The 144,179-nt window shown below is 42.0% G+C and overlaps 1 protein-coding gene and 1 pseudogene across 1 annotated transcript in view; both read left to right on the top strand.

Moving 5' to 3' along the window:
* Positions 1-62,170: 62,170 nt before the first annotated feature.
* Positions 62,171-79,853, top strand: LOC136467043 (importin beta-like SAD2; annotated as a pseudogene).
* Positions 79,854-131,647: 51,794 nt separating this feature from the next.
* The window catches only part of LOC136465591 (uncharacterized), a 12,652-nt gene continuing 120 nt past the window's right edge, over positions 131,648-144,179 (top strand). The window contains exons 1-3 of the mRNA XM_066464264.1: positions 131,648-131,936; positions 132,364-132,377; positions 144,039-144,179. The exon at positions 144,039-144,179 is cut by the window's right edge and continues 120 nt beyond it. Coding sequence (XP_066320361.1) covers positions 131,648-131,936; positions 132,364-132,377; positions 144,039-144,179 — 444 coding nt within the window. The remainder of the gene's footprint in view (positions 131,937-132,363; positions 132,378-144,038) is intronic.

A 144,179-nucleotide genomic window follows, 5' to 3' on the forward strand; every position in this document is an offset into this window, starting at 1 on the left:
TCTGGAGTGTCCTGACCATCGCCCTACTTCCTTTCTGCGAGGCAAGCCCCGGAGCATTATAAGTCTCCCAGTAATTTACAAATGTTTACTACGTATTTATGATTGATGCATTAGGTTATAAGAGTTGAATGAAACCACTTGATGCATGTACATTCCTTGTCCAGATATTACACCTTTAACCGGTATAGGTCCAGGATCGAATATATATGCTTAGCTATGCTTAGACCGGTAGAAGTCGGGTGATGTCCTGTCACCTGTGAGATATAGGTGGATACCGGAGCACGGTTGGCTATATCTGCTATCGTGGAACAGAACCATGGGGTAAAAGTAAATTGAGACCGGACGGAAAGTCGATAGAGAAGCAACAAGACATGGAGGTCTTGGGTGTGGACTTATCCCCGTCTGTGTCGATTAAGGACCGTACCATTGTTGGCGCTTCTGACAAGATTGAACGCATGCCTCTCACTTAGCTGGCCGGATAACTCGTTCCGACCACGAAGCCGAGTAATTCAACTCAGGCCAGGAACCGTTCTGTTGTGCGCTCCTTCCGAGGAACGATCAGACTGAGCCCAAGGACAGGCTTGGCCTGAGCATCCTGGCATCTGGTGTTCTAGATTGTGCGGCACGGTACGGACCCGCGAAATGTGTACCTGAGTTGTACCAAAGGTGACCTAAGACTATCGTGGCTGGTAGATCTGGGTTTGTGTTAGGAATAAATTCCCAGCTGGTTGAAATCGATTCGAATCGCCGTCTCTCCCGGATAGTGAGAAACTTGGCTAGTGCTAACATCATAGTAACTGTGTTATGAAACATGATGGTTCAGATAAAAAGGGAATTACAATACCTGCTATGGTTACTATTGTATGCTTCTAAATGATATACCACATGTTTGGCACAGGATAGTTGCTAACCTAGAAATGGATAGTCATAATTAACCTGGTAAAGAATTTGTAACTGTACCATGACTCAATTGCCTTTTACGCAAAATGTTGTCAAGTTACGTCCACTTATACAGCCTTGCATAATCCTTGGAGTCATTTTATTTCTAGTTCATGATGGGTAAGTCTAGCTGAGTACCTTCTCGTACTCAGGGTTTATTTTCCCATTGTTGCAGATGGCACTGTGTATCATGGTTATTGCAAGAGTTGCTTCTATCCCGCCGTGGATGAGGAGTAAGCCTTGGGCAGGCTTCTTTAGTAATTCCTATCTTTGCTTTTGTGGACCGTGATCTGGCTTGGCACTGTATCAAACTATGTTGGAAACTTTATCTTCAAACTTATTTGCTTCTGCTTTATTTATCAAACTTGGTTTGTAATAACCTTTATTCGTACTCTGATGATGAAAAGTATCTGTGAACTTTATGTAATATGTGGCATGTATGTTGAATCCTGTACGATCTTGGTTGTTGTAAATCGTTTATCGAGACCCGTCGCGGTACTCGACGGACTACCGGGTTTATATGGGTTCAAGTATGACAGTGCGACCGCTTGCGGATTGCCATTGTACTTGTATTCTTATAAATTGGTCGGTTCTGCGACAGCAATTTAGTTGACAAGCTCTTTAGTGTAACTAGTTGTGAGAGCTTGCTTGCTTGGTTGGTGTGGCTGAAAGGTCCTTGTTTGGTTTTGGTAATTGAGTGACAACTTAGGTGGACTAATTGTGTTTATGTGAGATACACAGGTGATTAGTCCACAGGTACATGTGTATGAGCAACATATGCTATGGAGGTGAAAATGGCTTGGAGATGTTGCAAAGCTCACACATGTGATGAAGGTGGAGAAGATCAAGACAAGACTTGGCTTGATGGACCGGTTATAAGCGTGAAGGGCAAGTCAAAGGCTTTGGAGTGATGGACCGCGTGGCGGTGAAGCTTGAGCAAGACTTGGCGCCGATGGACGATGGCAATGGTGAAGAGCAAGTGAAGTCAAGATCAATGAACCAATATGATCACGTGATGATATGAAGTGGATCATATTATTGTTGATCGTGTTGGTGCATGTGTTGCATCGACATTGAAGGAGATGGAATGGAATGCGCAAGGCAAAGGTATAACCTAGGGCATTTCATTTCACCGGTCATAGGTGTGTAGAGAAGTTTATGACTAGGTTTAGGATAGATGGCCGTACTATCAAGAGGGGCAAACTTGTTTGCATATCGGTCATCTAGTGCCACTCGAGTGATCTAACTTTGCATCGTCGCTAGGATCGAGTGGCGTGGCAAGTTGAGTGGCTAACATCCTTTGGGAAATGATTGTGAAAAGCTAACACACATACACATGGTGGTGTACACTTGGTGATGTTGGCACATTTACAAAGGAGGTGGTGTTTGCAGGGGTGAGATGGGTTTGGGTCCCTCTCTCAGGATTCGGCGCTTTCGGGAAAATGGAATGCCTATTTTCTATTGCGCCGGATGCAAATTCTTGTGGTTGGCACAATAGAGCAAGGGTGAAGAAGTTAGAAGTGAAAACGAGTTGATCGCGAAGATGCTGGCATCGGTCAACTGACCGGACGCTGGATCTGAAAGCACCGGACGCTGGCAGGGTGCGTCCGGTCAGGCTGACGTACAGTGACGTAGAACCTGGCGTGTGACCGAATGCTGTGCTGCGTCCGATCACGTGCGACCAGACGCGTCCAGTCGAAGAAATACGCCTCGGGTACCTTACTGGAAATGACCGGATGCTGGGGTCCAGCATCCGGTTAGTTGAAGCTACTGTGTCTGGTCAGGACAAGTGACTGTTGGAATCGGGACACGTGGCCGTCTGCGGGCAACCGGACGCTGAGGTCCAACGTCCGGTCAACACGACTGGAGCGTCCGGTCGGCCCAATTTTTGCCCAGTGAAGGGGTAACGGCTAGTTTAGCCCTTGGGGCTATAAATAGAAGTGGCCTTCGGCCATGGCTGGTGTGGAGCACCTTGGGGGACTTTGTGTCCATGCTTGAGAGTGCTTGGGAGCCCTCCATCTCACACATACTCGATAGTGATCATCCGATTGTGTGAGTAAGCGATTCTAGTGCGATTGCATCATGAGGTTGCATCGAGTGGCACTAGGTGATCGAGTTGCAAGCCGGTGGTGCTTGTTACTCTTGGAGGTTGCCACCTCCTAGATGGCTTGGTGGTGGTCTCCGTTGAAGCCCGCAAGAAGCTTGTGCGGCGCTCTGGAGAAGTGCTTGTGAGGGGCATTGTGCTCGTCCCACGGGAGCCGCGAAGAGAACCTCTAGTAAAGCATGTCATTGAGCTACCCTCACTTCTGGGGTAGGTTCTTGCGGCACCCGACGTGCAGGCTTAGCGGGTGATGCTAATTAGCCGCCGAACCTCCAAGTGAGCAGTCGACACAACAGGGACTAGCGTGTTGCAAACATGTGAACCTCGGGAGAAAAATCATCGTGTCAACCTTATTCTTCCCGTTGGTTTGCATCCCTGTTACACAAGCTTGCAATTACTTTTATACATATTAAGCTTGTGTAGTTGCTCTTGTAATTAGATAGCTTGTGTAGCTTGCTAATTACCTTCTTGCTTGTGTAGTATAGAAGTAGCTCCCTTGCATGGCTAATTTGGTTTTAGTAACCTTGTTAGTCACATTGCTTAGTTTGTGTAGCTAAGTTTTTGCGCTCTCTAATTAGGCATTGGTTGCCTTGTTATTGAGCATTGCTAGTGAGCTTAGTTAGCTTTGTGCTTTTGCTTACTAGCATGTGTAGGAGCTTCCTTGTTGCTTAAAGTACTAGTGGCATAGGTTTGTGTAACCTTGCTCCTAGAATTGGTTAGGTGAGCTCTAGCTAGCCCGGCACCTTTGTTGCTTGATTAGTATCTTTGGAAGGTGCTATAGAACATAGATAGAGGGGTGTAGTCTTGGCTAGACTGATAGTTATAATTCCGCACTTGTTTTGGTTAGCCTACGCGATTAATTTTAGAAAAGACTATTCACCCCCCCCTCCCCGCCTCTAGTCCGCCATCTCGACCTTTCAGTGGCTCTTTAGTTAGCCTTTGAGAGCACACTAACATAGGGTAGTGTCATACCTCTTGTGTGAATCGACACTATCTAAACTAGAATTGTGGTAGGTGGCTTGCATTTTGAGTAGGCTAGCGCAACACTTGCTTCGCCTCATAATTGTCTAACCTTTTGTTAAGTGTTGTTGTAGAAATTTTTATTAGGCTATTCACCCCCCCTCTAGCCATTAGGACCTTTCAAGTGGTATCGGAGCCGAGGTCACCATTATTTGAGGCTTAACAACCTTCGGTGTTAAAATGGCTCAAATCAACAACACCAAGAAGCCACCCCAATTTGATGGTTCAAATTATTCTTATTAGAAGTCAAAAATGACCACACATATCAAGTTAATCAATAGAAAGGTGTGGAAGGTGGTAGAAACCAAAATTGAGATTGGTGATCTGGAGAATCCCACCGCCGCCGAAGAAGTGCTTCTCCAAAACAATGACATTGATCTAAGTGCCATTCATGATGCAATTGATGTGAGAACATTTGAGCAAATCAAGAATATTGAGATGGCTCATGAAGCTTGGAAGAAATTGGAAGAATCTTTTGAGGGCACTCAAGCCATGAAGGGTGCAAAGGCATATATTCTCAAAGAGAAGTTTACAAGCTTCAAGATGAAGGAAGATGAGAGTGTGCTGGACATGTTCCATCGGATGGAAGTGATTGTCATTGATCTCAAGGCACTTGGTGAGAAGATAGAGGACAAGGACTTTTCTAATAAGTTCTTGAGATGTTTACCTGCAAGATTTGGCATGTTGGTCACCTTACTAGTGAGGAGCGGTTTGAACACAATGACACCAAACCAAATCTTGGGAGATATCATGACCGTTGATGCTTATAGAGATGACGATGAGAAGGAAAAAAGAGGGAGAAGAAAGATGACAAGAAGGATGAGAAGAAGAAGAGCGTGGCATTCAAAGCCACATCATCCAAGGGCAAAGCAAAGCAAGAAACATCAAGTGAAGAAGATGAATCATGGGATGATGATGATGATGAGAAGATGGCTCTATTTGTCAAGAGATTTGGCAAGTTCATGGTGAAGAAGGGCTACCGTGCTAGAAGAAAGAAGTCTTCATCCAAGAACAAAGAAGAGTCAAGAAGGTGCTTCAAATGTGGAAGCAAAGATCATCTTGTTGCTCAATGCCCATACAATAGTGACAATGATGATGACAACAAGAACAAGAAGAAGGACAAGAAGGAAAAGAAAGAGAAGAAGGACAAGATGGCCTTCAAGAAGAAGAAGGGTGGTTCATATGTAGTCACTTGGGATAGTGATGCTTCTTCAAGTGATGATGATGATGATAGTGATGATCACAAGACCACCAAGAAGAAGGTTCTTGCAAGTATTGCCATCAATGAGAAGCCTTCTCTCTTCGAATCTTCATCATGCTTCATGGCTAAGGCCACTAAGGTACAATCTTGTGATGATGAAAGTGTAGAAGAACATGTTGATGATAATGAACATGAAAATGAAAATGATAGTGATAGTGATGATGATGAACCTACTAAGGACGAATTATTTGACATGCTAGAAGATGCTAAAGAACACTTTGACATTAAGAGAAGGGAATGCAAGAGCTTGAATAAGGAGGTAAAAGCCCTTAAGCAAGCCCTTGATGAGCTCAAAGCAACTCATGAGAAGCTAGAGGAAGCCCATGAGAAGCTTGGCAAGGCTCACAAAAAGCTTGAAAAAGTTTATTCCACTTTGCTTGATGAGCAAAATAAAAGGAAGCATGTTGAAACTTGCAATGTAGGTTTAACTTGTGATATAATTGATGAATCACTATCTATGCCTATCATTGTTGCTTCTACTAACCCTTCTTGTAGCACTTCCACTTCTACCTCATCTAGTAGTGATGGTCTCACTTGTGACACCTCACTAGCGGTTGAGAATGAGAACCTCAAGAAGGAGGTCACTAAGCTCACTCACACCTTAGCTAAGGCTTATGGTGGTGAGGACCGCTTGCTTATGTGCTTGGGTAGCCAAAGAGCTTCTCTCTACAAAGAGGGATTGAGCTATACCCCCAAGAAAGGCAAAGCGGCCTTTGCTCCTCACAAGACTAGTTTTGTGAAGAACAATGGTCGGTTTTGCACTAGTTGCAAGCAAGTGGGTCACAAAGAGCAAGAATGCAAAAATAAGAGCAAAAATGCTAATGTATCCTCCATTAAGCTTGATTCATGCTATATGCTTACTAAGGGCACAAATGGTGTAAAGGCTAAGTTCATTGGTAAACCATGGATGGGCTCAAAGAAGAAAGCCATTTGGGTACCAAAGAGCCTAGTGACTAACCTTCAAGGACCCAAGCAAGTTTGGGTACCTAAAAAGAATTGATCTTCTTTTGTAGGTCAATTACAAAGCCGGAGGAAGGCATTGGGTTCTTGATAGTGGGTGCACTTAACACATGACCGGTGATGCAAGAATGTTCAACTCAATCAACACCAATGGCAATGATGACTATGATAGTATCACATTTGGTGACAATGGCAAAGGCAAGGTCAAAGGGCTTGGTAAGATTGCAATATCCAATTATTTGAGCATATCCAATGTGTTGCTAGTAGAGAGCTTCAACTTTAATTTGCTATCCGTGGCTCAATTGTGTGATCTTGGATTCAAATGCATATTTGGAGTAGATGATGTAGAAATCATAAGTGTAGATGGCTCTAATTTGATCTTCAAAGGCTTTAGATATGAGAATCTATACTTGGTTGATTTTAATGCTAGTGAAGCTAGATTGTCCACATGCTTGTTCACTAAGTCTAGCATGGGTTGGTTATGGCATAGAAGGCTTGGTCATGTTGGAATGAAACAATTGAATAGATTGATTAAGCATGACTTAGTTAAAGGCTTGAAAGATGTTGTGTTTGAAAAGGATAAGCTTTGTAGCTCTTGTCAAGCCGGCAAACAAGTTGGAAACACCCACCCTAAGAAAAGCATGATGAGCACTAGCAAAGCATTTGAGTTATTGCACATGGATTTGTTTGGGCCAACACAATATACTAATATTGGTGGAAACAAATATGGATTTGTAATAGTGGATGACTACACTAGATACACATAGGTATTCTTTCTAGTGGACAAAAGTGATGTATTTGCAACATTCAAATCATTTGTCAAAGGCATTCACAATGAGTTTGAAACAACCATCAAGAGAGTTAGAAGTGACAATGGTAGTGAGTTCAAGAACACTAGAATTGATGAATTGTGTGATGAATTTGGAATTATACATCAATTCTCGGTCAAGTACACACCACAATCAAATGGCCTTATTGAGAGAAAGAATAGAACACTCATTGATATGGCAAGGTCTATGCTTAGTGAGTACAATGTGAGTCAATCCTTTTGGGCCGAAGCTATCAACATGGCTTGCTATTGTAGCAACCGCCTCTATTGTCACCGATTGAAAGAGAAGACACCATATGAGCTCTTGAATGGTAGAAAGCCCCACATTGCATATTTTCGGGTCTTTGGTTGCAAATGCTATATCTTGAAGAAAGGCACTAGATTGGGCAAGTTTGACAAGAAATGTGATGAAGGATTCCTACTTGGTTACTCCACTATAAGCAAAGCATATAGAGTTTGGAATTTGGGTAGTGGTACTCTTGAGGAAGTTTATGATGTTGAATTTGATGAAACCAAGGGTTCACAAGAAGAGAATGAGAACTTGGAAGATGTTAGAGGCATTCAACTTTCAAATGCCATGAAGAACATGGATATTGGTGAATTGAGGCCTAGGCAAGTGAATGATGATGAAGATGATCAAGTGCAAGTGCTCTCCAACTCAAATGTGCAAGATGATACAAATCAAGCTAGTGTAAGTGACTCTCATGATATTGATCAAGATCAAGTGGCTAGTACATCATCTCAACCCAATGATCAAGCAAGTGCAAGCAATCAAGTTCCGTTGCTCCAACCAATAAGTATTGCAAGAGATCATCCTTTGGATACAATCATTGGTGATATTTCAAGAGGTGTGCAAACAAGATCAAGATTGGCATCATTTTGTGAACACTTCTCATTTGTGTCATCCATTGAACCAAAGAAGATAGATGAAGCTTTGATGGATGTTGATTGGGTAAATACAATGCATGAAGAATTAAATAACTTCACAAGAAATCAAGTATGGGAATTAGTAGAAAGACCAAAGGGACACAATGTGATTAGAACCAAATGGGTCTTTAGAAACAAGCAAAATCAAGATGGGATAGTAGTAAGGAACAAAGCAAGATTGGTAGCACAAGGCTATACACAAGTTGAAGGTCTTGACTTTGGAGAAACATATGCTCCGATTGCTAGATTGGAAGCAATTAGAATCTTGCTAGCCTATGCTTGTGCCCACAACATCAAGCTCTATCAAATGGATGTTAAGAGTGCATTTCTCAATGGTTATATCAATGAAGAAGTATATGTTGAGCAACCTCCCAGTTTTTGAAGATGATAAGAAGCCCAACCATGTATACAAGTTGAAGAAGGCATTGTATAGATTGAAGCAAGCACCTAGAGCATCGTATGAGAGATTGAGGGATTTCCTACTCTCTAAAGGGTTCACAATGGACAAGGTGGACACCACTCTTTTCATCAAGAAGATTGGAAAAGATCTATTTGTATTGCAAATCTATGTAGATGACATCATATTTGGATCAACAAATCAAGATTTTTGTGATGAGTTTGGAAAGATGATGGCTAATGAGTTTGAGATGTACATGATTGGAGAGTTGAGTTACTTCCATGGTCTTCAAATCAAGCAATTGAAGAATGGTACTTTTGTGAGTCAAGGCAAGTACATCAAGGACATGATCAAGAAGTTTGGCATGATTGATAGCAAAGTCATTAGCACACCAATGGGAACCAATGGCAACTTGGATAGTGATGCAAGTGGAAACATGGTGGATCAAAAGTTGTATCAGTCTATGATTGGAAGCCTACTCTATGTGACTGCATCAAGGCTGGATGTCATGTTTAGTGTATGTATGTGTGCAAGATTTCAAGCCTCACCAAGAGAAAGTCATTTGAAGGCTATAAAGAGGATATTGAGGTACTTGAAGCATACACCAAATGTTGGTTTGTGGTATCCCAAAGGAGCAAAGTTTGAGCTAGTTGGTTACTCCGACTCAGATTATGTGGGATGCAAGGTTGAAAGGAAGAGCACCTCGGGCACATGTCAATTGTTGGGAAGATCACTTGTTTCATGGTCATCAAAGAAGCAAAATAGTGTTGCATTATCAACCGCTGAAGCCGAATACATATCCGTCGGTAGTTGTTGTGCACAAGTACTTTGGATGAAGGCCACTTGGAGTGACTTTGGAATCAAGTTCAAGAAAGCGCCATTGCTATGTGACAATGAGAGTGCAATCAAGCTAACCAACAATCCGGTTCAACATGCAAGAACAAAGCACATTGATGTCCGCCACCATTTCATAAGAGATCATCAATAAAAAGGGGACATTTGCATTGAGAGTCTAGGCACCGAAGATCAACTTGCCGATATATTCACCAAGCCATTGGATGAGAAAAGGTTTTGCAAGCTAAGGAATGAGTTGAACATATTGGATTTCTCAAATATGTGTTGATGCACCCCTCATTACATGACATGCCTCTCCTTCGAACAATCCAAGGTAAAAGGTGTTTGGCATGGCATACATCCTTGCTAAGGACATGTTTAGTGCATCTAGTCATATTTTCAATCTTATTAGGACCTTTCAAGTGGTTCTATTTTATTAGGCTCATTCATGAAAATCAAATGATTTTGATGTTTATATGATATCACTATTGCTTCTATGCTTGATTTGATCTAGTGATAGCATATGACTTGTTTATGGGCTTGTAAACCTAGTGTTTAATCTAGAAAATGAGCTATAAGTGTTTAACTCAACATGGTACAAGATAACCCTTATTTGGAGGTGTGAAGAAGCTTGTCCTTGGATCAAACCGAGTTAAATATCTTTAGTAAATGATCTAGACTAGACTAAATTTGGGAAAATGATCCTCACCCCATTGATTGACATTGATAATCTCGACCCTACAAGTAATACTATCTATATTTAGAACCTTTGTGGCCATTGATGACAAAGGGGGAGAAAAACAAAGATAAGGGGGAGAGAAACAAAGAGGAGAGAAACAAAGAGATATGAAAAAGGAAGGGGGAGAGAAACAAAGAGGAGAGAAACAAAGAGATATGAAAAAGGAAAGGGATCAACTAAAATTTTGAGCACACAAGTAGGGGGAGCAAGCTCATGAACTTGTATGGTGCATTTGTATGTGCATTTCATATGTTTGCTTGCATGGCACAAGTATTAAAGTTAAACATCCATGCTTGTGTGATGAATGTTTAGTTGTAAGATTGAATGATAAAATGAAATCACTAGATAACTTTCATTTCCAAGTAAGTCTTTACAAGTGGTATCCTTCTAAAAGTATGTTTCCAAGTGGTATTGAGCTAACCATGGTGCTAAGGATGACATAATAATGCACTCCGATTGGTATCACGCTTCAAAGGTCCATCTCTTATACCTTAGCATCATGTGGTAGACATTGACTCCTATATTTCCTATCTAAGCATATGTGTAAGCTTCAATCCAAACTATTAGCACATATGTAGGGGGAGCAATTGCTACCATTTGGGGTTCATGAAACTTGTCCATATTCTTTTACACATGGCAAATATGCTTGGGCAAGCAACATGGATTCAATTGAATTTCAATTCATATCTTTGTATAAGGGTTGTCATCAATTACCAAATAGGGGGAGATTGAAAGCTCTAGTTTGGTTTTGGTAAATTGATGAAACCCTAAGTGCTAACCTAGTTTATCAAGTGATCATGAGATAGGTAGCACACTTCAAGTGGAGAAGCTAATGAAGATCATAGCATGACTATGGTGATGGCATGGTGATAATCAAGGGCTTAAACTTGAAAAGAAGAAAGAGAAAAACAAAAAGCTCAAGGCAAAGGTATAACTTGTAGGAGCTATTTTGTTTTGGTGATCAAGACACTTAGAGAGTGTGATCACATTTAGGTTTGATAGCCATACTATTAAGAGGGGTGAAACTCGTATTGGAATACGGTTATCAAAGTGCCACTAGATGCTCTAACTCATTGCATATGCATTTAGGTTCTAGTGGAGTGCTAACACCCTTGAAAATGTTTGTGAAAATATGCTAACACATGTGCACAAGGTGATACACTTGGTGGTTGGCACATTAGAGCAAGGGTGAAGAAGTTAGAAGTGAAAACGAGTTGGTCATGAAGACGCTGGCGTCGGTCAACTGACCGGACGCTGGGTCAGAAAGCACCAGACGCTGGCAGCTTGCGTCCGGTCAAACTGGTCGGTCGGCACAGTACCTAGGGTATTGCACCGGATGCTGGTCTATGTCTGGTCAAGGTGGACCGGACATGTCCGGTCGAAGAAATATGCCTCAGGGAGCTTACTGGAAACGACCGGACGCTGTGGCTCTAGCGTCCGGTCCATTTTGCCAGAGCGTCCAGTCAGCTTCGTAGCCATTGAAATCTGACGAACAGCATTTGAAGCTAGTGACGCGTGGCATCCATCGGGCGACCGGACGCTAAGGGCTGGCGTCTGGTCAGTTGAACCAAAGCATCCGGTCAGAGCGCAGTGTGCCCAGTGAAGGGGTACAACAGCTCTATTTCGTGGGGGCTTCTATTTAAGCCCCATGGCCGGCTATGGCTCATATCTTTGGCCATTTTCATTGACATAGCAACCTTGTGAGCCTAGCCAAAGTCCTCCCACTCATCTCCATCATTGATTCATCATCATAGTGAGATTGGGAGTGAATCCAAGTGCATTGCTTGAGTGATTGCATCTAGAGGCACTTGGTGTTTGTGTTTCGCTGCGGATTTCGCTTGTTACTCTTGGTGGTTGCCGCCACCTAGACGGCTAGGAGCAGCGAGGATCGTTGAGCGGAGGGTGTGATTGTCTCCGGCACCGATCGTGGTGATTGTGAGGGGTTCTTGACCTTTCCCCGGCGAAGCGTCAAAAGGTACTCTAGTGAATTGCTCGTGGCTTGTGTGATCCTCAGCTTGTGTTGGTTGTGCGGCACCCTATTGAGGGTTTGGCGTGTGAAGCCAATTAGCGCGTGAACCTCCAAGTAAGTGAATCGCCACAACGAGGAGTAGCTTGCCGGCAAGCAAGTGAACCTCGCTAAAAATCATTGTGTTCATCATTTGATTCCGAGGTGATTGGTCTTCATTGGTATTCATCCTTGTGATTATTGGTTCACTCTTCTATATGGAGGTATAACTATCTTGATCACTCTCTTTACATTATCGCAAACTAGTTGACAAGCTCTTTAGTGTAACTAGTTGTGAGAGCTTGCTTGCTTGGTTGGTGTGGCTCTTTAGTTAGCCTTTGAGAGCACACTAACATAGGGTAGTGTCATACCTCTTGTGTGAATCAACACTATCTAAACTAGAATTGTGGTAGGTGGCTTGCATTTTGAGTAGGCTAGCGCAACACTTGCTTTGCCTCATAATTGTCTAACCTTTTGTTAAGTGTTGTTGTAGAAATTTTTATTAGGCTATTCACCCCCCTCTAGCCATTAGGACCTTTCACCTGTGTCACATGCAAGCCTGGGAATAATTTTGAGACCAATACAACACTAGAATGTATATTTCTAGTTGCCCAACAAATGTTACACGAATTACATGCATGACGATAATTAAACACACAAGCCATAAAAAATTAAAATTAGAACCCAATTAAACTATGACCTTGCAAACCTAGCTAAATAAATATTAATTAATATTGAAATCACTACCAGGATCGATCGGGCCATGCACACTAACATGCCTATGTAGCCATATATGGTAATTGATGTCACGGATTATGTATCCGCTTATATCAATGAAGGTCAATGCCCATATGAGCGCACTCTCTCGTGCCTCACAATACCAAAAGAATGGTCGACCATAGATGTAACCTACTGAACGACTACTGCCCCTATTAGTAATCCTTATGTAGTACTAGCATCCTTCTATAGTGAGCTGGCCAAGGTTTTCATTGCAGAAGTCTCAATCGTACCCGAGTTGCTCCATAGCTTGGTCTAGAATGGCCCACAAGCCACATGCAGCATAGGTAGGGTCCTAGAGCGCAATATGCATGCAGAGAAAAAGAAAAAAATAGAGAATATTATTACAATAATAAACAACAAATAACCATGACTCAGGTATAACTGACCATTTTACCATACCCGCACGGTTGTAGCTCACTAACCATTCGCTTGCTTGTAGGACGGGGATATCACAGCATTCAAAGCAAGTGACTTAAAGTGCGACAAATTAGGCACATCATAGCAAACACGTTGAAGTGCCTCTAAACAGAAGCGCACGACACTGAATTGGGCGCTTATCACATCCGGGCTCTGTCTTCCCATCTCGTTGATATGGTTTCGATGAATTACACCCCTCAAAGGGATGGAAAAACTAAGTTCACACGTCCATAGCCGACTACTTGCATTAGATGTCGTGTTCTCGACAATGTCCGAGATAAAGAACCAACTAAGTACCATTGACAGCCAATCTATTGGGGATATAGTCTGCGACATATATGTATGCAACAATGATATTAAACTAATTACACTTATTTGTTAGCATAAAAAAATAAAAGATGTTGGAAAATATTTCATACAATAGCTAGAACAGGGAATCGTGGAATGGCCACATTAGGAGCGAATGGCTCATCGCCGGGATGGAAACCTGGTTCTTGTGGTGGGGGAGGTCCATTGTTCAAACCACCTTATCGATAAAATACAAAAAATATGAACATAAAATATATGCACAAAAAATTCTTCTAAGTAAAATGTGGCAACATAATTAAATATAGATCGAATGCAAGAAATAAGAATATATATAAATGTAGAATGCAAAGAAACATGAATATAAATATAGATCAAATGAATATAGATAGAATATTGGAGAAGATAACATATCAATACCATTAAAAAATGCAGGAGACATGACCAAATCACGTAGAGAGAGAGAGTGAATTTCTTGAGAAGTGAGAGTGAAACGTGAGAAATAAAACTGTAAGAGTTTGTGGGTGGGGTGGGATCAATGTATGTGGCCGATGGTTTATTTTATATAGGGGGGCATGGACATCACTGTCGGTTTTTAAATAGAACCGACAGTGAAAGTGAATATCACTATTGGTTTGTAAATAGAACCAACAGTGAAGGTGCATATATGTAAAGGATATATTTATTTAGATAGTACAGTGGGAAAGTTTTAACAACAATGATATATTTATTTAGATAGTAATGAAATACATCAAAAAATAACAAAAATATTAGAAATAAATTACATATACGATAACAAAGACCTTACACTAAAATTCCATATACGATAACAAAGACCAATTTACGTACAGGTCAATGTTACAATTAATGTGTATCAACACATTACAATTTAACCACCTCAATAGCATTCTTCTAGCACCAACTAGGGTCAAACAGCAGCACCGAGGTGATCTACGAGCTATACCGGTTGGAGATGACAAGGTGGCATCGATGAATCCATGCCTCTGTTGTACATGGCATTTTTCTTGGTGTAGTCCAGATGCGCACCGCAACGGATGGCTCTGTGAACCTCGTGGCATCTCCAATCTTTGGCATTGCTCTATCTTCAGTAGCATTCTTCTAGTACCTCTTGTTTGCACCATTTTGGTGGACTACGACGCATAACAATATCTATGGTTTGTTGTGAGAGGAAAATACTGTAACATGGCTGATAAGCCCTAGCTGAAACTAATATGCATGGAGAGGCTCCCTAGCAGGGCGCCATTTTATAGGCTAGCTATCGCGGTAGGTGGGAGCAGTGCTCCTGCTGTGGTGATTAGCAGGAGCACTACTGGCCCATGAGGGAATATTCATATCACTATCAATTTTGATAAAAAAAAACCGGCAGTGATAGGGGTCATTAGTGCCAGTTTTTAGAACCGACAGTCATTCCATGTATCACTGTCGATTTTTAAGAAAAAACTGATAGTGATAGGCCTGACAAACCGACAACTTTTATTTTTTTAAATCAGAGCCACTGTCGAGGGCTCTAGATAAAGAAAATAAAAAAATTCTATCGGTTTTGATAAAAAACTGGCAGTGATGATAGGGGTCATTAGTGCCGATTTTTAGAACCGGCAGTGATTCCATGTATCACTGTCGGTTTTTAAGAAAAAACCAACAGTGATAGGCCTGACAAACCGATAGCTTTTATTTTTTTGAAATCAGAGCCACTGTCGTGGGCTTTGGATGAAAAAAAATTGTCTCGCCTGGGTTTCGAACCGAGGGAGCGAGAAAGAGGGATTAGTGGTTTAACCGCTGTGTAAAAGGAGGATTTACGTTAGGAAATATTTTGTTATCATTTTTATAGTTTAAGTTGAAGTTCATTTAATTTTGTAAAAATATAAAAAAAGTTTGCCGCACCTTGAATTCGAACCAAAGGTTTGGGCTTCACAGTAGCTGGCTTTTACCGCTGTGCTATGATAGGGAGTACGTCAATGTATGTTTTCTTTTTTGTTTTATCCTCTAAATGGGAGTTAATTAATTCAAGGTCCAGATTATAGGGCCTTAACCGCTGAGCTAGCATTAATGATTACTTTAGTTTAGGTTATGTTTTTTCTTTTATCCGTTTAGTGCATGTAAATACATATAATTTATTGTAAAATAATACACATATTTGTGTCTCGATTATTTAATTCCATGATAATTAATTAATGGTCTATAATTTATCAAATAATAGTGTTTCTGAACATCATCTCAATATTTGATTACATAGTTAATTATTTAATTTTAGAGAAGCGCACAAAATACAAATTAGATTACATAGTTGGTGAACAACGTCCGAATAATGATTACATAGTTAACAATAATCTAACTATCTTTAGGTGCATCAACAATGAGGGCCTCATTGTGATCAAACCGTACGTAAGCAGGTTCGTCACCCTCTCAAAGGATAGGTAGGGGTACGTTCGCTCCGAATGGAGGCATTTCCTGATAGCCCCTGTAGTCTTCTTCGTCCGTCACTCCATCGACACTGACAATCTTCCTTTTCCCTTCTAGGACTATTTTTAGCCTTCCTTTTGTCTTGTTGTCCCTTGCATAGAAGACTTGTATAACATCTCTTGCAAGGACAAAGGGGTCGCCTCTATATGCGGTCTTAGTGAGATCAATGATAGTGAACCCTTCCTGTCAGTGTTGATTTCCTCGAGCCAGACCCACTGGCAGCGAAAAAGAGTTGTCTTCAACGGACTATAGGCTAGCTCCCATATCTTCTCTATGAAACCATAATATGTCACCTGCATGTTGCCGTTTTCGTCATGAGCATCAAAACAAACACCACAATTTTGGTATGTGCTCTTTCCATCTTGCTTTATTGTGTAAAATATGAATCCATTGATCTCATACCCTTGGTACTTAAGATATGTACTCAAAGGTCCCTTGGCTAAGGCATCCAGTTGATTACCCAACTTTATTCCAAGCAAACGGTGTCGCAACCAGTTGACAAATTCCTCCTTATGTTTTTTATCCAGCCAAGCCTGTGACCTGCTCAGATACAGAGTTTGCAGCGATTGCCTGTGCTCATCAATGTATGGCATCACACCTTTGGCTTGCTAGAGAACAGCAAACTATGCCTGTCTGAAAGAAATAGGGTCATCTACTGTAACAGATTTCTCTCGGATCGTTCCTTTGCCACGTAGTCTTCCCTCGTGATGAGATTTTGGAACTCTAACCCTTTTGATGTCCAGATAATATGTGCAGAACTCAATGGCCTCCTCCGTTGACCAACTTTCAACCATGCCCCCTTCTAGCCAGAATTTGTTCCTAACATACCTCCTAAAAACTTTCATCAATCTTTTGAAAGGGAACATCTGATGCAGGTACATTAGGCCAAGGGCTCTAATTTGGTCAGCAAGGTGAATGAGCAGATGCAATGAGATATCAAAGTAAGTCGGCGAGAAATGCATCTCAAGCCTAATGAGAGTTTCGGCTATGTCCCGCTGCAGCTGCTCTAGCGTGGACACATCAATGACCTTTTTGAGATCGCGTTGAAGAATGAGCAAAGCTTTATGATTGGGGCGCGGACCTTTGGGGAGAGGATACTACGTAGGGCAATAGGGAGCAGCTAAGTCATAATGACATGACATACATGGGCCTTCATAGGACCATAGTTGAACTTGAGTTCTCTCATATTCACTAGCCTCTTTGGGTTCGCACAGTAGCCTGTCGAGACTTTTAGTTCATTGAAGAAAGAAATAAGCGCACGCTTTTCTTCCTTGTTCAATGTCCATGACGCAACCGAAAGTTCAAACTGGCCATTCTCTAGCTCCATAGGATGTAGCTCCTTCCTGATTCCCAAGTGTTGCATGTCCAGGCGTGTGGCTAGTGAATCCTTCGATGTCCCCCTGATGTCCATCAAGGTGTTAAGAGTGTTAGCGCACATGTTTTTAGTGATGTGCATGGGATCAATACAGTGGTGTACACTCTGTTGATGCAAAAGTGGATCTGCAAACACAAAGGGCTAATACCCGAATCGATATCCAAGGCGTGTCAGTCGATTTGACCTGTTAATCGACAAGGATGAAGATACGAGCACTTTGGTCTTGACAACAGCGATACGCCCGGAAGTCACGGCCAAGAGGTACTCACGCGGAACTCGAGGATCGCCGAAGGTCGCACTGAAGCGATGCAGCTCGCCGAATTAATGAGAACTCGTAAAAAGGAAAATAATGCAAATTGATGAAGTCGCCGAAAAGTAAGTAGATGCAAATAGGAGTAAAAATTGGTTTTGATATTGATTGATATATCTTTTTTACATTGCCCCTTACTCCATATTTATACCCTGATCTAAAGAGACACAACCAAACACAACTAGGACACCAATCCCATATCTAAGGAAACACGTGACTCTTACATGAATCATACTCTAACAAATATAGAAAAGGAAATCAACTCCTATCTATTTCCCTGTCCGCCTCAATTACGATAGAAATCTCACCGTCCTCCTTCCCATCGGCATACTCCCTGTTTCATCGATAGTAATCTTCAAGTCTTCCTTCATCGGCATACTCCCTGTTTCATCGGCAGTAGTCTTCAATCCTCCCTTCATCGGTATCGACAATAACACCCCCAACCTCATCGGCAATGCCTGAGTCCAAATCAACCTTTCCATCGACCATCACCAGCTATCGGCAACCACCTTTACAAGCTAGCTTTCATCGGCTATCAAAGTATTCAGTAACTTTCCCCTTGCCGATTAGTCCACTCCGATTATTTTGACACGTGCAAAAAACGGTGTCAACACGGATTGATTTGTCCCACTGGACGTGCAAAAAAACGGTGTCAACACATGCCCCCCAATTTCGGAGTATAAAACCATTAATGCTCCGAAATTTACTCCAGATAACGCTTGCCTTCGCCCGATTACCGTAACTCATTTTCCAAGCCAAAACTTGATCTGTTATCAAATCCAATCAAATCTAATCCTGACTCACGCACTTCAGTAAATATCGCACAATCGCCAACCACTCTTGCCTTGATTATGGTTAAGATACTGAAACAATAACCCATCGGCAAGATCTTAACATGATAATGCTGTCATTTTTAGAATTAAAATATCCTGTACCGATATCTCTTCCAAGTCATGATTACTTGCCATCAACCCATCTGTACAATCCCCTGATTATCGTGTGAATAGTTACTATATCCACCTGAATCACTTCGACCTACATACGCACGGTATATAGATAAGTCCAAAATACCCCTACTCCAAGCGACTTATAAATATATTCCTCCGGAACCCTCGCCTTCTACCCTCAGACTCCAATCTTTGACATTTCCTTTTTCCGGCGGCGACTCCGATGAACAACTGCGCGACCTCAACCAACAAGAACTCTTCTCCAGCATTACCTCAAGTCTCCGGCTCGTGCCCCCATCTTCCTCAAGATAATGGCAATCAACTTCGACGTCCCCGCGGTTCGCTTCACTTCCATTACCTTTTATTTTGATTCCCCTAGTTTTTGCAAATCTATATAGTTGGTGATTTTTCCTTTCTTTTGTTCTCCGGATCCTTTAAACTTAGGAACTGCGCAACAAATTAGTTATTCCAACCGATCAGCCGCATGTCCAATGCCTAGGACCAATGGGCAACCCAGATCCAACCGATCTGATCAATGCAGAGGTTAACAGAATCCCCTTTAGAGCCCAAAATTTCTCTCTGAATTTATGGAAAGATACATTCCGATCTTGGCCCAAAACCACCAAAGGGTGGAAAGATTGGTACTTGAGGGTTAATAGATCGATGCAAGTATACTGGGCAGAATGGAAGTTGGACCAATGCATTAGGCTATCTATTGCCGATATGCAGAAGAATGAATCAATGATGATTGCAGCTGCTTACTTCTGGTCAGACACAACAAACACTTTTATGTTTGGACATGGCCCAGCTACTCCCACACTTGCCGATGTCCACATGCTCACTGGCTTGGATATTTCAACTGCCGATGAAGGCTCCATTTATGGTAGAAAATCTGAATATAGGGTGAATACCCGCAACATCGGCGGTTGGACGGGATATATTCAAGAATACCAGAAGACTGGGACACTTAACCAGAGGGAACATGCCACATTCTTGAATATGTGGTTAGAAAATTTTATCTTCTGTGGTCGATCAGTAGGACCAACCAACGCCTTCCTCCCCACAGCTGAACTTTTGGCTAATGGTGTAAGGTTTCCTCTTGGCCGATACCTTCTGAGCTCCACTTATCATCTTCTTTATCAAGTGTCTCAGAAACTTCTGCTTGGCGAACCCATCGGCAACCTAGGAGGCCCGTGGTGGTTTATCAACATGTGGCTGAATGCCCATATGCACAAACGTTTGCAATGGGACTTCTTTGCCCAACAATTCCCATGAGAAATTGCTGAAGACCATGTGCTTGGGGATGATGAATCGGCAACACGCTCACCCCTCAATTTTGGTGAAGCCATAATTGTCCTTCCTGGAACAGAGGCCAATGAAGACCAGATTGGCAGATTCTTCCAGAACTTCTACAATGGTCTTTCTCGTGACCATAGGGCCTAGGTACCTTATATTGACGAGGAAAACAGATTTCCCCTTCTTTTCAACTTTGCCGATGACACCCTGAATCAGGATAAGGAACTCATGATGGCCATCATTACTCCCAGGGCAATTCCAGTAAATACATTTGGTAGCGGGAAAAACACCAATATTTCGTATGAATTTTACAACCCATCGGCAGTATCCTGTCAATTGGCTTTTGGGCAACTGCCAATCAAACTTTGCTTTGCCGATGTGATCAAACAGAGGGAAACAATCACCTGTGGAATAGATTGGAACAAGGTAGTACAACTCTCCCCCGATGCTGATACCACAGATGTTGATATATCCACCTGGACGCCAGTATCCTTCATCACCGAGTCATACAAGCAATGGTGGCGAGAGTGGAAGGAACAGCTGTTTGCAACTTCTGCTCACACATATCGGCACATGATCGACCCTGAATATGCCATCCCTGACGACGCAATAAGCTTCTTTTAACTCCTTTTTGCTTTTCCCTACATATACCAGTAACTGACTCTCTTATGACAGGTTAACAACCCAGCACCATCGGTGAGCAAAAATGGGAAACCCTTCGATCTTCAGCCTGTTTCCCCGATATCACCGATCGGCTACAACGCCCCCACCTTAACTTCTTTGACCCACCAGAAGATCCGTACCAAGACCATCACCTCTAAGTCCAAATTGGCTATAGCTAGGGCCACTCCATCGGCTGCTGCTACAACCTTGGTCAAGGCATTCAAGGTAACAACCTTGTTTATTTCTACTTATACCGATTACAAACTATATTAACATTAATCATCAGGGGGTAAGAGCTGCTACCGGATCATCATCGGTAATTCCTCCGATATCAAGCACCACTTCTTTTGACAAACCTTCAGAGGTATCCTCTTGACTTCTCATTTTATCTGTTAAATAGCATACCTTACACTTGTTTTGCAACAACAATTGGGTATATCGGCAAGCGTACCAGACGTCCAAGCTTCACAACCAACAAGTGCCGATGCCCCCCAGCCAATCGTTGCCGATGCCCAAGCAAAGCGCAAAGCTTTAACAGATGCTGAGGCACAGCCAAAACGACAAAGGTCCATGCCGATCCCTACATCTGCCCCAATGCCATCGGTCATCATACCTCAAGAGCCAACCACTGATGAAGTCACAGAGGACATCCCATCGGCAAGCTCAACCGATCCCTCACACGGCACACTCCAGGTTGTTTCTTCCAGTCAAGCACAGGAAATTGCTTTGAAATAGGTAAACCGATTAACCTAGCTGATTTACAATATTCATACTTATCCTTAACCGACCTCCTTTTCTTTTCCTTAGGAACAAGACCCCCCAAACAGCCTATTCTCCTTTGCTATTGACGTCTCTGACGATGATGGAGAGGAAACAAGTTCTTCCCTAGCACTGGGAACAATATCGGCAGAAACTAAGTCCAAGTTGGAAACTCTCCTGACCTTGCTACAGCAGGATACCACCCAACTGGTGGATGACTCGGACCCCGCAAAGGCAATTTTCAAAACAATCCGTGGCCAGGTCCCTGCCGATGTTGAAGAAGTACTCTTCCCAGCAGCCCATTTAGAAAGCCGCCAACTACAATATCAACGGGCTGTTCAACGTATTGCCGATAGAGCAGCTCAGGCTCAACTCAAGGAAGAGATGCTACAACTGAAACAAATTGCCGATGAGAAGCACAAGGGCATCGGCAACTTGCAGACTTCGGGTGCTGAACTTAAGCAGAAAATCTTGGATTTATCGGCAAGGAAAACGGCTCTATTGGCTGAATTGAAAGAAGTTGATGCAGCCCTAACTCATGCTCAACAAGAAGAAAGCCAGCTACCCAATGCTATCAAAGCCCTTCAGCAAGAAAGAGATATCTAGGCTCGCAAAGCTTTGGCCATGAAGAAAAAACTCAAGCCTGTGGAGGGTGCTGCCGATGACGACATTAAAGAAATGGAGGAAGCCAACGAGATTCGCCTGCGTGCGATATTAGCTATCCAATCCTTGTTGAACTTGTAATCTTGTTTATTGTATCGGCACCTTATGAGACATTGACATCCTTGCATAATTCTAGCTGATAGGACTGTTATCGGCACTTATACTTTTATGCATCTATCCAGATACTAGGGTAATATTTCTTTAAATATTTTCCATTTAATGCTCTGGGAAACACAACCCCTTCGAGGGTTTCTAGAATATATGCGTTACCAGGAACAGACTGATTTATCCGATATGGACCTTCCCAATTAGGAGACCACTTTCCAAACTTTGAACTTTTAGTCCCAATCGGTAAAATCAATTTCCAGACCAGATCCCCATCGGCAAACTCCTTTACCTTCACCTTCTTGTCATACCATCTGGCTACTCTTTTCTTGTTTTCTTCGATGCTAACTAAAGCCCTTAACCGATGACCCGTCACATCTTCCAACTCATCCTTCATAAGAATATCATAATCATCGGCTGTCAGCTGATCTTGAGAACGTATTCACCTAGATCCAGTTTTAATTTCCCAAGGCAATACTGCGTCGTGTCCATATACTAACTGATAAGGCGTCACTTTGGTTGCACCATGATATGACATCCAAAATGACCACAAGGCCTCATTTAATACTGTATGCCACCTCTTAGGATTTTCTTCAATTTTGCGCTTAATGAGTTTGATAACCCCTTTGTTAGAAGCCTCAGCCTGACCATTAGCTTGAGCATAATATGGAGAAGAATTTAAAATTTTAATTCCCATTCCTACAGCAAACTCATCAAATTCTCCTGATGTAAACATAGTACCCTGATCGGTAGTTATAGTCTGAGGAATACCAAATCGGTAAACAATATGCTCTTTCACAAAATCAATCATATTAGCCAATGTCACCTTTTTTAAAGGAATTGCTTCAACCCATTTTGTGAAATAATCGGTAGCAACCAGAATAAATTTATGTCCTTTGCTCGATGGTGGATAAATCTGACCAATGAGATCGATAGCCCATCCTCGGAACGGCCAAGGTTTGATTATAGGGTTCATAGCCGATGCAGGCGCTCTTTGAATATTACCAAACTTTTGACACCCCTGACATGCTTTAAAATATTTAAAACAATCTTCAAGAATAGTCGGCCAATAGTATCCATTCCTTCTGATCATCCACTTCATCTTGAAAGCCGACTGATGCACCCCACACACTCCTTCATGAATTTCACCCATCAAGCTTTTCGATTCGTCACTGCTAACACATCTAAGTAAAACTCCATCTATAGTTCGATAATATAATTCATCATCGAGGAGCACATACTTGGTAGCTTGGAACCTTATACGTCTCTCAACTTTTCTATATGGATCCTTTAAATAATCGACAATCTCCTTCCTCCAGTCATCGGTATCAACTGCTGATGTTAGCACTTCCTGAATAGGCTGATACCCTGAAGCATGCTGAGCTAGTCGATTAGCTTCCTCATTATGCAATCGTGAGATATGTTCAAGACAAAAATCTCTAAATCCTTTCAACAATTGCAAACATCTTTCATAATGCGAAATCAAAGCTTCACTTCGGCATTCATAAATTCCAGCCAATTGATTTATAACTAGCATAGAATCGCCAAAGATTTCAACAGCATCGGCACGTATCTCCTTCAGTAATTCTAACCCTTTTATCAAGGCTTGGTATTCAGCCTGATTGTTCGTTGACGTAGCAACAATCGACAATGAAAACTCATACTTCCTTCCTTGAGGTGAAATTAACACAATGCCGATACCTGCTCCTTCACCACATGTGGACCCATCAAAGAAAAGTGTCCAGGGAGCAACCTCCAGAGAGTCCACTGTATTACAATGCTGAGTGACAAAATCAGCCATCACTTGCCCTTTAACTGCCTTAGTTGATTCGTAACGTAGTTCAAATTCTGATAATGCTAAAATCCACTTGCCGATTCTACCACTTAATATCGGCATCGACAGCATATACTTGACCACATCGTCTTTGCATATGACCGTACATTCGGCAGATAACAAGTAATGCCTTAATTTGACACAAGAAAAGTATAAACACAGACACAATTTTTCGATGGCCGAATACCTCGTCTCAGCATCCACTAATCTTCTGCTCAAATAATAAATAACACGTTCTTTCCCTTCAAATTCTTGAATAAGAGCTGAACCAATAACTGTATCATCAGTTGACAAATATAACCTGAAAGGCTTCCCGTGTTGAGGTGGAACTAGCACCGGAGGATTTGTTAAATATTTCTTAATTTCATCAAGGGCTAATTGCTGCTCAGCTCCCCATACAAATTCTTGATCGGCTTTCAATTTAAGTAATGGACTGAAAGCCTTGATCTTACCTGACAGATTAGATATGAATCTTCTAATGAAATTAATCTTACCGATCAAAGATTGCAATTCAGTCTTATTGACAGGAGCAACCACCTTGTTAATCGCATCAATAGACTTCCTACTGATTTCGATGCCCCGCTGATGTACCATAAAACCCAAGAATTGTCCTGCCGATACACCAAATGCACATTTATTAGGATTCATCTTCAGTCCATGCTTCCTTGTGCACTCCAGTATCTTTCGCAGATCGGCTAAATGTTTTGTGATATCTCCAGACTTAATCACTACATCATCAATGTAGATCTCCACTAATGTGCCGATGTATTCATGAAAAATAAAGTTCATAGCTCTTTGATAAGTAGCACTGGCATTTTTTAAACCAAACGTCATGACTATCCACTCAAACAACCCCACATGACCTGGGCATCTGAAAGCAGTTTTGGGAATATCTTCTTCAGCCATGAATATTTGATTGTATCCTGCATTACCATCCATGAAGCTGATAATTTGATGTCCGGCTGCAGCATCAATCAACAAATCAGCAATCGGCATTGGATAGCCATCCATTGGTGTGGCTTTGTTGAGATTCCTGAAATCAATACAGACACGAAGTTTTCCATTTTTCTTATAAACAGGAACCACATTAGAGATCCACTCTGCGTATCAACACTGCCGAATAAACTTTGCCTCAATTAATTTAGTTATTTCGGCCTTAATATCAGGAAGTATATTAGGGTTGCATCGGCGCGCTGGCTGCTGATGTGGCCGAAATCCAGTTTTGATAGGCAACCGATGTTCAACTACCGATCGGTCTAATCCAGGCATCTCAGTATAATCCCAAGCAAAACAATCTTTATACTCTTTTAACACATCAATTATTTGCTGCTTACACTTGGAATCTAACTTAGCACTAATAAAGGTAGGTCTTGGCCTATCGCCATTACCGACATCTACTTCTACTAAATCATCTGCCGATGTGAACCCTTGACCTAATTTTCCATCATCGGCAAACCTATCCATTAAAACTCTTCTTCAGAACCGACTGCTTGGATCGGTGGAATTTCATAATCAGCAACTCTAAGGAACTCTTTTTCCCAAACTTCTCCTGATATGCATTTAGTTCGCTCATAAGTATCTGATTCTGCCGATGCGATGATATAAGAAGAATCACCAGGGACAACCTCAATCTTATCCCCAATCCACTGTACGAGGCATTGATGCATTGTAGAAGGAACACAACAATTAGCATGAATCCAATCCCTCCCTAGAAGCAGATTATATGCACCCTTGCCGTTAATAACAAAGAACGTCGTCGGCAATGTTTTGCTGCCGATGGTCAATTCAACGCATACTGCCCCTTTAGCTGGTGACACACTGCCTTCAAAATCTTTCAGCATCATATCGGTTTTGGTCAAGTCTTGATCTCCCTTACCAAGTCTCCGATACATCACATAAGGCATAATATTAATCGCAGCCCCTCCATCAATAAGTACCTTAGACACAGGCTGCCCATCAACTCTGCCCTTCACAAACAAAGCCTTAAGATGCTGTCTCTCATCATCGGTAGGTTTCTCAAAAACAGCCATCATTGGATCTAGTGTCAACTGAGCTACTTGATCAGAGAGAACAACTTCTTCCTCGTTATCAAACAATGCCAAAAACTCCATCGGCAACATGAATACCATATTAACATCTGCCGATGGACCCTTATTTTTGTGTTTTACCTGCCACTGCTGATGACCGAACTTCTCATTGAAGGAATTTTCCTCTTGGTATAAATCCTCCTGACGCTCACGTTGCATCCTCCTTCTCTGTGTCTTTGTTAGACCCTCCGGGCACCATCGAGGAAACTTGGTTTTCCAAACCGGCTGATAACAGGTCCTAGTCGATTCTACACGGCGTATATTAGGGTCCCTGTAGAATATTTCCTCATCGGGAACTCTTGCATTTGCCATTTCCTCAAGCTCCTCTTGATTCCTTGGAAAATATCCAGCGCGTTTACCAAGCCTTTCATGTACACTAAGTCTGCCCCCCAGCCGATCATGCACTGATGCTCTGCCTTTGATCGGCTCATTGATAAATAAACCCTGGTTGCTAGGTTGAAACCTCCTTTCTGATCGATTGACCCCATAATAACCATTGCACTCAGGGCAATTTTCAACAGTTGGCAATTTAATACCTTCTTCCCAGCAATGGATAAAAAACGGGCACCTCCAATGATCTTTATGCCGATGCCATTCTTCCCGACGTCTTTCTTCTTGCTGTTGTCGATATCGACCATTACGCTGACGCCAACCCTCCTGCTGCCTTCGATGAGTAATCACAATGCCAGGTCGAGGAGGTTTTTTGGAACTACTGCTTTCTCCCAGCAAACCCTTACTTTTTGCATCATCGGTAGTTATCCGATGTTGGGGATCCACTGATGCATTTTTCTCAGCAGCCTCTGACGTCAATACCTTGGTCTTCCCTTTGGCCTCCAACGTATTTGCTGGAAAAGGGTGTTGATCAATTTTCATCGGCCTTTGGGCACTGGAAGTACCGAACTTAATTCTCCCAGATTCAATAGCCGATTGTAACTGTTGCCTGAACACCTTGCACTCATTTGTGCTGTGTGAAGTTGCATTGTGCCATTTGCAGTACAAGATCTTCTTCAACTCTTCTGCCGATGGGATCACATGATTAGGTGATAGCTTAATTTGACCCTCTTGAAGCAGAAGATCAAATATCTTGTCGGCCTTGGTAATATCAAAGGTAAACTTTTCTGGCTCTTTCTGACCAAAGGGACAAGATATCGGCCTTTTATTCTTAACCCACTCAGCTAAACCGATAACTGGTTCTTCATCAGAATCAGAATCTCCTACTTCTTCAACAAATGATACCTTTTTACTCCAATTCTTTTTAGGTTCAAAAACCCTAGTGTCTTGATCAGAAATCCTTTGCACAAGATGACTGAGACTTTCAAACTCCTGAGAAGCATATCTATCTTTAAGATGCGGCAGTAACCCTTGGAAAGCCAGATCGGCAAGCTGCCGATCATTCAGCACCAGACTGTAGCACTTATTCTTTACATCTCTTAGCCTTTGCACAAAGCTTTCTACCGATTCATCATTACGCTGTCTCAATTTTACTAAATCGGTAAGCTTCTTTTCATGGATTCCAGCAAAGAAATACTTATGAAATTGTTTTTCTAGATCAGCCTAAGTAATAATAGAATTTGGTGGTAATGAAATGAACCATGTAAATGCCGATCCAGACAAAGATGATGAAAATAATCGAACTCTTAATTCATCTCTGCTAGCTGCCTCTCCACATTGAATAATAAAGCGATTGACGTGCTCCATTGTTGATGTATCATCTTGCCCAGAGAATTTAGTGAAATCTGGTACCTTGTACCGATTTGGGAGAGGAATTAAATCATATGCAGGAGGATATGGAGTCCGATAAGAATAAGTATTGACCTTGGGCTTTATCCCAAACTGATCCTTCATAATTTCTGCTATCCTATCGGCCCAAAAAGCATCAGCCTCCTGCTGACGAACTGGCTGAATTTCTACAGGAGGTACCTGCTGATATCCTTCCACATATCTTTGTGGCCCACGATCTCCAGCAATCGGCATATTTGCCGTTACTTGTGGTCCATTAACCTGTTGGAAAGGATTCATCGGCTGAGCTGCCGATGCTTGATTCTGAAAACCAGCTTGCATATGACCTGGTTGAATCCCTACAACCTGCTGATTTTGCTGAACTGTATGCTGAACAGGTAACTGTCCTGACCAACCATTATTAGAACTCATCGGTACAAAACTTACCGATGGCTGGTAATTTGCTGACATTGTTGGATAATTATAACCAGCTTGAGGCATAAACTGAACCCCAGTTTGACTCATAACAGGGGCTTTCTGCTGCATCGGCAGTAAGCTTGCCGATGGATTTGAACTGGGCGTTTGAACCAAAGGCATCTGGAAACCCCCTAGAGCTGGTTGCATAGTAGTTGCTATGGCATATTGAGGCACTTGGGCCATCGGTGAAACAGCCGATGGTATAGGAGCTTTTCCTACTGCGTCATACACTTGAGGTAATCCAGGATTGAAAGCAGATGACTCCAGAGGCATACCATATCCCCACCAATTAGTAGGAATCTGACTATTCTGAGGCACAGGGCCTGACATAGCTGATGCCGATAGATCTGTACTAAGCTGAATTCGTCCTCCTGATCGTATCGGTGTAGATTGAATATTAGGTAAACCTACCGATACTGGAGAAGAAGTAACCTCTGTACCCACAACGGCCGAGGGAGCCGATGGAGTATTAACAGATGCCGGCTCTGGTTGGTGATAGGCAGGCCCAACGTAATGCGGTGACGCTTGTCCTTCTTTGAGAGTTCGAACCACAACATTATGAACAGTATTGGACAACACATTGGAATGATTAATCAAAGCATGATTTACTACAGAATTAACCATCTCTTGAAGTTTACCAGGATTGGAGTCAAAGGTAACCTGCCGAGGCAACGGCAAATCTTGCTTCTGGATGACTTGTCCACTCTTGTTTAGGCTAAACGATTTCAGATAAAGCTGCCTGTATTCTTCTACAGCCTTTTCCATAGCCTGCCTCTGCTCTTCCTTAAGATCTTCTTCTGATACCGTAATAATGTTCCCCGCATCAATCTCGGAATTGAACATATTGATCGGATTGATTTGTCCCACTGGGCGTGCCAAAAGATGTGTTGATGCAAAAGTGGATCTGCAAACACAAAGGGCTAATACCCGAATCGATATCCAAGGCGTGCCAGTCGATTTGACCTGTTAATCGACAAGGTGAAGATACGAGCACTTTGGTCCTAACAACAGCGATACGCCCGAAAGTCACGGCCAAGAGGTACTCACGCGGAACTCGAGGATCACCGAAGGTCGCACTGAAGCGATGCAGCTCGCCGAATTAATGAGAACTTGTAAAAAGGAAAATAATGCAAATTGACAAAGTCGCCGAAAAGTAAGTAGATGCAAATAGGAGTAAAAATTGGTTTTGATATTGATTGATATATCTTTTTTACATTGCCCCTTACTCCATATTTATACCCTAATCTAAAGAGACACAACCAAACACAACTAGGACACCAATCCCATATCTAAGGAAACACGTGACTCTTACATGAATCATACTCTAACAAATATAGAAAAGGAAATCAACTCCTATCTATTTCCCTGTCTGCCTCAATTACGATGGAAATCTCACCGTCCTCCTTCCCATCGGCATACTCCCTGTTTCATCGGCAGTAATCTTCAAGTCTTCCTTCATCGGCATACTCCCTGTTTCATCGGCAGTAGTCTTCAATCCTCCCTTCATCGGTATCGATAATAACACCCCCAACCTCATCGGCAACGCCTGAGTCCAAATCAACCTTTCCATCGACCATCACCAGCTACCGGCAACCACCTTTACAAGCTAGCTTTCATCGGCTATCAAAGTATTCAGTAACTTTCCCCTTGCCGATTAGTCCACTCCGATTATTTTGACACGTGCAAAAAATAGTGTCAACACGGATTGATTTGTCCCACTGGACGTGCAAAAAAACGGTGTCAACACACTCAAAAATGGCCAGTAAGGTACTTTCTAGAAAATCGATTTTTTATTCCAAACGCTCCCATCAGGCGCTTGAAAGGTCCTTGTGTGGTTTTGGTAATTGAGTGACAACCTAGGTGGACTAATTGTGTTTATATGAGATACATAGGTGATTAGTCTACAGGTGTGAGCAACATATGCCATGAAGGTGAAAATGGCTTAGAGATGTTGCAAAGCTCACACATGTGATGATGAAGGAGCTCATTGCAAATGAGACATGACATTGAGTCACGTGATCAAGGTAGAGAAGATCAAGACAAGACTTGGCTTGATGGACCGGTTGCAAGCGTGAAGGGCAAGTTGGAGGCTTTGGAGCGATGGACCGTGTGGCGATGAAGCTTAAGCAAGACTTAGCGCCAATGGACAAAGGCAAAGGTGAAAAGCAAGTGAAGTTAAGATCGATGAACCAATATGATCATGTGATGATATGAAGTGGATCATATCATTGTTGATTGTGTTGGTGCAAGTGTTGCATCGACATTAGAGGAGATGGAATGGAATGTGCAAGGCAAAGGTATAACCTAGGGCATTTCATTTCACCGGTCATAGGTGTGTAGAGAAGTTGATGACTGGGTTTAGGATAGATGGTCGTACTATCAAGAGGGGCAAACTTGTTTGCATATCAAGAGCGTGCAGGCATCGGTCTTCGACCGGACGTTGGCGCTAGAAGTGACCGGACGCTGGTAGGGTGTGTCTAGTCAGGTTAACGTACAGTGACGTAGGCGACATAGAAAAGTTGGAGAAGGACCGAACACTGATGCTGCGTCCGATTGTGATCGACTAGACGCATCTGGTCGCGACTAGTACCTTACTAGAAACGACCAGACACTATGGTTGCTGCGTCCGGTCATCACTTGACCATTGAGATCAAGTGACTGAGGTTGAATGGAGTCGACACATGGCGAGCATCCGTAGACCGAATGCTGAGGTCCTACGTCCGGTCAACACGATCGGAGCATCTGATCAACACGACCGGAGCGTCCGATCGTCCCGAGTTTTGCCCAGTGAAGGGGTAACGGCTAGTTTAGCCTGTAGGGCTATAAATAGAAGGTGGCCTCAGCCATGGCTCGTGCTGAGCACCTTGGGGGACTTTGTGTCCAAGCTTGTGAGAGCTTGGAAGCCCTCCATCTCACATATGCTTGATAGTGATCATTCAATTGTGTGAGAGAGCGATTCTAGTGCGATTGCATCGTGAGGTTGCATAGAGTAGCACTAGGTGATTGAGTTGCAAGCCGGTGGTGCTTGTTACTCTTGGAGGTTGCCACCTCCTAGATGGCTTGGTGGTGGTCTCCGTCGAAGCCCGCAAGAAGCTTGTGCGGTGCTCCAGAGAAGAGCTTTGTGAGGGGCATTGTGCTCGCTCCGCGGGAGCCGCGAAGAGCAACTCCAGTTGAGCGTGTCATTGAGCTACCCCCACTTTCAGGGTAGGTTCTTGTGGTGCCCGACGTGTGGGCTTGGTGGGTGATGCCAATTAGCCACCGAACCACCAAGTGAGCGGTCGACACAACGGGGACTAGCGTGTTGGCAAGCACGTGAACCTCAGGAGAAAAATCACCATGTCAATCTTGTTCTTCCCATTAGTTTGGAATCCCTTTACACAAGCTTGTGATTCATTTTATATACATTGTGCTTGTGTAGTTACTCTTGTAATTAGTTAGCTTGTGTAGCTTACTAGTTACCTTCTTGCTTGTGTGGCATAGAAGTAGCTCCCTTGCGTGGCTAATTTGGTTTGTGTAACCTTGTTAGTCATATTACTTAGTTTGTGTAGCTAAGTAATTGTACTCCCTAATTTGGCATTGGTTGCCTTGTTATTGAGCATTGCTAGTAATCTTAGATAGCTTTGTGCTTTGGCTTACTAGTTTGTATAGGAGCTCCCTTGTTGCTTAAAGTACTAGTGGCACAGGTTTGTGTGACCTTGCTTCTAGAATTGGTTAGGCGAGCTCTAGCTAGCCCGACACCTTTGTTGCATAATTAGTATCTTTGAAAGGTGCTAGAGAACATAAATAGAGGGGTGTAGTCTTAGCTAGACCGATAGTTATAATTCCGCACTTGTTTCAGTTAGCCGACGCAATTAATTTTAGAAAGGACTATTCACCCCCCCTCTAGTCCGCTATCTCGACCCTACAAGTGGTATTAGAGCTAGGTCTCTCATTTGTGGTATTCACCGACCCAAGAGGATGGTGTCTAGTGGGCTAGATGTTTGTGAGACACATTTTTGATGGCACAAACTTTGCACTTTAGAAAAAATCACATGCTTGATCATTTTCGTGCAAAGGGACCTAAGTTTTGGTGGATTGTCACTAGTGGTCTCACCCATGTCTTGGACCATAGAAATCTCACCAAAGATCAAAGAGTTCTTTATAAACTTGATGCACATGCTTGTTGTTATCTAACGGATGCTTTGAGCTTTGATTTAATGAAAAGGATAAACTATGTGGGAACCGCTCGTGAGATATGGGAGTCAATCAAGCACACCTACGGTGATTCCTCCACGTGGGATGATGGCAAATTCAAGAAGGAGGATGAACCTAAGAAGGAGGCACATGAGGATGTTGAGCATGACCACAACTCCGTGATTGTGGAAGATTGCTCCACCTCATGGTCAAGTGATGATGATGATCAATCCACTACAAGTTCATTTGGCAAGATTGATGATTCCACAAGTGTTGCAAATGATGATGCCACCACATGCACACTTGATGGTTATGATGATGGATCATGCCCGGATGACATTGCTACTACAAGCTCTCCTACTTCACCACATTGCTTCATGTCACAAGGTGACACCAAGGTACCAAATGATAATGTGGTTGATCATGTTGATTCATATGATGAGCTTGTTAGTAGACTTGCTAGCATGACCATGTCTTTAGAAAATGAGAAAGCTAAAACATTGAAATTGGAAAACGAAAACTCATTTCTAAAGAACTCTTGTGAAGAACATAAGAAATTACTTGATGCTTTCAAATCTTCACATGATGAGCTAAAATTGAATCATGAAACACTACTTGCATTTCATGATGAATTATTAGAACAACATGCTTCTCTCATTAAAGTGTTAACAAAGAAACTTAAAAATAGTGAGAGCTCATCACATGGATCAATTGATCAATCACAAATTGTTGCTAACCCTTGTGATGTAGGCAAGAAGCATGTATCCACCTCTTGTGATGATTTATTAGAAATGCCATGTTCTTTGCATATAGATGCTTGTTCTACTTCTATGTCTTGTGAGACTAACCTTTTGAAGGAGAACAATGAGCTCAATGAACAAGTGAAGAAATTGAGCAACAAGTTAGAGAGGTGCTACAACTCTCAAATCACCTTTGAGCATATATTGAAGACTCAAAGAAACTTTGGTGACAAGAGTGGAGTCGGCTTCAAGACTAGCAAAGTCAATCATCAAGAAAGCCAAAATGACATAAGTGGCATTGGCTTCAACAAGAGCAAGATCAAGGGCAAAAGATGGGGCAAGAGAAGATATGAAAGAGAGATGAAGAAGCAAGAACAAGAGAAACTCTCTCATTTCATGTGCTTCAAGTGCCATGAAGTGGGACATCTTGCAAATGGCTGCTCCAACGAAGAAAAGCTCAAGTTAAAGAAAGAAAAAGAGAGGCTAAGGCATGTTAAGTGCTTCAAGTGCCGTACATGGGGTTATCTTACCTCAATGTGCCCAACCAAGCAATTGGTGAAGCAACAAGTGAAGCCCCAAGCAAAGCCACAAGTTGAGCAAGAGAATACACCCCTAGAGCAAATCAAGATCAACCATGAAGATGGTGGTGATTTGATGATAAAGAAGAAGAAAACAAGAAGGGGTGGAAAGGCAAGGCATCCAATGCAAACTCAAGATGCCAAGATGATGAGCAAGAATGAAGATGAGAAGAAAGATTATGCTCACATCAAGTGTTTTAAGTGTGCAAGTATGGGACACTTTGCCTCTAAGTGTCCTACCAAGCTTGAGAAGAAGGCTCAAGCAATCCATGAGAGGCAAGGCAATGAGAAGCACCATATGAGCAAGGAAGAGAAGGCTCAATCAAAGAGAAAGTGTTACTTATGCCGGGAAAGGGGACACATGGTGATGAGGACATGACACCCATGCATATAACCATGTTTGGCACATGGTATGGAGGGGTAGGAGGCCAGCAAGGGTGTCCAAGTCAAGAAGGAGGTCCGAGGCTAATTCGGTTCGAGTCCCTGAGGTGGAGGCCCAAAGCAACTCAAGTTCGAGTCTGCCTTGGCCTCCAGGACCAGTCTGCCTTAAACTGGTCACCCAGGACGCATACGGACTCCTTTTTGACGATCCATATATGGTTGGAAAGCTAATTTGATAAGGAAGCCAATCCAAGTGGTTTCACGTCAAAAGACCTTCGGAATCAATGGGAATCGTCGAAACAAGTCAGCATCCAGAATCTACCAAGGTGCTACGACACCGTCTTTTGGTCCGTTGGACCGTGTATCGTGTTTGGGCCCATCAGGGGGCGCGTCTAGGGGGTGACGCCTAAGACTCTATAAATACCAACCGTCGCTCTCCTTAGGGTTTGGGTTTTGTTTAGTTCTTGATTTCCTCATAAAACAGACATCGTTTTGCTGCAACTGTCGCCGCCAAAGCCGCTTGCTGTGAACCAGGGCCCCAGTTCTTGATCTTGTTTGCTTGTGGCGATTAGTCCTTTCGAATAAAGACTTGAACTCTTTCTCATTATCATAAGACTCATATTTATTTGCAATTTCAGATTGCGTTTATCTCATTCTTGCTTGTGTTCTTGATTCGCTTGTAGGAAAGCCTTCTCGGCGAGGTCAATCGCGTTCGCGTGGTTGATAGCCAATGGAGCAGTGGTGTAATGGTTGCAGGGGTCCGAATCAGTCTTGGTTCAAAGCCTAGATCATGAACATTGAGTCTCCACCAATTGACGCTATCATACCTTTCGAAAGATCAGGCCTAGTCTACATCAAGTGGTATCAGAGACCTTGTTGCCCATTAGGTATAACTTTGTTTCCCCTTTAGATTGTTACTGTTTTTGCATTACCTATAGTCCACAAAAAGCCAAAAAAATATACATTGTCACATATTTCCTATCCTATAGCCTCATTGTGCCATGCAATTTCGTCTCTATTTCGCGTTGTTGAGTTTGTGCCCTAGGTCAAGTTCTTGTTGCTGGTTTTAGTACGTTTTTTAGTCCAGTTTGTGTTTTTCCCTCTGTTTTTCATCATAATCCATGAACATCTCTAAGTCTTGTTGAGTTTCTTTTATATTCATCAAACCCTAGTCCATGCCATCTTATTTGTTATACTTGTCTTCACTGTTTCTATCAAATCCTTGCTGTCGTGACCAATTTTGGGCACATTGTTCCTGTTTTGTCCTCTAATTCAGAGTCTGTTCTTAAAACTGGTCTAGTTTTCGCATACGAACTCGGATTTCAACATTCCATATATCAAAATCGATCGGAAAATTTTTTTGGATCCATCCATCCTTAGCTTTGCCAGGTCGAAGATTTTTATTTTGGTCAAAAAGTGGTCACAAGATCCTCTTTTTTGTGGTCACAAGGTTTTTGTCGATTTCGAGCACGTCTTCTAGAAATTCCACAGGCCACATCTTTCACTTGTTTAAGCTCATATTTTCTGTGGTTACTTCTTTTGTGCTCCTAAGTGAAGAAAAAATATAAAAGAAAATAAAAAGAAAAAGTCGAAATTTCTTAAAAAACAACGACAGCCCCAAAAATAGAAAAAAGAGAGGGGCAAAAGTGGAAAATATCTAGAGGAGCACATAGAGAGCGCCATTTGAGCTGTGTTTGTATGTGCTGATTTCTACCTTGTTCCTAATCATATTCTTGCTATTCACATTACTTGATACATCTGGTACTTGGAACGTGAGTAGGCCAGTAACTAAGACAAGTACTTGGGATACTTATTCAGCTTTGCCATTCAGTTGCGAATTTTGCTATTCCTTGCTACTATATTGTGCATGTCCAAGCTCCACTTTCTTCTAACTAAGTACAGGTTCGCCTTGCAACTGTTACACTCAAGCTACAATGGTATCACAGTCACCAACCGATTGCACCGTCTGTTGCTTTGGTAAGAACACTTGTAAGACCGTGGTAAGACGCTTGAGAGTTGAGTGCCTTGTTTTTCCTTGTCCACAACCTAAGTAGTTGGTAGGGATAATACTTTTGTGTTATCTTTTGCTATCTTCTAACAATGATAGGTTGTTCGTATCCACCGACTTATGATGGTATAGGTGCTAATGAGTACATGGAGTGGGAAATTGCCATCGATAACATTTTTGCTACTCGCTTTATGTGTCCAAGGAGGAAGGTAAAAAATGCAGCTAGTGTTTTATGATATTCTGCTTTATCTTGGTGGGAGTCTTTAGATCCTTCTGATAAACCTCAAACTTGGAATAATATAAACTTCTTATGCGAGAAACCTTTGTTAATCCACCTCCTATTTTGACTTCATATAATGAGGTGTACCATTTAGAGGAAGAGTCTATTGTTATTCCTCTTGCTATGACTAACCTTCTGTAGGATAATGTACATAAGCGAGAGGATGACATGGAAGAAAATGAGGAGCTCACAACCTCATATGCAAATTCAGAACCATCACTTCACAATGCACCTATTACTCCTGCTAAAAACATAGGTAATGTGAAAGGTCCTAATAGGCTAGAGGGGAGGTGAATAGCCTAATAAAATTTCTACAACAACACTTAACAAAATAGTTAGACAATTATGAGGCAAATCAAGTGTTGCGCTAGCCTACTCAAAATGCAAGCCACCTACCACAATTCTAGTTTAGATAGTGTCGATCCACACAAAAGCTATGACACTATCCTATGCTGGTGTGCTCTCAAAGGCTAACTAAAGAGCCACACCAACCAACCAACCAAGCTCTCACAACTAGCTACACTAAAGAGCTTGACAACTAGTTTGCGGTAATGTAAGGAGAGTGATCAAGATAGTTATACCGCCGTGTCAGTGGAGTGAACCAATCAATTACAAGAATCAATATCAATGAAGACCAATCACCTCGGAATCAAAGGATGAACACAATGATTTTTTACCGAGGTTCACTTGCTTGCCGGCAAGCTACTCCTCATTGTGGCGATTCACTCACTTGGAGGTTCACGCTGCTAATTGGCTTCACACTGCCAAACCCTCAATAGGGTGCCACACAACCAACACAAGATGAGGATCACATAATGCCACGAGCAATCCACTAGAGTACATTTTGGCTCTCCGTCGGGGAAAGGTCAAGAACCCCTCACAATCACCTCGATCGGAGCCAGAGACAATCACCACCCTTCGCTCAACTGATCCTCGCTACTCCAAGCCATCTAGGTGGCAGCAACCACCAAGAGTAATAAGCGAATCCCGCTAGCAAAACATGAACACTAAGTGCCTCTAGATGCAATCACTCAAGCAATGCACTTGGATTCACTCTCAATCTCACTATGATGATGAATCAATGATGAAGATGAGTGGGAGGGCTTTGGCTAAGCTCACAAGATTGCTATGTCAATGAAAATGGCCAAAGGTCATGAGCTACAGCCAGCCATGGGGCTTAAATAGAAGCCCCCACGAAATAGAGCCGTTATACCCCTTCACTGGGCATAATGCGGGGTGACCGGACGCTTCGGTCCAACTGACCGGACGCTGCTCCTCAGCGTCCGGTCGCCCGATGGCGGCCACGTGTCTTCTGCGTTCAACTGTGAACGTTTGATCTCAACGGTCAAAATGTTGACCGGATGTTCCGACAGAGCTGACCGGACGTTGGACCCTCAGCGTTCGGTCGTTTACAGTAAGGGTCCAAAACATGTTTTTAGCCGACCTGGACCCTTGCCATCGTCCGGTCACACTAGTGACTTCTTATTGTGCTGACCGACAACATGACCGGACGTAGCCCTTCAGCAGTCCGGTCAGCAGAGCGACCCAGTGTCCGGTCGTTTGACCGACGCTAGTGTCTTCGCTGCTACACCTAACCGGATGCGCCGGTCCAAGCGAGGCCAACTGTCTGATCACTTCCAGTGACCTCCATCTTTTCTGTCTAGGGCACCAGGTGGCACCGTCGGACTGTCCGCACCGCCGGTGGAGTTTCTTACCCTTGCTCCCCAACTTCACCACCCTTGATCAAATGTGCCAACCACCAAGTGTATCACCTTGTGCATATGTGTTAGCATATTTTCACAAACATTTTCAAGGGTGTTAGCACTCCACTAGATCCTAAATGCATATGCAATGAGTTAGAGCATCTAGTGGCACTTTGATAACCGCATTCCGATACGAGTTTCACCCCTCTTAATAGTACGGCTATCAAACCTAAATGTGATCACACTCTCTAAGTGTCTTGATCACCAAAAAAATAGCTCCTATGGTTTATACCTTTGCCTTGAGCTTTTTGTTTTTCTCTTTCTTCTTTCCAAGTCCAAGCACTTGATCATCACCATGGCATCATCTTCATCATGCTATGATCTTTGTTTGCTTTGCAACTTGGAGTGTGCTACCTATATCATGATCATTTGATAAACTAGGTTAGCACTTAGGGTTTCATCAATTCACCAAAACCAAACTAGAGCTTTCAATCTCCCCCTTTTTGGTAATTGATGACAACCCTTATACAAAGATATGAATTAAAATTCAATTGAATCTATGTTGCTTGTCCAAGCATATTTACCATGTGTAAAAGGATATGGACAAGTTTCATGAACCCCAAATGGTAGCAATTGCTCCCCCTACATATGTGCTAAGAGTTTAGATTGTAGCTTGCACATATGCTTAGATAGGAAACATAGGAGACAATGTCTACCACATGATGCTAAGGTATAAAAGATGGACCTTTGAAGCGTGATACCAATTGGAGTGCACCAATATACCATCCCTAGCACCATGGTTATCTCAATACCACTTGGAAAAGAAAGTTATCTAGTGATTTCATTTCATCATTCAATCTTACAACTAACATACATCACACAAGCATGGATGTTTAAATTTAATACTTGTGCCATGCAAGCAAACATATGAAATGCACATTCAAATGCACCATACAAGTTCATGAGCTTGCTCCCCCTACTTGTGTGCTCAAAATTTTAGTTGATCCCTTTCCTTTGTCACATCTCTCCCCCTATGTCATATATCAAGGTATCTGGTATCTTTATGTTTCTCTCCCTTTATGATATTTCCCTCCCTTTTTCACTATTTTTACTACTATCTTTGTTTCTCTCCCCCTTTGTCATCAATGACCACAAAGGTTCTAAATGTAGATAGTATTACTTGTAGGGTTGAGATTATCAATGTCAATCAATGGGGTGAGGATCATTTTCCCAAATTTGGTCTAGTCTAGATTATTTGCCAAAGATATTTAACTCAGTTTGATCCAAGGACAAGCTTCTTCACACCTCCAAATAAGGGTTATCTTGTACCATGTTGAGTTAAATACTTAGAGCTCATTTTCTAGATTAAACACTAGGTTTACAAGACCATAAACATGTCATATGCCATCACTAGATCAAGTCAATCATAGAAGCAATAGTGATACCATATAGACATCAAAATCATTTGATTTTCATGAATGAGCCTAATAAAATAGAACCACTTGAAAGGTCCTAATAAAATTGAAAATGTGACTAGATGCACTAATCATGTCCTTAGCAAAGATGTATGTCATGCCAATCAACTTTTACCTTGGATTGCTCGAAGGAAAGGCATGTCATATGAGTGGGGAGTGCATCAACACATATTTGAGAAATCCAATATGTTCAACTCATTCCTTAGCTTGCAAAACCTTTTCTCATCCAATGGCTTGGTGAATATATCAGCAAGTTGATCTTCGGTGCCTACACTCTCAATGCAAATGTCCCCTTTTTGTTGGTGATCTCTTATGAAATGGTGGCGGACATCAATGTGCTTTGTTCTTGCATGTTGAACCGGATTGTTGGTCAACTTGATTGCACTCTCATTGTCACATAGCAATGGCACTTTCTTGAACTTGATTCCAAAGTCACTCAAGGTGGCCTTCATCCAAAGTACTTGTGCACAACAACTACCGGCGGATATGTATTCGGCTTCGACGGTTAATAATGCAACACTATTTTGCTTCTTTGATGACCATGAAACAAGTGATCTTCCCAACAATTGACATGTGCCCAAGGTGCTCTTCCTTTCAACCTTGCATCCCGCATAATCCGAGTCGGAGTAACCAACTAGCTCAAACTTTGCTCCTTTGGGATACCACAAACCAACATTTGGTGTATGCTTCAAGTACCTCAATATCCTCTTTGTAGCCTTCAAATGACTTTCTCTTGGTGAGGCTTGAAATCTTGCACACATGCATACACTAAACATGACATCCGGCCTTGATGCGGTCACATAGAGTAGGCTTCTAATCATGGACCGATACAACTTTTGATCCACCATATTTCCACTTGCATCACTATCCAAGTTGCCATTGGTTCCCATTGGTGTGCTAATGACTTTGCTATCACTCATGCCAAACTTCTTGATCATGTCCTTGATATACTTGCCTTGACTTACAAATGTACCATTCTTTAATTGCTTGATTTGAAGACCAAGGAAGTAACTTAACTCTCCAATCATGGACATCTCAAACTCATTAGCCATCATCTTTCCAAACTCATCACAAAATTCTTGATTGGTTGATCCAAATATGATATCATCAACATAGATTTGCAATACAAATAGATCTTTTCCAATCTTCTTGATGAAAAGAGTGGTGTCAACCTTGCCCATTGTGAACCCTTTAGAGAGTAGGAAATCCCTCAATCTCTCATACCATGCTCTAGGTGCTTGCTTCAAGCCATACAATGCCTTCTTCAACTTGTACACATGGTTGGGCTTCTTGTCATCTTCAAAACCGGGAGGTTGCTCAACATATACTTCTTCATTGATGTAGCCATTGAGAAATGCACTCTTAACATCTATTTGATAGAGTTTGATGTTGTGGGCACAAGCATAGGCTAGCAAGATTCTTATTGCTTCCAATCTAGCAACCGGGGCATATGTTTCTCCAAAGTCAAGACCTTCAACTTGTGTATATCCTTGTGCTACTAATCTTGCTTTGTTCCTTACTACTATCCCATCTTGATCTTGCCTAAAGACCCACTTGGTTCCAATCACATTGTGTCCCTTTGGTCTCTCTACTAATTCCCATACTTGATTTCTTGTGAAGTTATTCAATTCTTCATGCATAGCATTTACCCAATCAACATCCTTCAAAGCTTCATCTATCTTCTTTGGTTCAATGGATGACACAAATGAGAAGTGTTCACAAAATGATGCCAATCTTGATCTTGTTTGTACACCTCTTGAAATATCTCCAATTATGGTGTCCAATGGATGATCTCTTACAACATTGGTTGGTTGGAGGATTGGAACTTGATTGCTTGCACTTGCTTGATCATTGGGTTGAGATGATGTACTAGCCACTTGATCTTGTTTATTGTCATGAGAGCCACTTGCACTAACTTGATTTGTATCATCTTGCACATTTGAGTTAGAGATCACTTGCACTTGATCATCTTCATCATCATTCACTTGCCTAGGCCTCAATTCACCAATATCCATGTTCTTCATGGTATTTGAAAGTTGAATGCCTCTAACATCTTCTAAGTTCTCATTCTCTACTTGTGAACCCTTGGTTTCATCAAATTCAACATCATGAACTTCCTCAAGAGTACCACTATCCAAATTCCAAACTCTATATGCTTTGCTTGTAGTGGAGTAACCAAGTAGGAATCCTTCATCACATTTCTTGTCAAACTTGCCCAATCTAATGCCTTTCTTCAAGATATAGCATTTGCAACCAAAGACCCAAAAATATGCAATGTTGGGCTTTCTACCATTCAAGAGCTCATATGGTGTCTTTTCTTTCAATCGGTGACAATAGAGGCGGTTGCTATAATAGCAAGCCGTGTTGATAGCTTCGGCCTAAAAAGATTGACTCACATTGTACTCACTAAGCATAGATCTTGCCATATCAATGAGTGTTCTATTCTTTCTCTCAACAAGGCCATTTGATTGAGGTGTGTACTTGGCCGAGAATTGATGTCTAATTCCAAATTCATCACACAACTCATCAATTCTAGTGTTCTTGAACTCACTACCATTGTCACTTCTAACTCTCTTGATGGTTGTTTCAAACTCATTGTGAATGCCCTTAACAAATGATTTGAATGTTGCAAACACATCACTTTTGTCCCTTAGAAAGAATACCCAAGTGTATCTAGTGTAATCATCCACTATCACAAAGCCATATTTATTACCACCGATGCTAGTGTATTGTGTTGGCCCAAACAAATCCATGTGCAATAACTCAAATGCTTTACTAGTGCTCATCATGCTTTTCTTAGGATGGGTGTTTCCAACTTGTTTGCCGGCTTGACAAGAGCTACAAAGCTTATCCTTTTCAAACACAACATCTTTCAAGCCTTTAACTAAGTCATGCTTAACCAATCTATTCAATTGTTTCATTCCAACATGACCAAGCCTTCTATGCCATAACCAACCCATGCTAGACTTAGTGAACAAGCATGTAGATAACTTAGCTTCACTAGCATTGAAATCAACCAAGTATAGATTCTCATATCTAAAGCCTTTGAAGATCAAGTTAGAGCCATCTACACTTATGATCTCTACATCATCTACCCCGAATATGCATTTGAATCCAAGATCACACAATTGTGCCACAGGATAGCAAATTGAAGTTCAAGCTCTCTACTAGCAACACATTGGATATGCTTATGTCATTGGATATTGCAATCTTACCAAGCCCTTTGACCTTGCCTTTGCCATTGTCACCAAATGTGATACTATCATAACCATCATTGCCATTGGTGTTGATTGAGTTGAACATTCTTGCATCACCGGTCATGTGTTGAGTGCACCCACTATCAAGAACCCAATGCCTTCCTCCGGCTTTATAATTGACCTACAAAAGAAGATCAATTCTTTTTAGGTACCCAAACTTGCTTGGGTCCTTGAAGGTTAGTCACTAGGCTCTTTGGTACCCAAATGGCTTTCTTCTTTGAGCCCATCTATGGTTTACTAATGAACTTAGCCTTTACACCATTTGTACCCTTAGTAAGCATATAGCATGAATCAAGCTTAATGGAGGATACATTAGCATTTTTGCTCTTATTTTTGCATTCTTGCTCTTTGTGACCCACTTGCTTGCAACTAGTGCAAAACCGACCATTGTTCTTCACAAAACTAGTCTTGTGAGGAGCAAATGCCGCTTTGCCTTTCTTGGGGGTATAGCCCAATCCCTCTTTGTAGAAAAAAGCTCTTTGGCTACCCAAGCACATAAGCAAGCGGTCCTCACCACCATAAGCCTTAGCTAAGGTGTGAGTGAGCTTAGTGACCTCCTTCTTGAGGTTTTCATTCTCAACCACTAGTGAGGTATCACAAGTGAGACCATCACTACTAGATGAGGTAGAAGTGGAAGTGCTATAAGAAGGGTTAGTAGGAGCAACAATGATAGGCTATGGATAGTGATTCATCAATTATATCACAAGTTAAACCTACATTGCAAGTTTCAACATGCTTCTTTTTATTTTGCTCATCAAGCAAAGAGGAATGAGCCTTTTCAAGCTTTTTGTGAGCTTTGCCAAGCTTCTCATTGGCTTCCTCTAGCCTCTCATGAGATGCATTAAGCTCATCAAAGGCTAGCTTAAGGGTTTTTAGTTCCTTACATAAGCTTTTGTATTCCCTTCTCTTGATGTCAAAGTGTTCTCTAGCATCTTCTAGCATATCAAATAATTCATCCTTAGTAGGTTCATCATTATCAGTATCACTATCATTTTCATTTTCATTGTCATCATCATGTTCTTCATCACTTTCATCATCACAAGTTTGTACCTTAGTGGCCTTAGCCATGAAGCATGATGAAGAGTCGAAGAGAGAAGGCTTTTCATTGATGGCAATGCTTGCTAGAACCTTCTTCTTGGTGGTCTTGTGATCATCACTATCATCATCATCATCACTTGAGGAAGCATCACTATCCCAAGTGATCACATATGAACCACCCTTCTTCTTCTTGAAGGCCATCTTGTCCTTCTTCTCTTTCTTTTCCTTCTTGTCCTTCTTCTTGTTCTTCTTGTTGTCATCATCATTGTCGCTATTGTATGGGCATTGAGCAACAAGATGATCTTTGCTTCCACACTTGAAGCACCTTCTTGACTCTTCTTTGTTCTTGGATGAAGACTTCTTTCTTCTAGCACTGGTAGCCCTTCTTCACCATGAACTTGCCAAATCTCTTGACAAATAGAGCCATCTTCTCATCATCATCATCATCATCCCATGATTCATCTTCTTCACTTGATGTTTCTTGCTTTGCTTTGCCCTTGGATGATGTGGCTTTGAATGCCACGCTCTTCTTCTTCTCATCCTTCTTCTCATCTTTCTTCTCCTTCTTTTCTCCTTCTCATCATCATCTTTATATGTATCATCGGTCATTATATCTCCCAACACTTGGTTTGGTGTCATGGTGTCCAAACCACTCCTCACTAGAATAGTGACCAATGTACCAAATCTTGAAGATAAGCATCTCAAGAACTTATGGGGGAAGTCCTTGTCCTTCACCTCTTCTCCAAGTGCTTTGAGATCATTGACAAGCACTTGAAGCCTATGAAACATCTCCGGCACACTCTCATCCTCCTTTATCTTGAAGCTTGCAAACTACTCCTTGAGAATGTAAGCCTTTGCACCCTTCACGGCTTGAGTGCCCTCAAATGATTCTTCCAACTTCTTCCAAGCCTCATGAGCCATCGCAATATTCTTGATTTGCTCAAATATTCTCTCATCAATTGCATCATGAATAGCACTTAGAGCAATGTCATTGTTTTGGAGAAGTACTTCTTTCAGCCGCGGTGGGATTCTCCGGATCACCAATCTCAATTTTGGTTTCTACCACCTTCCACACCTTTCTATTGATTGACTTGATGTGTGTGGTCATCTTTGACTTCCAATAAGGATAATTTGTGCCATCAAATTGGGGTGGCTTCTTGGATGTTGTTGATTTGAGCCATTTTTTACACCGAAGGTTGTTAAGCCTCAAATAACGGTGCCCTCGGCTCCGATACCACTTGAAAGGTCCTAATGGCTAGAGGAGGGTGAATAGCCTAATAAAATTTCTACAACACTTAACAAAATAGTTAGTCAATTATGAGGCGAAGCAAGTGTTGCATTAGCCTACTCAAAATGCAAGCCACCTACCACAATTCTAGTTTAGATAGTGTCGATCCACACAAAAGCTATGACACTATCCTATGTTAGTGTGCTCTCAAAGGCTAACTAAAGAGCCACACCAACCAAGCAAGCAAGCTCTCACAACTAGCTACACTAAAGATCTTGACAACTAGTTTGTGGTAATGTAAGGAGAGTGATCAAGATAGTTATACCGCCGTGTCGTGGAGTGAACCAATCAATCACAAGAATCAATATCAATGAATACCAATCACCTCGGAATCAAAGGATGAACACAATGATTTTTTACCGAGGTTCACTTGCTTGCCGGCAAGCTACTCCTTGTTGTGGCGATTCACTCACTTGGAGGTTCACATGCTAATTGGCTTCACACGCCAAACCCTCAATAGGGTGCCGCACAACCAACACAAGATAAGGATCACACAAGCCATGAGCAATCCACTAGAGTACCTTTTGGCTCTCCATCGGGGAAAGGTCAAGAACCCCTCACAATCACCTCAATCGGAGCCGGAGACAATCACCACCCTCCGCTCAACGATTCCTCACTACTCCAAGGCATCTAGGTGGCTGGCAACCACCAAGAGTAATAAGCGAATCCCACAGCTGAAACACGAACACCAAGTGCCTCTAGATGCAATGCACTCAAGCAATGCACTTGGATTCACTCCCAATCTCACTATGATGATGAATCAATGATGAAGATGAGTGGGAGGGCTTTGGCTAAGCTCACAAGGTTGCTATGTCAATGAAAAGGGCCAAAGGTCATAAGCTACAGCCGGCCATGGGGCTTAAATAGAAGCCCCCACAAAATAGAGCCGTTATACCCCTCCACTAGGCATAATGCGGGGTGACCGGACGCTCCGGTCCAACTGACCAGACGCTGCTCCTCAGCGTCTGGTCGCCCGATGGCGGCCACGTGTCTTCTGCGTTGAAGTGTGAACGTTTGATCTCAATGGTCGAAATGTTGACCGGACGCTCCGACAGAGCTGACCAGACGCTGGACCCTCAGCGTCCTGGTCAGTTTACAGTAAGGGTCCAAAACATGTTTTTGCCGACCTAAACACATCCGGTCATGCTTGATCGGACCCTGCCAGCGTCCGGTCACACTGTGACTTCTTACTGTGCTTGACCGACAACATGACCGGACGTAGCCCTTCAGCGTCTGGTCGTAGAGCGACCCAGCGTCTGGTCATTTGACCGACGCCAGCGTCTTCGCTGCTACACCTGACTGGATGCGCCGGTCCAACCAAGGCCAGCGTCCGGTCACTTCCAGTGACCTCTATCTTTTCTGTCTATGGTGCCGGTGGCACCGTCGGACTGTCCGCACTCTATGGGCAGATACTCCGTCGGTGGAGTTTCTTACCCTTGCTCCCCAACTTCACCACCCTTGATCAAATGTGCCAACCACCTAAGTGTATCACCTTATGCACATGTGTTAGCATATTTTCACAAACATTTTCAAGGGTGTTAGCACTCCACTAGATCCTAAATGCATATGCAATGAGTTAGAGCATCTAGTGGCACTTTGATAACCGCATTCCGATATGAGTTTCACCCCTCTTAATAGTACAACTATCAAACCTAAATGTGATCACACTCTCTAAGTGTCTTGATCACCAAAAAAATAGCTCCTATGGTTTATACCTTTGCCTTGAGCTTTTTGTTTTTATATTTCTTCTTTCCAAGTCCAAGCACTTGATCATCACCATGGCATCATCTTCATCATGCTATGATCTTTGTTTGCTTCGCAACTTGGAGTGTGCTACCTATATCATGATCACTTGATAAACTAGGTTAGCACTTAGGGTTTCATCAATTCACCAAAACCAAACTAGAGCTTTCATAATGCCCATGGTGCTACACTCACAGAAGGTGAGAATTGTTTTAATGTACTAAATTCTTCCACACACCATGCTATCATAGAGCAATTGTTAGTGGAACCCTCTCTTGATTTATCTTTGTCCCTATGATAATTTGCTTGATGTTCCTTGTGATAAAGATGAATTGGTTGATGATGCTTAGCTTTACATGTTTTGGAACCAACGACTTGCGCTGAAAATAAACATGTTATTCATATTGCTACTAAAACTGATGAGTTCAAACTGTTGTCTTCTTTACATACTTTGGGTTACATTGAATTTGATGTTTTGTGTAACCTAGATTGTTTGGAGGAGAGCCTATTTAAATATGTTGATTTGCCTTGATTTTCTAAACATACATATCATGTTATTGGTAAATATAACAACAAGGGACAATATATGATACATCGAGTATACATTCGCAGTAATATGAATTCTCCTTTTGTTGTACAAGATTATGATCAGTTTAGAGGTCAGCCATAATAATACAAACATTTTCTCATGTTCCTCAAACAAACAAGTTCACTTCCAAGAAGGGGAGCATTGTTGGTTGCTACCTATGTCTACTAGATCATCTATTCCTATATTGCCTTTGGTTAGTTCTAATCTTTTACAGGATAGTGTTGACATACATCGTGTGCGTTCGGATCATGGAGTCTACATGCTTGCTGAAACTTTTATGTGAGATGACATGCTACAAACTTGGAAACATGGTCACGTTCCTTCTCACAATTATTTCAGTTCCCTTTGTTTTTGCAACCCCATTCTCCTTTATGTTGTGCAGGATCAGTTTCAAGCACAATCGACGCCGAGGATGACTTTTCGTCAAGAAGGGGAGGATGATGAGGACATGACACCCATGCATATGACCATGTTTGGCACATGGTATGGAGGGGTAGGAGTCTAGTAAGGGTGTCCAAGTCAAGAAGGGGGTCCGAGGCTAATTTGGTTCGAGTCCCCGAGATGGAGGCCCAAAGCAACTCAAGTTTGAGTCTGCCTCAGGCCTTCAGGACTAGTCTGTCCTTCAACTGGTCACCTAGGACGCATCTAGACTCCATTTTCGATGATCCACATATGGTTGGAAAGCTAATTAGATAAGGAAAGCCAATCCAAGTGGTTTCACGTCAAAAGACCTTCGGAATCAACGAGAATTGTCGAACCAAGTCAGCGTCTAAAATCTGTCAGGGTGCTGCGACACCGTCTTTTGGTCCGTTGGACCGTGTATCGTGTTTGGGCCCATTAGGGGGCACGTCTAGGGGGGTGACGCCCAAGACTCTATAAATACCAATCATCGCTCTCCTTAGGGTTTGGGTTTTGTTTAGTTCTTGATTTCCTCGTGAAACAGACTGTTGTTTTGCTACAACTGTCGTCCGCCAAGGCCGCTTGCTGTGAACCTAGGGCCCTAGTTCTTGATCTTGTTCGCTTGTGGTGATTAGTCCATTCGAATAAAGACTTGAACTCTTTCTCATTATCATAAGCCTCATATTTATTTGCAATTTCAGATTGTGTTTATCTCGTTCTTGCTTGTGTTCTCGATTTGCTTGCTAGGAAAGCCTTCTCGGCGAGGTCAATCGCTGTTCAGCATGGTTGATAGCCAATAGAGCAGTGGTGTAACGGTTGCGGGGGTTCGAATTAGTCTTGGTTCGAAGCCTAGATCGTGAACATCGAGTCTCCACCAATCGATGCTATCATACCTTTCGGAAGATCGAGCGTAGTCTACATCACATGGCACATTCATGTCCCCTAGGTAAAACTTCTAAGCCTATTTCAATTGATGATGATTATATGCTTAGGAAGGATGGTAATGGTGCCTCTATGGTTGCTATTGCAAAACATCCCGCTATTCATACTAAGGCTATGCCTAAGTATGTTGCTCCTAACTTGAGAGGACATAAACTTGTTTGGGTACCATCAAAAAGTGGATGATTGTTTATAGGTACCATAGGCATTGAAGACTTGATTCAATTGATCTCACATTGTTCATCATATGTTGAATCAAGTTATGAAGCTTAGTGCACATCCAAACCCAATGCCAAGTGAAAATTGAGTGAAATCCAAGTGCTATCAACATACAAGTGTCATATTAAGTTGTTGGTGATTCATTGGATATATTTGATGACTTGCAAATAATTGGGTTGAAGCTTGCTAGTTGAATGATCATGAGCTAACCAAGGTATATATCTTGTTGATCATTTCATTTGGGTGCATATGAGTTGATTGAATTGGATAAATATGCAATGTTGCTTGTAATAAGTTGATTGAATGGATAATCAGCTTAGTAATCAAGTTTGGATTGATTTGTGTTGGATAAATTCATGAGATGACATTTAGTAAGTGGATTGAATAGATTTATGTCTTATGAAAGTATTCAAACAAGTTGGTTTCAAGTTTGATTCATATTTGATGGAGTATAGCTCAAGTGATTAAAATCTATCCTATATTGAAAATCTGTGTGAGCTATGATCTTAGCTATATTTGAGTAATCAAAACTTATTAGATTGACATAAAAATTGGTGTACATGCTCTATACTTCTGGTATAAGATGCTGTAAAATTTTTATGAGAATTCGATAAGAAATGCTTTAGTTTTGGAGTGGATCTTGTCAGCTATAGTGCAGCAGTTTTTCAGCATGTAGCAGTGGTGGAAGAATTGAAATCTGGTAGCAATCTAGAAGTCAAATGAAGCTCAAATTTTTATAGCTGCTAGATAACTTAGTAAAGCACATCTTCACCAAATTTTGTGATATTTGGATTTGTACTTTGGGAGATATGCTTATTTCTTTGAAGGGGGTACAGAATCTGCCTAGAAAAGTGAACAAATATTGGATTGATCTAGAGTCACTTTGATTGAAAGGTCCTCAAATTGGAAATATGTTTATAAGTAATTGAGGCATGTAAGTTTGGTTTTGAGAAGATTTAGAAGCATGACAAGCAAAGGTTACAAGGTCATTTGATTATGGAGTGTACTTTACACACTTTTGGTACTCAAGATGAAGATCAAGATCAAACTCAAGTTGAAGATGAAATTTAAGTTCTAGATATGATTGGAGATCATTTGGTAGAAAGAAAAGGACTTAAAGAAGGAATCAAGGTTACTCATCAAGTTAAGTCCATCACTTGGATCAATCAATCAAGTTATTTCAAGTGAGTGTCAAGGATGGTTTTTGGAGAGAGGTCACTTCTCCCTAGTGTAGGGGCTTGCTGCCTATGTGTAGCTAACCAAGTGTGGTACTTAGAAGGCTAACATGGAAGTGGCGATCCGAGGAACATTTGAGATGATTAGTTAAAGCAATCAAAAGGGTTGATCAAGAAAAGGAAGCAACATCCTAAAAGAGAGCTAGTCATAATATTTCAAGTGGTATTCTCACGTTGAAGCTCTCATGCAAGCATTGATCAAAAGATGAAGCAAGCCAACCACAACAAGAAAGTGCACTTGATCATAAGTGGTATTCATTTCATTTAGGTGAAGAATGGAATTCAACATGGTATCTATTGGTCTTCACCAAACTTATAATTGGACTTCACATTGCTATTGGAGTAATGAATTAGAATCTATGTGACTATCCTCTACTCCAACATAGCAAAGGTATCATTGTAATGTGCATGATCATTTCATCCCTTACTAGTATGCGGTTAGTGCATATAGTACATGCTTCATAGGATCATGCATAACAAATGAAATGTTTAAATTCATAACCTACCACTATTGCTTGAATTATTACTTGATCTAGTGGTTAGTATATGAATTTGTTCATGAGCTAGTGATCCCAAGTACTTGATCTAATTTGGATTGCTAACCAGTGACAAGTACAACATTGGTAAGATAACCCTTGCAAGAGGTGTCAAGAAGCTTGTCATTGGTTCAAACCGGACTTAAAAGCTTAGGCAAATCAATTTAGTTCAAGTTAACCATAGAAGCTCATGATAGTGATAAGAGTACAAGTACAAGACAACAATGCAAATGGATATCTAGTTCATTTGTTTCAAATGGTATCTAGACTCAAGCATTTCATCAAGAATCTACAAATGATGTCTAGATCAACTCACAAGTGATATCCTATAAGTGGTACTCATGAAGATAGCAAATGTTCAAGAAATGGTTTTTATTGATAAATCCAACAAGTGGTTCCATACTATAAAATTCTTTCAAGTGATATCATATCTACACATGGTATCAATCATGCAAGACGATGGTTCCACAAGTGATCCTCAACTTTAAGTGATCATCAAATGAAGAATGCATCCTTCACCTACAAGAGCTCAAGTGTATCAAATGGATGACCCATGCTATCACATAGGGGGAGGTGTCCCACAAATTGATCTCAAGATCAAGAATCTTATGTGTGGTATCTCAAGAAGCCCTACACAAGATACAAGTGGCACAAGTTGCAAGTGGTATTTACAAATGGTGTCATTCCAACAATCAAGTGATGTCCATCAAAAATGCAAGATTCAAGCCTCAACCATTTACCTCAAATGCATACCTTTACATCAATGAGAAGCACACCTTTTATGGAAATTGATGACAAAGGGGGAGAGATTGTACAAAGATATGAAAGCCTTGAGATTGAGATTGTACAAGGGGGAGAGATAAGATGTAAAAGCTCAAAGAAGTAGAGGTTGGACATGGACATGGACAAAGAGGGAGCAACATTGAATAAAAGAGATGGATCAAAATTCTTGGACAAGAGAAGCACACAAGTAGGGGGAGCAAGCTCATGAACTTTGATTGATTGCATTTGATATGTGCATATTCATGTGCTTGCTTGCATTGCATAAGCTTTCAAATTCAATATGCATGCTTGTGTGGTGTATGCTAGTTGTAGAACTTGAATGATGATTTGAAAACTAGCATGCATAGGATGATAGCTAGACACTTGGTATGCTTTTCAAGTAATGCTAGTACCTTGGTTTTAATGTTGATCTCACGAGGTATCTAGTGATTTTATTTCCTAAGTGATATCTAGCTAACCATGGTGCTAATGATGAACTTAAAGGTGCAACTCCGATTGATATCACGCTTCAAAGGTTTACTCTATATACCTTAGCATCATTTAGTAGTAATTACTCTCCCACAATTCCAATCTATGTATATGTGCGAACTTCAAACCAAAACACTCTAGCACATATGTAGGGGGAGCTAATACTATCATCTCGGGTTTATGGTACTTGTCCAAAATCATTTTCACATGGTAAAATTGCTTGGGCAAGCAACATGAATCCAAAAGAGCTTAATTTCCTATATCTTTGTAGAGTTGTCATCAATTACCAAAAAGGGGGAGATTGAAAGGTCCTTGTGTGGTTTTGGTAATTGAGTGACAACCTAGGTGGACTAATTGTGTTTATATGAGATACACAGGTGATTAGTCCATAGGTATATGTGTGTGAGCAACATATGCCATGAAGGTGAAAATGGCTTAGAGATGTTGCAAAGCTCACACATATGATGATGAAGGAGCTCATTACAAATGAGACATGACATTGAGTCATGTGATCAAGGTGGAGAAGATCAAGACAAGACTTGGCTTGATGGACCGATTGCAAGCGTGAAGGGCAAGTTGGAGGCTTTGGAGTGATGGACCGCATGGCAGGTGAAGCTTAAGCAAGACTTGGCGTCGATGGACGAAGGCAAAGGTGAAAAGCAAGTGAAGTCAAGATTGATGAACCAATATGATCATGTGATGATATGAAAGTGGATCATATCATTGTTGATTGTGTTGGTGCATGTATTGCATCGACATTAGAGGAGATGGAATGGAATGCGCAAGGCAAAGGTATAACCTAGGGCATTTCATTTCATCGGTCATAGGTGTGTAGAGAAGTTGATGACTGGGTTTATGATAGATGGTTGTACTATCAAGAGGTGCAAACTTGTTTGCATATCGGTCATCTAAGTGCTACTCAAGTGATCTAACTTTGCATCATTGCTAGGATTGAGTGGCGTGGCAAGTTGAGTGGCTAATCCTTTGAAAAAAGGTTTGTGAAAATGCTAACACACATACACATTGTGGTGTACACTTGGTGGTGTTGACACATTTACAAAGGAGATGGAGTTGGAGTTGATGTGGAACAACTCAGCGAAGGAATAGAGGCAAGGGTTCGAACTCCATCGGAGGAGTGTTCCGCCCGTAGAGTGCGGACAGTCTAATGGTGCCACCGGCGCCCTATATAGAAAAGATAGGGTTTCACATAGTGGACCGGACGCTGGTCATGTGGTGACAAGATGCTAGGGTCCTGCGTCCGGTCAGTGGCGGTAGAGAGCGTGCAGGCATCGGTCTTCGACTGGACACTGGCGCTAGAAGTGACCGGAACACTGGCAGGGTGTGTCCGGTCAGGTGGACGTACGGTGACGTAGGCAACATAGAAAAGTTGGAGAAGGACCAGACGCTAAAACTAGCGTCCGATCGTGACCGACCGGACGTGTCCGGTCACGACTGGTACCTTACTGGAAACGACCGGACGCTTGTGGTTGCTGCGTCCGGTCAGTTTGTGCAGCTGTGTTTGGTCATCACTTGACCGTTGAGATAAGTGACTGAGGTTGAATGGAGGCGACACATGGCGAGCATCCGTTGATCGGACGCTGAGGTCCTGCATCCGGTCAACACGACCGGAGCATCCGGTCGTCCCGAGTTTTGCCTAGTGAAGGGATAACGGCTAGTTTAGCCTGTAGGGCTATAAATAGAAGGTGGCCTCAGCCATGGCTCATGCTAAGCACCTCGGAGGACTTTGTGTCCATACTTGTGAGTGCTTAGGAGCCCTCCATCTCATATATGCTTGATAGTGATCATTTGATTGTGTGAGAGAGCGATTCTAGTATGATTGCATCGTGAGGTTGCATCGAGTGGCACTATATGATCGAGTTGCAAGCTGGTGGTGCTTGTTACTCTTGGAGGTTGCCACCTCCTAGACTGGCTTGGTGGTGGTCTCCGTCGAAGCCCGCAAGAAGCTTGTGCGGTGCTCCGGAGAAGAGCTTTGTGAGGGGCATTGTGCTCGCCCCGCGGGAGCTACGAAGAGCAACTCTAATTGAGCGTGTCATTGAGCTACCCTCACTTTCGGGGTAGGTTCTTACGGTGCCCGACATGCGGGCTTAGCGGGTGATGCCAATTAGCCGCCGAACCTCTAAGTGAGCGGTTGACACAACGGGGACTAGCGTGTTGGCAAACATGTGAACCTCGGGAGAAAAATCACCGTGTCAACCTTGTTCTTCCCGTTGGTTTGTATCCCTGTTACACAAGCTTGCAATTACTTTTATACATATTAAGCTTGTGTAGTTGCTCTTGTAATTAGTTAGCTTGTATAGCTTACTAGTTACCTTCTTGCTTGTGTAGCATAGAAGTAGCTCCCTTGCATGGCTAATTTGGTTTGTGTAACCTTGTTAGTCACATTGCTTAGTTTGTGTAGCTAAGTAATTGTGCTCTCCTAATTTGGCATTGGTTTCCTTGTTATTGAGCATTGCTAGTAAGCTTAGATAGTTTTGTGCTTTTGCTCACTAGTTTGTATAGGAGCTCCCTTATTGCTTAAAGTACTAGTAGCATAGGTTTACGTGACCTTGCTTCTAAAATTGGTTAGGCGAGCTCTAGCTAGCCCGACTACCTTTGTTGCTTAATTAGTATCTTTGGAAGGTGCTGGAGAACATAGATAGAGGGGTGTAGTCTTGGCTAGACCGACAGTTATAATTCCGCACTTATTTCGGTTAGCCTGACGTAATTCATTTTAGAAAGGACTATTCACCCCCCCTCTAGTCCGCCATCTCAACCCTACAGCGCTGCTACTGCATTGTCCCCCTTTCTAAGGACAACCTCCAGTTTGTTGAGTTCTCGAAGTATCGCAGGCCCATCTCGATATTTTGGAGCTAAGCATTTCTCAATAGTACCAGTTGAAATCTTTTCTGTTTCCTGCGGTAAGGGTGATCCTTAGGTAGGAACCTATGGTGTCCCATATAAACTATCTTTGAGTTATTTAGCAGATTTACCGCATCGGTGTTGTCCAAGCACTCGACACAGTATAGCCTTTTGTCTTCTCTCCGGACAACGAACCTTGACCTGGCAGGGTGGTGATTGTAGCGATAAGTACTCCTTTGATCATGACATGTTCTTTTTTGTACTCATCTCAAACATCTGGCACACCCTTTTTAAACATCTCCACTAATTCATCGATCACTGGTTCTAGAAACACATCGATGTCACTCCCAATTTGTCTTGGCCCTTGGATCAGTAGTGGCATCTAGATGTACGACTGCTTTATACAGACCCAAGGTGGAAGGTTGTATATACAAAGCGTCATTGACCAGGTGCTATGATTGCTTCTAACCTAGTCGAAAGGATTAATCCCATCTGTGCTTAAAGCAAACCAAAGGTGCCTTACCTCTCCACCAATGTCCTTATAGAACATAGTATTGATAGTTCTCCAGTCATGCCCATCGGTGGGGTGCCTCATCATTGTATCTTTCTTACGCTCTTCGCCATGCCAGCGCAATAGCTTGGCTGACTTTGCATATGCAAACAGCCTATGCACCCGGGGAGCTATAGGGAAATACCAAATGACCTTTATGGGACCTCCTCTGGTCTTGGTACCCTCAGCTCATGGTCCTTTCTTGTACCGTGGAGCTTCACACTTGGGACACTTGTCCAAGTCTTTATATTTTTCTACATGGTACAATATGCAATCATTGGAACACACGTGGATTTTTTTAACCTCGAGGCCGATGGAGCAGATCGTTTGCTTGGCCAAGTATGTCTTTTCTGGCAACTCATTTTTTGGGAGCATTTTCCTTATTATACCTAACAACTGATTGAAGCCTTTATCGTTCAATCCGTTTGTCGATTTAAACTCTAACAACATGATGTCGGCTTTCAGTTTGCTCATTGGACAATTCCTATACAATGGTGTTTTGTCATCTTGTCTCATTTTCTCTAACTTTCTTAGCTGTCTTTCACTAAGACATCCGGTCTATATATTACGTAGCAGCTGAGAAATGCCATCGTTATTCCCGGTGTCGTTAGCTAGCGTGTTCCTAGACACATTATTAATTGTGGCTATAGGTTCCGTATTGACACCAGGATTCCTCGTCAGCATCGTGGATGGCTACGTCAGGTATGTCCACATCATCATCGTTTTTCTATAGAACATTCACACCAACCTCGCCATACATAGTTCATATCGTATAGTTTGGCATGAACCCCCTGGTAATCAAGTGCGAACGTATAGACTCAATTTTACGAAAGTTCCTTTGATTCTTGCAATCTTTGCATGGGCATAATACAGGGTTCCTATTCCCAGCATGGGCTTTGGCATCGGTGATAAAACTAGCTGACGTCATGCTATGTACCGCTTGTCCGTTCGGGACAGATGCATCCACTCTCGATCCATCTCTGCACAAAAAATACTGAGACAGTAATTACAGAGAATTAATAAGAAATCAAGCTTCATGAACAATAATTGTAGCTCGAAAGTACCATTTTTGAAAAACATTATTGTACACTAATTATTAGAAAATTAAAATTGGTAACCCGGTCCTATAAATTGGAAATCGTAGTAAAAAACAATTATTGCATAATAATAAAGAACATTTATTCTACTCTACTTCTAAGAACTAATTATAGCATCACATACTAACAACGATGATCTTGACCACCATGGAATAATTAGCTAGGAATTTAAATATGTTTATAGACACCAATCTTTTAGATGATGGATTCACCATAATTTGAGTCTTGCACAAATGTCCAATTGAAAAAAGTGCTATCTAGAATGGAGAAAGAACTAGAATGAGAATCAAGCAATGTAGCCATCAAAACGAAGCTAATTAAGCAACAAAATCAAAGGAGTGGATGCTTGTTACTGACCTTAAAGCAAAAAGATCAAGCCATTCTTCAAAATCCAAGCGCTAGCTTCATGGTGAAGGACAGACGCAACAATGGAGGGAAGAGCCAAAACGCGCGCCACTGTTTTCGAGATGGAAGAGAGGAGAAAGAAAAAGACGGCTACAACATTTTTGTGTTGTAGGCTTATTACCGTCGGTTCTTAGCTAGAACCGACAGTGATAGATCTAAATCACTGTCGGCTATTGGCTTAAACCGGCAGTGATGAGTGACCGCAAAAACAATGCCGGTTCAAACATAAACCGGCAGTGATGTGGTCCTCCACTGCCGGTTTTAGCTCAGTCCCAATCATTTTCTTCATTTTTATGCTCATAACCGACAGTGAAGGTACATCACTGTCGGTTATCATAAATCCGGTAGTGATGAGGCCAGCAGTGATGTCCAAATCTAGGGTAATGGTGGTGACATTCTAATTATTAAAAAAACATATCTTAGTTGAACCATATATCTAATTCTCAGTGAGATCCTATAGAAGAGTTTAGTTCCTTTAGCCATCATCATCTATCTTCGCATATATAGGTATTAACCCCTTACATCTAGCAACGTACGAGGGCCACACATTCTCGTTGTTGGAACAAATTAACACCCAAACACAGGAATACGGTCGAAGTGGGTGCTTGGCCCTTCTCGTACCTCCTGGTATGCGGCTTATGAAGATTAATACTGTGTTATCATATTGTTCAATATATATATGCTCTCTCATAATTTTTCCTTTTCTTCAATTAGTAGGAATGATACTACATGTTCCTTCTTGTCCTTTGTCGTAATACTACAGGTTCAATTAGTAGCCACAATTAGTAGGAATAATTTTTCCTTCACTTCAATTAGTAGGAATAATACTTCAATTAGTAGTAATAATACCACAGGTTCAATTCGTAGCCACAATTGGCCGTGGCTGACTGGAACCCTTGATATCCTATTCTTGTCCCTTTGTCATAATATATCACTTCTTTGTTGTGTTGGTATACTTGCTGAGATTATTCCATCTCACACTTGTTTTTCTGTTCCAGGTAAAAAGATTGTGCAGTAGAAGCATGAGCATGGGTCATGGGTAGCACACATTTTACCAGCACCGTGTTTTGTCATTTGAGTTGGAGTCAACTGTTTTTTTTTCTTTAAGTGGACCGGTCCAGTTTGTTAAACATTTTATTTCCTTTTGCTTCTGCTTATGACCGTTTTATGCGATCTATGAAGTTTTTAATATGAACAAATACTTGGACTTTCTTAATTGTTGCCTGTTAATTATTTGCAATGACCTTCCACGTGGTAGCGCATCTGTTTCATGCAGGTTACTACATCGTGTCTTGTCCCTTATATTTTGAATTGCATTATTTGCTTTCCACTAGATCTACTTGGTTGTGTATGTTTGTGAGTGCAGGTACTTCGTGGACTTGCTACTGAACATCTCCACGCACTTCGACAAGTTTGTTTTGAGTTTGTCTCGTAGGCGTAGTTGTTGATGAGCTCTCTGTGCTGAGCGGCAATCCCGCTCGTTGCCCTGACAGTGCCACACAGGTTTCTAATAAGTTTGAGTTTTGTTTTAAGCATGCCGGTTCACCCCTCTCTAGGCGACATTAAGGTCCTTTCACGGTGCTAGGCACTAGATCAATCTGGTGGACCGTTGGGGAGTGCTAATGGCTAGTCTGGCTGTCATAAGTCACCAGATTGATACGATGGTGCTTCAAAGGAAGCACCGGATCATCCAGTGAATACATTTTCTGTGCAGAATCTTTCAAACAACTAGTTGCTTGGTGGGATCTATAGATACTAGTGTGGCTGACTCTTTTTAGTCGCTTGACACCCTTGGCTGATATTAGAGCATACATAGAGCTCAAGCAAACTCTCCAACTCACTTGTTAAATTTGGGATTGCTTTTGTGTGTGATTGGGAGTGATCTAGTGCGTTGCATTTGAGAGATTGCATTTGGTGGCACTAGGTGGGCTTTGTGACTCGGGATTTCCTGTTACTCTAGCCAGTTTGGATGCTTGTGGAGATTGTTGATCACCACTTGGTGGTTGTGTGGGGGCTCCGATCATTGGCTATTGTGAGGGGCTTTGTGCTCATCCCTGCAAGAGATTAGCAAAGAGTAACTCTATTGAAATCAATCAAGGTTTGGATAGGTCCTTGGTGATCTTCCATCTTCTTAGTGAAGTGGTGATCTAAGGATCCACCTCAACGAGGACGTAGGTTGCCGACAAGCAACCAAACCTCAGGGGAAACCTTTGTGACACTTGCTCTCATTGGTTTGCCTCGGAGCAATTGCTATTTCATTTCATATATATTGTGCTTGTGTTGTTGCTTGCTTAGTGTTAGCTAGTTTTCTTATTTAATAGCAAGACTAGCTTAGCTCTCTTGTTAGTAGATTTGTTTAGCTAGCTCTCTAGTTGTTTAGTGTAGCCTCTAGTTGCTTGTGTGTTTGTGTGCTAAGTTTATTTTGCAACTAGAATTGAGTAGGGGCCTTGCTTTGTATTGGCTAGCCTAGGGAAGTAGTGGCTATTAGGATTGTCTCTCTTACTAACACTTTTTCCTAGTGTCTTTGAGTTTGTAGAATTTTTTATTAGGCTATTCACCCTCCTCTAGTCATCCATAGACCCTTTCAATAATAATACATGATATATGAGATACATACTATTCACTATCCAAATAGTACCGAGGAAAGGAGGGTCATGCACCAAAGATAACCATAAAATAGAAATAAACTTGACATGCCTTCTATATTTATCTCTATGCATTCTTATCTTGTTTTCTTTTATTGATAGTGCCCTTCCAAGACATGCTCAAAAACTAATGGTGACTCTAGCGTCTTACCACTCTATGACAGATCCTTGTTGCATGGCCTCTAGTCACACTATAGAGCTTCCATTTGTTGTTATTGTGTCTTCTATCTCTAGTACGCCAAACTAGCTCCAATCATGAATGGCAAATGTTCATGTATACTCACTTGCCATCCAATGGTGGTGTAGCTTTAGAAACTATTTTTTTTTCTAAAAGATAGTACAAACTTAGATGTTTAAGGCATCAACATAGCGTGGTGGAGCTGGGTTGTAAGACCTTCTAAGGTCAACCTTATACCGTGTGGATGTTCGTCTTAACAAGAAAGAAAAGTCTAAAGACTATCTTTAGGAATAATGCTAGGTTCAAGAAATAAACAAAAAACCAAGGAAGAGATGTCTATGTTCATGTCATGGAATGCTTTACTACCTCAATGTTGGCTAGCTGCACATAGCTAGGGAAGTTTTTAAAAAAAATAGAGTATGAGTGTATGACCCATCTTAAAGCTTAGTCTTTCCATCTTAGTCTCTCAATATAACGAAAGAAGACTCTGTCTCATGTTAGGTCCACCATAAGATTTATATAGTCATTATTGCTCCAAATGCCCTTAAACCTGTACACCACAATAAGCACATGTGGACTTACACTAAAATTATTTTGAATGGCGCAAAATCTTGTATGCCATATAAGATATATTTTTGCGAATCTGCAGCAGTAATCCTTGTTTATCTCAATGAAATGTTTACCTTGGCTAGCTAAGACTACAAATATACAACAACAACTCAGAAGAGATACCCATGGTATGAAACATCATACTAACTACTAAGTCATCCAGTCAATATGATTTTATACACAAAGCATAATGCAATAGATGTTTCAATGATATATGGTATTTAGTGTCAAGATAGTAACGATGAAAGGGGCTGCACCAAAGATAACCATACAATAAAAATAAATTAGATGTATCTTCTATATTTATCTATGTGCATCCTTCTTTGGTTATCGTTTATTGCCGGCCTATGCAAGACATGCTCAAAAACTAATTGTGCATTTAGTGTCTTATGCTATCACAAATCTGTATTCTATCTTCTATCTCTAGTACGCCAAACTAGCTTCAACCATCAATGTGTAATGTTCATGTATACTCGCTTGCCATCCAAAGGGCGGCGTAGCTCTAAACACCATTTCTTTTAAAAACACATAGTACAAGTGTAGATGCTTATGGCATCAACAATGTGGTGGAGAGGAGGTCATAGCCTTAGAAGGCCAACCATACATGATATAGACATTGGTCTTAAGCAAGAAAAGGCTAAAGACCATCTTCGACTTAAAAGGCGAGGTCTCGATCAATAAACAAATCAAACCTCTGAGGAGATGTTGTCGTTGTTGTTATGGGAAGCCTTGCTACCTTGTCACTGGGCTGCACATGACTATGAAAAGTTTTTTTTATTGAGATTGATCGTAAAGCTTTGACTTTACCATCTTAGTCTCAAATACAACGGGGATGACATTAGCATTTATAGGCCCCACCTTAAGGTCCATACAATAGTTCTTATAGGCTTTGGATGCCCTTACAATCGCACACCACACACGCGCGCGCGCACACACACTCACATTAACTCTACTTTGAATGCCACAATTTTTTGTATGTTAAAAATATATATTTTCAGAAATCCGCAATATTAAGTAATCATTATTTATCTCAACTGTTTGGCTTGCCTAGTTGAGAATATATGGCCCTGTTCGGCTTACCCCATATTCGACTTGTTCGGCTTCTTTTTTCAGCCGGAACAGTGTTTTTCTCTCACAACAATTCAGCCGGAATAGTATTTTTCAGCCAGTTTCAGCCAAGTTTAGACCAGCGAACGGGGCCATAGATATACAACTAGTGAGAATAGACAACCTTGTTGCAAAATTATGTGCTAAGTCACATCGGGTCGATATTATCATTTTATACACTAAGCATAATGTACCAGATGGTTTTATTATTGGGTTCAGAAATACAAATTGAAGGCATCTTTGGATTGCGAGATTTGTTCTCATTTTCTGCGTTTTTTTTCAATAAAAATGAACTGATTTTTATGAAATTTTTACATAATTCCCGTGAAATTCCAGGGGCCCTAGGAAAGTTTGTTCTAGATCATCATCATCGTCATCAACGTCATATACAAACACTAAACACCGGACCAACCATTGTACTGCTCGCTCCAAAACGAGAGAAATGATAGAGGCGACGCTGTAACCAGCTGTCTGCGGCTCTGCGCTCGCCCCTGCAGGTGGCCCCTCCTGGCAGCCGCAGCCGCCAGCGAGGTCGGTCAGTCAGGCACAGAGGATCCCCTGATTGCTGGGCCCGATCTGTCAGCGTAACATCCCATGGTCACCAGCCCACCCCCTCGCGCCACACCCTGACCAAACCCTAGGGTAAAATACGTTTTGATCCCCTGCCTCTGTCTCTCCCGCACGCCCCCTTCCCGAAGACCTCGCGACGCCAAAAAGGAGAGACCGCCACCCCCACGCCCGCGCGGCCCACTCAGAGCTCTCCACCCCCGTCCCCTCGCGGCGGCGGCGGAGCCCGAGCCTGAGTCCTGCTCCCCGAGCTAGGTTGGCCCCCTTGGTCTCCGCCTCCGCCCTCCGGCCTCTTTGCGGCACAACCCGCAGCCGCAGCCGCGGCCGCTGGCGCAGGTGGACATGGATCTGCCAAGCCTCGCCGTCGTGCTGCGCTCCGCGCTCAGCCACGTTCCTGAGGAGCGCAAGGCTGCAGAGGAGAGCCTCAACCAGGTGAGCGCCTCGCCGCCTCCCATAGTCTCGTCACCCGATGGTGGACCTCGGCTCCTCCTCGGTATCCAATCCCCTTTGAGGGCGTCTTGGCACTGTTTGATCGCGAGTCGTGAACTGGGTGTTTGGTTCCGAATACGCGGTGATCCGCTTTCGAATCTGGGGGCTCGATGTGCGCGAATCTGGGAGCTCGATACTTAAGCGCTCGGTTTTTTCTAGGGGGCCTTTGGACTCCGCGTCGGTGCGCTCTGATTATTCTGATGTACAGGGTTCGTGAGTGTGTTTTCGTGGTGTCGTGCTCGGTACTTGTGCAAGTTTCACTGTTGCAACTGCGGTAATTTGGTACTGACTGTACTGTCGCAGCGGGTTTGAGTTGTTAGGTTCATTAAGTTTCCATGGGTCTCCTACAGTAATATCAGTTACTCCTTGCGAGACTATGCCAAAAAGTTGGTGGCTTGATTAACTGTTCGAGCAGACAGGTTGGCGGGTCAACATATTCAAATGGGCTACATAGTTTATCACAATCGTATGAAGGTGCCATTTTGGCAATCCATACTGTTGTTCCAAAGTATCCCATTATTTGTTTTACTGTTTTCGTGATTACAAATTCTGTTTGGCAGTTGCGAAGGATTAAAGCTGAGGTTAGGGTGCTACCTTTTGATGGTTGTTCCAATTTTCCATTTAATAGTACATTTACCACAAGTCGTTGTATTGGTTTTTGGGCAGCTGATTGGATTGGCTTAAAAGCATCCAGTCGTGATACTAGTGTAACATATATCGGTCAAAGATGGTGCACTGAGTGTTGTGTGCTCAGTCCTTGATTATCTGATGAGCTTTTTAAGCAAAGTTGATGCCTTTTCTACAGTGCCATGATCAGTTCATGGTAATTTAGAAATATGAGTGGCTTTTGAATTGTAATTTAGAAGGATGAACACAATCTTAGAGTTCATTTTCTGTGTGTGATCAAATGTTTTGATTTGGCATTAAAAAGTGAAGGCCACCCCTATTCCTCCAATTCAGCTTCTTTAATCCCTACGTGCCACCTCCACCATAATGGAGTTGTTAGTAGGTGACACACAAGGAATCGAGGATTCAGTTTTTTGTCCCATCTGTGTACTGCCGTCAACTCACATTATGACAGCAGTGGCACAAGGCAATAAACAAGATGAGGTGATGGTTAGGAGGGACCATAACTTTTCCAGATGCAATTTGAGAATTCACTAACATTCGGTGGCACACAATTATCGCGGTTACCATATGCTGTGAATTAGTTTTAGCTTGTTTGGGCCTCTGTACATGACAGCTTCTTGACACCCTTGTTTGACAACATATCCTTGGCTGTTTGAAGTACAATTTGTAATCCTATACAACAACAAGAGGCCATGGTGTTGACATGGTTTCATTTCAATATTGACAGAGCTTGTGTTAGATAGCAATGGCAGTGGGCAACTGTGGAGGCTGTGTGGATGCTGGCCATGTAGTGGCTGTGTGGATGCTGGCCATGTAGTGGGCTCTGAGCTGTAGCGAGGTATCAAGGGAAAACTTTCCTCTTGATCTGTGTGTTGATATGAGCAACGGTGCCTACTGATCTAGTACCCTTTCTGCGGTTTTAACTTCAAATAGTGCCTGCATTCAATCATTGATCAATATGGAGGATATAGATTTCCAAATTGCATCAATTTGGTGGGTACAACACCACTTGACGTGTCATGTTAATGCCGTCATGTCCACTGTGATGGCCTGTCTAGCGTCAAAGCTGACTTGTAGCAAAGTTATAACTCATTGGTGGAATGCTTGGTGTTGGCTCTGATAACGCAGTGTCATGAACTCATGACACTTGGATCATTTCAGGGTAAATGGTACTCTTTGAGGAGGGACAGTTTTCATTCCTGAAGGTGAAACTTTGAAGATTAGACTACATAGTGGGTTGATAGAACCACTGGCAGAGAAATACTTGCTCATTTATCTGGCTTGACTAATAATAGGGAATGATATCAATGGTATCCTTATATTGTTGAATCAGAGGCAAATAGATAGACACAAAGGTCCAAGAATAATGAAACAAAATACAAGCTAACTGTTGTAATACCTAAACCAAAGCTGCTGCATTATGAACTGATATGCCTGGTTAGTGGCCCCTGCCCCTGCCCCTGTGCAAGACCTCCCATTTGTCATGTTACATATCTCCATTTCATAATCCCTTATGATTTCATTGCCTCTTCCAAAACTGACATGGATGCTGGAACTGTTAGCTTACATGTATTGTGGAGGGGCACAACACCTATGCAGCACGGATACGGATACGCCTATCGGTATCGGAAGGATACGGATACGCGGATACGGACAATTTCCTAAAAAACCCGATATGTGGATACGTTTTATTATTTTTTAAATAAAAATAGATAATAGCGCATATGAAAATGAATCTTTCCTAAGCAACATATATAGATTTCAAAAGCTTTATTTCGGATAGGAGTACATACCCAATCCAGCATGACGACGCCCTTGTGGCTGTGCAAGGCGCCGGAGGCCTTGCCAAGCTCGAGCGCGCGCTGCCCGTGACGAGCTCCAGCAGCAGGATCCCGAAGCCGAACACGTTCGTCTTCTCCGACGACTGCCCCGTGGAGAGGTACTCGGGCGCGATGTGGCCCACGGTGCCGCGCACCGCCATGGTGACGTGCGAGTCGCCGTGGTCCAGCAGCTTGGCCAGGCCGAAGTCCCCCACCACGGCCTCGTGGTGCTCGTCCAGCAGCACGTTGACGGCCTTGACGTCGCGGTGGATAATCTTGGGGTCGCACTGCTCGTGCAGGTACAGCAGCCCGCGCGCGACGCCCACCGCGATCCGCTTCCGCGTCGCCTAGTGGGGATGCGGCGTGGGGAGCAAAGAAATCAAGCAGCAGGTAGATGGAGAAGAAGAGGGAAGGGGATTACCTCACGGGATCCACGTCGCAGGGCGGAGGCGAGTAGGGACGGAGGCGAGCGGAGGCAGATCCACGTCGCTGGCGGCCGGCGGGCGGAGGCGGAGGCGGAGGCTCGTCGCTGGCGGCCGGCGAGTAGGGACGGAGGCTCGTCGCCGGCGAGCGGAGACGGAGGCGGAGGCTTGTCGCCGGTGGCCGGCGGCCGGCGAGCGGGGTTGCGGCGCTGCGTGGGGATGCGGCGCGATGCGGACAGCGGACGCTAGGGCGTCGAGGCAGAGGATAAGGTCAGTCTTCTGGGCTTCCACTGGGCTGGGCCGTATCGGCACGCAAGATACGTGTCCTACGGCGTATCCGATTTTCATGAAAATAAGAAAAAAAAAGGATACTCGCAGGATACGTATCCTAGGCGTATCGGACACGTATCGGATACGCGATACGCGGCTTCAGCGACGTATCCGTGTAACATAGCACAACACTAATGAGTTAAAAGTAGGACAGCCAGTGGTACTAAAGAATCTGAGTATAATGAGAGAGGATTAAAGTTTTTTTTTTGGTCTGAGTTCATTTGAAGATGGAAATGCGATCTACTGTGTTTTTCCATGGACTATTGCATTAGGATACCAACAAATGACCCAATGTCCTTTTTTGTGTGTGAGTTCATGCCGGAGAGGACTCTCTTCTCAATTTGCCTTTTTATTTTTGCTTTTACTGTATCACGTGTCATTCATTTTTTTGGTGAAAAATGGGTATAAAATTGATATGAGCAATGCATGTTGTATTCTAGGGGTATGTGTTCCTTGTTTGTTGTGGATAGTACGTCACAGTCACAACGAGTGCTTCAATCTTTTAGTTCTTGCTATTACTTGCTGTTTTTTCTTGTCTTTTGAGCATGTAACTAAGTTGATATTTCTCCAATTTCTGCAGTTCCAGTACACACCACAGCATTTGGTGAGATTGTTACAAATCATTGTTGATGGAAGTTGTGATATGGCTGTACGGCAGGTTGCAAGCATTCATTTCAAAAATTTTATTGCGAAGAACTGGTCTCCTAATGATCCAGGTATGCAAAGGTTATTAGTATACTGCTGAATTTGCTTATGCTCTGCTAACTCAAATTAATTTGTTTATTTTTGTTTCTGTAGATGAGTCTCTGAAAGTTTTAGAAAATGACAAGGCCATGGTTCGTGAAAACATACTTGGTTTTATTGTTCAAGTGCCCCCTTTGTTAAGGTAAATATAAATATAAATACTTAGTTGTACCCTAAATTTCCCCCTAACTAACTGGTGGAATGGCTACAAAATGTTACTGGTCAGGCTTTGACATTTTTTAGTGCCAACTTGGTTCATAATTAGCACAACAACTTTTTATTTCATTTCCTCCCTTACATGATAATGATTGTGCTTAATGAGATATGGAGAATTGCTGTTTTGAGTATTCTTTGTTTGTCTATTTGATTGCAATTGAAGCAGCAGGTATAAAAATCTTGACATATCATTTGATGCATACCTGTTTGGTCCATTCTCTTTTGGCTTTATGGGTTAATTATTTAGTAGAAATATCAATTCAAATGTTTTTAGACACTGGTATTGTAATACCATCCTTAACATCTCTCTTTTGATGAAGTTGAGAGTCTGCCATCTCGTGGTGGAAATGTTATGATTCTGTGTTGTCATTTATGAAAGCATTCCTTTAACATTTTTCTGGTTATTTGTAGAGCCCAGCTTGGCGAAAGTGTCAAAACAATAATTCATTCTGATTATCCTGAACAGTGGCCAAGTCTCCTTCATTGGGTTTCACACAACTTAGACTTACAGAATCAAATTTTTGGTGCTTTATATGTACTAAGGGTTCTTGCCAGAAAATACGAGTAAGTATCTGTATCGCTTTGTATTTCTGTTCTGTTTTTGTTTGTTTTCTAGACTTCATTCTTATTTTGCCTATTGTTATGTTACTCGTTGATGCATTTTGTTTTTGTCTCCAGTCTCATCTGAATGTTTACTAAACCATCAATTTGACCTGCCTTGCATTATCTGCCTTCTTGTATGGTTATTCTGTTTAAACTTCAAACTTGTACTGCACATTTCCTAACTTCCAAGAGGCCAAGACTCAAATGGGTTTCTTTATAGCAAGTTACCATACTGGTCCTCCTTGAGGTCTTGATACCATAGAAAGTAATAACATGATAAGAGATGCATATCTGACCACATGAATTTGAGTCTGTATGCATTCTAGAGTTATAATCATGTTTGATAGTTCAAGAGTAGCAATAAGCTGTAGTAGAGTACTCCTGTTTTATTTGTATATGTATGCATATTTTTCCACATAAACCCATAAAAAACAAATTTGCACTTGATGAGCGTTGTGCATAATCAATGTTGATTTCTGCGTATATAGGTTCCATGTTCAGGTCTGGAAATGTATACTTCCTGTGGAATTTTACCATTGTGGGTATATTTTGTGGGTCAAACCTTTTGATATCAACTGTTCAGACCAGAAACCTTTTTAGTTTTGACCTGGTTTTGCCCTGTTTAAGGCAACCAAGTTTCTACAGTGATTTTGTAGCCTTACCACTGGATGAGACCATGGTTCAAAGTTGAGATTTGGTCGCAGACATGTAATGTAGTTATATATCACCCTTTACCAATGTTTCGAAAAGTGCTAGGTACTAGTCGCCATGCACTCAGACTCTGAGGCCTGACTAGTGTCTAGGAACTCCCTAGACATTGCCTAGGAATTTCTGGGGGATTATACTTCTTTCCAGCTGGAGAGACTTGCTCCCTCCGTTCCAAATTATAAGACGTTTTGGCTTTTCTAGATACATTTCTTTTACTATGTATATAGACATAGTGTATATATCTAAGTGCATATCAAATGCAATGTATGTAGAAAAGCCAAAACGTCTTATAATTTGGAACGAATGGAGTAGCTATTTTAAATAGAGGAAGTTCATCGTATTAAATCTGAGATTTCGTCATTGTTATGCAACCATAAAAAAACTCGGCCGGTGGGGGTGTGACCGCCCCCACGGTTTTCCAATTAAGAAGGAGACTTTGTCTCCCGACCGAGAAAACCCCCGAACCCCGCTGCACACCTGGGACAGCAAGCCGTTGCTTGGGCCGGCCCACAATCAACAACCCCCTAGTTGGACTGCACCGTAAGCCGGATGCCCCACAGGAGGCGCGGCGAGGGGATTTTTTTACCCCAGCCAGAAAATTCGCTCCCACGGGGAGTCGAACTCAGGACCTGGGGGGTGCCGCCGGAGTTCCCTAACCACTTGAGTTCCAAGATCAGAGTTAATCTTAACTTTCATACATAGATCAAGCCAGAAAGGCAGAAACCACTCTAGGCGGGAAAATGGCTTATAGAATAATGCCTAGGTGCTAGGTGAGGTGTTGCTACTCCAGTCAGTGCCTAGGCATCTTAGCACTGCCCTTCGAAACAGAGCCCTTTACCGTTCTGTAAGAGTTATAGGGTAGCAGCAAGCAACTGGTGACCCAAATCCAAGCATGTTACTAGTGTTCTGTGTTGTCTTGCCATCCAGGATGAAATCGCCACTTCTTTTATTTGTATGCTATATTGGTTGTAACATTCTCTCTCTTGTCTCCTTTTCATTTTGAAGGTTCAAGTCTGAGGATGAGAGGATACCATTATATCGCATTGTAGAGGAGACATTTCCTCGTCTACTAAGCATTTTTAGCAAATTGGTTCAGATTGTCAATCCGCCGATTGAAGTTGCTGATTTAATCAAGTTGATATGTAAAATATTTTGGTCTTCAATTTATGTATGTTCTGTATTCTATAATCAAACTTTTTATTATGACTATTGTTTTGCATAATTTTTCCAGACATCTCTAATTGTTTTCCTCATTTGTTCTTTGCTTCTCCAGTTGGAGATTCCGAAGCAACTATTTGATCCAAATGTCTTCAATGCATGGATGGTTCTGTTTATAAACTTGTTGGAAAGTCCAGTTCCTGTGGAAGGCCAACCGATAGATCCTGAGATTAGGAAATCTTGGGCCTGGTGGAAAGTTAAGAAATGGACTATCCATATCCTGAACCGTCTCTACACCAGGTCAGTCTTGGATTGGCATGTAACAAACTTTATCTTGGGTAGTCAGTAGTCACGCTGTGTGTTGACCTATTATTAATCTTGGGTAGTCAGTAGTCACTCTGTGTGTTGACCTATTATTAATTCTGTACAGATTTGGTGATCTGAAGCTTCAGAAGCCAGAGAGTAAAGCTTTTGCTCAAATGTTTCAGAAGACTTATGCAGGGAAAATATTGGCATGTCACATGCAGCTGCTGAATGCAATTCGTAGTGGTGACTACTTGCCGGATAGGGTCGTCAATCTAGTTCTTCAGTATCTGACTAACAGGTGTGTCTTGATGCTAATGATAAGGCATTTTGTGCTTGTAAAGTGGTCTTTTGTGATGCTAGCATCTCACACCATCTGCATCATCCTTTATTTTCTTTTGTCTTGTATCAAACGAAATTCTCATTAATTTAGCTAATGATTTCAGCCACACTCAAATATTGTGTGGCATAGTTGCTGCGTCAGACTTTCTTTGTGTTGCTTCTGGACCTCGTTATCCAGGCGCCACTGTCGCCAAGGACGTATCCAGGTGCCACTGTGGCCAAGGATGAGAGGTGCTGGTGGCACAATGAGCAAAAACGAAGGAGGAAACGTGCTTTGTTATTGCTTGAACTCAGTGAATGGTGTCAGTCCATATTAGGTTGGCTTGCCTAACATAGTCTATCTGGTTATCTGAGTAGCAAATACTAACAACTAACAATTATAAAAATCTTATAAAGCCCTACAACTACCGGAGCCATAAGCCCATAACTTGACTAGGTTCGAGCTGTTTTGGTATTGGCTACGCATGCTGTGCCTTTCTGTGCAATATGCATGGCTGCTGGTTGATCCTGGCTCCTCTTGTGGTAAATCCCAGGAACAAATGTACCATTACTGTATTTGTTTAATTTGTATTTTTTTGTCCTTGCTGAAGTAGGGCACATCATGATAATAGTTGACTTGGATGGCGTTTGGACATAACATGTAGCTTTTGACTAGAGAATGTTTTGTTTTGCCCAACTAATCGTGCATGGTCTTATCTTCAAAGCTTACTGTATGGGATACTATCCAAATCCAAAAGCTATAAAAGGCTTGATGAATATTTTGAAAAATTCTGGTGCACACTTAAAATATGCTAATCAACATTTTTTTTGCCAAACTCAATTTATGATATCCCTTGTTTACGATTCATCCAACTTGGCTATTGTAGAAATGCTTATCAGTATTTGTTTGGTTTGCATCTTGCAGTGTTACAAAGAACAGCATGTATCAGATGATGCAGCCTCAGATTGATATACTTCTTTTTGAGATAATTTTTCCTCTTATGTGCTTCAATGACAATGACCAAAAGTTATGGGATGAAGATCCTCATGAATATGTTCGCAAGGGCTATGGTGAATTTACTGATCTCTGTATATCTATCTCGATTAGAATGTGTTATTACTGATAAGAATCATGTGGTCCTTGTTTTTTGCCTCAGTTCAGCAGTGTAACCAGATTACCCATTGTTGTATTTCATGTTTACAGATATTATCGAAGATTTGTACAGTCCCCGAACAGCTGCTATGGACTTTGTGAGTGAATTGGTTAGAAAGCGAGGGAAAAACAATCTCCAAAAGTTCATCCATTTCATTGTGGATATATTTAGGAGGTAAGTTTGGCCTATGAACTTGTAACCATTAACTTCCATGGACTTCCTAATCAATGTTGAAAATAGTAGGCTATAGCGGCGTTATAGCGGTGCTATAGCGGCTGGAGCCCCTCCTCTCTAAGCCTTTTGTTTTTTCTGTGCTATTGCTGCTACTGAATGGCTGCTACCAGAGCTATATCATGCAATAGCTGTGCTAAACCCGCCTTGCGGGCTATTTATTTAGAGGCGCTAAACCGCCTAGCGGGCTCTTTATTTAAAGGCCCTAAACAGATTCCTGTTAAGTTAAGAATTTAAGCAACTGGCATTTGATTGTCTGGTTGGTGTTTGCTTATGTATTGGGCAGCTGACCAGTACTTATGTTATATAATTTATTTTCTACCTACTTTATCGCTTGTGTTATGTGAGCAATCATTTAAATTTCTGCTAGGATAATAATAGCTGTTCTTGCCTATAAATTGCATTTATTTCCCAAAACGCTAAATGGCTTAGCGGCCGCTATATCTGTCGTAGCGGGTTGAGCAAGCCACACTAAATTTCATAGTCCACTATTTCCAACATTGTTTCTAATTGATGATATACTTAACAGGTATGATGAGGCATCTGCTGATCTTAAGCCATATCACCAAAAAGATGGCGCTCTTCTCGCTATTGGGACACTCTGCGATAAACTGAAGCAAACCGATCCATATAAATCGGAGCTTGAGAGAATGCTGGTCCAGCATGTCTTTCCTGAATTCAACAGTCGTGTTGGACACTTGCGAGCAAAGGTGGAATGCTCTGGAAATTTGTTTTGCCTACTTATTTTTTACTGCATATGTACTTATTGTGAATAAGTATTGCTAATGGTTTGTTCATATTCTTTGACAATTTTGGTAAAATACAATAGCTCTTCAATGGTCAATACTGATATAGAAGATTAAGTTAGATTACCAAGTACACTAAATCTACAATTTTCCATACTGGGTACTCCATTTCAAAATGCAGTTTGATTTGGTACTATACTTTCGCATTTGATTTATCTTATATAGGATGCTGCTCATGACAATAAAATCAAAATAAAAAAAAAACTGTTTGCCTCTTCCAAATGTGAGTCCCATGGTACCAATAATTGTATAACAAAAAAATGCTAGTTAGTTGTTGGGTAAAAAATTCTGAAGTTTGAATTGTGAAATATGTGCATACCATAAAAATGATTGTAGGGAGTATCAAATATTAAACACCCATATTTCATTGACACAAACTTACCATTATTCCCTTTTTCATTGGGCGTATTAGTTGTGTCGTTAATCAATAAAAAACCATTGAGTACTATTAGATCAAATGAACAGAATTGCCTGGTGTACATTAATGAAATGAAAGCATTTGATGTATTTTTATATCAGTAGTAGGTGCTTGGTTGGTGTTTTCCTTTCTGGGGCCTTCAGATATGATCTAGGTCTTGTCGTGATTAATTTCTATCTCATTAATTCTATTTTACAGTAATGATCTGATATATTGAATCTTATAGGCAGCATGGGTTGCTGGGCAGTATGCCCATATCAACTTTTCAGACCCGAAACAATTTTCGTCAGGCTATGCACTGTATAGTCTCGGGAATGCGCGATCCAGATCTTCCTGTGAGGGTTGATTCAGTCTTTGCACTTCGTTCTTTTGTTGAAGCCTGCAAAGGTTATTATCTGGTATCTCTAGTTCTAAATTGTGGACACCAGTTCAGATAATGATTATAATTTTTATCTCTGCAGATCTAAATGAGATTCGACCTATACTTCCTCAGCTCCTTGATGGTATGAAAATAGTTACCTTTGGTCTAGTAAATTGATGATAAATTAATCTTCTGGATTAACATATCTGTTTAATCTAGTAATTTGATTATAAATTAATCTTCTCGCTCATCATGTCTGTTAAACAGAATTTTTTAAGCTGATGAATGAAGTTGAGAATGAGGATCTTGTGTTCACCTTAGAAACCATTGTTGACAAATTTGGTGAAGAGATGGCACCTTATGCGCTAGGTTTGTGCCAGAATTTGGTATGTTCTTTCCAAGGTCCTTTTCCATAAATTTTATACTGTAAATTCTTCTGTAAATGTTTTCCATCTTATAAAACATGCTGCTTTAAAATGATAGGCTGCTGCCTTCTGGAGATGTATGGCTAGTTCAGAAACTGATGATGAAGCTGATGATTCTGGTGCTTTGGCAGCTGTTGGTTGCTTACGAGCAATCAGCACAATCCTTGAGTCCATTAGCAGCCTCCCACATCTTTTTATGCAAATAGAACCTACATTGTTACCTATAATGCGCAGGATGTTGACATCTGATGGCCAAGGTATTAAACTGTTCAAGGATAGTTTTTAAAAAAATATTATTACTTTTTAGCCATCCTTATCCTAGCAAACACCAAACATGTGTGCGAAATGTTTTTGCAGGTCGACTTTCTGATACAAATAGAATTATCTTTTGGTTTGATGCAAAAAATGTTATTGCATTTTAATACCTACAGTGTTACCTGCTGAAACAATGTTATTGCAAATAGTTGAGTGGCTGAAATTAAATTATTTTTTTAATGTTATGTGGTATGTCTCGCAACACAAATAGTTGAGCACACAAGTAGCTATGTTTTAGGATGTGATTGAAACTTGTACAGATGTTTCAGAATTTTTTTGAGCTTTTAGAAGCTTCACTAAGTTTCAAGTTCCTACTATGGTTAAGCAGAAATAATTGTTGGTAGACAGGATAACGAACAGTTTCATAAAGTTATGTGTTATAGAACTGCCATTTTGCTCTAGTGGTTATGTATTGCTATTTTGTTCCTCTTTGTTCATGCACTTAATCTCTCCAATTCTCTCACAGATGTTTATGAAGAAGTTCTTGAAATTGTTTCCTATATGACATTTTTCTCGCCTACAATTTCACTGGACATGTGGAGCTTGTGGCCACTGATGATGGAAGCGCTTAATGACTGGGCTATAGATTTCTTTGAGAGTACGTCTAACTTTATGATGTGGCACTATGTATTTTGTTTTATTGTCCCACTAAAAGGTTGTTGTCATAATAATTTGTAAGTGCATGCTTTTGCGTCATTGTTGTGTCAACTGTAGTTGTGTGCCATTCCTTCTTATACTTTCATGTTTTGAGAAATATTCCAGGCTTTCCATATGCTTAGCACATCGATACAGCAGTACAGTTCATTTGGTCCATTTGTAGTGAACCAGATGGACTGCTATCCTATTAGTGTAGGACTTGGTGTATAGACTAGTCTTCTCCTTGATGTTTTTTAAACACTCCCAGATGTATATTAAATGGTTATCGGGTAATTGCACACTTTGTCCTTTGGGCAGTTTTGTAATGTTATACATGAACGTAATGATATAGTTTTAGTTGCATCGAATACAGCTTGCATTTGCTCATTCATGAGTTACTGCTGTTAGCAGATGAAAGCAGTAAAGTCTATCCTATTAAGATTTGCACAGAACATAGGCGTGTAAGAAGGGCAGGCCTGGTGCAGTGGTGAGAGCTGTCTCACTGAGTCACTAGGTCGCGGGTTTGAAGCAACCTCTCCGCAGATTTTGTGGGGGGAAGGCTTGCCTCGGTTTTTCCCTTCCCTAGACCCCACTCATGTGGGAGCCTTCAGCACTGGGTCTGCCCCCCTTATAGGTTCGCTTGGTGTCACTAAGCTAATCTCCAACACTGTAGCTACAAGCTATTGTCTAAACTAAGTCTTCTGTGGCCTGGCACTATGTTGTGCTCTTTTTACATTTTTTTTTGTGTTCATTCAGTTTTGGTTTTGATCCCATGTACATTTTAATTTGGTTTGGTGTGTTGTATTGAAGGGCGGGCCTGGTGCAAGCGGTAGAGTCTTACCGCCTGTGACCGGAAGGTCCCAAGGTTCGAGTTGCGGTCTCCTCGCATTGCACAGGCGAGGGTAAGGCTTGCCACTAACACCCTTCCCCAGACCCCTGCACAGAGCGGGAGCTCTCTGCACTGGGTACGCCCTTTTTTTTGGTGTGTTGTATTGTATGTTGGTATTTTTGTTAAATTTATTTCTTGAAAAGTTTTTTTTTAATAAGCATGAGGTCTGATCTGATGAACAAAGTGACTAGTTCTATGTGAACATGTTTTCCATTGTGAGAAGTAGTACTTTCTGCATTTGTTGTCTGTGAGTGCAGCCTTAAAATAGAAGTACTCTTCATGTTAGTCCAGTTTTCACGGTTTGACGTTAGCTATTTTTGGTTACCTTCCTACAGATATTCTTGTTCCTTTGGACAACTACATTTCCCGGGGAACTGATCACTTTCTTGCTTGCAAAGATCCAGATTACCAGCAAAGCCTGTGGAATGCACTACAATCTGTAAGTTTTGCTTAGAGTGATCCATTAACTTTTGATGTTCTGGACAATACTAGTGCTACTACTTTTGCTGAGAAGCGCCGTTGCTTGTAGATTATGATGGACGAAAACGTGGAAGATTCTGATATTGAACCTGCTCCCAAGCTCATTGAAGTGGTTTTTCAAAATTGCAAAGGCAACGTGGATCAGTGGGTTGAGCACTACCTCAGGATTACAATTGAGCGGTTACGTCGAGCAAAGAAACCATACTTGAAATGCCTCCTTGTACAAGTGGTAAGATGCTACATGAACACTCCTATTTTACTATTTTATTTCCTATCTCAGCGCCTGATTGGTTTTATTGAGCACAAAAACCATGTGGAGTGTCTTCATGTCTGAGAAGGGCGGGCCTGGTGCAAGTGGTAGAGTCTTACCGCCTGTGACCGGGAGGTCCTGGGTTCGAGTCGCGGTCTCCTCGCATTGCACAGGCGAGGGTAAGGCTTGCCACTGACACCCTTCCCCAGACCCCGCACAGAGCGGGAGCTCTCTGCACTGGGCTACGTCCTTTAGTGTCTTCATGTCTGAGTTGTAAGATGCAACATCAGCATGCCATATGTGTTTTTCTGATAAAGTACTAATCTTTTGGAGAGTTTTTGCTAGTTTTATCCACTATTGGTCCTCTTTTGTTCTAGTATTGTGGCTAGTAAGGGGATGGGATTTATCTAGTGAAATTCAATATTTCTGTACTTGCATAAGGGCAAATATCATACCTATCTTTTGAACTCATACAGAAGGATATTTACATATGGCCCACTAGCTGTTTACTGGACATGCTTCTACTGAATCCAATTGATGCTAAATTACCGCCCCCCCCCCCCCCCCCCCCCCCCCCCCCCCCCCCCCCACCCCGCCCGCGGTGAACACGCTAGAGAGCTGTAAGATTCGTGCCATTAGAATGGTGAAACAAGCACCCACACATCTTTGGCTGCAGCCCTGAAAAAGCTGCCTGTGCCAGTCAACTAGATCTGACCACAGGCACTCAAATTTGGACGCCTGGGATTGCTGCCTGGGATGCAGCTTTCCCAGGGCGTAAACCAAACAGGCACTACTGCCTGAGCTCCACAAACTGATAAGAGAAGGATGACATGGAAAGGCTAGAGAGAATCCTTATTCCAGGCTAAGGAGCCGCTGATTACAGCTTGACCTGCTGAAACATGGCAAACCATGCCTGTCTTGTGAACACACAATAAACTAGCAAGTGTTGGATAGGTTCATGCTGCTGGATGGGGGTACCCCTAGTTTTGCCAAGCTGTCTGCATCTAAAAAAATGCTTGGATGGCATACTGAATGAAATATCAATTCTTATTGTATTCCATTATATAATAACGCCATGGTAGGAAAAAGGAACTTGACCACAGGTTACAGGTTTTTTGCTTTATCTTAATACAGGGCAGTACCGAACGCTTTAGGGCTTGTTCGGATTGTGGAGGGGATTAACCAAACATGGCCTTAGGGATACTCACACGACTTGCGAGCATGAGGGCTTGAGCCTGGGTATGGGATGCTTTACCAACTTCACTGTAGATAGAGGGCAAATAATGTGAGAGGCTGCTATGTAACTGTCTTCTTACATCTCATGGTCTCAAAATTTTCCTGATCAAGTTTAATTATTAATAGATTCACCACCTACTCTGGATTCAACTTGTGGAATCTAGTCATGTAAGAGTATTATCTATCTGTACCCTGATGTTGGCATAGTGCAGGAACAAATAGGGTTAATTGAATACTTTAAGTGATACTGAATATAGTGGTACTGTTTTACCATAAAACTTCCCAAGGATTTAAAATTTGGTACAGAAAAGGTCTATGCTTGTACTCAGGTATTTGATTACTGTCCTTATTTGTTTAGTTACATTGGATATCTACTATAGATAAATGTGGCGCATAAAACTATTATGTTGCACAACTAACTTGGTGTCTTAGTGGTAAGATCCTTGACCTATGAAGGGTCGTGGTGCTCTTGGATCTGGTTCTCGCACACTGCATTTGATGTTTGAAATATCTTGTCCTTTACATTTTACTTTTATGATAACTGAAAAGAACTAAAAACGGTTGAAGCAAGGCAGGATTGAACCCAGAACACCATGAGCTTGCGCTCACATCTCATTATTGTAAATGTGACTTGATATGGTTTGGTACTGGATAATTACACTCCAAAGATGTTTCAGCAAAAATAGCATTGAGATCAGATATATGGGTTAGCTCCTGTTTCATCACATGATGGAAACCACTTTTCCTTTTTGTGAGTGCTTGGATGGATCAGGGTCTTGCTCAGTGGCAAAACCGGAGACTGAATGGGGGCTAAAACTAGCAATACAAGGACAAAATCATTGTGTACTGATTCATGTTTATCTCTGCTATATTGCTTGTGCCTAAGAACTCCTGTGGTACATGCAGATCGCTAATGCGCTCTACTACAATCCTGCGCTGACCCTTGAAACTTTAAATAAGCTTGGGGTTGCAGCTGACATTTTTAACCATTGGTTTGCTATGCTACAACAAGTTAAAAAGAGTGGAGCACGGGTTAATTTCAAGAGGTACATTGTTTGTTTTGCATGGTTATGTTTCTTCATGTTTACCAATGATGAACCAGGATTGTTGTATTGCTTTGTTTGCAGAGAGCATGATAAGAAAGTTTGCTGCTTGGGCCTGACCTCTCTTATTGCGCTTCCAGCTGATAAGATTCCAGCAGAAGCTTTAGATCGGATCTTCAAAGCAACACTTGAGCTGCTTGTTGCTTACAAGGACCAAGTTGCAGGTGCAGTGTGTGTGTACTGCACTTAATTTTTTAAACTTTGCAGCTGAGCCCCCTGCCCCAATCCACCCACCCATGTCGATGAACTTACGCTTGCATATTATATGTTGTTTCCAGTTTGATTAGATTATGCTTATTGTTATTTGTCACTGGCCGTGTTTCTCCGCATTGTGTCCCTGTGATCTTTACCTTCAGTATCTAATTTTTTAGTTGTGCTTGTGTTTTTTCCCCTGGTGAATACACAGAAGCTAAGAAGCAAAATGAAGAGGGTGCTGATGATATGGATGGTTTTGATGCTGATGAAGAAGATGATGACGAAGTTGACTCCGATAAGGAGATGGGTCTTGATGATGAAGGCGGGGATGAAGTAAGCAGTCTTCAGCTGCAGAAATTAGCTGCAGAGGTATGTTTTTCAATCCTTGCCTAGCCTGTGCAATCATCTATTGTAGTAACACAATACCACTTATTTACTATTCGGTCACCATTAGTTACTTCTGAAAAAAAAGATATAATTCTTTCTTGAGGCTGCATTTTTTCTGACCCTTGTGCTCGATAATTTGATTGTTCATTTTGATAATGATCCAGGCTAGAGGCTTCCAACCAGCCGATGAGGATGATGACTCAGATGATGATTTCAGCGATGATGAGGAGCTACACTCACCAATAGATGAGGTGGACCCGTTCATTTTCTTTGTAGAAACTGTCCAAGGTAAACTGTGTTCTTTGCTAATAGATGTTTGTTCTCGCTTAAAAAAAATCTGGCTGAGTTACTCATGAGTTGGCTGGCTGTTTGTCACAGGTTTGCAGGCATCTGATCCTGCCAGGTTCCAGAACCTTATGCAGACCTTGGATTTCCGTTACCAAGCGCTTGCTAGTGGCATAGCACAACATGCCGAGGAAAGAAAAACTGAAATTGAGAAAGAGAAATCTGAGAAGGCAAATGCACAGTGACTTCATAAATGATTTCTGGTTGCCTTCGATTGTTTTGCCATTTTGCCGGTATAGCATTGGTGGTTGGTCAATTTCCTGTGATTTGCAGGTCGCTGGTAAAAGAGTTTTGCAGCCTTAGCCAACCTTTCAGGGTAGGACAATTTTAGGCTCGCAAAATTCTAACCTTGTGAGAAAGCATCTTGGATAATCTGTCACCCCGGCCATGTTCCTCGTGGCCTGTTGTTGCCGTCTTGGTTGTGCAAGAAAGTTTCTATGGAGGATAGTTGCTCGTCTTGCTGTTAGGGCCATCAGATTTTTTGGGGGGCTTGTAAGAGCATTTGTTGGAGAATCCCACCTCAGGTGGTGGGGTTGCATTCTCCGAGTTGTCAAAGTTTAGTACTGGTTCGGCGTAGATTGTATATGGTTTCGGTCGTCTAGACATGACGTTGTGGCTTCATGGACGGGCTGCGGTATATGTTTTGTTTTATTTTTTTTGTCAACCGGATTCAGACCCCACTCATGTTGAGCCTCACTGGGTCTGCTTTTTTTTTTTTTTTTGAGTAAAGTGCATCAGTGGTCCCTAAACTTGTACCGTTGTGTCATTCCAGTCTTTAAAACTTGTTTATCTGTGTCATCTCGGTCTTTAAACTTGTTCGTCTGTGTCATTTTGGTCCTTAAACTTGTAAATTATCTGTTTAGGTCTTTAAACTTGTTCAGTTATGTCATATCGGTCTCTAAACTTAGTTTTGAGTCTCATCTGAGTCAAAACAGGGTGATCTAAAAACTTTATATCAAAAAATAAATCATAACTTTTTCATATGAACCTGAATGAAGACAAACTTTATATTAAAATTGTAGCCCTCGATGCTACGACTTTGTAGTTAATTTTTTTTTAAATTAAAACTGTTTAGGGTCTCAAAATATTATTGTATGTTTATAGATTTTGAAATTTAAAATTTGAAATTATTAAACAATCTTGGATATTGATATGGTCTATATGAAAGTTATAGTTCTCAATACGATTTATAACTTTGTAGTTGAAAAGTTTTTTGTTTGAAGTCATTTAGTGTCCTAAAATATAATTTTAAATTTTAAATTTTAAAATCTTTAAACATACAAAAATATTTTGGTATCCTAAACAGTTTTAATTAAAAAACTTTTCAACTATAAAGTCGTAGATTATGTCGAGGGCTATAATTTTGATATAAAGTTTGTCTTTGTTCGAGTTTATATGAAAGTTATGAATTATTTTTTATATAAAGTTTTTAAATCACCTTGTTTTGACTCAGATGAGACTCAAAATCAAGTTTAGGGATTGGAATGACATAACTAAACAAGTTTAGGGACCGAGATGATACAGATGAATAAGTTTTAGATCTAAACGGTCGATTTGCGAGTTTAGGGACTGGGATGACACAGCGGTACAAGTTTAGGGACCGCTGGTGCACTTTACTCTTTTTTTTAGACATTGTAATTGGTTTTGGTTTTTGGTTTGGTAAGAGCAAGAAAGATCGGCACTGTTCTGCAGAGTTACCTTATTCGCTATCGTTCATTTGTGTTGCGATATTATAATGTTGTACTGCTCTCATCTTGCTCATTGCACAAGTGCATGGACGTTCATTGACAAGTCTGATGAGGCCTTTATACATGCAACCAAATAGAGGCAACCATCCGGAAGCTGGGATATGTTTGGTGCTACAAAACTTCACTTTGCATGCTACTGTATCATGAGCGACCCCTTCGCCTCCGAACCGCTTTAGGGTCCATTCGGTTGTTACCAGGAATTGTTCCGACTGCTCGAATCTTGTATATAAATTTGACAAGCAATAATTCCAGGGAAGGATTTGCCCCTTACGTAGCGGTGCTTTCTTTCAGATGCTGTGTGTCAAGAAACGAAAGGAAGGAAATATGAACAAAGTGGTGCTTTCTTTCGAATGCACATGTGCCGAAAAACAAGGAAATGTGAAGAAAGTTAAGGCAGACGTTGCAGGCCTATAAAGGAAAAGCAGAAGTTGCCAATACATAGATCGGCCCCCGTCGCCGTCTCGTCGTGTACAATACAACACTGTGTGCACCCCGTCGCGTGAGGAGCTGACGGATGTCTTACGGCGCAGCTATTCCAACAGCTGCATGCACGCGTGTCGCCATGGGATACGCCCGTAGCTAACTGATGGCTTTCACCTAGTGCCTAGTGGTGTACTCCTACCGGTCAGTGTGTGTAACGCACCTCCACTGCTTAGCTTTTGTCAACTCTCGCTCCGAGAGTAGAGTAGAGTTCGAGTGGACCGGACTAGTGCCGCGCCATGTGTGCTGGTGGCGCCGCTTGGGGGAAAAGAGAGCGTCAGATCGCGCGAGACCTAACGATGGGAGCGAGACGTGACCGCCTGACAGTGACAGGTCGAGGTGACGCAGCTCCGCATATATAGCAGGGGATGGAAATGGATGTCTCAATATCATAATTATCCGAATTTGTATCTGTTAAAACTTGTAGTATGTGTATCCGTTTGTACTGTGGATGCTCCAATTTATAAAACATTTCACGTACATTAAAAGTCAAATGTTATAACCTTTAATCAATAATTTTAACTATTATAATACAAAATGGATACTATTAGATTTGTAACCAAATATACTATTCAATAATCATAGGCAATATAATATGGAGTGCATGAATGAAGGTAGAATTTAGAAGACCAGACTATGCATTATAAACTAGACCGGAGGGACTAACAGTTACAATTAGTCTTACTTCATCTAAGACGAGAACTAATGTGGATAAACTTTTAGCCTAGCCTCTAGCTAGTTATTAACCTATTGGTTTGCCAAACTTAGCTAATTTTGACTAATAAGAGCCGCATAATACGAATTGTTCACAATGCTCTCCCACCAACCTTGTCTACCAGTTTCTCCCCTCTCTGTCAAAGGCAAAGTGTTGCGCTGCCCCTCCGTGACCTCGCCTAGTGCCACTGTGGTACCTAAGATGGAGGTGAGGCTGAGCAACACGGAGACAGTCACCATCTTTCGCCACAGTGCATCAATGCACATGACATCCTGGCCACCAACTAGCACATGGGTGTAAGGATTATGTGCCCATGATTATATCTTTTAGTTTTGATGACTGAGATGACAACACAAGTTTTAGGACTAACATGTGTGCCAAAGATGTGTTAGAAATGTTATATTAGGTCATAGGGATGCAAGGCTAAAGTTTGATCAAGATCCGAATTGAATCTGGGAAGATTTCTTGAAGATTCCTTTGTATTCACTAGATCAGTTGATCAAGCCCACAGGATCATATAATGGAGTCCAGTAATCTGGCCTGAGAAGACAGAGCTCACCCCATGATACGGTGAAGAGAAGAATCACCCGTCGGATCATCTAGTGAACATCATAGTGTTTGCACAGTTGAAGACCTTGAAGATCAGTATCATTGGATGACACTGTGCAGCACAGGAGCATCCCAGCGGATTATCCAGTATATCTCAGTACCGTAGCAATGGTCAAGATCGACAGTTGGATACTTCACCAGATGATACAGTGGACAACGGAGGATAAGGCGGCGAGTGAAGATTGAACATGTTCTCTAAGGAATATACATCTCACCAGATGATATATATGGTGCAGTATCAAGGACCACCTAATAAATCATATAGTGTGCACAGAAAAGAACGATTGCTAGCTAGTTTAGGCGATACACGTATGATGTATGTGGTTCCCCCTCGCTTGTGCATGCTGGAGTGCCCCAATGCAAGCACTCCAAAATATTTAGTTGATAGCCATATATATATATTAAAGAAGTGTGTTTATATTTTGTTCATCTAACTATAACAAAGATCTGTGTAGTAATGATTTCATTCCTGATTGGCACTATAAAAAAACTTACTGAAGGCGGACATTTTCGATTTACTGGGGCGGGCATCACAACCGTCTCGGTCCAAAGGTCGCCATAAATCACTTTTTTACCAAGGCGGTCGTAGTGCCTGGCTCTATAAATAGTTAAAAAAAAGAAAAAACCAAAGACCAGCGGTGAGCCCATTTCGGAGCCCACCGGCGAGCCCGCCTTCTTCGCGCGGCCTACCGCCGCCTCCTTGCGCGCCGCCGACGCCGGGATTCGGCATTCTCGTGCCGCGGCGCCGCTGGAGGGAGGAGAGAGGGGTTCCCTCATGCCGCCACCGGATCTGGCCGGGGGAGGGCGCCCCGTCCCTCGCATTGCCACCGCCGGGACCAGATCTAGCCGGGGGAGGAGGCCGCGTCCCACGCGCTGCTGTCGACGAGACCGGATCTAGTCGGCAGAGGAGGGCGCGTCCCCCATGCCGTCGCCGCCGCGCCCCATGCTCGTCTGCCTGGGTAGGCATCGCCGCCGGAAGGGGCCCTGAGCGCGCGGCCGTCGCCGGGAGAGACACCCCCCCAGAGAGAGACCTCCACCAGAGAGAGAAGTGAGAGAGGAGAGAGTGCGCCGGAGCAGCTGAGAGAACGAGAGAGACAGTTGAGAGAGAAAGAGGTGTTGAGACCGCGCTGTGAGAGATAGAGCGATGGATAGGAGTGAGTGGAGGAGAAACCCTAGAGTGTTGTATATATATATGAACCCGATAATGTGGCATGGACCACGATTTGCATGGGCCAGCTGACTACTAACGGAGACGAGGGCCTCCGAAAATGGCATGATTTTTGAGACGGGCCCGCCTCCGTAAATTAATTTTAGGAGGCGGTTTTTTTATCGTATTCGTAAATCGATTTTACGAGGTGGACAATTTTAACTGCCTCCGTAAATGAAAACAACTATCTCCATTAATCGGCAAACATTTTACGAGGCGGTTGGATTGTGTGACCGCGTCAGTTAATAAAAGGACATCGCCTCACAAAATCATTTTTCGGTAGTGTTTGTTGCTCCAGAATTTTTCATGAATCAAAAGTAGGAATCGTAGAGGCCAGTTGAGAAAGTTGAGTTCCTATCATTTTATTAAAGTTTAATGATTTTCATGATAAAAGAGAGCTGTTCTAATTTAAAACCTATACTCTCCTTGATTTCATCATTTGCAAAATGGCTTTTCATTCACAGGGCGCAAGCTGCTTATGGCTACCGCCTACCGAGAGCGATGTGTCGTGTGCTGCTCCATCGCATGGGCATGCTCCATCCGCTGGACGCCCTGCCTGATTGCATTGGTCGCAGGACTGAGTACTATTTTTGCCTATGCGCGCAGCACTACTCTGGTCTTTCAACACGTGCTGTTCCCAGCTGTTCAGTGCGTGGAAAAGTCGTTCAAGGATGATATGGCCTATTTCTATTTTCTAATAAAAAATTCTGGCTGGCCTTCAGCAGAGCTCGTACGCACGTCCAGGCTTCCAATTCCAGTACAGTGCCACGGTCACCGGTAGAGAAATGACTTTTAATCGATCTCGAAATTTGACTTTAGTTTCGATATTTTTCGTACGGGGCTAGAGAAACCTTTAGTCCCGGTTGGTAGTTTCAATCGGGACTAAAGGTCCCTACCCAACGGCTACTGCGGCAGGTTTTTGCGGCAGCGGACATTTAGTCCCGGTTGGATCTACTAACCGGGACTAAAGGTTAACGTTTACTCCCGGTTGGTCCCTCCAACCGGAAGTAAAAGTCTACTCCCGGCTGGAGGCTTCGTCCGAGACTAGAAAGAGACCTTTAGTCCCGGTTGCTGTCTCCAACCGGGACTAAAGGTCCCCTCATATATACCCCTTCTTCCTTCCCTAACCCGAGCCACTTCGAGCTCAGTGTTCTTGTTCATCGCCGGCCTCTCTTCTTTCTTCATCGTCGGTAATCACAAGATTTCTTTGATTCCTCCATCGATTCTTCGGTTCTAAAGGTTACCAACTTTATACTCTCATGTTTCATCAGTAGCATATCTCATTTTGTGGACTAGATATATGTGGTTTTTTATGGTGGATTTTTTTATTTGTAAGCCATTTAAGCTCAAAATCACTTTAAAGTTTGCATATTTGGATGAAGGAAGGTTAAAATAGTTATTCAAAACTAGTATTCAGCTTTCATTTCTAGCATGCATAGCACACTTCATGGTTTAAAGATATAGATAATTTTAGAGTTTTTTTAATTTTATTTGTTTATAAAATGAGAAATTTATATTATATTAAAAATAAGTATAGAGAGTAGATGGCAATTGCTTCCGGGTCCTCGGCCTCTCATCGGGTTCTAAAGCGACTGAGGCCAGACCTCCCTCTCATTGTATGCGGCAAGTGCGAGGAGAAGATCGTGATGGAGTACCGGGTGAGGAAGGAGTGTCCCAACAAGAGCCGTATCTTCTACAAGTGTCCGGATCGCAATGTGAGTTATTTTGTCACATTTGATGATTATGATTAATTTATACTTATTTTCATGATGATTGTGATTAAACTTTCAATTTTTTGTTTTAATTTCAGTGGGATGGCACTGGATGTTCAGGCTGGTACTGGGAGGAAGAGTATGTTGAACACGTACAAAACTCTCTTGCACAGGCGGCTACGACGGCTGATGAGGCAGTGATCCTACGGAAGAAGCCCATAGATGTTAAACAAACGCATGATCTGTCTGTTTTAGTTGGAATTGGTCGTGAAATCCTTATGCTGCTGAAGTGCATTTTAGCTTTAGTTTTTTAGTGGTAGATGGGATTGTCTACATTGTAGCGAGACTTTCATAAATTAATACCTTGTGTGGTGGCATGCATGTCGTATAATTAACTAATTATGTTCTAGGTTTTAATATGGTATGTATGTCATGTAATGCAGATGAGCCGGCATTGGATGTACAATGCTGATCGCCGCTCCCAAGAGTTTATTGAGGGCGTGCATTCTTTCTTATGTATGGCCGAGGCAAACAAACACGATAGTTTCATATGCTGCCCATGTGCCATATGTAAGAATTTGAAGGAATATGCTAGCTCAAGGAGTCTTCATTCACACTTGTTGAAGTCGGGTTTCATGCAAAACTATATTTGTTGGACGAAGCACGGAGAAATCGGGGTTGTAATGAAAGAAGGTGAAGAAGAACAATGGGACGATGATGACATTATTGCTGAATATGGTGCCTTCAATGATACTACAATGGGGGAACCTGAAGAAGAGGTAGGGGCAGAAGATGAGCCCGCTGATGATCTTGGTCAGGCCATTCGTGACATACAAAGAGAATGCGAAAGTGAAAAGGAGAAGATCAAGTTCGAGCGCATGCTAGAGGATCACAAGAAATTGTTATACCCAACTTGTGATGTGGGGCAGAAAAAATTGGGTACTACACTGGAATTGCTGCAATGGAAGGCAAAGAATGGTGTATCTGACAAGGGATTTGGGGAGTTACTGAAAATCCAAAAGAAGATGCTTCCGAAGGATAACGAATTGCCCGCCACTACGTACGAAGCAAAACAGGTAGTCTGCCCTTTGGGATTAGAAATCCAGAAGATACATGCATGTCCTAATGACTACATCCTCTACCGTGGCGAGGAGTACGAGAAGTTAGATGCATGTCCGGTATATCATGCATCGCGGTATAAGATCCGGCGAGATGACCCTGGTGATGTTGAGGGCGAACGTCCCACGAAGAAAATCCCTGCCAAGATTATGTGGTATGCTCCTATAATATCACGCTTGAAACGTCTGTTCAAAAACAAAGACCATGCAAAGTTGTTGCGATGGCACAAAGAAGATCGTAAGGTAGACAATATGTTGAGACACCCTGCTGATGGGTCCCAGTGGAGAGCAATCGATAGAGAATTCCCGGAGTTTGCAAATGGCGTCAGAAACTTAAGGTTTGCTTTAAGTATGGATGGTATGAATCCTTTCATGGAGCAGAACAGTAGTCATAGCACTTGGCCTGTTACTCTATGTATCTACAACCTTCCTCTCTGGTTATGCATGAAGCGTAAGTTTATTATGATGCCAGTGCTCATCCAAGGTCTAAGGCAACCTGGCAACGACATTGAGGTGCACGTTTGTGAAATATAGCTACTCTTTCCATCCCAAAATACTTGATTGTATAGTATTCAAATTTTGTTCCAAAATACCCCAAATTGTCTTCGTCATTTTCTAATGCACCTTTCTCTATCCCAATACACTTTTTTTCTTCTTTTTTCAATACATCTATATCTCTATTTCTATGGTACTAAGGTCTTTTACCTTAGACCTTTGATATCAGTGATAGATACTAAAATGTCTATTACTAGATAAATGCCCATGCGTTGCACCGGGACCATAAAATTTTGCCCACGCCGACAATGATAGATTTAATTATTTTTTACAAAATAATAAAAAGTTACTAATGATTTTGTATTTGAAATTATAAACTATTTTCAAATCCATTCAGCGGGGCGATGACACCTCGCTATAGTACTTGGTTCCCTTGTCTAGAAACTCGTTCCAGCTATGGTTGCCCAGCTGGGAGACATACGACCAATTGGTGGCCTGCCGAGCAGTATGCTTCAACGCTCACCAGCTTGGTGACCAGCTCCCTAGACACCACCTCACCTCGGTAGCTTCATGCGATGCGGCGTCTGGCCCAATGCCCGTTGGCTTGTTTGAGCTCTTTCTTGAGGGACAGCGCCCCTGCAGAATTGTTACTGCGCTCGATTGCCGTTGGCGATGTCATCTCTGGCGGCTTGGCTTTCTTCATGCGGTCGATCTGCAGCCCTCTTTTTTAATCCGCGAGCGAGTGCGCCAATGGGAGTAGAACCCTATTGCTGCCCACCAGAGTGCTCGTCGTGGATGGGGATGTGTGCACGCTCGCAGATTGATGTCCAGGCGGCACAGATGCTGATTGGGCCCGTCCGTGCTCGCCTCGCCGTGTGCTCGCACAGACACTGATTCAAGTCCAGGCAGCACGGGTGCTGATCAAGCTCGTCCGTGCTCTCATCGCCGTGTACCCTCGGACCACGTGCATGAGACCGATCGTTTCCATGTCTATGTGATTGATTGGAAAATTGGGCATGCAACGTATGCATATGGAAACCGTATTGCATGTGGGGGTGCAACGTACAACCGTAGGAGGCATGCGATGGACGGAGCGGGGCAACAGACGCAAATATAGATGTAAGTAGATTTTTCTGGAGCATGTTTAGGTGTCCGTTTGTATGATTTTTTCGGAGCCTTTTCGGGCCACCAGTCTTTCATTGTGCCGGTGAAGGTCGATGTTGTATCAGACTCGGAGATGAGTTTGGAGCAGGCCTCAGAATTGATGAGTCCTGGCCCACCGAGGCTCGCCGAGTGAACACGTGCGCACACACGAAGGGATTGGACGAAAGGCAAGATCACGGAATTGATCATGATTGTTATGGGAATTGATTTTTGCCTTCCTAATTTGCTGCAGCTGTTATGGGGATTGAGCTGATCGCATGGAGCGAGTGCGCGTTGCCTTCCTGATCTGATCGCATAGAGCGGCTTTGGTGTCGCACCTGTGGACAAAATAGTTATGAATGTTTTAGTTGTAGAGATAAAGATTTGGAGACAAAGGGAGTATGTCGAGCTTATGTCTTTTAGATTGGTAAAAGGCTGTAGAGATTAGGTCACACGCTGAAAACAAATCCACACACGGTTCCTGTGTCTAGGAATGGAATAAGATCATATAGCATTGAATCGGATATGAATGCCACTATTTATTACTCCATCCATTTCATATAAAATGGTTTGACTTTTCTAGATAAATTACTTTTGATAATATATATCAAGACATATTATATATCTAAATATATAACAAAATCTACGTATCTCGAAAAGACAAGGCGTCTTATAATTTGGAATGGATGGAGTATGTATTTCTATCAAGTGAATCAGAATATCCTTGGATACTAATAAAAAATGGATAGTTCGATAAGGATTTGTATTTGGATATCCATTTAACTTTATTGTCTATAAATATTCATTCAATGATTTTAGAGAAACAAATCATGTAATAGCATATCAAAATTTTGTACATGTAGACAAATAATAACAAAACTATATTGTTAATCATACTAATTATTATGTTCATCATAAAATGAACAATCATATCAAGTATATAAATTATAAATTAGTAATCATATTAATTATGTGTGTATGATTAGTATTTAAGATAAACCATGGGCTGAAAAACAACTCATAGTTATAACTTTTAAATAGTTTCAACCTTTCAAAGCAGCTATTAAAAATTAATTATTTTTATTTATATATATTACTAATATTAAAATGAATGGTATTCGCCATTACTTTTAAATAATTTTGATGGTGCACATCATATATCATGTGTCATATTAATGAAATTAATATAGTTAGCCACCTTAAATTAATGTTGTTAGTTATTTAAAAATTAATTATATTTTAGTTTATATATCATTATAAAAAATATTTAAAGTTACTATTATTAGTAATTACTTTTAAATTGTATTACAAAATCGATATTTTCAATTAGTCATTAGTCATAGGAATAACGAGTACTATATTCCTCATGGATATGGATGTTATCGGATATTTTTGAATATGGATCTAGCTAGAATCAGATAGATAAAAATAACGAAAACAAATATATATACATCTATTTAGTATCCATATTAGAAATGAATAAGAATACATATATCCATATTACAAGTTTTAGCAGATACGAATTCGAATAATTTAGATTTCCAGACATCCAGTTTTACCCTGCGTATTGATATATCTAAACTTGAAAGGGGCTAGCTAGGGCGCGCGCACACACTGTATGATTCTTGGATGCACATGTAATAATGCACACCCTGTTTTTTCTACTTTAATTTATACACAGTGCAGAAGACAATGCAACGGGAAATCGAGCAATCAGCAGGCCAGTGAGAATTGACGTAGAAAAGGCACGAAAAAAGCACCGCTGCCATGCATAGCATGCAGTAGGCCCCCAGCTGCACATGGCAAGGTCTTGTAATGCATGCATGCATGCATGCATGAAATATAACCACATGCATGCACTACGGGAAACCGGCGATTTGTCGAGTGCCGAAATCTTTGCCGAGTGTATTTTATCGGGCACTCGGCAAAGACCGTGTTTGCTGAGTGCCAAATAAAATACACTCGGCAAACAAAAACACACGGCAAAATACGTCTTTGCCGAGTGTTTTTTTTCTGGCACTCGGCAAAGATGTATTTTGCCGAGTGCTATTTTTTGGCACACGGCAAAATACGTCTTTGCCGAGTGTTTTTTTTCTGGCACTCGACAAAGATGTATTTTGCTGAGTGCCTTTGTTTTGGCACTCGGCAAACAGGCTTTTTGCCGTGTGCATTTTTTTTTGGCCCTCGACAAATCAGTTTTTCGAAGCAATTTTTGAGGCTCTAAATGAATTCAAATGAAAAACTTTTCAACTACAAAGTTGTATAACTTCTCAAGATCTACAAAGTTTATTTTGGTCATTTCTTCATTTAACAAAGCGACAATAACGTTGTTCATAAAATCTACATCTCTCATATTAGTTTCATGAAAGTAGAAGACAGATATATAAGATTTGTGAACAATGTTACTACCACTATGTCGGATGAACAAATGACCAAAATAAACTTTGTAGATCTTGATAAGTTATGAAATTTTGTAGTTGGCAATATTTTGATTTGAAATCATCTTGTCATGCAAAAACGACGTTTGAATTTGAAAATTTTAAAATTTGAATTTTTCAAACGGCCTCGGATGGAAAAACTTCCTAAATGAAAATTGTAGATCTCCAAAAGTTATGAAACTATGTAGTTGACAACTTTTTGATTTGAAACCATCTTATCATGCAAAACTACGTTTGAATCTCTCAAATTTAAAATTCAAAATTTTCAAACGAGCTCGGATGGAAAAACTTACTAAATGAAAATTGTAGATCTCAAAAAGTTATGAAACTTTGTAGTTGACCACTTTTTGATTTGAATTCATTTAGGGCCTCAAACAAGCAATTTACTTTAAGTTTGTCGAGTGCCTTTTTTCTGGCACTCGGCAAAGCCATATTTTGCCGAGTGCCTATGTTTTGGCACTCGGCAAAGAGGTATTTTGCCGTGTGCATTTTTTGGCCCTCGGCAAATCAGTTTTTCGAATCAATTTTTGAGGCCCTAAATGAATTCAAATGAAAAACTTTTCAACTACAAAGTTGTATAACTTCTTAAGATCTACAAAGTTTATTTTGGTCATTTCTTCATTTGACAAAGCGACAATAACGTTGTTCATAAAATATATGTCTCCTATTAGTTTCATGAAAGTAGAAGAGAGATATATATGATTTGTGAACAATGTCACTACCACTATGTCGGATGAACAAATGATCAAAATAAACTTTGTAGATCTTGAGAAGTTATGAAATTTTGTAGTTGGCAACATTTTGATTTGAAATCATTTTGTCATGCAAAAACGACGTTTGAATTTGAAAATTTTAAAATTTGAATTTTTTGAAAGACCTCGGATGAAAAAACTTCCTAAATAAAAATTGTAGATCTCCAAAAGTTATGAAACATTGTAGTTGGCAACTTTTTGATTTGAAAACATTTTGTCATGCAAAACTGCGTTTGAATTTCCAAATTTTAAAATTCAAATTTTGTAAACGACCTCGAATGGAAAAACTTCCTAAACTAAAAGTGTAGATCTCGAAAAGTTATCAAACTTTGTAGTTCACAACTTTTTTATTTGAATTCGTTTAGGGCCTCAAACAAATAATTTACACTCGGTTTAGTATAATATATTAGGAACTAAAACGGAATCTAGACACAAGTGACAGTGTGGTGTAGTGGTAGAGGAGGTTTGTGCGCAGCGGGAGGTCTCGGGTTCGAATCCCGTCGGCCGCGTAGCCGTGAAATTGACACGAAAAAAGCCGGAGATGGATGGGTGCTGACCAGTGGGGGCCTCCACCAATTAAAACAAATTTTCCATTTTTTGGGTAAAAATTCCTATTTTTTCGGGTTTTTTTCGGTTCCAACTTGGCTTTGCCGAGTGTCGATTTTTGGCACTCGGCAAAAAAATTTTTGCCGATAAGATCTTTGCCGAGAGACCTTTGCCGAGTGCGGCACTCGGCAAAGCCTTTCCCGAGTGCTTGGCTGGCTTTGCCGAGTGCCCCAGCACTCGGCAAAGAAGGTGTCTGCAGTTGTGATGCGTGCATATATAGTTGGTTCTGTTCTATGGGCGCGCGCGGCGCCAAAAGCTAGATATATAGGACCCTCGCTCCTGTCCATCAGCAGTACTGCGTGCTCGATCATGTGCACTGCTGTGTGTACTACTGTGCACAGCAAGTGAACACATGGAGATAGAGGGGCAACACATATACAGTGAATAGGACTGCTGCCAATTGCAGGCAATATCCACACCATGCTGCACTGGGGAGTGGGGACGTACGGGGGCCACCCGGTTGCGAGCTCGAGATCGATCAGATCACCACATATGCATGCAATAATGCAAGTTGATGCATCATGCCCGGCCTCCTCGCTCGATCAGGCGCCCTGGGACGGGGACATGCACTGAACTTCGCCGACACCCAGCCAGCAGGTCCAATAATCTCCCTCCGGGCTCTGGCCCGTCCCTCGTAATTATTACTATTAGTTGATGATTTATCCAAGGGCAAATAATGGCCACTCAAATTAAATATGCTGGACCGCATTTCCACAGCTAGAATTTTAGACTTCTCCGAGTGACGTGGACTTCTCCTAGTGTTTTAGCATTCAAAATTTAGTATAAAATTTTTCCTACCAAATACCTCACAGTGAGAATTCCTACGTGCCATGACGAGTGGTAGTGTTTTATTACTACTTGAAACACTAGGAGAATTACACCATTTTGGTAGTGTTCCTTCTTAATTATGTGGCCCAGCATATTTTAGAGATATTCAAAAAATTAACCAATTATACATCCTTTGCAATATTACCAGCCAAATAATGGCAGTTTTAGTGCCATTTTTTTAATTTTTAATAGTGGATTTTATGATTCTAGGGGCAGCTGCACTACGTCAGATTTGTACATCACTGCCGGCCTCATCACTGCCGGATTTGTGAGAACCGGCAGTGATGTACCTTCACTGCCGGTTATGAGCTTGAAAATGAAAAAATGATTGGTGCTGGGCTAAAACCGGCAGTGAAGGACCACACCACTGCTGGTTTGTGGCTTGAACCAGCAGTGTTTTGACGGTCACTCATCACTGCCGGTTTTAAGCTAAGAGCCGACAGTGATTGGGCACTATCACCGGTTCTAGCCAAGAACCGACGGTGATAAGCCTACAACACAAAAAAGGCTGCAGCCGTCCTCTCCTTCCTCCTCTCTTCCATCCCGAGAACAGAGGTGCGTGTTTGGACCCTTCCCTCCATTGTTGCGGCTGCTCTTCACCATGAAGCTAGTGCTTGGATTTTGAAGAATGGCTTGATCTTTTTGCTTTAAGGTTAGTAACAAACATCCACTCCTTTGATTTTGTTGCTTAATTAGCTTCGTTCTGATGGCTACATTGCTTGATTCTCATTCTAGTTCTTTCTCCATTCTAGAGAGCACTTTTCTAATTGGACATTTGTGCAAGGCTCAAATTGTGGTGAATCTATCATCCAAAAGGTTGGTGTCTATGAATACATTTAAATTCCTAGCTAATTATTCCATGGTGGTCAAGATCATCATTGTTAGTATGTGATACTATAATTAGTTGTTTTCCAAAAATGGTACTTTCGAGCTACAATTGTTGTTCATGAAGCTCGATTTCTTATTAATTCTTTGTAATTACTGTCTCAGTATTTTTTTATGCAGAGATGGATCGAGAGTGGATGCATCTGTCCCGAACGGACAAGCGGCACATGCATGGCGTCAGTCAGTTTATCACCGATGCCAAAGCCCATGCTGGGAATGGGAACCCTGTCTTCTGCCCATGCAAAGATTGCAAGAATCATATGAACTTTCATCAAATTGAGTCTATACGACCGCACTTGATTACCAGGGGGTTCATGTCAAACTATACGATATGAACTATGCATGGCGAGGTTGGTGTGAATGTTCTGCAGGAAAACGATGATGATGTGGACATGCCTGACGTAGCCATCCACGATGCTGACGAGAAACCCGATGTCAACACGGAACCTATGGCCACAGTTAATAATGTGTTTAGGAACATGATAGCTGACGACACCGAGGATAACGATGGCATTTTTCAGCTGCTACGTAATGTAGAGACCGGATGTCTTAGTGAAAGACAGCTGAGAAAGCTAGAGAAAATGAGACAAGATGACAAAACACCATTGTATAGGAATTGTCCAATGAGCAAACTGGAAGCCGACATCATGTTGTTAGAGTTCAAATCGATAAACGGATTGAGTGATAAAGGCTTTGATCAGTTGTTAGGTATAATAAGGAAAATGCTCCCAGAAAAAAATAAGTTGCCAGAAAAGACATACTTGGCCAAGCAAATGATCTGTCCCATCGGCCTCAAGGTTGAAAAAATCCACGCGTGTTCTAATGATTGCATAATGTACCGTGGAGAAAAATACAAAGACTTGGACAAATGCCCCAAGTGTGAAGCTCCACGATACAAGGAAGGGCCGTCAGATGAGGGTACCAAGACCAGAGGAGGTCCCGTAAAGGTCGTTTGGTATTTTCCTATAGCTCCCCGGGTGCATAGGCTGTTTGCATGTGCAAAGTCAGCCAAGCTGTTGCGCTGGCATGGCGAAGAGCGTAAGAAAGATACAATGATGAGGCACCCCACCGATGGGCATGACTGGAGGACTGTCAATACTATATTCTATAAGGACATCGGTGGAGAGGTAAGACACCTTTGGTTTGCTTTGAGCATAGATGGGATGAATCTTTTTGACCAGGTTAGAAACAATCATAGCACCTGGCCAGTGACGCTCTGTATATACAACCTTCCACCTTAGGTCTGTATGAAGCGGTCGTACATCCAGATGCCACTACTGATCCAAGGACCAAGACAGCCTGGGAATGACATCGATGTGTTTCTGGAACCAGTGATTGATGAACTAGTGGAGATGTTTGAAAAGGGTGTGCCGGATGTTTAGGACGAGTACAAAAAGGAACATGTCACGATCAAGGGAGTACTTATCGCTACAATCATCGACCTGCCAGGTCGAGGTTCGTTGTCTAGAGAGAAGACAAAAGGCTATACTGGATGTGTCGAGTGCTTGGACGACACCGATGCGGTAAATCTGCCAAATAACTCAAAGATAGTTTATATGGGACACCGTAGGTTCCTACCTAAGGATCACCCTTACCGCAGGAATAGAAAAGATTTCAACGGTACTATTGAGAAACGCTTAGCTCCAAAATATCGAGACGGGCCTGCGATACTTCGTGAACTCAACAAACTGGAGGTTGTCCTTAGGAAGGGGGACAATGCAGTAGCAGCGCCTAATGGGAGCGTTTGGAAGAAAAAATTGGTTTTCTGGAAACTACCTTACTGGCCATTTCTGAGTGTACGCCACTGTCTTGATCCCATGCACATCACTAAAAACATGTGCGCTAACACTCTTAACACCTTGATGGACACCGGGGGGATATCGAAGGATTCACTAGCCACACGCCTGGACATGCAACACTTGGGAATCAGGAAGGAGCTGCATCCCGTGGAGCTAGAGAATGGCCAGTTCGAACTTCCGGTTGCGTCATGGACATTGAAGAAGGAAGAAAAGCGTGCGCTTATTTCTTTCTTCAATGAACTCAAAGTCCTGATGGGCTACTGTGCGAACCCGAAGAGGCTAGTGAACATGAGAGAACTCAAGTTCAACTATGGCCCTATGAAGGCCCATGACTATCATGTCATTATGACTCAGCTGCTCCCTATTGCCCTACGTGGTATCCTCTCCCCAAAGGTCCGTGCCCCAATCAAAAAGCTTTGCTCGTTCTTTAATGTGATCTCAAAAAGGTCATTGATGTGTCCACGCTAGAGCAGCTGTAGCGGGACATAGCTGAAACTCTCGTTAGGCTTGAGATGCATTTCCCACCAACTTACTTTGATATCTCATTGCATCTGCTCATTCATCTTGTTGACCAAATTAGAGCCCTTGGCCCAATGTACCTGCATCAGATGTTTCCTTTCGAAAGATTGATGAATGTGTTTCAGGAGGTATGTTAGGAACAGATTCAGGCCAGAAGGAGGCATGGTTGAAGGATAGTCAATGGAGGAGGCCATTGAGTTCTACACATATTATCTGGACATCAAAAGGATCGGAGTCCCAGAATCTCGTCATGAGGGAAGACTATGTGGCAAAGGAACGATCGGGGAGAAGTCTGTTATAGTAGATGACCCTGTTTCTTTCAGACAGGTACAGTTCGCTATTCTCTAGCAAGCCGAGGGTGTGATGTCATACATTGACGAGCACAGGCAATCGCTGCAAACTCTATATCCGAGCAGGTCACAGGCTTGGCTCGATAAAAAAACATAAGGAGGAATTTGTCAGCTGGTTGCGACATCGCTTGCTTGGAATAAAGTTGGGTAATCAACTGGATGCCTTAGCCAAGGGACCTTCGAGTACATATCTTAAGTATCAAGGGTATGAGATCAATGGATTCACATTTTACACAAAAAAGCAAGATGAAAAGAGCACATACCAAAATTGTGGTGTTCATTTTGATGCTCACGACGAGAACGGCAACATGCAGGCGATATACTATGGTTTCATAGAGGAGATATGAGAGCTAGCCTATGGTCTGTTGAAGGCAGCTCTTTTTCACTGCTAGTGGGTCCGGCTCGAGGAAATCAACACTAATAGCGAACGGTTCACTACCGTTGATCTCACTAAGACCGCATACAGAGACGACCCCTTCGTCCTTGCAAGAGATATTATGCAAGTCTTCTATGCAAGGGACAACAAGACAAAAGGAAGGCTAAAAGTAGTCCTAGAAGGGAAAAGGAAGATTGTCGGTGTCAATGGAGTGACAGACGAAGAAGACTACAGGGGCTATCAGGAAATGCCTCCATTCGGGGCGAACGTACCCCTACCTATCCTTCAAGAGGGTGATGAACCTGCTTATGTACGAATTGATCACAATGAGGCCCTCATTGTTGATGCACCTAAAGATAGTTAGATTATTGTTAACTATGTAATCATTATGTAGACGTTGTATCAGTAATTCACACTGAATATTTAATTTATATTTTATGCGCATCTCTATAATTTAATTATTGACTATGTAATCAAATGTTAAGATGATGTTCACAAACACTATTATTTGATAATTATAGACCATTAATTAATTATCATAGAATTAAATAATCAAGACACAAATTTTTATGTTATTTTAGAATATAAACTAACTGCATTATTTCTATTAATAAATAAATAAAGAAAAGCAAACTAAGCGAACTCCCTATCCTAGCTCAGCGGTTAAGGCCGCGCACTCTGTACTCTGAGACCCGCGCTCGAATCCTTAGCGGGCCAAACTTTTTTAATTTTGCATTTATTATTTAGTAGTTCATTACAATGGGATAAAAGAAAAACATAAAACCATTCTGCCGAACTCCCTATCCTAACTCAGCGGTTAAGGCCGCGCACTCTCGACCCCGTGACCCGCGCTCGAATCTTAGGCGGGCCAAATTTTTTTATATTTTTTACAAAAAGGCTGCGATGGTAGGCTCTAAACCGATAGTGTTTTTTAATATTTTTTTACTAAAAGTTGGCAGCAGGGCCCTTCACTACCGGTTTTGGTTTTAAAACTGGCAGTGATAGCTTCTATCACTGTCGGTTGCTCAAACCGACATAGAAGGGTCCATTCACTATCGATTTTTAAACTAAAACCGACAGTGATGTATAGATGCTCCTCACATGCCAATAGTGCTTCCATGACCACAACAGTTGGAACACTGCTCCCACCTACCCCGACAACTTTAGTTCAGAAATAAAAATGTACCACGATTGCTAGCCCCTATAAAATGGCCCTCGGCCAGGAGCTAGCCTCTCCATGCATATTGGTTTCAGCCAGGCCTTATCAGCCATGATATAATGTTTTCCTCTCACAACAAACCACAGATATCGTTATGCATCGTAGTCCACCAAAATGGTGCACACATGAGGGACTAGAAGAATGCTACTGAAGATAGAGCAACACCAAAGATTGGAGATGCCATGAGGTTCACAGAGCCATCCGCTGTGGTGCCGAGCTAAATCCGATGTGCTCTGGACTGTACCGAGAAAAAGGTCATGTACAGTAGAGGTATGGATTCATCGATGCCACCTTATCATCTCCAACCAGTATAGCTCGTAGACCACCTCGGTGCTGTTGTTTGAACCCTAGTTGGTGCAAGAAGAATGCTACTGAGGTGGTTAAATTATAATGTGTTGATACACATTGATGGTAACATTAACCTGTACGCAAATAGGTCTTTGTTATCGCATATGGAATTTTAGTGTAAGGTCTTTGTTATCGTATATGTAAATATTTCTAAATTTTTGTAATTTTTTATGTATTTCATTACTATCTAAATAAATATATCATTCTTGTTAAAACTTTCCCACTATAGTATCTAAATAAATATATCCTTTACATATATGCACCTTCACTATCGGTTCTATTTAGAAACCGGCAGTGATAGCCACCTTCACTGTCGGTTCTATTTAAAAACCGACAGTGATGTCCATGCCCCCCTATATAAAACAAACTGCCAGCCACATACATCGATCCCACTCACCCACGAACTCTCTCAGTCTCATTTCTCACGTTTCACTCTCACTTCTCAAGACATCCACTCTCTCTCTATGTGATTTGGTCATGGCTCCTGCATTTTTCAATGGTATTGATATGTTGTCTTCTCCAATATTCTATCTATACTCATTTGATCTATATTTATATTCATGTTTCTTTGCATTCTACATTTATATATATTCTTATTCCTTGCATTCAATCTATATTTAATTATGTTGCCATATTTTACTTGGAAGAATTTTCGTGCGACGACACCTATTAATTATAGGTTGAACTGAGTCTACCCACGAAAAGATCCGAAATGGTGCCAAACTTTTACATAGGCTCTAATGTGCCCTAGGGATAAGAATTTTGTGGAGGTGGATGAAAAAATCTATTGGGTCCAAAATGAAATTCACCCTCTTTTGTCTCATTTAGCACAGAGAAAAATATAATAAATAAAAAAATCATCAGAAAATCCTAAAATCCTGTGTGGGGTCTTAATTTTGGTGTACATGCTTGCCAAAAAATTTCAAGCCATTTCAACACAGGCGGAGTATACATGCTTCACAGAGGTACATGTGCCCTTTCATCGAACCATGACTATACACATAGCTTATCAAGGTTTCTGTGGTTCATAGGCATTCCGGTGTCGTATTGGTCTCAAACTTTTTCTTAGGCTTGCACGTGCCACGTGTGAAGGAAACATCAAGTTTGGGATTTTTTAGAGATGGTTTGCTACTTTCTGAGGTTTAATTGAATTTCCGCACGACAACACCTATTAATTATAGGTTGAACTGAGTCTACCCATGAAAAAATCCAGAAGGGTGCCAAACTTTTACATAGGCTCTAATATGCCCTAGGGATAAGAATTTTGTGGAGGTGGATGAAAAAATCTATTGGGTACAAGATGAAATTCACCCTCTTTTGTCTCATTTGGCATAGAGAAAAATATAATAAATAAAAAAATCATCAAAAAATCCTAAGATCCTGTGTGGGGTCTTATTTTTGGTGTACATGCTTGCCAAAAAAATTTCAAGCTATTTCGACATAGGCGGAGTATACATGCTTCACAGAGGTACATATGCCCTATCATTGAACCATGACTATACACATAGGTTATCAAGGTTTCTGTGGTTCATAGGCATTCCGGTGTAGTATTGGTCTCAAACTTTTTCTTAGGCTGGCACGTGCCATGTGTGAAGGAAACACCAAGTTTGGGATTTCTCGGAGATGGTTTGCTACTTTCTGAGGTTTAATTAAATTTCCGCTCGACGACACCTATTAATTATAGGTTAAACTAAGTCTACCCATAAAAATATCCAGAATGGTGCCAAACTTTTACACAGGCTCTAATATGTCCTAGGGATAAGAATTTTGTGGAGGTGGATGAAAAAAATCTATTGGGTTCAAGATGAAATTCACCCTCTTTTGTCTTATTTGGCACAGAGAAAAATATAATTAATAAAAAATCATCAGAAAATCCTAAGATCCTGTGTGGGGTCTTAATTTTGGTGTACATGCTTGCCAAAAAAAATTTCAAGCCATTTCGACATAGGCGGAGTATACATGCTTCACCAAGGTACATATGCCCTTTCATCGAACCATGACTATACACATAGGTTATCAAGGTTTGTGTGGTTTATAGGCATTCCGGTGTTGTATTGGTCTCAAACTTTTTTTAGGCTTGCACGTGCCACGTGTGAAGGAAACACCAAGTTTGGGATTTCCCGGAGATGGTTTGCTACTTTTTGAGGTTTAATTGAATTTCTGCGCGATGACACCTATTAATTATAGGTTGAACTGAGTCTACCTACAAAAAGATTCAGAATAATGCCAAACTTTTACACAGGCTCTAATGTTCCCTAGGGATAAGAATTTTGTGGAGATGGATGGAAAAATCAATTGGGTCCAAGATGAAATTCACCCTCTTTTGTCTTATTTGGCATAGAGAAAAATATAATAAATAAAAAAATCATCAAAAAATCCTAAGATCCTGTGTGGGGTCTTAATTTTGGTGTACATGCTTGTCAAAAAAATTCAAGCCATTTTGACATAGGCAGGGTATACATGCTTTACAGAGGTACATGTGCCCTTTCATCGAACCATGACTATACACATAGGTTATCAAGGTTTCTGTGGTTCATAGGCATTCCGGTGTCGTATTGGTCTTAAACTTTTTTTAGGCTTGCACGTGCCACGTGTGAAGAAAACACCATGTTTGGGATTTTCCGGAGATGGTTTGCTACTTTTTGAGGTTTAATTGAATTTCCACATGACGACACCTATTAATTATAGGTTGAACTGAGTCTACCCACAAAAAGATCCGGAGTGGTGCCAAACTTTTACATAGGCTCTAATGTGCCCTAGGGATAAGAATTTTGTGGAGGTGGATGAAAAAATCTATTGGGTTCAAGATGAAATTCACCCTCTTTTGTCTCATTTGGCATAGAGAAAAATATAATTAATAAAAAAATCATCAGAAAATCCTAAGATCCTGTGTGGGGTATTAATTTTGGTGTACATGTTTGCCAAAAAAATTTCAAGCTATTTCAACATAGGCGGAGTATACATGCTTCACAGAGGTACATGTGCCCTTTCATCGAACCATGACTATACACATAGGTTATCAAGGTTTCTGTGGTTTATAGGCATTCCGGTATCGTATTGGTCTTAAACTTTTTCTTAGGCTTGCACGTGCCACGTGTGAAGGAAACACCTAGTTTAGAATTTTCTGGAGATGGTTTGCTACTTTCTGAGGTTTAATTGAATTTCCACGCGACGACATCTATTAATTATAGGTTGAACTGAGTCTATCCACGAAAAGATCCAGAATGGTGCCAAACTTTTACACAGGCTCTAATGTGCCCTAGGGATAAGAATTTTGTGGAGGTGGATGAAAAAAAAATCTATTGGGTCCAAGATGAAATTCACCCTCTTTTATCTCATTCAGCACACAGAAAAATATAATTAATAAAAAAATGATTAGAAAAACCTAAGATCCTATGTGGGATCTTAATTTGGGTGTACAAGCTTGTCAAAAAAATATTCAAGCCATTTCGACATAGGATTACATATGCTTCTATTTATTTAGTATATAAAAGAATTTTTTTAATATATATAAACATCACTATCGGTTTCAAAAAATCGGTAGTGATGAGAAGAAACCACTAGTGATGCTTGTTATCACTGTCGGTTTATTTTGAAAACCAGCAATGATATGTAAAAAATTAAAAAAAAAATTGTGCCAGCCCTCGGGTTTGAGCTCGGGTCTCGGGCTACAGAGTTTCATACACTTAACCGCTGCGTTAGTATAAGATGTGTGGCCAAGGTTTATTTATTTTATCTTTTTGACCTTTAGACCGCTTAATAAATTATAAAATTAAACCAAAAAAAGAGGGCCGCTCGGGATCGAACACGGGTATCGGGGCTAAGTTGTAGGGCCTTAAACCGTTGAGACAGTAGGAGGTATTCGAAAGAAGTGGAAAAGATAAGTTACTTATGCTGTAACCGCTACACGGCAATCACTGCCGGTTTAAAGAATGGCCCCGACAGTGATGTACTCCCATCACTGTCGGTTTCTACTTACAACCGGCCGTGATGTACCCCCATCAGTGTCGGTTTCTAATTAGAACCGGCAGTGATGAGGCCTGGTATAAAAGCCCACCGGGTTGAAAAATTTCAACCCCGCGCCAACCGTTCCCAGCCCCACGCTCCTCTTCTTCGACGGCCAACGCCTGTGCACCGCCCCGACGCCGGAGCACCCGTCCACCTGCTGAGCCGGGCTCGGGGAGGAAGGAGGAGACGGCCGATTTATAAAGGGAGAACATTTAGTCCCGGTTGATAGATCCAATCGGGACTAAAGGTAACTTTCCAACCCCGGGCGCAGCCACGGCCCGGGAGTAGACCTTTACTCCCGGTTGGAGCCACCAACCGGGAGTAAAAGTATACCTTTAGTCCCGGTTGGTGGCTCCAACCGGGACTAAAGGTCCCTGCCACCTCTGTCTGGCGCAGTAGCCGTTGGGCAGGAACCTTTAGTCCCGGTTGGAGCCACCAACCGGGACTAAAGGTATTTCTAGTCCCGGGGGCAAAAAATTCCGGGACTAGAGCCCATTTTGGCCGAGGATCAAAGGTCTGTTCTCTACTGCACAGAAAAGAACGATTGCTAGCTAGTTTAGGCGATACACGTATGAACGATGTATGTGGTTCCCCCTCGCTTGTGCATGCTGGAGTGCCCCAATGCAAGCACTCCAAAATATTTAGTTGATAGCCATATATATATTAAAGAAGTGTGTTTATATTTTGTTCATCTAACTATAACAAAGATCTGTGTAGTAATGATTTTATTCCTGATTGGCACTATAAAAAAACTTACTGAAGGCGGACATTTTCGATTTACTGGGGCGGGCATCACAACCGTCTCGGTCCAAAGGTCGCCATAAATCACTTTTTTACCAAGGCGGTCGTAGTGCCTGGCTCTATAAATTGTTAAAAAAAAAGAAAAAACCAAAGACCAGCGGTGAGCCCATTTCGGAGCCCACCGGCGAGCCCGCCTTCTTCGTGTGGCCTACCGCCGCCTCCTTGCACGCCGCCGACGCCGGGATTCGGCATCCCCGTGCCACGGCGCCGCTGGAGGGAGAGAGAGGGGTTCCCTCATGCCGCCACCGGATCTGGCCGGGGGAGGGCGCCCCATCCCTCGCATTGCCGCCGCCGGGACCGGATCTAGCCGGGGGAGGAGGCCGCGTCCCACGCGCTGCCGTCAACGAGACCGGATCTAGCCGGCAGAGGAGGGCGCGTCCCCCATGCCGTCGCCGCCGCGCCCCATGCTCGCCTGCCTGGGTAGGCGTCGCCGCCGGAAGGGGCCCTGAGCGCGCGGCCGTCGCCGGGAGAGACCCCCCCCAGAGAGAGACCTCCACGAGAGAGAGAAGTGAGAGAGGAGAGAGTGCGCCAGAGCAGCTGAGAGAACGAGAGAGACAGTTGAGAGAGAAAGAGGTGTTGAGGCCGCGCTGTGAGAGATAGAGCGATGGATAGGAGTGAGTGGAGGAGAAACCCTAGAGTGTTGTATATATATGAACCCGATAATGTGGCATGGGCCGCAATTTGCATGGGCCAGCTGACTACTAACGGAGACGAGGGCCTCCGAAAATGGCATGATTTTTGAGACGGGCCTGCCTCCGTAAATTAATTTTAGGAGGCGGTTTTTTTTACCGTATTCGTAAATCGATTTTACGAGGTGGATAATTTTAACTGCCTCCGTGAATGAAAACGACTGTCTCCATTAATCGGCAAACATTTTACGAGGCGGTTGGATTGTGTGACCGCGTCAGTTAATAAAAGCACACCGCCTCGCAAAATCATTTTTTGGTAGTGTTTGTTGCTCCGGAATTTTTCATGAATCAAAAGTAGGAATCGTAGAGGCGAGTTGAGAAAGTTGAGTTCCTATCATTTTATTAAAGTTTAATGATTTTCATGATAAAAGAGAGCTGTTCTAATTAAAAACCTATACTCTCCTTGATTTCATCATTCGCAAAATGGCTTTTCATTCACAGGGCGCAAGCTGCTTATGGCTACCGCCTACCGAGAGCGATGTGTCGTGTGCCGAGGGGGGGGCATGTCCCCGCGAGAGGCCTCCACCCACCGGCTACTGAGAATAGTGTCACTACTGCTCCATCGCATGGGCATGCTCTAAGGATGGCAACAGGTATATACTCGTCGGGTATCGCCGGAACGTTCTCTTCCCCGCTACGAAGAATTCATCCCGTCCCCATCCCCATTAACTGTCTCGGGTATAGATTCTTGCCCATCCCCGTACCCGTCGGGTATCGGTCGGGTAACAGATACCCGACGGGTACTGCATACCCGATAAATAAGGACACTTGGGGTCGCAGCTTTGCAATCGGAGACGTTTCTTCTTCACCCGGGTATAAGTGTCGGAGTCTCGGAGATGCCGAGGAGAAGGAGCGAGGTTGCGAGGAGGACGAGCAAAGGTGGCAGAGAGACCGAACTGAGGAAGCGAGGGGTACGAGAGCTCGTGAGACAGGCGTGCTTGTGCTGCTGGCGGAGATGATGAGAAAAAATTGAACGAGGGTTCCTAGAACACACAAATTATATATATGACTGTTCAGATTTGGACCAAAATATCTATGTTGAGCTTCTTTGGGCCTAATACTCACATGACAACTCAAATAGTCAGGTTCTCCAACGGGTAACGGGGACGGGTAAACAGGGAACGTTCCCGTACCCGCTATACTCGTCGGGTATGAATTCTTGCCCATTTAGATGGCTGCGGGTAAAGATATGATTTCATCCCCATCCTCTAATGGATCAAATACCCGTTAGGTATCGGGTATCGGGTCCCCGTTGCCATCCTTAGCATGCTCCATCCGCTGGACGCCCTGCCTGATTGCATTGGTCGCAGGACTGAGTACTATTTTTGCCTATGCGCGCAGCACTACTCTGGTCTTTCAACACGTGCTGTTCCCAGCTGTTCAGTGCGTGGAAAAGTCGTTCAAGGATGATATGGCCTATTTCTATTTTCTAATAAAAAATTCTGGCTGGCCTTCAGCAGAGCTCGTACGCACGTCCAGGCTTCCAATTCCAGTACAGTGCCACGGTCACCGGCAGAGAAATGAGCTTTGATCCACCTCGAAATTTGATTTTAGTTCCGGTATTTTTCGCGTTTAGGACTAGAGAAACATTTAATCCTGGTTGGTAGCTTTAACTGGGACTAAAGGTCCCTACCCAACGGCTACTGCGGCAGGCTTTTGCTGCAGGGGACTTTTAGTCCCGGTTAGAGCTACCAACCAAGACTAAAGGTTAACGTTTACTCCCGGTTGGTCCCTTCAACCGGGAGTAAAAGTCTACTTTCGGCTGAAGGCTTCGTCCGGGACTAGAAAGAGACCTTTAGTCCCGGTTGCTGTCTCTAACCGGGACTAAAGGTCCCCTCCTATATACCCCTTCTTCCTTCCCGAGCCCGAGCCACTTCGAGCTCAGTGTTCTTGCTTCATCGCCGGCCTCTTTTCTTTCCTCATCGTCGGTAATCACAAGATTTCTTCGATTCCTCCATTGATTCTTCGATTCTAAAGGTTATCAACTTTATACTCTCATATTTCATCAGTAGCATATCTCATTTTGTGGACTAGATATATGTGGTTTTTTATGGTGGATTTTTTTATTTGTAAGCCATTTAAGCTCAAAATCACTTTAAAGGTTGCATATTTGGATGAAGAAAGTTTAAAGTAGTTATTCAAAACTAGTACTCAGCTTTCATTTCTAGCATGCATAGCACACTTCATGGTTTAGAGATATAGAGAATTTTAAAGTTTTTTTTAATTTTATTTGTTTATAAAATGAGAAATTTATATTATATTAAAAATAAGTATATAGAGTAGATGGCAACTGCTTCTGGGTCCTCGGCCTCTCATCGGGTTCCAAAGCGACTGAGGCTGGACCTTCCTCTTATTGCATGCGGCAAGTGTGAGGAGAAGATCGTGATGGAGTACCGGGTGAGAAAGGAGTGTCCCAACAAGGGCTGTATCTTCTACAAGTGTCCGGATCGCAATGTGAGTTATTTTATCGCATTTGATGATTATGGTTAATTTATACTTATTTTCATGATGACTATGATTAAAGTTCTAATTTTTTGTTTTAATTTCAGTGGGATGGCACTGGATGTTCAGGCTGTTACTGAGAGGAAGAGTATGTTGAACACGTGCAAAACTCTCTTGCACAGGCGGCTACGGCGGCTGATGAGGCAGTGATCCTGCGGAAGAAGCCCATAGATGTGTTGAACAAACACATGATCTATCTGTTTTAGTTGGGATTGGTCGTGAAATCCTTATGCTGCTAAAGTGCATTTTAGCTTTAGTTTTTTTAGTGGTAGTTGGGATTGTCTACATTGTAGCGAGACTTTCATAAATTAATACCTTGTATGGTGGCATGCATGTCGTATAATTAACTAATTATGTTCTAGGTTTTAATATGGTATGTATGTCATGTAATGTAGATGAGCCGGCATTGGATGTACAATGTTGATCGCCGCTCCCAAGAGTTCATTGAGGGCGTGCATTCTTTCTTACGTATGGCCGAGGCAAACAAACGCGATGGTTTCATATGCTGCCCATGTGCCATATGTAAGAATTTGAAGGAATATGCTAGCTCAAGGAGTCTTCATTCACACTTGTTGAAGTCGGGTTTCATGCCAAACTATATTTGTTGGACGAAGCACGGAGAAACTGGGGTTGTAATGGAAGAAGGTGAAAAAGAACAATGGGACGATGATGACATTACTGCTGAATATGGTGCCTTCAATGATACTGCAATGGGGGAAGCTAAAGAAGAGGTAGGGGCAGAAGATGAGCCCGCTGATGATCTTGGTCAGGCCATTCGTGACACACAAAGAGAATGCGAAAGTGAAAAGGAGAAGATCAAGTTCGAGCGCATGCTAGAGGATCACAAGAAATTGCTATACCCAACTTGTGATGCGGGGCAAAAAAAAGTTGGGTACTACACTGGAATTGCTACAATAGAAGGCAAAGAATGGTGTATCTGACCAGGGATTTGGGGAGTTACTGAAAATCCAAAAGAAGATGCTTTCGAAGGATAACGAATTGCCCGCCACTACGTACGAAGCAAAACAGGTAGTCTGTCCTTTGGGATTAGAAATCCAGAAGATACATGCATGTCCTAATGACTGCATCCTCTACCGTGGCGAGGAGTACGAGAAGTTAGATGTATGACCGGTATGTCATGCATCGCGGTATAAGATCAGGCGAGATGACCCTGGTGATGTTGAGGGTGAACGTCCCACGAAGAAAATCCCTGCCAAGATTATGTGGTATGCTCCTATAATACCACGCTTGAAACATCTGTTCAAAAACAAAGACCATGCAAAGTTGTTGCGATGGCACAAAGAAGATCGTAAGGTAGACAATATGTTGAGACACCCTGCTGATGGGTCCCAGTGGAGAGCAATCGATAGAGAATTTCCGAAGTTTGCAAATGGCGTCATAAACTTAAGGTTTGCTTTAAGTACGGATGATATGAATCCTTTTTGGGAGCAGAGCAGTAGTCATAGCACTTGGCCTGTTACTCTATGTATCTACAATATTCCTCCCTGGTTATGTATGAAGCGTAAGTTTATTATGATGCCAGTGCTCATCCAAGGCCCAAAGCAACCTGGCAACGACATCGAGGTGCACGTTTGTGAAATATAGCTACTCTTTCCATCCCAAAATACTTGATTGTATAGTATTCAAATTTTGTTCCAAAATACCTCAAATTGTCTTCGTCATTTTCTAATGCACCTTTCTCTATCCCAATACACTTTTTTTCTTCTTTTTTCAATACATCTATATCTCTATTTCTATGGTACTAAGGTCTTTTACCTTAGACCTTTGATATCAGTGATAGATCCTAAAATGTCTATTACTAGATAAATGTCCGTGCGTTGCACCGGGACCATAAAATTTTGCCCACGCCGACAATGATAGATTTAATTTTTTTTTACAAAATAATAAAAAGTTACTAATGATTTTGTATTTGAAATTATAAACTATTTTCAAATCCATTCAGCGGGGCGATGACACCTCGCTATAGTACTTGGTTCCCTTGTCTAGAAACTCGTTCCAGCTAAGGTTGCCCAGCTGGGAGACATACGACCAATTGGTGGCCTGCCGAGCAGTATGCTTCAACGCTCACCAGCTTGGTGACCAGCTCCCTAGACACCACCTCACCTCGGTAGCTTCATGCGATGCGGCGTCTGGCCCAATGCCCGTTGGCTTGTTTGAGCTCTTTCTTGAGGGACAGCGCCCCTGCAGAATTATTACTGCGCTCGATTGCCGTTGGCGATGTCATCTCTGGCGGCTTGGCTTTCTTCATGCGGTCGATCTGCAGCCCTCTTTTTTAATCCGCGAGCGAGTGCGCCAATGGGAGTAGAACCCTATTGCTGCCCACCAGAGTGCTCGTCGTGGATGGGGATGTGTGCACGCTCGCGGATTGATGTCCAGGCGGCACAGATGCTGATTGGGCCCGTCCGTGCTCGTCTCCACTGTTAGAGAACCGAGCTTTACTCCTGGTGGGGAACCCCCTCTAGTCCCGGTTCCCCACCCGGGAGCAAGCATCCGGGACAAAAGGGGGTCCTTTAGTCCCGGGTCAGGAACCGGGACAAAAGGAGGACCTTTAGTCCCGGTGGGTAACACCAACCGGGACTAAAGGTGCCTCCTGACATGCCACGATGGCCGGCACCTTTAGTCCCGGTTGGTAATACGAACCGGGACTAAAGGTTTTTTTTTCTTTTTTCTTTTCTTTTCATTTTTTTGTTTTCTTTTCAAAATAGGTTTTCGAAGTCGTATTGTACGCTGCTAATTATACATTTATACGCGCATATAGTATGTTTCGGTTCAAGCACAATGAACGTATTAAATCACATAATTCAAGCATAGAAATATATATATATATATATATATATATATATGCATGCATGCATCATATATATATATTTACATGCATGCATGCATATGTGTATTTTACATTATATTATTTCATGTGCATATATTACAAAAGATTGTATTACAGTTGTTGTGACATAACAAGTTTCCTCTCATCCTCTAGCTTGGCTTCAATGGCAGTGTTGGGTCGAAGTAGAACTCGCCCTTGGAATCGATGACCTGCTCATTAAAAAATCCGGCTATAGACTCTTGAATTGCTTTGATTTGGTCTTGCCGTATGACCTTTTTCTCCAACCATCGAGTCTACAGGTTTGAATTAAAGGAAAATAAATTAATATATGTACATATATATATATATAAAGACATAGTAACACAATCAATAATAATAATTAAATGAATATATAGTGTATTTTTAACGTACTTTGAGTCTCTCTGTAGGAGTTTTTTGGGAGACCACCTTGATAAACTTGCAAACATAGTAACCACAGTAGTTGTTCTCCTATTCCTGCCTCAGACACTACTTTACGAGAAAAAGATTTGTCATCCAATCTGGTGATCCGGTGAAAGCTATATGTTTAATTAATAAAGATGATGCGATTCAGGGGACTTACTTTCAAAGGGATTACATTCAGTGGCGCTTTGCATTTTTCCATGTGTTGCTTCTCAATAAAGGTTTTCCAAACACTGCCCAATAAAAAATTTGCTACGTCATCAGATATAGTTAATCATCATGTTTGTGTGTATATATAGTTGCTAGAGATCCCGAAATTACCTCTGGATAATATCTATCATATCTTGGTAGTCTTGTTGTGGTTTTCTCATCGAGTCATAGATTATCAAGTGACTTTTCACCAGATCGATGTCCATCAATATCCAGTGATTGCTGCATGTGTTTATAGGATATAACGCATAACACTCATTAATTAACTAGAATCAACATATGAGCCATTAAGGATGATCGACATGATTAACACTCACTTGAAGTTATAGAGAAATAGTATATCCTTCTTGTGGCGTTGGTTCACTAAGAAGTTCATGAGGTTACTCTCTGACTCATTCTTCCAATTAGTCTTTGGAGTAATTGGGTCTTTGAATACTATATGGGGATCAACAAAACCAATTTCATTGCAGCCTTCCTTTCTGAGCTCTGTCATTGTAAATCTATATATATATATTACTTATTAGTATTAATTTATATGCATATACACACATATGATGAGTTTAATAATAGATCGAAAGAATTATTACTTACAGGCAATAGCAGTTAATGATAACTTTGTCCAGAGAGGTCAGGTGGCATAGTTGATGAAATTCTGCAAAGTCAACATACATAACATCATCGCCACGGAACCAATGTTCGTCTCTAATTCTGACACCAACGCAGAAGTCTCCACTGGTAGACGCTTGTATGTACCACTTGTTTAGCAGGTACATTTGCGTCCCTAGATCAGATAAGGCTTGAGGGTTGTATAGACTCTGGCCTAGTACAAATTTTTTCTTCCAAATATCAACCTCCGCCGCACTCTCAATGTTTTCATCACCAAACATCTGGTAAAGGTCGAGACCAGTCTCATCAATAAATTCACCAAGGTGATCCAAATCGACATCTGGAGGTATGTTTGCCTGATGCATTAATCCTAAATTCGAACCATATTCATTACCAACAACTAGCAGGGGGATTGATTGGTGCGCTTGTTGTCCGAGTTGGGCAACTCCTTTCCCTGCCCGCTTCTTTTTCTGTGCCGCCTCAATTGACTTGGTGAGAGTGCGGTCATAGTCCGATAACGTTGATTTGGACGGCTTACGAGATTCCCGCTGTTGTTGCTGGTAAGAAGTCACCTTTTTTCTTAGAATATCTAGAGTTACGAAGAAGTACGGTTTCTCCGAGTTTCTCCTTGCTTCTTGATTCATTTTAAGTTTGTCATAGAATCTAGACATGTCTTTTTTATATGCATCAGTTCCTTCTCTCTGTTGGGCCTGAACGCACCACTAGCAGTAGCTCTCTGAGCATAAAACAATCTTTCTGCTCCTTCTTGCAGTCTTGCGCCATAAACGCACTTCCCTGTCTCCTGGTCTAGTGTTTCCTCATGAGCAAAAAACCAATTCTTTGCACGTTCTCCCCACTCGAGTGATTTTGGTCTGATACCCTTGGCAAGAAGGTCTGCTTCCATTTTGTTCCACTTCTTAATGGCAGTCGGGTAGCCACCTGATCCCAAGTTATGGTGGTATGTCTTCTGTTGGGCATTACGTTGGTTCTTTATCACCCGACTCACACCCTCTTCCGAAGTCTTGTACTGTACAAACTCATCCCAATAGGGCCTCTGCTTTGAGATCGGGCCTGGGACAGTAAAATCTGGTGCTATGTTCTTCTTGATATACGTCGTGTATAGGTGTTTCTTCCAAGTCTGAAACTGGGTGGCCATCTTCTTCATTGCCCAATCCCTAACTCGCTCCTTCAATTCATCACCATCTATTATATCATCATAACCATATATTTGGAGCGTGAAATGTACCAAGACATCTTTCCAAATTAACGCCTTGTCACGATCGGAGACAAAACTGATATGAGGAGCATTGGTCTTCTTCTTCCATTCACGGGTACTAATCGGGAGCTGGTCCCATACAAGGTAACCACAGTGGTGCACAAATTTCATTTTATTCGCCCTCCCGGTTCTCCTGTATCCACATTGAACTCCGAGATGATGAAGCGGCCCTCCAATGGCTTTTTGGGACCTCGAACATTTTTACTCTTCGTTGTAGTTGTTGATGTCGATCCAGAGGGCTACAAAACATAAACATTATTTTTAATGTCATGAGCACACATAAGACATATGATAATATATATAGCTAATAATAAAAAATATATACTTGGCCAATATGTTGTTGCTCATTTTGTTCAAGAGCTAAGTACTGACTCCCATCATCTGCATCCTCTTGCATGTTATTTTTAGCACCATCATCGCCGGTAACTTGAGTGCCAGTATTGATCAAATTCATCATCAACTCCTCCTCATCCATGTTTCTCGGGTCGGCTATCTAGCTTCAAAAAACAAAACCAATATATAGTACGTCAAATCTTTGCTTACATGCGTAAAATCTACGAACAATATGCATTATTAAATCTTGCCCCTCGGTCACGGACGCAATTCGCCACACTAGGGCGAACTGCGTCGGTACTAGGGTGAATTAGGGCTATACATAAACGGTCGAGGGCGAATTGCGTCGGTGACTAGGGCGAACCACGTCGGTGACATCAACAGCACGGTTCGCCCTGTTGTGATTGTTTAGCATTAACGATAACGATAATACGAATGTTGATCAACTAGGCCACAAGAGAGGGCGGTGTGACAAGAGTGGCGGTGCTCCACTCCGCCGTATATATGTCTGTACACATGGGTGAACGAGGGCGGCGGTGCTCTGCCGTATACATAGAAACGCATGGGCGAACGAGGGCGGCGGTGCTCCGCGACGTATATATACATGCATATGAATACAAATGACGTATATATACGTGTCGGCGCGGTGGCCGGTGTGCTGACGACGACGACGTGAGGCGGGCCGGCGTGCTGACGATGACGACGACGTGAGGCAGGCCGGGGCGGTGCCGGTGCGTGATGTTGTGATCCTATGTACCATGTGAACCATGTAGTCATTCATCATATGAGAAAATTCTATGCTGATAATGTAAGTATAAGTCATTATGAAATGTAAGTATATGTGTCTTATTGCTAATATAACCATTACTATTTCCGAAATGATAAGAATTTATTTTCTTCTTCTACAGGCGATCTCTGATGCTATAATATAAAGTTTGAAGATAGTCTTCCCGGAAAAAATATGTAATGCTCATATTACTTTAGCAACATTAATATATTATATTTGTATATTCAAAGTTCACAAATGAAGAAACGTTGAAGTTTTTCTTCATTGTCTGTAGCCATGCATGCAAGTCCAACCATGCTTACATCATCACATGTGATATTTTTTATAAACTAAAAAACGCTTAGTTTACAAACTGGGTATCCAAATTGAGTTCCTATTTGACCATTATATATCCTACAACAAATCCTTAAAAAAAAGACCCTACATGAATATATTTGGATAAAATTTTGTTAACAAACATTGATCTATGAAGATAGAAAAAATTCTTCTATTGAGCAAAGGCAGTGTTCTAGATTCATCAAACAATGTTCTAGTTTCTGGCCACCGTCTGAGAATGTACAAAGAGATCGACGAACTGATCACCTCGAGCTCGGCAGTGGAGGGCTTCGGGCGTGGCGGAGGGCCTTGGGCGCGGTGGAGGGCCATGGGCGCGGTGGAGGGCCTCGGGCGTGGAGGAGGGCGCGGTGGAGGGCCACGGGCGCGCGCAGAAGAGGGGCACGGGCGCACGCGGTGGAGGCCGCACGAGGAAGAAGTGGGCGGTGGTGTCACGGAAGGCGAACGGACGGCGGCGCGAGGAAGAAGAGGGCGGCGGTGTTCGACGAGAAAGAAGACGAGCGGATCGATCTACGCCAGGTGCTGGAGGTTATATATCAGAGAGAATTACTCCCGGTGCCAACCACCAACCGGGAGTAAAGGTCCTTTACTCCCGGTGCGTGTTACCAACCAGGAGTAAAGGTCCCTTTACTCCCGGTGCGTGTTACCAACCCGGGAGTAAAGGTACCTTTACTCCCGGTTGGTAACACGCACCGGGAGTAAAGAGTTTTTTTGGCGGGCCACGAAACTGCAGCCCACCTTTACTCCCGGGTGGGATTCCCACCCGGGAGTAAAGGTGGCCTGCAGTTTCGTTTCCCGCCTGTTTTGAGCAGACTTTTTAATAGAAATATGGATTTTCTTGTTAAATACATAGTAAATTAAATAAAAGGCATAAAATTATTTTGTTAAAAATATGGATTTTTTTCTTTATTGCACATAGGAAAAATCTATAACCTAACTTTTTTATTTTTTGTTACAATTATAAAACATAATGTAACTAATATTTATTATTTCGTTAATGCAAAAATGTAGTGTTTAATTAAAATTATTAAAACTATTGGTTTTGGACAGGAAATTTGTTTTCACATCATTTTAACGTTAATATTTTAATTTTTCATCACTCAGTATCCTAATTTACCTTTTTGAGAGAGAAATCCCACCAAATCAAACATTGATTTAATTTGAAACATGACATAATAAACATCTGAATTCACAATTATTACATAATATCTCAAACACACACTACATTAAATCACTATATCATCAAGTGGGCACAGCAGTGAACTTCTTCTTTACGTATGTCCCTTGGTTATGATCGCTTCGTAACCATGGAGTGTCCTCATCATTTACCAAGATGCTAGGGTCTTTGTTCACTTTGAAGGGCGGAATTCGATCATCCTTTTCATAATCTTCTGACATGTCCGACTTGTCCTCAATTCCTACGATGACTCTTTTCCCTGAAAGAACTATGTGGCGCTTTGGCTCTTTGGTTGAGTCATTATCGTTTTTTCCTCTTTTTGGTTTGGTAGACATATCATTGACATAGAACACCTGATTGACATCCTTGGCAAGGACGAATGGTTCATCTTTGTACCCAATATTACTAAGGTCTACTGTTGTCATTCCATACCCGTTGTCTACTGTTACCCCGCCTCCGGTCACCTTGACCCATTGGTACTTGAACAATGGGATCTTCAAAGTAGGTGCATATTCTAGTTCCCATATTTCATCTATGCGTCTATAATATGTCTGCTTATTCCCATTCGGTTCTGTGGCATCTATGCGGACACCACTATTTTGGTTGGTACTCCTTTTATCTTGGGCTACTGTGTAGAATATGTTCCCATTTATCTCATACCCTTTGTATGTGACGATATGCCATGATGGTTGCATAGCCAATAAATACAGTTGCTCATGGATGCTCTCATCACCTTGACATTTTTTTCGCAACCAACCGCCGAAAGTTTCCATGTGCTTACGCGTAATCCAAGCTTCAGTCTTCCCTGAAAACTCGGATCGTAAGAGATCCTTGTGTGTCTCAATATACGGATCTACCAAAGAGGAGTTCTGTAGAACTGTGTAGTGCGCTTTATTGAAATAATCATCATCCGTACCAATATATGTTTTCCTCCCTATTGTCCCCTTTCCGCTTAGTCTCCCCTCATGTCTCGATTCAGGAACACCAATTGAGTCAAGGTCGGGAATAAAGTCAACACAGAACTCAATGACCTCTTCTGTTCCATAGCCCATGGTGATGCTTTCTTCTGGGCGAGCACGGTTGTGAACATATTTCTTTAGGACTCCCATGAATCTCTCTAAGGGGAACATGTTGTGTAGGAACATAGGACCGAGAGTGAAAATCTCCTTGACTAGGTGAACTAGGAGGTGTGTCATAATATCAAAGAAGGAAGGAAGGAGGGAACACCAACTCAAAGCTAACGAGACATTGAACCACATCATTCTGTAGTTTAGCTAGATCAGTTGGATCAATTGCCTTCTGAGAAATTGCATTGAGGAATGCACATAGCTTCACGGTGGCTAGACGTACATTTGGAGGTAGAATTCCTCTTAATGCAACTGGAAGTAATTGCGTCATGAGAACGTGACAGTCATGTGACTTTAAGTTACAAAATTTCTTCTCTGGCACATTTATAATACCCTTTATATTCGAGGAGAATCCAGATGGTACCTTGATGTTGTTTAAGCATTCAAACATGATTTCCTTCTCCTCTTTGCTTAGAGTGTAGCTAGCAGGACGTAAGTAATGGCGTCCATCATCTGTCTTCTCTGGATGTAGGTTGTCTCTTTCTCTCAAACAACGCAGGTCCTGTCGTGCTTCAAATGTGTCCTTAGGCTTTCCATACATACCCATAAAGCCTAGCAGGTTCACACAAAGATTCTTTGTTAGGTGCATCATGTCGATCGAGCTGCGGACCTCTAGGACTTGCCAATAGGGTAGGTCCCAAAATATGGACTTCTTCCACATGGGTGCGTGACCGTTAGCGTCTTTCGGAATAGGTTGGCTTCCATGTCCTTTTCCAAAGATGACTTTCACATCATTGACCATATCGAGTACATCCTCACCGGTTCGGTTGCGAGGCTTGGTCAGGTGGTCTGCCTTCCCTTTAAAATGCTTGCCTTTCTTTCTTACGGGGTGATTTGCAGGAAGAAATCGATGATGGCCAAGGTACACGACCTTTCGATATTTTTTCAAGAATACACCTCTAATATCACCGAAGCAGTGTGTGCATGCATTATATCCCTTGTTTGACTGTCCTGAAAGATTACTTAGAGCAGGCCAATCATTGATTGTTACAAACAATAATGCTCGCAGATCAAAGTGTTCCTGTTTGTACTCATCCCACACACGTACACCTTCTTTATTCCACAAAATGAGAAGTTCGTCAATAAGTGGTCTCAGGTACACATCGATATCATTGCCAGGTTGCTTCGGGCCTTGGATGAGCACAGGCATCATAATGAACTTCCACTTCATGCATAACCAAGGAGGAATGTTGTAGATACTTAGAGTAACAGGCCAAGTGCTATGACTACTGTTCTGCTCTCCAAAAGGATTGATACCATCTGTACTTAAAGCAAACCTTAAGTTTCTTGCGTCATTTGCAAACTTCGGGAATTCTCTGTCGATTGCTCTCCACTGGGACCCATCAGCAAGGTGTCTCAACATATTGTCTACCTTACGGTCTTCTTTGTGCCATCGCAACAATTTTGCATGTTCTTTGTTTCTGAACAGACGTTTCAAGCGTGGTATTATAGGAGCATACCACATAACCTTGGCAGGGATTTTCTTACGCGAACGTTCGCCCTCAACATCACCAGGGTCATCTCGCCTGATCTTATACCGTGACGCATGGCATACCGGGCATGCATCCAATTTCTCGTACTCTTTGCCACGGTATAGGATGCAGTCATTAGGACATGCATGTATCTTCTCTATTTCTAGCCCCATAGGACAAACAACTTGTTTTTTGCTTCGTAGGTAGTGGCGGGCAATTCATTGTACTTCGGAAGCATCTTCTTTTGGATTTTTAGTAACTCTCCAAATCCCTTGTCAGATACACCATTCTTTGCCTTCCATTGCAGCAATTCTAGTATGGTTCCTAACTTTTTCTGCCCTGCATCACAAGTTGGGTACAATAATTTCTTGTGATCTTCTAGCATCCGCTCGAACTTGATCTTCTCCTTTTCACTTTCACATTCTCTTTTTGCGTCACGAATGACCTGAGAAAGATCATCAGCCGGCTCATCTTCTGCGGCTACCTCTTCTTCAGCTTCTCCCATTGCAGTATCATTGAAGCACGCACCATCGGGAATAATATCATTGTCGTCCCATTGTTCTTCTTCACCTTCTTCCATTACAACACCGGTTTCTCCGTGCTTTGTCCAACAAATATAGTTTGGCATGAAACCCGACTTGAACAAGTGTGAATGAAGAGTCCTTGAGCAAGGATATTCCACCGTATTCGTACATATGGCACATGGGCAGCACATGAAACCGTCGCGTTTGTTTGCCTCGGCCGCACGTAACAAAGAATGTACGCCGTCAATGAACTCTTGGGAGTGGCGATCAGCATTATACATCCAATGACGGCTCATCTGCATTACATGACATAAATATCATATTAAAACCTAGATCATAATTAATTATTTATACAACATGCGTGCCACCACAAAAGATACAAATTTATGAAAGCATCGCTACAATGTAGACAATCCCAACTACCACTAAAAGAACTAAAGCTAAAATACATTTTAGGAGCACAAGGATTTCGCGACCAATCTCAACTAAAACAGACAGATCCCCCGATTGTGCAACATCTTTGGGCTTCTTCGGCTGGATCACTGCCTCATTAGCCGCCGTATCTGCCTGTTGTGCAAGATATTTTTGCACGAGTTCAACATACTCTTCCTCCCAGTAGAAGCCTAAACATCGTCCACTGCCATCCCACTGAAATTAAAACAAAAAATTAGAACTTTAATCACAACCATCATGAAAATAGGTATAAACTAACCATAATCATTAAATACGATAAAATAACTCACATTGCGATCCGGACACTTGTAGAAGATACGATCCTTGTTGGGACCCTCCTTCTTCACTCGGTACTCCATCACAATCTTCGTCTCATCACGACACTTGCCGCATGGAATGAGAGGGAGGCCCAGCCTAAGTCGCTTTAGAAACCCATGAGAGGCCGAGGACCCGGAAGCAGTTGCCATCTACTCTCTATACTCATTTTTTAATACACTATAAATTTCTCCTTTTATAAACAAATAAAATTAAGAAACTATAAAATTATCTAGATCTCTATACTCATTTTTAATACATTATAGCTCAAAAACATGTTTTAATAAATAACCATCCGTACTAGTTGACCTTGCTTACGTGATCATCTCGGTGAGCATTTCTCCACCGGACGGCACCGTACTTGGTCAAGGAAGAGCTCCGATTCTACGAGGAAGGGAACACGGTCTTCCACGACCGTTGTCGCTCTCCCTTGTAGAATCAAAGCTCCTCCTTGATATCCGTTACCGCTCGGCAGAGAACATGATCGCCGAGATGAACACGGTCCGCAAGTTCAACTAATACGGATTTTCTATAATTTTCTAACTATTTTCTAAGTTTATATTTATATATACTACGTTTAGGTACGGTGATTGATAGACTACTGCGACGATATCGGGACATGTGAATAAATAACCATCCGTACTAGTTGACCTTACTTACGTGATCATCTCAGCGAGCATTTCTCCACCGGACAGCACCGTACTTGGTCAAGGAAGAGCTCCGATTCTACGAGGAAGGGAACACGGTCTTCCACGACCGTTGTCGCTCTCCCTCGTAGAATCAAAGCTCCTCCTTGACGTCCGTTACCGCTCGGCAGAGAACATGCTCGCCGAGCTGAACACGGTCCGCAAGTTCAACTAGTACGGATTTGCTATAATTTTCTAACTATTTTCTAAGTTTATATTTATATATACTTTAACCTTCTTTCATGTAAATATGTAAGCTTGAAGTGATTTTGAGCTCAAATTGCTTACAAATGAAAAAAACGACAATAAAGAACCATAAATATATATAGTGAACAAAATGGCATAAGAAAATGGTGAAAAATGAGAGTATGAGATTGGTAACCTTTACAACTGAAGAATCGACGGAGGAATCGAAGAAATCGACGGAGGAATCGAAGAATGGATGGAGGAACAATGGAGGGAGGGAGGAAGCAAGAACACTAGTGCAGTGAGCTTCAAAATATGCTGAGCTCGGGCTCGGGGAGGAAGAAGGAGACGACCGATATATAAAGGGAGAACATTTAGTCCCGGTTGGTGGATCCAACCGGGACTAAAGGTAACTTTCCAACCCCGGGCGCAGCCATGGCCCGGGAGTAGACTTTTACTCCCGGTTGGATCCACCAACCGGGAGTAAAAGTATACCTTTAGTCCCGGTTGGTGGCTCCAACCGGGACTAAAGGTCCCTGCCACCTCTGTCTGGCGCAGTAGCCGTTGGGCAGGGTCCTTTAGTCCTGGTTGGAGCCTCCAACCGGGACTAAAGGTATTTCTAGTCTCGGGGGTAAAAAATTCCGGGACTAGAGCCCATTTTGACCGAGGATCAAAGGTCTGTTCTCTACTAGTGTGATCTGATCGCATAGAGCGGCTTTGGTGTCGCACCTGTGGACAGAACAGTTATGAATGTTTTAGTTGTAGAGATAGAGATTTGGGGACAAAGGGTGTATGTCGAGCATATGTCTTTTAGATTGGTAAAAGGTTGTAGAGGTTAGGTCACACGCAGAAAACAAATCCACACACGGTTCCTGTGTCTAGGAATGGAATAAGATCATATAGCATTGAATCGGATATGAATGCCACTATTTATTACTCCATCCGTTTCATATAAAATGGTTTGACTTTTCTAGATAAACTACTTTTGATAATATATATCAAGACATATTATATATCTAAATATATAACAAAATCTACGTATCTCTCGAAAAGACAAGGCGTCTTATAATTTGGAATGGATGGAGTATGTATTTCTATCAAGTGAATCAGAATATCCTTGGATACTAATAAAAAATGGATAGTTCGATAAGGATTTGTATTTGGATATCCATTTAACTTTATTGTCTATAAATATTCATTCAATGATTTTAGAGAAACAAATCATGTAATAGCATATCAAAATTTTGTACATATAGACAAATAATAACAAAACTATATTGTTAATCATACTAATTATTATGTTCATCATAAAATGAACAATTATATCAAGTATATAAATTATAAATTAGTAATCATATTAATTATGTGTGCATGATTAGTATTTAAGATAAACCACGGGCTGAAAAACAACTCATAGCTATAACTTTTAAATAGTTTCAACCTTTCAAAGCAGCTATTACAAATTAATTATTTTTATTTATATATATTACTAATATTAAAATGAATGGTATTCGCCATCACTTTTAAATAATTTTGATGGTGCACATCATATATCATGTGTCATATTAATGAAATTAATATAGTTAGCCACCTTAAATTAATGTTGTTAGTTATTTAAAAATTAATTATATTTTAGTTTATATATCATTATAAAAAATATTTAAAGTTACTATTATTAGTAATTACTTTTAAATTGTATTACAAAATCGATATTTTCAATTAGTCATTAGTCATAGGAATAACGAGTACTATATTCCTCATGGATATGGATGTTATCGGATATTTTTGAATATGGATCTAGCTAGAATCAGATAGATAAAAATAACGAAAACAAATATATATACATCTATTTAGTATCCATATTAGAAATGAATAAGAATACATATATCCATATTACAAGTTTTAGCAGATACGAATTCGAATAATTTAGATTTCCAGACATCCAGTTTTACCCTGCGTATTGATATATCTAAACTTGAAAGGGGCTAGCTAGGGCGCGCGCACACACTATATGATTCTTGGATGCACATGTAATAATGCACACCCTGTTTTTTCTACTTTAATTTATACACAGTGCAGAAGACAATGCAACGGGAGATCGAGCAATCAGCAGGCCAGTGAGAATTGACGTAGAAAAGGCACGAAAAAAGCACCGCTGCCATGCATAGCATGCAGTAGGCCCCCAGCTGCACATGGCAAGGTCTTGTAATGCATGCATGCATGAAATATAACCACATGCATGCGTGCATATATAGTTGGTTCTGTTCTATGGGCGCGCGCGGCGCCAAAAGCTAGCTATATAGACCCTCGCTCCTGTCCATCAGCAGTACTGCGTGCTCGATCATGTGCACTGCTGTGTGTACTACTGTGCACAGCAAGTGAACACATGGAGATAGAGGGGCCAACACATATACAGTGAATAGGACTGCTGCCAATTGCAGGCCATATCCACACCATGCTGCACTGGGGAGTGGGGACGTACGGGGGCCACCCGGTTGCGAGCTCGAGATCGATCAGATCACCACATATGCATGCAATAATGCAAGTTGATGCATCATGCCCGGCCTCCTCGCTCGATCAGGCGCCCTGGGACGGGGACATGCACTGAACTTCGCCGACACCCAGCCAGCAGGTCCAATAATCTCCCTCCGGGCTCTGGCCCGTCCCTCGTAATTATTACTATTAGTTGATGATTAGGGCAAATAATGGCCACTCAAATTAAATATGCTGGACCGCACTTCCACAGCTAGAATTTTAGACTTCTTCGAGTGACGTGGACTTCTCCTAGTGTTTTAGCATTCAAAATTTAGTATAAAACTTTTCCTACCAAATACCTCACAGTGAGAATTCCTACGTGCCATGACGAGTGGTAGTGTTTTATTACTACTTAAAACACTAGGAGAATTACACCATTTTGGTAGTGTTCCTTCTTAATTATGTGGCCCAGCATATTTTAGAGATATTCAAAAAATTAACCAATTATACATCCTTTGCAATATTACCAGCCAAATAATGGCAGTTTTAGTGCCATTTTTTTTTAATTTTTAATAGTGGATTCTATGATTCTAGGGGCAGCTGCACTACGTCAGATTTGTACATCACTGCCGGCCTCATCACTGCCGGATTTGTGAGAACCGGCAGTGATGTACTTTCACTGCCGGTTATGAGCTTGAAAATGAAAAAATGATTGGTGCTGGGCTAAAACCGGCAGTAAATGACCACATCACTGCCGGTTTGTGGCTTGAACCGGCAGTGTTTTGACGGGCACTCATCACTGCCGGTTTAAGCCAAGAGCCGACAATGATTGGGCACTATCACTGGTTCTAGCCAAGAACCGACGGTGATAAGCCTACAACACAAAAAGGCTGCAGCCGTCCTCTCCTTCCTCCTCTCTTCCATCCCGAGAACAGAGGTGCGTGTTTAGACCCTTCCCTCCATTGTTGCGGCTGCTCTTCACCATGAAGCTAGTGCTTGGATTTTGAAGAATGGCTTGATCTTTTTGCTTTAAGGTTAGTAACAAATATCCACTCCTTTGATTTTGTTGCTTAATTAGCTTCGTTTTGATGGCTACATTGCTTGATTCTCATTCTAGTTCTTTTTCTATTCTAGAGAGCACTTTTCCAATTGGACATTTGTGCAAGGCTCAAATTGTGGTGAATCCATCATCCAAAAGGTTGGTGTCTATGAATACATTTAAATTCCTAGCTAATTATTCCATGGTGGTCAAGATCATCATTGTTAGTATGTGATACTATAATTAGTTGTTTTCCAAAAATGGTACTTTTGAGCTACAATTGTTGTTCATGAAGCTCGATTTCTTATTAATTCTTTGTAATTACTGTCTCAGTATTTTTTTGTGCAGAGATGGATCGAGAGTGGATGCATCTGTCCCGAACGGACAAGCGGTACATGCATGGCGTCAGCCAGTTTATCACCGATGCCAAAGCCCATGCTGGAAATGGGAACCCTGTCTTCTGCCCATGCAAAGATTGCAAGAATCATATGAACTTTCATCAAATTGAGTCTATACGACCGCACTTGATTACCAGGGGGATTCATGTCAAACTATACGATATGGACTATGCATGGCGAGGTTGGTGTGAATGTTCTGCAGGAAAGCGATGATGATGTGGACATGCCTGACGTAGCCATCCACGATGCTGACGAGAAACCTGGTGTCAACACGGAACCTATGGCCACAGTTAATAATGTGTTTAGTAACATGATAGCTGACGACACCGAGGATAACGATGGCATTTCTCAGCTGCTACATAATGTAGAGACCGGATGTCTTAGTGAAAGACAGCTGAGAAAGCTAGAGAAAATGAGACAAGATGGCAAAACACCATTGTATAGGAATTGTCCAATGAGCAAACTGGAAGCCGACATCATGTTGTTAGAGTTCAAATCGACAAACGGATTGAGTGATAAAGGCTTTGATAAGTTGTTAGGTATAATAAGGAAAATGCTCCCAGAAAAAAATAAGTTGCCAGAAAAGACATACTTGGCCAAGCAAATGATCTGCCCCATCGGCCTCAAGGTTGAAAAAATCCACGCGTGTTCCAATGATTGCATATTGTACCGTGGAGAAAAATACAAAGACTTGGACAAGTGCCCCAAGTGTGAAGCTCCACGATACAAGGAAGGGCCGTCAGATGAGGGTACCAAGACCAGAGGAGGTCCCGTAAAGGTTGTTTGGTATTTTCCTACAGCTCCCCGGGTGCATAGGTTGTTTGCATGTGCAAAGTCAGCCAAGCTGTTGCGCTGGCATGGCGAAGAGCGTAAGAAAGATACAATGATGAGGCACCCCGCCGATGGGCATGACTGGAGGACTGTCAATACTATGTTCTATAAGGACATTAGTGGAGAGGTAAGGCACCTTTGGTTTGCTTTGAGCACAGATGGGATGAATATTTTTGACCAGGTTAGAAACAATCATAGCACCTGGCCAGTGACGCTCTGTATATACAACCTTCTACCTTAGGTCTGTATGAAGCGGTCGTACATCTAGATGCCACTACTGATCCAAGGACCAAGACAGCCTAGGAATGATATCAATGTGTTTCTAGAACCAGTGATTGATGAACTAGTGGAGATATTTGAAAAGGGTGTGCCAGATGTTTAGGACGAGTACAAAAAGGAACATGTCACGATCAAGGGAGTACTTATCGCTACAATCATCGACCTGCCAGGTCGAGGTTCGTTGTCTAGAGAGAAGACAAAAGGCTATACTAGATGTGTCGAGTGCTTGGACGACACCGATGCGGTAAATCTGCCAAATAACTCAAAGATAGTTTATATGGGACACCGTAGGTTCCTACCTAAGGATCACCCTTACCGCAGGAATAGAAAAGATTTCAACGGTACTATTGAGAAACGCTTAGCTCCAAAATATCGAGACGGGCCTGCGATACTTCGTGAACTCAACAAACTAGAGGTTGTCCTTAGGAAGGGGGACAATGCAGTAGCAGCGCCTAATGGGAGCGTTTGGAAGAAAAAATTGGTTTTCTAGAAACTACCTTACTGTCCATTTCTGAGTGTACGCCACTGTCTTGATCCCATGCACATCACTAAAAACGTGTGCGCTAACACTCTTAACACCTTAATGGACACCGGGGGGATATCGAAGGATTCACTAGCCACACGCCTGGACATGCAACACTTGGGAATCAAGAAGGAGCTGCATCCCGTGGAGCTAGAGAATGGCCAGTTCGAACTTCCGGTTGCGTCATGAACATTGAAGAAGGAAGAAAAGTGTGCACTTATTTCTTTCTTCAATGAACTCAAAGTCCCGATGGGCTACTATGCGAACCCGAAGAGGCTAGTGAACATGAGAGAACTCAAGTTCAACTATGGCCCTATGAAGGCCCATGACTGTCATGTCATTATGACTCAGCTGCTCCCTGTTGCCCTGCGTGGTATCCTCTCCCCAAAGGTCCGTGCCCCAATCAAAAAGCTTTGCTCGTTCTTCAATGCGATCTCAAAAAGGTCATTGATATGTCCACGCTAGAGCAGCTGTAGCGGGACATAGCTGAAACTCTCATTAGGCTTGAGATGCATTTCCCACCAACTTACTTTGATATCTCATTGCATCTGCTCATTCATCTTGTTGACCAAATTAGAGCCCTTGGCCCAATGTACCTGCATCAGATGTTTCCTTTCGAAAGATTGATGAATGTTTTCCGGAGGTATGTTAGGAACAGATTCAGGCCAGAAGGGGGCATGGTTGAAGGATGGTCAATGGAGGAGGCCATTGAGTTCTGCACATATTATCTGGACATCAAATGGATCGGAGTCCCAGAATCTCGTCATGAGGGAAGACTATGTGGCAAAGGAACGATCGGGGAGAAATCTGTTATAGTAGACGACCCTGTTTCTTTCAGACAGGTATAGTTCGCTGTTCTCTAGCAAGCCGAGGGTGTGATGTCATACATTGACGAGCATAGGCAATCGCTGCAAACTCTGTATCCGAGCAGGTCACAGGCTTGGCTCGATAAAAAACATAAGGAGGAATTTGTCAGCTGGTTGCGACGTCGCTTGCTTGGAATAAAGTTGGGTAATCAACTGGATGCCTTAGCCAAGGGACCTTTGAGTACATATCTTAAGTATCAAGGGTATGAGATCAATGGATTCACATTTTACACAAAAAAGCAAGATGAAAAGAGCACATACCAAAATTGTGGTGTTCGTTTTGATGTTCACGACGAGAACGGCAACGTGCAGGCAACATACTATGGTTTCATGGAGGAGATATGGGAGCTAGCCTACGGTCTATTGAAGGCAGCTCTTTTTCACTGCTAGTGGGTCTGGCTCGAGGAAATCAACACTGACAGCGAAGGGTTCACTACCGTTGATCTCACTAAGACCGCATACAGAGACGACCCCTTCGTCCTTGCAAGAGATATTATGCAAGTCTTCTATGCAAGGGACAACAAGACAAAAGGAAGGCTAAAAGTAGTCCTAGAAGGGAAAAGGAAGATTGTCGGTGTCAATGGAGTGACGGACGAAGCAGACTACAGGGGCTATCAGGAAATGCCTCCATTCAGGGGCGAACGTACCCCTACCTATCCTTCAAGAGGGTGATGAACCTGCTTATGTACGAATTGATCACAATGAGGACCCTCATTGTTGATGCACCTAAAGATAGTTAGATTATTGTTAACTATGTAATCATTATGTAGACGTTGTATTAGTAATTCGCACTGAATATTTAATTTATATTTTATGCGCATCTCTATAATTTAATTATTGACTATGTAATCAAATGTTAAGATGATGTTCACAAACACTATTATTTGATAATTATAGACCATTAATTAATTATCATAGAATTAAATAATCAAGACATAAATTTTTATGTTATTTTAGAATATAAACTAACTGCATTATTTCTATTAATAAATAAATAAAGAAAAGCAAACTAAGCGAACTTCCTATCCTAGCTCAGCGGTTAAGGCCACGCACTCTGTACTCTGAGACCCGAGCTCGAATCCCTAGGCGGGCCAAACTTTTTTGATTTTGCATTTATTATTTAGTAGTTCATTACAATGGGATAAAAGAAAAAATAAAACCATTCTGCCGAACTCCCTATCCTAACTCAGCGGTTAAGGCCGCACACTCTCGACCTCATGACCCGCGCTCGAATCTTAGGCGGGCCAAACTTTTTTATATTTTTTACAAAAAGGCTGCGATGGTAGGCTCTAAACCGATAGTGTTTTTTTATATTTTTTTACTAAAAGTTGGCGACGGGGCCCTTCACTACCGGTTTTGGTTTTAAAACCGGCAGTGATAGCTTCTATCACTGTCGGTTGCTCAAACCGACATAGAAGGGTCCATTCACTATCGATTTTTAAACTAAAACCAACAGTGATGTGTAGATGCTCCTCACATGCCAATAGTGCTTCCATGACCACAACAGTTGGAACACTGCTCCCACCTACCCCGACAACTTTAGTTTAGAAATAAAAATATACCAGGACTGCTTGCCCCTATAAAATGGCCCTCGGCCAGGAGCTAGCCTCTCCATGCATGTTGGTTTCAGCCAGGCCTTATCAGCCATGATATAATGTTTTCCTCTCACAACAAACCACATATATCGTTATGCATCGTAGTCCACCAAAATGGTGCACACATGAGGGACTAGAAGAATGCTACTGAAGATAGAGCAACACCAAAGATTGGAGGTGCCATGAGGTTCACAGAGCTATCCGCTGTGGTGTAGAGCTGAATCCGATGTGCTCTGGACTGTACTAAGAAAAAGGCCATGTACAGTAGAGGCATGGATTCATCGATGCCACCTTATCATCTCCAACCGGTATAGCTCGTAGACCACCTTGGTGCTGTTGTTTGAACCCTAGTTGGTGCAAGAAGAATGCTACTGAGGTGGTTAAATTATAATGTGTTGATACACATTGATGGTAATATTGACCTATACGCAAATAGGTCTTTGTTATCGTATATGGAATTTTAGTGTAAGGTCTTTGTTATCGTATATGTAAATATTTCTAAATTTTTGTATTTTTTATGTATTTCATTACTATCTAAATAAATATATTGTTCTTGTTAAAACTTTCCCACTATAGTATCTAAATAAATATATCATTTATATATATGCACCTTCACTGTCGGTTCTATTTAAAAACCGGCAGTGATAGCCACCTTCACTGTCGGTTCTATTTAAAAACCGACATTGATGTCCATGCCCCCCTATATAAAACAAATTGCCAGCCACATACATCGATCCCACCCACCCACGAACTCTCTCAGTCTCATTTATCACGTTTCACTCTCACTTCTCAAGACATCCACTCTCTCTCTATGTGATTTAGTCATGGCTCCTGCATTTTTCAATGGTATTGATATGTTGTCTTCTCCAATATTCTATCTATACTCATTTGATCTATATTTATATTCATGTTTCTTTGCATTCTACATTTATATATATTCTTATTCCTTGCATTCAATCTATATTTAATTATGTTGCCACATTTTACTTGGAAGAATTTTCGTGCGACGATACCTATTAATTATAGGTTGAACTGAGTCTACCCACGAAAAGATCCGGAATGATGCCAAACTTTTACACAGGCTCTAATGTGCCCTAGGGATAAGAATTTTGTGGAGGTGGATGAAAAAATCTATTGGGTCCAAAATGAAATTCACCCTCTTTTGTCTCATTTAACACAGAGAAAAATATAATAAATAAAAAAATCATCAAAAAATCCTAAAATCCTATGTGTGGGTCTTAATTTTGGTGTACGTGCTTGCCAAAAAAATTTTCAAGCCATTTCAACATAGGCGGAGTATACATGCTTCACAGAGGTACATGTGCCCTTTCATTGAACCATGACTATACACATAGCTTATCAAGGTTTCTGTGGTTCATAGACATTCCGGTGTCGTATTGGTTTAAACTTTTTCTTAGGCTTGCACGTGCCACGTGTGAAGGAAACATCAAGTTTGGGATTTTTTAGAGATACTTTGCTACTTTCTGAGGTTTAATTAAATTTCCGCACGATGACACCTATTAATTATAGGTTGAACTGAGTCTACCCACGAAAAGATCCAGAAGGGTGCCAAACTTTTACACAGGCTCTAATATGTCCTAGGGATAAGAATTTTGTGGAGGTGGATGAAAAAATCTGTTGGGTACAAGATGAAATTCACCCTCTTTTGTCTCATTTGGCACAGAGAAAAATATAATAAATAAAAAAATCATCAAAAAATTCTAAGATCCTGTGTGGGGTCTTATTTTTGGTGTACATGCTTGCCAAAAAAATTTCAAGCTATTTCGACATAGGCGGAGTATACATGCTTCACAGAGGTACATATGCCCTATCATCGAACCATGACTATACAAATAGGTTGTCAAGGTTTCTGTGGTTCATAGGTATTCCGGTGTAGTATTGGTCTCAAACTTTTTCTTAGGCTGGCACGTGCCATGTGTGAAGGAAACACCAAGTTTGGGATTTCCTGGAGATGGTTTGCTACTTTCTGAGGTTTAATTAAATTTCCGCGCGACGACACCTATTAATTATAGGTTAAACTGAGTCTACCCACAAAATTATCCAGAATGATATCAAACTTTTACACAGGCTCTAATGTGCCCTAGGGATAAGAATTTTGTGGAGGTGGATGAAAAAATCTATTGGGTTCAAGATGAAATTCACCCTCTTTTGTCTTATTTGGCACAGAGAAAAATATAATTAATAAAAAAATCATTAGAAAATCCTAAGATCCTGTGTGGGGTCTTAATTTTGGTGTACATGCTTGCCAAAAAAATTTTCAAGCCATTTCGACATAGGCGGAGTATACATGCTTCACAGAGGTACATATGCCCTTTCATCGAACCATGACTATACACATAGGTTATCAAGGTTTGTGTGGTTCATAGGCATTCCGGTGTCGTATTGGTCTCAAACTTTTTTTAGGCTTGCACGTGCCACATGTGAAGGAAACACCAAGTTTGGGATTTCCTGGAGATGGTTTGCTACTTTCTGAGGTTTAATTGAATTTCCGCGCGATGACACCTATTAATTATAGGTTGAATTGAGTCTACCCATGAAAAGATTCAGAATGATGCCAAACTTTTACACAGGCTCTAATGTGTCCTAGGGATAAGAATTTTGTGGAGATAGATGGAAAAATCAATTGGGTCCAAGATGAAATTCACCGTCTTTTGTCTTATTTGGCATAGAGAAAAATATAATAAATAAAAAAATCATCAGAAAATCCTAAGATCCTGTGTGGAGTCTTAATTTTGGTGTACATGCTTGTCAAAAAAAATTAAAGCCATTTCGACATAGGCAGGGTATACATGCTTTACAGAGGTACATATGCCCTTTCATCGAACCATGACTATACACATAGGTTATCAAGGTTTCTGTGGTTCATAGCCATTCTGGTGTCGTATTGGTCTTAAACTTTTTTTAGGCTTGCACGTGCCACGTGTGAAGGAAACACCATGTTTGGGATTTCCCGGAGATGGTTTGCTACTTTTTGAGGTTTAATTGAATTTCCGCGCGACGACACCTATTAATTATAGGTTGAACTGAGTCTACCCACAAAAAGATCCGGAATGGTGCCAAACTTTTATATAGGCTCTAATGTGCCCTAGGGATAAGAATTTTGTGGAGGTGGATGAAAAAAATCTATTGGATTCAAGATGAAATTCACCCTCTTTTGTCTCATTTGGCGTAGAGAAAAATATAATTAATAAAAAAATCATCAGAAAATCCTAAGATCCTGTGTGGGGTATTAATTTTGGTGTACATGTTTGCCAAAAAAATTTCAAGCCATTTCAACATAGGCGGAGTATACATGCTTTACAGAGGTACATGTGCCCTTTCATCGAACCATGACTATACACATAGGTTATCAAGGTTTCTGTGATTTATAGGCATTTCGGTATTGTATTGGTCTTAAACTTTTTCTTAGGCTTGTACGTGCCACGTGTGAAGGAAACACCAAGTTTAGAATTTTCCGAAGATGGTTTGCTACTTTCTGAGGTTTAATTGAATTTCCGCACGACGACACCTATTAATTATAGGTTCAACTGAGTCTAACCACGAAAAGATCCAGAATGGTGCCAAACTTTTATACAGGCTCTAATGTGCCCTAGGGATAAAATTTTGTGGAGGTGGATGAAAAAAATCTATTGGGTCCAAGATGAAATTCACCCTCTTTTGTCTCATTCAGCACATAGAAAAATATAATTAATAAAAAAATGATTAGAAAAATCTAAGATCCTGTGTGGGATCTTAATTTGGGTGTACAAGCTTGTCAAAAAAAATTCAAGCCTTTTCGACATAGGATTACATATGCTTCTATTTATTCAGTATATAAAAGAATTTTTTTAATATATATAAATATCACTGTCGGTTTCAAAAAACCGGTAATGATGAGAAGAAACCACCAGTGATGCTTGTTATCACTGTCGGTTTATTTTGAAAACCAACAATGATATGTAAAAAATTAAAAAAAATTGTGCCAGCCCTCGGGTTTGAGCTCGGGTCTCGGGCTACAGAGTTCATACACTTAACCGCTGCGTTAGTATAGGATGTGTGCCAATGTTTATTTATTTTATCTTTTTGACCTTTAGACCGCTTAATAAATTATAAAATTAAACCAAAAAAAGTGGGCCGCTCGGGATTCGAACACGGGTATCGGGGCTAAGTTGCGGGGCCTTAACCGTTGAGACAGTAGGAGGTATTCGAAAGAAGTGGAAAAGATAAGTTACTTATGCTGTAACCACTACACGGCAATCACTGCCGGTTTAAAGAATGGCTCGGCAGTGATGTACTCCCATCACTGTCGGTTTCTACTTACAACCGGCAGTGATGTACCCCATCAGTGTCGGTTTCTAATTAGAACCGGCAGTGATGAGGTCTGGTTTAAAAGCCCACCAGGGGTTGAAAAATTTCAACCCCGCGCCAACCATTCCCAGCCCCGCACTCCTCTTCTTCGACGCCAATGCCTGTGCACCGCCCCACGCCGGAGCACCCGTCCACCGCCCCCGCGCCACCGTTCCTAGGCCCACGCTCCTCTTCTTCGATGTCGAGGCCCATGCACCGCCCCACGTTAGAGCACCTGTCCACCGCCTCTCACGCCGCTGTTCCTAGCCCCGTGCTCCTCTTCTTTGACGCCGACGCCCATGCAGCACCCCACGCTGGAGCACTCCCCACGCCGTCCACCGCCCGACGCCGAAGCACCACCGAGGCCTTTAGGAGCGCGTGCGAACAGCTGCTTTCCCACCCCCACGGTGAGCGCGTGGCTCACTGCCCGCTATGTGTTCGATGAAATGCCCCATGATTGTTGTCTTCCCAATAGCAGCCGATTCCTATTCGATTGGGTTACATGCTGTTACTCCTTGGTTTAGCTATCCTTATATGTACATGCTGTTACATAAACCAGTTAGTTTTTCCCTGAAGAGATTATGCTACCTACTGATTTGTTGAGGACCTAGTAATCATGGCCCTAAACTGTTTAAGAACCATTGGTGTTATTTGCATGTTGTTGCAACAAGTTATTCCCTCGAGTCACAGCTAAGTGACCTTTTGCGCTGTGTGCAGTCTAAGTATTTAAACATTGATCATCAACACCTTTTCCGCTGTGTGCAGTCACAGCAAGCAATGAAAACTAGCAGTCAATGGAAACTTACCACATGCCTAATTTACTTAAATGTATAGGCAACCATGGCATGGTATGTAGTGCATGTTGGTCACATGCCTAGGATTTATTGAACCTGGGAAGATTGCTATGCTCAAGTCAATCGCTACCCTGATAATTTGCACAAAAAATACAACATAGAAGCTGAAGCTTTGAAGGCCTACTATAGTTATCCAACTTACCTTGCAAACCATGGGCAACTGGCCTACTATGGTCCAATGAATGCAAACCATGGCCATCCGCTGGCACTGGAGATTGAAAAGAAGCCACCCGTCGAAGATGTGAAGATTAGGAGAATTGCTCCTTGGTCTTGGAAAGATGTTATGCTTTTATTTATGGCTATGGTCATCGCTTTTCTTATTTGGAAGTTGATGTAGGCTTAGTTTCGTAGAAGAGTAGGTGTACTTTGTTGTATGTGGTCAATCAAACAATGAATTTGTTCTAGGTGAACAAATGCTATTATTTGACTTTGTTGTATGTGGACTTATTATTAGACTTTGCCTTAAACATATTATATATATGAACATATGCTATTAGTAGTTGTCCGCGGCCAAAACTAACCATGATCGTGTCACAGCCATGACTCATCATTGCCTGTTACCCCATCACCGAAGAACTGATCGGCAATAAGAGGTGGCTGATATCGCTAGATGGGAGAGCCGCATGATCCGATAAATGGTGACGGTGTCAATCAGGTCAGTGAGAACGAGCAGCCATGGACCCCGTCCGGCCTACTCGATCTGGGTCAAAATGACCAAGATGGATAGGTAACTTTGGTATCATGTCAGTATGTAGCCACACACACTAATCAATTGAGAGAGTCATAGCTTACTTGGTGTCTCTAGCAGGAGCCTCCACCGGCCAAGGAGCCAGAGGGTTTAGGTAGTAGGAAGGCCAGATCCAAGCAAGGCGTGTCAAAGATTCCTGTTGGTAGGAATGCACACTGTCACATTACTGAGTTCGATGAATTTGGGGATCCACTCTCATCGCCTATAGCTTTGACCAAATACAAGACTATCCTCGGGTTACTTGTTAGGGACTTCATCCCGATTAAGTACATGAAGTGGATTGGGAAAGATGATGACCGGTGGAGGGTTCCCGAAAGTGAGAAGGATTACATATGGGATGTCAAGATCCTAGAGTATTTCACATTCCCAGCCGAGTATGACAGAGAGTTAGTCAAGAAAAAAGCAAAAGAAATAATGGGGACATGCTTCAAGAATTTCAAGGGGACATTGTACAAGAATTTAATAAAGAGCCAGATTTCGATGGTGGACAGTTTAGCAAGCAGAAGGACTTTTGGCAGGATTTCAAGGAATACAGGTTATCCGAGGAGTACTTAGAACTAAGCAGGAAGAATAAGGAAAATTCATAGAAAGCGATGAATCCTCATCATCTCGGCTCTCGTGGCTATGCCAAAAAGATGCCAGAATTTGAAGCAGAACTTCAAAAGATGGATCGCCTTGCTGAGGAAGGCGTTCAGGTTAAGACCACCGATTGGGAGCCTAGATTGGTATTATACTGTATGGGGAGAAATGTACGGCATGCCAAGGATGGGAGCTTTAGCTCCTCAAATCAACCCATGAGCAAACTCATCCAAAATATCTCCCAGGTAACTAAGGAGGTGAGGCAAGGGAGTCGCACTTCTAATAGGGAGAAAGACATGCTCACCCAAGCACTCGGAACCAAGGAGCACCCTGGTCGCACTAGAGGAACCGGTGTTGTTCCTTGGAAACTAGCATTCCCCTAAGAATCTAACACTTACCGGAGCCGCTCGAGTGGTAGAGCGGAACATGAGGCAGAGTATTTGAGGAGACGAAAAGAGATGGAAGATAGAATGGAAGCACAGATTGAGGCGACCATTGAAGCGCGAGTCAAGCAAATTTTGCTGTCCAAGGGGTCAGTAGTACCACAAAACCCTACTCCTAGTGCCTTTAGCCCACAGTTTAGGGGTCGGAATAGCTGCGGATTGACCCCGCTCGACGAAGAAGAGGCGAATGTGCCTCATCCAGTGGATGACATCACTAAACCCGTCAATGTCAGGTTGTACATCCGTCAGGAATGGACAAAGGACAAGGTGGCACTCGACTAGGCCTGGCCTATAGGAGACGGGACAATTAATGGCCGCCCAATTCCACTGGGGTACGCTCGCGTCACCATTGACAGAATACTTGATAAGAAGTATAACAAGATACCCATTGAGTACCCCGTAGCGAAAGATAGGCTGAAACTTGGTCAAAACAAGGGCTCTCAAGTTGCCTGGCGCAAGCGCTTCATTAAGCTTGACCATCAATTGTCCTCTGATGATGAGGACGACTGCGAGTCTTCACCCACCCGCGATGATCACTCACCATCTCCCAACAGAGATTACTCCCCTCCTCATCCGGAGCCATCACCCCCAAGAAGACAGAGGTCTCCTTCTATTCCTCCTCGTCCGACTCCATCTTCACCAGCCCCGAGAAAAAAGACTCCTCCTCCTCCTCCATCTTCATCAACGCCGGGAAAACAGAATTCTCGTCGTCATCCACCTCCTCCACCTCAACCCAAAACAAGATTAACTACATCCTCGCAGTTGCAGAAAAGGTCCTTGGATTCGATCGCTAATGCTCCCAAAGTGGACCAATAGAAAAGAAAAAGGCCATTCAGTGGCAGCGTTACCACCTTGATAAAAGAAAAATTTACAGCACACATCTCGAAGGAAGGTTGTGTTAGTTTCTTCAATCTATGTGCCTCACTGTCCTCTGTTTTTGTTGAAGTCCGAATTCAAAAGGCAAACACAGAATAAATATGCTACAACAAGAGACGAAGAAATACACAATAAAGATTTAAGGAACATTATGAAGTTAGTCGAAGACAACCCTGATTTAACCATGGAAGAGGCCGCGAACATCTATTATGATGTACAAGGGACAGGAACACCTGGCAATGAAGTATGAAAAGGGGCAATCTTTTGGTTCCCGATCATGAGTATAAAAATCTAACAACATATATGAGCCAGTTACATGAATATTACATGGCTCAAGCAATAGAGACGGACGACTTTGGTTTTGAGGTTATTATCCGTTCGCCACATGTTTTCCAATATCCTGAAGAAGAGAAGTTCAATGTCGAGTGGAGTGCTTGTTCCAGCTATACCAGAAACGCTCTCTCGATGTTCAAATGTTGATGCTGTGGACTATGTAAGTACCCTACACGCATGATATTACAATTAACTACTCTCTTGAGACACAAATTGTTAACTTTTGAGCACTTCCCATGATTTTATGTAGGTGTATAGCAAAATTTTGCATTCTAAAAAGCAAATGGGATTACATAGGCTTCTTGGACCCCATGCGAGTCAATGAGAGGACATGTCTAGGCCTCTTTGGATGTGACGTGGAAGACCTGAAACAGAGATTGATTGCTGTTTTCGACGAATTCACTGATGAAGAAGAAAACCCACATACTTCTAGCCTACAACTACGAGTATGTGTTCTCAGCTTTTAATTTTATGCTTCTTTTTTCGTTATGATTATTCGATAATTAGGATTATGTGATTGCAAGCAACCATTTCGTCTTCATTTGTGTTAATCTTGCCAAAAATTTGCTCGAGGTGTGGGACTCGAAGAAAAAACCATTTTATCATCTGGATGCACTGGTGGCAGTGCTGAATTAGTAAGCGATCCTAATAACTATTATTTTCTAATCACACATACCGCTTTCTAATGTTTCTCCTTTTAATGTTGCTCAGTGTCCGAAGAAGACATATCGGTGGGATGCCGGTCCCATTCAAGGTTATCGAAATGGAGGGAAGTACCTATCACAGCTATCGGGAAACAATGAATGCGGGTTTGATGTAATGTGGGCAATGCGTCGCTACATCGGTGGGAAATCGGAAGAAGCCGAATAAGTTGGTGTGTATAATCCCTATTCCATTTATGTCTGTTAATAATTCAACAAAATGATTTACTGTTCCTCTTTGGATATCATCTTTTTTGAATGACAGCGCAAGAAATATAAGCACGAAAGGCTGCTAGACATAGAGATCGTCGCACTACAATCAGAGCTGGCAAAATTTATCTTAGCCGAGGTATTGAAAAAAGATGGAGTATTTTCCATTGCACAATCCATGAAGTACAAGGACCAGTATGTCCTAGAGCGGCTCACTAGATTATTGTAAGAAGTCCGAGAAGCATGTGTGAAGTCCAAGAACATTTCTTTTTTATTTTGAGGGATCGAGATGTGGATAAGAACATTTGAATTGTAATCGTAACATTTGTAATGTTTAATATTGATGGACCTGTTGTCTACGTAGCGTATATAAAGCTGAAACCCGACTCCACAAAAAATATAAATTAAAATAAATTATAAAACAATAAAATACGAATAGGGCCATCACCGCCGGTTAGCAACAAACCGACAGTGTTGTCGTAACCAACACTGCCGGTTAAAAGCAAACCGACTAGTGTTGGCTTACTCAACACTGTCGGCTTGAACCATGAACTGACACTGATAGTTACGAGAACACTGCCGGTTTGATCCATGAAACCGACACTGATATTTACTACAACACTGCCGGTTTGATCCATGAACCGACAGTGTAGGCTTGCTCAACACTGCTGGCTTGAGCCAAGAACCGACACTCTTGAAGTAACCTTCACTATCGGTTGGCACTACAAACCGGCAGTGTTGTTCAACTGGACACTGCCGGGTGGAGCCAGGAACCGACACTATTTCCTGTAGATCAGTGTCGGTTTTTAAGGACCGACAGTGATGTCAACCCCCATCACTGCCGGTATGTCACTGTCAGTTCAAAATCCGACTAGTGAAGTGGGTTTTTGAACCGGCAGTGATGTCCAGATCTAGGGGTAGTGCTGCTAGCCCTATGACGGCTAATAAAGCCGAGACACATCACCGAAAAACGACTAAGTTGATATTGTGGACATCTAACCCTATATTCATAATTTTTTCTCTTACGAAGCTTACACTAAGGTGTTGTTCAAACCGGTCTGCGAGAACTTCTACATTTATGTTTAGATTGAAAGTAAAATTTAAGACGTCCTAGACATGTTTCATACGTATATTATTGAATTGTGCTGATTTTTTTCCTGAGTCACATTAGTCATTATTTAAGTTCGAGAGTCGACGGAACCCCATCACTAGTCTAGGGTTTTGAAGGTTTACATGAACATGTTATGAACGAAATCAAGGAGACATTTCTCCTCTAATCTATATTTTTCACCGCTGGTTCAGGACATGAGCCCACAGAGATAATCATTCACCGCCGGATCCAACAACCACTACGCCCATCTATTATAAACTAGCAGTAAAATCTATCACAAGCAGTTTTTAACAAACCAGCGGTGAAAGTGCCATTGAAATTTTTTTATGTAATAGTGGAAGGCTTATTATGCTTATTAAACAACATTCTTCAAACAGAATATATCTACAAAGTATCTCATAATTTGTGTGCTTTATGGTTTTGGGTGTGTGGTTGGTCGACAAATGTCTCTTCTCTATAGTAGTATACAACAATAGAAGTCTTAGACAAACACACATACACATAGGTTATATATGTATATATATAATCATATTTAAAAATACAAAACTTTATATATACTACTATATATATGGACCCTTTTGTGGACTTCTTTCCATTTATATTCAACTGAGAGAACATGGAAAAAGCAATATAATTCATTGTTAATGTTCTATATTTTTTAGGGTTGCAAGGTATGCAAGGTCAAAGATTAAAGTGGTTCTACATAGGTTTGTCTCTAAATTATAAAGCATAAACCATAGTACCTTGACAAGCCAGCCATTTTGGATGGTTGTAACAACACAGGAGGATGGGATGGCCTACGTTATCGCCACTGCCACCGGAAGGTTCAACTTGCACACCCCAGGTGAATTATTGTCTCTGTCCTTTGCTAATGGTCATGTGCTGCAATCGAGCATCTATATAAAGAGAATGAGGGGGGATCCAGGAGCGACACAAGTCCAGTGGTAGTAGTGGCACTGGAGCGGATAGAAGAGGGGAGAGCTGGCTAGCTAGCCAGAGAGGAAAAATGTATATGGGGTGGTGTCGGTAAGATAGAGACAAATTAAGATTGTTCAAGATTTCATCAAGGCTAAAGGGAGAAGAGAGAGAGTACAGGCTTACCATGCTACACACTCAGATCTCAACAGTCTCTTATATATGTTGTTATCTGCGAGTGTGATGAAGGCTGTACCCTCTCTCTTCTTCTCTTAGCTTCTTGATGCAAAGTCGCATACACACTTGCATTGGGGAGCTCTTGTGATGGAGCAAGCGTTAGTTAGATCTAGATCACTGCACACCTATGCATCATCTCTAACTTTTTGGCCAACTTCTTTTTTTCCGTTTGTTTCAAACAGCTCATAGCACATGCATGCATCTTATATTTTTGTTGGTCAGTATTTGCTGATTTGCACTTAGCACTTAGCACGGTTTGTGCCCACAGGTCTGCTTAGTACTTATTTCTTTCATATATGTGATGGCTCTCAGTGTAGGCTCTGTAGGCAGAATGCTTCATATTACCAGCCAAATAATGGCAGTTTTAGTGCCATTTTTTTAATTTTTAATAGTGGATTTTATGATTATAGGGGCAGCTGCCAGCCCTATGACGGCTAATAAGGCTGAGACACATCACCGAAAAACGACTAAGTTGATATTGTGGACATCTAACCCTATATTCATAATTTTTTCTCTTACCAAGCTTACACTAAGGTGTTGTTCAAACCAGTCTGCGAGAACTTCTACATTTATGTTTAGATTGAAACTAAGATTTAAGACATCTTGGACATGTTTCATACATATATTGAATTGTGCTGATTTTTTTCCTGAGTCACATTAGTCATTATTTAAGTTCGAGAGTTGACGGAACCCCATCACTAGTCTAGGTTTTTGAAGGTTTACATGAACAGTGTTATGAACGAAATCAAGGAGACATTTCTCCTCTAATCTATATTTTTCACCGCCGGTTGAGGACATGAGCCCACAGAGATAATCATTCACCGCCGGATCCAACAACCACTACGCCCATCTATTATAAACTAGCAGTAAAATCTATCACAAGCAGTTTTTAACAAACCAGCGGTGAAAGTGCCATTGAAATTTTTTTATGTAATAGTGGAAGGCTTGTTATTCTTATTTAAAATCATTCTTCAAACAGAATATATCTACAAAGTATCTCATAATTTGTGTGCTTTATGGTTTTGGGTGTGTGGTTGGTTGACAAATGTCTCTTCTCTATAGTAGTATACAACAGTAGAAGTCTTAGACAAACACACATACACATAGGTTATATATGTATATATATAATCATATTTAAAAATACAAAACTTTATGTATACTACTATATATGGACCCTTTTTGTGGACTTCTTTCCATTTATATTCAACTGAGAGAACATGGAAAAAGCAATATAATTCATTGTTAATGTTCTATACTTTTTAGGGTTGCAAGGTATGCAAGGTCAAAGATTAAAGTGGTTCTACATAGATCTGTCTCTAAATTATAAAGCATAAACCATAGTACCTTGACAAGCCAGCCATTTTGGATGGTTGTAACAACACAGGAGGATGGGATGGCCTATGTTATCGCCACTGCCACCGGAAGGTTCAACTTGCACACCCCAGGTGAATTATTGTCTCTGTCCTTTGCTAATGGTCATGTGCTGCAATCGAGCATCTATATAAAGAGGATGAGGGGGGATCCAGGAGCGACACAAGTCCCAGTGGTAGTAGTGGCACTGTAGCTGATAGAAGAGGGGAGAGCTGGCTAGCTAGTGTCACACCCAATTTTAAGGAATAAAATGAAGGTGCAAAACCTTATGTGCGCCCAGAGATCAGTCACACACATAAGCCGACAAATTATGAATAGTATCATCACCAATGTTTATTACATCACGAATAAAACAGAGTTATTACATAATTATAGCAAAGGTAATAAAAAGATCTCTCGTGGAAGCTTCATTTCACAGGGACGTCGACTGGTTGACCACAAGTCTAGTAGTCCTCAGGAAAATCATCATACCCATAGTCATCTGTTACCCATCTGGGATTTTTATCCAAATAATGAAAATAAACAAGCGTAAGTACATGTCGTACTCAACAAGTGTAACACTGGTGTTCATGAGGCTCAAAAGGTTAGACACAGGTTTAACAGCGTTAAGCTTTTAGTTGTCACAATTTTAGCTTATGAGTAGCATCAAGTTGTTTCAATTCCCATTGCAAAACACATGATCAAATGTAAACATGAATAATGAATAGCATAAATAGATATTACTTAGTGATCATCTATTCCATAAGGGTTCCAAGGCCGCTCGTGACCGTGAGCATGGCTGATATACCAGTTTTACACTCTGCAGAGGTAGTACACTTTCACTGTGAGTCATGATACCCATATGCCCAGGTTTATAACTCCCAAAACACTTCCAAGGTGAGCAGGCAGGGGTCACTATGAAGACTTTCAAAGGTTCATCTAACAAGTTAGGGCCGCTAGGTTTCTGTGGCCTACGAATGTAGAGCTCCCCTTCCGACAGGCACAATGACGCGCAACCTATACACTGACGGACAGAGGCCGCACTATATCCAACCCGAAAACACACCCCTCTTGCGCCATAAAGGTAACCACTAACAAGCTAGAAAAGGTCTTCATATTGAGCTAAAGCCAGAGCCATGTAGCCCTCACAGCTGTACTGTAAGTCCCGGATGATCACTTACAGATAAGTCCTTAGGGAGAGGAATCTGAAGCATTTAGAAAGTAGCTAAACACTCCAGCCCCCTGTTTCCATGTTGCTAAAAAGTCATGTTTTAATGTTTATTGCATATACCACTAGTCAAGTTACACGATCATGGTTTAATTGAGCACTAGCAAAGCTACCCAATGCATAACCCTTAGGTGACAAGGTAATAGTTCAATTCTAGGAAATCCATATCAAGATGACACATGCAACATGAATTTAATGAATTAAAGTGAATAGGAAACAAGGATGATCCCATGCTATACTTGCCTTGAGCAAAGTACTCCTGCTGGTCCTGCTCGTCAAAGTCGTACCCTTGATCTCCCAAGAACTGCTCACCGTCTATACTCCGATAACCACAGCAACATACAATCATCCAGGAGCAATCATGCAAAGCAAACAAGGCTACAGATTAGAACAGTACACCAATAGCAAAGAATCAAGATGGAAAGTTTGGAAAACGAAATCTATGTCCTGCTACGAACACACATGCGCGAAGACCACGAAAATCAGATCTAAAACGAAAAAGTTATGATTTAGACAAGATTTCCTATAGGAAAATAATAGATTAAATCTAAGCTCGAATTTTAAAAGTTGGAAATCTACTTTACAGTAACATAAACATGTAGATCACATAATTATGAACCTAACGCAACTTGAACGGATCAAATCGGAGTTAAAATAAAGAAGTTATGGCTAAAACAAGTTGAATGACAAAACTGTAAATAATTGAAAACGTATTTAGCCCATCCGAACGAAAATACGCTTTCGAAAAGAAAGAAAACAGAAACTGTGAAACGCGCAAAGGACGGCTGGGTTCTATTTTTGTAAAATACTAGGGACTCTTAAGTAAAACGGCCACGCGAAGGGGTATCCTCCTGATTAAGTCCGTTGGATTAGATTTGGGCGGTTGAGATCCGATCTGGCGGGAATAGAGAGAGAGAGAGAGAGAGAGAGAGAGAGAGAGAGAGAGAGAGGCGCCGGAACTAGTGCCAATGGTGGCTTGGACAACGGCGGCGCCATGGCCTGGCCTCTAGAGTACTCGGTTCACGACCTCCAGTGCACTATTCGACCAAAGAAAGGTACCGGGAGAGAGAGGAAGGGATGGGGATCTCACCCGAACCGGAAAACGCAAGCGGGAAGCAGCGACGGCGGCTCGGCGTTTGGTGGACAGCGGTGGTCGGCGGCGGCGCTGGAACAAAGCTCGGCCGCGGCTGCTTGGCGAAGAAAAACGGGCGCCAGATGGGATAGGAGACAGAGGAGGGGTGCGGGCGCTATTTATGGGGCCAGGATCCCTTGGGCGCCACGGCGCCATGGATCGTGGCAAGGGCGGACTCGACGGTGTTGGCACAGTGTCCGACTTCGCTACGGCGCCAGGAAGGAGAAGCCCCTGACCTACGGGCCAAGGCTGTCAGCGGGCGGAGGAAGGCGCGTGGGCGTGGCTTGCGGCTGGCCAGCGAACTGGGTCGAGCGAGCTAGGCTACCTCCAGCGGCTTGCGGCATGGGCGAGCGTGGGCCGGCGCTAGAGCAGGGCCGAGCGGAGCACAGCGGGGAGAGAGGGACGCAGGCCGGCGCGGGGAAGAGGTGGGCCACGAGTAGCAGCGGGCGTACGGGCCGGAAAGAGGAAGAAGAAAGATTTTATCTCTTTTTTTTCTAATTTCTTTCCAAAGCAATTTTGAAGACAAAATTCAAATCAAGTTCAAATTTGAGTTCAAATCAAACCATTCCAAAAATTTATATGCAGCAGCATGAATGCACATTCATTGTTGTTAACCTATATTCAATTTTAACTTGATAAACTTTATTATTCTTCCTAAATTTAAATGCTCACAAAAATGCTTAATAAATCAATTTTCCCTACTTTCAATTGTTGTAAAATTTAGGGTGTTACAGCTAGCCAGAGAGGAAAAATGTATATGAGGTCACTACTGGAAACATGGCCTTTGTCGAGTGCAAAATGCTTTGTTGAGTGTCAAAAATCGGGCACTCGGCGAAGACCTTCTTTGCCGAGTGCCGCACTCAACAAAGAATTGCACTCGGCAAAGAATTCTTTGCCGAGTACCGGGCACTCGGCAAAAAAGGGCACTCGGTAAAGGACTTGTTTGCCGAGTGCCAGGCTCTTGGCAAAAGCGTGGCACTCGGCATAGGCTGCCCCGCGTAACGGTGTTCGGCCACGTCCTTCTTTGCTGAGTGCCTGCTCTCACATATAGAGATGTCTTGGTTTGTAAGCATCGTACATGATAACGTGCATGAAATCTTCTGAAATTTTTATCATAGCCTCCACATACGATATCACGACATCTCAACAAGTTTCATGATTTTTGGACTTCGTTTTCTTTTTATAGAATTTAAAAACACTTTGCACGCAAGTTCGCTGTCATGTTTCGTGAACAAGATGTCCGAAATTTTGGGTCCGTTCCTGGATACGGCCTCACACTACACTCAGTAACTTGACTATCATTTTTTAAATCATTAAATTCCATTATTCATACCACGTGTAGTTCAAATTTATATTTTTCGAAAAAATTCAAGTAAACGAAATAAAGTAACTAAATATATGAAAAAGCCACAAAAAATCCCCAAATTCTAACGAGGAGTTTCTGGTACTTTAAAAGGGATGCACAAAAAATTTGGAGGCCAAAAACAAAAAAAAATTTGCCGAGCGCCGGGGCATGGCACTAGGCAAAGGGGGTCTTTGCCGAGTGCCAAGAATAAGGCGCTCAGCGAAGAGGTTTTTTGAATTTTTTTTAAAAATTTCCTCTTTGCCGAGTGCCTTCACAGGGGCACTCGGCAAAGGTATTTCAAAAAAAACCTATGCCGGCGGCTGGATCGGGGCACTCGGCAAAGTTGCCTCCTTTGCCGAGTGCCTCCCTGATCCGGCGCTCGGCAAAGGGGCGGAAAAAATCTATCTAGATTTTCATTCACTTGAATTCATAAAAACCAAAAACCAGACGGAATCGCCGCTCCTGGCCAACTGCCTCGCGCCGCCGCTCCCGGCCGTCCCTGCGCCGTCGCCCGCCAACGCCGGCCTGCCCCCGCGCCTCGCGCCGCCCTCCCCTCCCCATGCGCCACGCCCGCGGCCGCCGCCGACA

This window comes from Miscanthus floridulus, chromosome 7 (assembly GCF_019320115.1).
Source record: "Miscanthus floridulus cultivar M001 chromosome 7, ASM1932011v1, whole genome shotgun sequence".
Lineage (NCBI taxonomy): Eukaryota > Viridiplantae > Streptophyta > Magnoliopsida > Poales > Poaceae > Miscanthus > Miscanthus floridulus.